The following is a 144179-nucleotide window of genomic DNA, read 5'->3' as shown; positions in this document are numbered from 1 at the left end:
CCTAAGGCATTAAAGAAGCTAATGCGTTTTAGAAAGATTTTTCTATGGAAAGATTTGAACAAAGGGTGTTGGGTTAATTTTTAGTTAACCAGAAAATTTAATTAACCGGAATGACTCGTCCCCTGAACATTCCCATTAAATGAGGTTTTATTGTACTTTGATTTCTGAAATCTTTGCCTAGCTTCTTCCTATTAATAGTGGCTGCTGGAAAAGATAGAATTCTTGAGTCAAACTGCTTAGGGAAGATTAGATTGTTCTCAGTATTAAAAACAAAAAGACAGCAGGTGGAAAAAAACCCCACATACTCTTCTTGAATGGCACTCTGACTATGCTGGACTTTGACCCTTAGAAAGGCTGTGTGAAGAAATCAGCCCAGTAAGAGAAAAAACAGGAGTTTGGGGTCTTATAGTTTCTATTTAAAGCTATATTAGTGTTATAAGTCTCATTTTGAAAAAATATACATTAGCCATTAAAAATTAATTTATTTTTATTTGTTTTCCGGATTAATGGTCCTTCTAAAATAGAAAATTGAATGAGGACTTAGTTATTTCATTTGCAAAAGCTAATTGAAGCACATATTTATGAAATTAGACGTGGAGAAGTGAGCCACTGCCACCCACTCAACCACAACGAGAATGATTTTTTTACTTATGAGACAGGATAAAAGAAGAGAAATTAATATGCATGCAGTAATTCCTTCACCCTCCTTCTCAATCCTGCCAGTGCCTCTTAAGGAGTCTCGGTCTTTTGTGATGATAATGGAGATAATGGGCAGCGCTGGAAATCTCTGATGAGAGAAGAGGCCCTACGCACTGGATTTTGTGCTTTTTCAAATATTAACTTTTAAATTTAGCAATGTTTGTAGGCATGCAAATAGATTAGGACAGTTATTTTAAAAGAGTTCATAAAATATATTCAACCTCCCAAGCTCCTTCCCCCCCCCCGAGCCCCCCCCCCCCCCCCCCCCCCCCCCCCCCCCCCCCGTCCCCAACAGCAGGCTTCCTTACAGGGTGTCGGTCAACAGTGTTCCAAAGAGGCAAACCCCAGAGCACATGAGCTTATCAAGTCTACAGTTATGTCATGTTTACTGGTGTATCACTGGCCAGATCAGGTCACATGGCCAAGCCCACAGCTAACATGAAAAGGGATACACAGGGCAGGAATAATGAGAAGGGTCCTTCAGTTATCACAATAATCTCCACCACATGTTGAAACAACGTGATTCTCTCTTTTCGGTAATAATTTCCACCCTCCTAATTCAGAGCTGAAATTCACAGAGCTCAGTATTTTTATGGCTCCATTTCATGTTGAGTGAAATCTTCTCAGGCATGCCTAAGGGCTTCTCCATTCACAATGCATAACACAAGTTCCTAGTGTCCCATGCCCCCATCCCCCATCTTTCCTTCTGCTTCTCTCTCTCACACACTGAAGAAGCCTCCCTGTATTTGTTTTCTATTGTGACCGTAACAAGTTACCACAAATAGCACGACTTTTTAAAGCCACCACTCATTATCCTGAGGTCAGAAATACAGCGGGGCTGGCTCGGTGCTCTGATGTGTGCCAAACTAAAACGGAAGTGTCAGCTGCCTGGCGCTTAGTGGGAAGCTCTGGGGAGAATCTGGTTCTGGCGCGATTGGTGGAGCATTTGGTGCCAGAGCTATAGGAGGGACCAGGGTTTGTTCCTGTCTTCCAGGGGCTGATCACATTCCATGCCTCGTGGTTCCCTATGTCTTCAAAGCCAACAAGTGCAGATCAAGCCCTTCTCAAGCTTCAGATCTCTCTGATTTCTCCTTCTACCTCAACTTTCCTGCTTCTCTTCTGCCTTCTTCCAAGTTTAATCACTTGGACCCATCTGGAAAATTCAAGATAATCTCCCTATTAGTAAAGTTCTTCAGAGCAATCCTCAAATCCGTGTTTGACTGAATAGACAAGACCAGAATTTGGGGAGTAAACCTTGAGGATTCTGCCTACCCTACCCACCAAATCTCTTTCCTATCTTATAACCCTCATAAAAATTTCTCTAAAATCTAGTCCAAATAAATAAATAAATAAATAAATAAATAAATAAATAAATAAAGTCCAGTCCTAGGTGATGACATAAAGATGTTATTCCCACCCACTCTCCTCCCTCAAAATATTCCAAAACCACAAAAAGAATAATAACTCTGTTTTTTTATTAAAAGAGAAAACACCTTTCCTAATACAATATATGGACATGGAAGCAGTTGGAAGAATCATAAATTACTTAACAGAGAAGAGGAAATCCAAACTTAGTGCTGATGAGAAACAGGCCTATTTGCCTCACACAAGTGTCAGAAAGACTCACGAATTCAAGGTAGCTGAGGGTGAAAAGAGTTAGCAGAGTTATTGATATTTGGGATTTCCCAGTGAAAGTTCCAGCGCATCTCCTGACCTGTCTATAGGTCACCAGTGGTCATACGTCACTCATGCACCTGGAAGTTCTAGCCCACTTTCTACTGTTTGACTTTTCAATATAAACAGAGAGCCAAGAATCACCAGACAGTTGTAAGGACAAAGACCAAATCAAACCAAACGAACAGGAAGGAAGGAAGGAAGGAAGGAAGGAAGGAAGGAAGGAAGGAAGGAAGGAAGGAAGGAAGGAAGGAAGGAAGGAAAAGAGAAAGAACGACACAGAGGAAACTCAAGGAAACAGAAGGAAACTCAAAAGTAAATATAATTAAAATTCTTAGAGAGATACAAGAAATAACTTCCATAAAATAAGAAGAGCAGACCATGAAAGGAAGAATCAGAAAATAAAAATCTCTGATAAATTAAAAATATATTTAATCAAAAAGAAAAGTTAATATATGACTTGAAAGATGAAGTCTAGGAAATCCCCCAGAAAATGGCCACATTGAGTAGAGCAACAGAAAAGAGATGATGAGGACATTCAAAGATCATCAGATAGCACCAAATATTTAACCAATAGGAATTCCAGAAAGGGAGAAAAGAAAAAAGGAATGGTGGGAGGGATGTTATCAAGAGAAGAGAACAAGTTTCCTAGATTTAAGGACTAGAAAAGACCCACCCATGTGTTCAGCACAATGAATGAGAAAAGACCTTTACTGATATGCATTACTGTGAAATTTCAGTAAATCAGAATAAAGAAAAGATTCTGAAAAAGAAAGATAGACTGCATTCAAAGATCAGGAATCAGGGTGTTGCTGGTCTTCTCAACAGCAAGAAGAGAAACTCACAGAGTAGAGTGATGCATTCAAATGACCAAGGAGAAAATAATTTTCTGCCTTCATTCTGCACCCAGACTATCCATCAAATACAAGGATAAAATAGAGGCATTTTTAGACTTACAGGGTTTTAAAAAACAAAAATCTCTTTGTTCACCCTTTCTCAGAGTATTATTGGAGTAATATGTCATCCCCTCCTCATAGACAGCCTCTCCCCCCGCCAGCCACCAGTGCAATAAGGAAATAAACTAAGGAGAGATCCAGGAGACAGGAAATGCAACAGAGAAGCAAAGGCAATTCCCAAGATGCTGGCATGGGAGGCCACAAGCCTGCAGCTTGGAAAAGACCTAAAGAGTGTGACTTAGAGCCCAGCAGAGGGCTTTTGGAAGAATTTCTTCAATGAAACCCCAAACCAAACAAACTAGAAGAGGAGGAATGACAGATTTTCTGACAGATTTGTGTAGAAAACAGTTACTGAGGGGTATTTTATAAAGCAGTTACAGTGTGTAGGAAGACATCAACTATTTTTTTTAAAAACTCAAGTAAGTGTAAAATAACTCATTTTTAAATTCCAGGAAAAAAAAAAAAAAAAAGAAAGTGCAATCTCAGTACAATACAAATGAAAACCCTGCATGTGGCTCCAATAATATAGAGATCCGATGATATTACGAGGCTGATGGGCAAGCAAGAGAAGGTGGAAGTGATAAAACTGATAAAAAGTAGAAGTGGTCAAAGCTGACAAGACAAGACTAACAAGGTGGGAAGTACTGTAGTTCTCTCCAGGGAACCGGAGGGAAAAGGGACACCTGAGGGGCCACAGGCTTATGGTAAACTTTTTAGAAATGATTACTTTTTTAATCTATTTGCATATAAAAACTAAAAATAGAACTACCCTACGACCCAGCAATTGCACTACTAGGCATTTATCCAAGGGATACAGGTGTGCTGTTTCGAAGGGGCACATGCACCCCCATGTTTATAGCAGCACTATCCACAATAGCCAAAGTATGGAAAGAGGCCAAATGTCCATCGACAGATGAAGGGATAAAGAAGATGTGGTGTGTATATACAAGGGAGTATTACTAGGCAATCAAAAAGAATAAAGTCTTGCCATTTGCAGCTACATGAATGGAGCTAGAGTGTATGATGCTAAATGAAAATAGCCAGTCAGAGAAAGACAAATATCGTATGACTTCACTCATATGAGGGATTTAAGGTACAAAGAAGATGAACATAAGGGAATGGAAGCAAAAATAATATTAAAACAAGGAAGGGGACAAAACATAAGACACTCTTATATACAGAGAATAAACTGAAGGTTGCTGGAGGGGTTGTGGGTGGGGGGATGGGATAAATGGGTAAGGGGCATTAGGGGGGACACTTGTTGGAATGAGCACTGGGTGTTATACTTAGGGGATGAATCACTGGAATCTATTCCTGAAATCATTATAGCACTATATGCTAACTAACTTGGATGTAAATTAAAAAATAAATAAGTAAATAAAAAAAGAACTGCTTTTGCCGTGTCCCCCCCCCAAAATAAAAATAAATAACTCTATTTGCATGTAAACATTGGTAAACTTAAAATTACTCTTTTTAAAAGCACAAAATCCAGTCCACAAGGTCTCTCTTCTTATCGATGTCCTAACTCCCTGGGATTTTCAATTTCTCTCATGAAGAACAGAACGAACTGACACCTCCCGCTGAACACAGTCTCATGAACAGCCATGAACAGGGTGGAACACAGAAATGCCCAGACAACCCACAGAACTGTGAGATATAAGAGTCAGTGCTCTAGGCCATGAGGCTTGGGGGGCGATTTGTTACACAGCAATAGGTGAGGAGTACAACATGTAACTAAACCCAGTAGATTTTCCCTCCACATATCCACATCACAGAGAACACTGCATGCTGGTCAAGTGTGTCGATTCTAGAACCAGACATTTACTAACCATTTTCTACCTGGAGGCCTTCAGTGAATTACTTGTGTCTCATTTTTCTCATGTGTGAAATGGGGATAATAATAAAAACCTACCTCATAGGGTTGTTGTGAGGATTAAGTGATACTTGCAAGACAGGACTTGCTGAAGACCGTATGCATTCTCGATGTTGGCTATTATTTCGTTGTTATTCTTTAAGCAGATAAAAATGCTTAAAATCCAACTAGTTTAGTTATAAATATGAATCTGTGGGGGTGGGGCGTGCCTAGGTGGCTTAGGTGGTTAAGTGTCCGACTCTTGATTTTGGCTCAGGACATGATCTCATAGTTTGTGGGTTCGAGCCCTGCATTGGTCTCTGCACTGACAGTGTGGAGCCTTTTGGGGTTCTCTCTCTCTCCCTCTCTTTCTGCCCCTCTGTCACTCTCATTCTTTCTCTCTCTCAAAATAAATAAATAGACTTTAAAAAATTTAAACTGGGTAATAGTAAGATCTAGAGGCAGGAGCCCTAGGAACAAGATGAGAATCCAGTCCAGACTTTCAGACCAACTGACTGGTCAGGCAGGCTGTTGTTTGCTTAACTTTTTATAATGGAAAAATTTAAACGAATACAAAAGTAGAGAAGATAGTTTGATAAAACTCCTATGTACTCAGCCTCAGCAGTTACAAACTCATGGCCAAACTTGTTTCATCTAAATTTCCCCTTCTTGTCCCACACTGGATTATTCAAAGCAAATATCAGATATCATATCATCTTTAAATATTTTAGTATGTGTCTTGAAGAGATGAGACTCTTTCTTGTAAACATAACCATATATCAGCATCACTGCAAAAATTGTTAATAATTCTTTAATACTAGCAAGTATTAGGGTCAGAGTCAAATTGCCCTGATTTTTTTTATATTTTGTTTGAATGAGCATCTAAATAAACAAGATCTAGATATTGCAATTGGTTGACAGATATGCCTGACGTATGGTTTGTATAGTAAAAGCAGGATAAAGGCTCGATTCTCTCCTCTTATTTACCATTTCTTAGCATCATTTGTGGAATCCCAGTTCCTCAAATTTGAGTAATCTTTTCATCCTTTCTAGTCCTCCTGTAAAATCAGAGGGGTGGGATTAGGTAATATCTAAACTCCTTTTCATCTCTATGATTGTGCTATTTTGTCTCCAACATCTGTCAGAATTGTGTAAACTTTTACATCAAGGTAGCTTTTACTTGAACCCTTCTTCCCCTCTGAGTGCTCTCTTTTCTGCCCAGCCAACTCTTATTCAACCTTTAAGTCCCAGCTAGGATGTTACCTCATGCGACATACATTACATGGGACAAATATTAATTGGACTCCTGCCTTTCTACTCACATTGCTTAATCCTCTGTCTACCCTCCTCCCATAGCACCTTGATCTCACCTCTCTTGGTGTCCTTATTATAATGTACCTTAATTATTTGTCCATATATCTGTTTCTGATGATCGATCACATGTTGGTTCCCTGGGTCAGTGAGACCACAAATAAAATGTGGGTCTTACTGGAGTGATTCAATACTGGCTTCAGGCCTTAGAGATAATGAGAAAATTTCAGAACTGTGTTGGTGAACTCCAAAAGGTCTCTTGACTTTTTGTTATTTCCATTCAACTTCCTATATATACGATACTAAGTATGCTCAGGCTCATTTTTAAATTGTCTGTAGGGATGGTCTTTATCTGACTCTATGCATTTTGGAGTAAATGGTAGCCATAATCTCCCAGCAATTTTCATCAGCCTCTGAAACAGGTTCCGCTTAAAATATGGCAATTTGAGATGACTGGTAACACAACATTTTGGGGGATTTAGCAACAGTGAACCCAAGGGAATGGGATTAGTTTTCCTCATGCATGTGTGTTTGTGTGTGTGCGTGCACGCTGCTGTCATTTGGTCTCAGCTCATTTGATTTCAGAGCACAGGCTGCCAGTTAAATAACAAAAATAAGAATGAATTGATGGCTTATTTTGCAAACACACTTTGCATAGAGTTGCAGGGTGGAAACTACCAAGGATGGGTTCCAATGCTGTCCTAATAGAATGAAGCTTGCCCTGTCTCACTTCTAGCTTGCTCTGTGAAAAACAACCAGAGGGGCTCAAAGGGACTTGGCCAGAATGTGTCTGATGTTTTAAGCAGATTTATGCTTCTATGTAAAAAAAAAAAAAAAAAAAAAAAAAGGCAGTGCAAGATGGGCCTGGCCTGCTGTTAAAGTGTTCCTTAAAATCTTGGAAAGTATCTTAGAAACTACTTGGGCAATAGTATGAAACAATAGCATTCCTATGATCCATGGAGAGCTAGATACTTTACCAGGCTATAAATATTGTAATGTCAGGATGCTCAGGAAAAAAAATTAGGTATTAACCATGCAAAGAGGTCTTGGTTTATGCACATGGAGCAATTCTTTGCTACCATCTTTTCGCATCTTCCAAAAGTTCCAAGAGTTGGGTGACACAGAAATGATGTCACTGGCGACGTGAGGTTGACATTTCTCGTTGTTAGGAGCCACATAAACATTATGATTCAAGGAGTATTTTTGCCCAGTATCCTTAAGTATGTTCTAGATCCTTTGGGAAATTATTTCCAACTATGAAGAGTGCTCCCCAGGACCCGTGGAAAGTAGGCAGAGGTGGCAGCCACTGCAGCCTCATGTTAGGAATCGGGATGCTGAAGTATTTCTCTGCTCTCTTCTCTGCTCTGTTCCCCCAACCCCATCTCTTTCCCAAAGGACATTTTCGCATAAGGTGGGGGCTCTGATGGCTCCACATCATACCCACCGAGGTTACTTCAGGCATAAAAGACACTTTGCAAGCATTACTTTGTTCAATCCTTCCAATAGCAGGCAGTATAGTTATTGCCATCCAGAGGTGGTGAAGCCTTCAGAGTTCCATTCAGATTGGCTAAATTTTCAAGGGAGTCACACACACACACACACACACACACACACACACACACACACACACGCAGGGTAGACTGCCAATTTGTTAATCTGACTCAAAACTGAAACTACCAGGAGGCTGAGCTGGTCAGCTCATCCTCTCCCTCTTGAGCAAAGCCCCTGGGGAAAGCCAAGTCACTCACAGCTGGCTACATGGTATGATCACAGCCAAGAGAACCAAAGGCTCTTCGGGGGGAGAGTCAGGAAACTAGTGAGCCAGGCATGTGTATACCACCAGGCCTGTGGGCCAGTATCCGGCTCAGATGTGCCCACCCTCCAACCTTCTCACAACTTTGGTTCTTTTTTTTTTTTTTTCCCCAAGTAGGTTCAAGCTGGAGCCCAGCTCGGAGCTTGAACTCAAGACCCTGAGATCAAGAGTTAGATGCTTAACCAATTGAGCCACCCAGGTGCCCCTGACAACTTTGGCTAGTCCTACCCTAGAATCACCTCATTCAGCTAAAACAACGACTGATGACACATACTGTTCTGGGTCTTGAGAATAGAAGATAACCCAAATTGTCTAGCAGCTTCCAGGTCAGCGATCAACCGTGAGAGCAAGTCATCACTGTCTGAGTTAGCAAGTGCCACTCAAAGTGCCACTCAAAGTGGAATCCATGGGTGCATCCTCTGTGAAAGGTATTCCTCCATGGAAACTTTTTCGTGTATTCTCATTTCTATGATAATGTAAAAGGGGACATGAACATATGCTGTTTCGTCTGGAGGCCACCTTATAAATGAGAATTGAATCATATACAAGATAGCAAAGGCAGGCCAAACACTGAGGCTGCCCTATAGTAGGCAGTAGAGGGTCACATGGGAAGAAGCAATTTAGTTTCACCCACCACTTCAAATTAATGCTGTTAACTGGAATTTTATTGGTTTTGCAGTTTTGTTTATTTGCCTTATAATAATACAAGACCTATAAATATAAGGCATTTATATGTAGTTTTACATACATTTAAGAAACATTATAATAAAAATAATGGAGATCAACCCCGGGGCCATCAAAGAGTTTTTATTTTTTAAAGGGCTCTACACATTACTCAAATGTGAGAGTAATAGCTGACTTCAATTAATTACCTTGATTAGATTCTCTACTAGCAACACATTTCAGTTACTTATGTGGATGGATAAATTATCTCTCTTGTATTGAATTTTACTAATTGAACTCCAAGAAGCTATACCACAAACTCAGTAAATTGACAACACTATGAAAGTCATGTTCATTTCATGCATCATTCCCTTTCTTCCTTCCTCTCTTCTTTCTGTCAGCACACACAGGCATTGTGCTAAGGCCTACATCTGGTGGATACAAATATGAAAGGGATAGGAATGATCCCTGCCTTCATGGAGCTTATGGGTCTGAGCAGTGTTTTCTAGAGGCTCTGGATGATAAGCAATACATAGAGGACTGTTAAAACACACATTTCCCGAAGGGACTTCTGGGAACATGGTAGAGTTGGGGGATCCCAACCTCACCTCATCCCATGGATACAACTAGATAGCACTCACATCAATATATATAACCCAGAAAACAACCAGAAGACTGGCAGAACAGATTCTCCATAGCTAAATTTAGAGAAGGGGGTAGGAAGGGTGGAGACACAATGGGGAATTAAACAGACCCACACAACTGTCCATGGGAGGGAGGAGATGCTGGGGGCATGGAGAGGGGAGAGAAACAGACTATCACACCAGGAAGCCCACACAGGGAAGACAAATCCCCAAAACATGTGGCTTTGAAAACCAAAAGGGCATAATTTTGTGAATTCTTATAACAGCAGTTCTTAACACTTGGAACTTTAAAAATCAGTAGACTCAGATATGGGAGAGCTGGGAGGCCAAAAGGAAACTGAGTCTCTGCCCTTAAAGAAACAGCACAATAAACAGCTATTTTATTGAAGCAGCAATTTGAAAATTGCCTGGGGTACATAAGAGAGAGATTTGTTTATTAATCTCAGAGTGTGTGCTGAAGGGGCAGGGATCATGGGAGTCTTCTTCAGGGGAAAAAAAAAATCTGGCAGGCACCATATGCCTCCCTCACCCCCCAGGATAACCACAAGGACACCTGTAGATTCCACTGTGGTGTCAGCACTTGCTGTTTAGCTTGCTAACAGTGCATCCTGCCCCTGGGTTCTCCTGAAGACCTGACCCCTCTAATAGGCCTTTAGTGGGAGCCCATACAAAGCAGTGTCACAAGACTGGCAGGGTACAAGCAGGGTCCTGACAGGAGCCAGCACCACTGCAAAGTGACTCCTGCCCCAGGGAGAGGGGAAGATAACCACACACACCAGTCTGACTGTGGTCCAGCAGTGGGTTGGAGGGAGACATCTGGTCTGACTGTAGGCCCCGCATACCAATGAAAGCTTCTCAGGGAACAGACAACACATGGAAAATGCCCTCTAGTTTGGTGCTACTGCATTTCTGGCAAACGCCTGGTCTGACTCAACTCAAGCCCAAGGTGGCCCCAGACTGGCCCATTAACAACAAAGGGACCAATCCTTGCCCACAACAGGCGAAGAGAGCCATTTCAGATGACAGGACTGAAGGTAGAAGTGGCACAGACACTACTACAATAGTAGGGCACATGCAACACACATAGGAGACATCCCTGAAGCACTAGGTTCTGGTGAACAGAGGACGCTGCACTGCAGGACACTATAGGACTTCTTAATAAGGCCACTACCTTCAAGAGCAGGAGACATAACTGACATTCCAACCTCAAAAAATAGACACAGAGAGTTAGACAAAATGAGGAGACAGAGGAATATGTCACAGGACAAAATCATAGCAAGAAACCTAAATGGAACTGAGATAAATAATATGCCTGATCAAGAATTTAAAGCAATGGTCATAAAGATATTCACTGGACTTGAGTGGAGGAACTCAGTGAGACCCTTAACAAAGGATAGAAAACATAAAAAAGAAACAGAGATGAAGAACACAATAAATGAAATTAAAAATACACTAGATGGAATAAATAGTAGACTAGAGGAAGCAGATGATTGGATCAGTGACCTGGAATTCAGAGTAATGGAAAGCAATCATGCTGAACAGGAACGAGAAAAACAAATTTTAAAAATGGAAACAGATGTAGGAAATTCAGTGACACTTTCAAGTGTAATAACATTTGGATTATAGGAATTCCAGAAGGAGAAGAGAAAGAAAAGGGGGAAGAATGTTTATTTGAAGAAATAATAGCTGAAAACTTCCCAAACCTGGGAAAGGAAACAGAAATCCAGATCCAGAAGGCACAGAGAACCCCCAGCCAAATCAACCCAAGGAGGTCCACACCAAGACACATAGTAGTTAAAATGGCAAAAAGTACTGATAAAGAGAGAATTTTAAAAGCAGCAAGAGAAAACAAAAGTTACATACAAGTGAAACCCCATAAGGCTATCAGCTGATTTCAGCAGAAATTTTGCAGGCCAGAAGGGAGTTCATGACTTATTCAAAGGGCTGAAAGAAAAAAAAAACCTGCAGCCAAAATACTACATGAAGCAAGACTATCATTCAGAATAGAAGGAGAGATAAAGAGTTTCCCAGACATACAAAAGTTAAAGGAATTCTTCAGCAATAAACCAGCTGAACAAGAAATGCTCAAGGGTACTCTTTGAGTGGGAAGGAAAGCCTGTAAGTAGGAGCAAGAAAAATAGGAAGCACAAAGGCAGCAAAGTTAAGTATATCTAGAAAAATCAATGAAGAGATTCACAGAATAAGAAGATGTGAAGTATGACATCTTATGCCTGAAACAGGGTAGGGATAAGAGTGAAGAATGGGTTAAATCTTAAGCAACCATCAACTTAATACAGACTGCTACATACAGAAGGTGTTATATACAACCAAATGGTCACCACAAATCTAAAACTAGTAATAGACATGCAAAAACTAAAAAGAAAAGGGGTGCCTGGGTAGCTCAGTTGGTTAAGCATTCAACTCTTGATTTAGGCTTAGGTCATAATCTCATGATTCATGAGTTTGAGCCCCTCATCGGGCTCTGTGCTGAGCATGGAGTCTGCTTGGGATTCTCTCTCTCCTTCTCTCTCTGCCCCTCCCCTACTCATGCTCACTCATGCTCTGTCTCTCTCTCTCTCTCTCTCAAAATAAATAAACATTTTTAAAAAATAAACAGAAAGGAATCTAAGCGTATCACTAAAGAAAGCCAACAAACCATGAAACAGAGCAAGAGAAGAAAGAGTCAGAGAAAACCTGTAGAAACAACCATGAAACAAGTAACAAAATGGCAAAAAATACATAATCTATGAATAATTGCTTTGCGTGTAAATGGACGAAATGCTCCAATAAAAGGACATATGGTAATGGAATGGTTAAAAAAGCAAGACTCACCTAGATGCTGTATATAAGAGACTAATTTCAGACTAAAAGACACATGCAGATTGAAAGTAAAGGGATGGAAAAGCATTTATCATGCAAATGGAAGTGAAAAGAAAGCCAGGACAGCAAAACTTATATTGGACATTAAAATAGACATTAGAGGTGCCTGGGTGGCTCAGCCAGTTGGGCGACTGACTTCAGCTCAGGTCATGATCTCTCAGTTCATGAGTTTGAGCTGTCAGCACAGAGCCTGGAGCCTGCTTCAGATCTGTGTCTTCCTCCCTCTCTGCCCCTTCCCCGCGTGTGTTCTGTCTCTCTCTCAAAAATAAATAAAATAGACATTAAAAAGAAAAACTGGGGTTGCAGGGGGCACCTGGCTGGCTCAGTTGGTTAAGCATCCAACTTTGGCTCAGGTCATGATCTCATGGCTGGTGAGTTTGAGCCCCATATTGGGCCCTGTGCTGAAAGCTCAGAGCCTGGAGCCTGCTTCAGATTCTGTGTCTCCTTCTCTCTCTTCCCCTCCCCTGCTCATGCTCTGCCTCTCTCTCTCTCTCAAAAATAAATAAATATTAAAAATTTTCAGAAAAAAAATTCTAAAAAAACAAGAGAAAAAAAGACAAAAAAGAACACTATATAATTATAAAGGGAACAACTCAACAAGAAGATATAACAATTGTAAATATTTATGCACCCAATGTGAAAGCATCAAACACATAAAGCAGGGGCGCCTGGGTGGCTCAGTCTGTTGAGAGTCCGACTTCAGCTCAGGTCATGATCTCACTGTCCGTGAGTTTGAGCCCCACACCTGGCTCTGTGCTGACAGCTCAGAGCTTGGAGCCTGTTTCAGATTCTGTCTCCCACTCTCTCTGCTCCTCCCCCACTCATGCTCTGTCTCTGTCTCTGTCTCTCTCTGTCTCTCTCAAAAATAAACATTTTTAAAAAAGAATTAAATACATAAAGCAGCTAACAACAAACATGAAGGAAGTAATCAATAGTAATATAATAATAGTAGGGGACTTTAACACCTCACTTACATCAATGGATAGGTTATCCAAATAGGAAATTAACAAGGAAACAATGGCTTTGAATGACACACTGGGCCAGATGGAGCTAACAGATATATGAAGAACAGCCCATCCTAAAACAGAATACATATTTTTTCCCTTAATATTTCTTCTTTTAGTAAATTCTACTCCCAGTGTGGGGCTCAAACTCAAACTCTTTATCGTAAGATAAAGAGTCACGTGCCCTACCAACCGAGCCAGTCAGGCACTCCACATTCTTTTTTAAGTGCACATGGAACATTCTCCAGAATAAGTCACATATCAGGCCACAAAAAAGTCTCAAAAAGACTGAAGTCATACCATGCATCTTTCCCAACTAGAATGCTATGAAACCGGAAATCAATCACAAGAAAAAATCTGGAAGGAACACAGATATATGAAGGTTAAGTAACTTGCTATCAAACAATGAGTGGGAGAACCAAGAAATCAAAGAAAAAATAAAAATATACATGGTGACAAATGAGAATGAAAACATAATGGTCCAAAATTTTGAGGATGCAGCAAAAGCTGTTCTAAGAGGAGAGTTTATAGCAAGAGAGGTTTACTTTAAGAAGCAAGAAAAATCTTGAATAAACAACCTAACCTTACACCCAAAAAATCTAGAAAAAGTAAAAAAAAAACCCTAAAATGAATAGAAGGAATGAAATAATAAAGATTAGAGCAGAAATAAAATAGAAACAAAAAAGTAATAAAACAGATCAATAAAGCCAGGTGCTGCTTCTTTGAAAGGATTAACAAATGGATAAACTTTCAGCCAGACTCATTAAAAAAGAAAAAAGAAATAAAAGAAAAGAAAAAAGAGAGAGAAGACTCAAAATCAGAAATGAAAGAGAAGAAATAACCCCTTGACACCATAGAAATGCAAACAATTATAAGACAACATTATGGAAAATTATATGACACCAAATTGAACAATCTAGTCAAGTGGATTAATTCCTAGAAACATATAACCTACCAAAACTGAATCAGGAAGAAATAGAAAATTTGAACAGACCAATTACCAGCAATTGAATTGAAATTGAATCAGTAATCAAAAATTTTCCAGCAAGCAAAAATCTAGGACCAGATGGCTTCACAGGTGAATACTACCAAACATTTAAAAAAGAGTTAATACCTGTTCTTCTTAAACTATTCCAAAAATTAGAAGATGAAGGAAAGCTTCCAAATTCATTCTACAAGGCCAATATTGCTCTGATACCAAAACCAGATAAAGATGCTACCAGAAAAAGAGAATGAGAGGCCAATATTTCTGATGACATAGGTGCAAAAATCCTTAACAAAATACTAGCAAACTGAATCCAACAATACATTAAAGAAAATCATTCACCACAATCAAAGTGGGATGCAAGAGTGGTTCAATATTTACAAACCGATCAACGTGATACATATGATCACTTCAATAGGTGCAGAAAAAGTATTTGACAAAAGTGTAGCATCCATTCATGATAAAACCCTCAACAAAGTAAGTTTGGAGGGAATATACTTCAACATAATAAAGACCATATACGAACAACCAACAGCAAACACCATACTCAATAGGGAAAAACTGACAGCTTTTCCCCTAAGAATAAGACAAGGATATCCCCTTACCACCTTATTCAACATAGTACTGAAAGTGCTAGCCACAGTAATCAGACAAGACAAAGAAATAAAAGGCATCCAAATTGCTAAAGAAGAAGTAAAACTATCACTATTTGCAGGTGATGTGACCCTATATATAGAAAATCCTAAAGACTCCACTGGAAAACTACTAGAACCGATAAACGAATGCGGTAAAGTCACAGGACACACAATCAATATACAGAAATTTGTTGCGTTTCTTGCGGCGCCTGGGTGGCTCCGTCGGTTAAGCATCTGACTTCGGCTCAGGTCATGATCTCATGATTCATAAGTTCAAGCCCGGCGTTGGGCTCTGTGCTGACAGCTCAGAGCCTGGAGCCTGCTTTGAATTCTGTGTCTCCCTCTCTCTCCTGCCCCTCCCCCACTTGTGCTCTGTCTCTGTCTCTCAAAAATAAATAAATAAATGTAAAAGAAAAAAAGAAATTTGTTGTATTTCTGTACATTAATAATAAAGTAGCACAAAGAGAAATTAAGAAAACAATCCCACTGACAATTGCACCAAAAATAATTATAAAACACCTAGGAATAAACCTAACAAAAGAGGTGAAAGATCTGTACTCTGAAAACTATAAAACACCAATGAAAGAAATTCAAGATGACAAACAAATGGAAAGGTATTCCATGCTCATGGATTGAAAGAACAAATATTGTTAAAATGTTCATACTACCCAAAGCAATTTACAGATTTAATGCAATGCCTATCAAAATGCCAACAGCATTTTTCACAGAACTAGAACAAATAGTCATAAAATTTGTATGGAACCACAAAAGACCCTAAACAGTGAAAGCAATCTTGAAAAAGAAAAACAAAGCTGGAGGTATCACACAATTCCAGATTTCATGTGATATTACAGAGCAGTTATAATTAAAACAGTACGGTACTGGCACAAAAATAGACACATAGAAAAATGAAACACAATAGAAAACCCAGAAATAAACCCACAATTATATGGTCAATTCATCTTCAAGAAAGGACGCAAGAATATGCAATGGGAAAAAGACGTCTCTTCAAAAAACAGTGTTGGGAAAACTGGACAGCTACTTGCAAAAGAATGAGATTGGGCCAATTTCTTACACCATACACAAAAATAAACTCAAAATGGATTAAAGACCTAAATGTCATACCTGAAACCATAAAAATCCTAGAAAAGAACACAGGCAGTACTTTCTCTGACATAGGCCATTGCAACATTTCTAGATATGTCTAGAGGTAAGGCAACAATAAACTATTGGGACTACATCAAAATAAAAAGCTTCTGCAATACTTACCTGGCAGGGGAGATACCATGATCACGAAGGTGGTTTTCCCAGGGCGAGGCTTATCCATTGCACTCCGGATGTGCTGACCCCTGCGATTTCCCCAAATGTGGGAAACTCGACTGCATAATTTGTGGTAGTGGGGGACTGCGTTCGCGCTTTCCCCTGGCAAAAAAAAAAAAGAAAAGAAAAAAAAAAGCTTCTGCACAGGGAAGGACACCATCAACAAACTATAAGGCAACTTACTGAATGGGAGAAGATATTTGCCAATGACAAATCCAATAAAGGGTTAGTAACCAAAATATTTGAAGAACTTACAAAACTCAATACCCCAAAACCAAATAATCCAATTTAAAAATGGGCAGAAGACATGAAAAGACATTTCTCTGAAGAAGACATCTATATGGCCAACAGACACATGAAAAGATGCTCAACATCACTCATTCTCAGTGATATCCAAATTAAAAATACAATGAGATATCACCTCACACCTGTCAGAATGGCTAAAATCAAAAACAGGAAACAACAAGTGTTTGTTGACAAGGATGTGGAGAAAAAGAAACCCTTTTGCACTGTTGGTGGGAATGCAAACTGGTGCAGCCACTCTGGGAAACAGTATGGAGTTTCCTCAGAAAGTTAAAAATAGAACTACCCTATGATCCAGGAATCACACTACTGGGTATTTACCCCCAAAATACAAAAACTCTAATTCAAAGGGATACATGCTCCCGTATGTTTATAGTGGCAGCATTATTTACAATAGTCAAGTGTCCATCAGTAGATGAATAAAGAAGAAGTGGCATATAGATACAATGGAATATCATTCAGCCATAAAAAAGAATGAAATCTTGCCATTTGCAACACAGATAAAGCTAGAAAGTATATTGCTAATCGAAGTAAGTCAGCCAAATACTATATAATCTCACTCATGTGTGGAATTTAAGAAACAAAACAAATGAGTAAAGAGAGAGAGAAACAAACCAAAAAACAGATTCTTAACTATAGAGAACAAACTAATAGCTCCCAGAGGGGAGGTGGGTAAGGGGGTGGGTGAAATAAATGATGGGGATTAAGACTACATTTACTGGGATGTGTGGGTGGCTCAGTCTATTAAGTGTCTGACTCTCAATCTTGGCCCAGATCATGATCTCACTGTTCGTGAATTTGAGCCCCACATCGGACTCTATGCTGACAGTGCAGAGCCTGCTTGGTTTCTCTCTCTCCTCCCCTCCCTCTGTCTCTGTCTCTGTCTCTGTCTCTCTCTCAAAATAAAGAAATAAACTTTAAAAAAAAAGAATATACTTATCATTATGAAATAAAACCGGAGCATCCCTCAGTGAGAAGGATAGTGGTAAGGTAGCTGGTGAAGCCAGTAAAGTGGGGCCAGAGGACAAATGGCAAGAGTCTCAAAGGGATAGGGTGGACCCATCTTCCCTGAGGGTGGAAGTGAATGGTGTAGAGACTCTGGGAGACTTGTAGGACAGGCAGCCTCCATTAGCCAGGCTGCAGCCTGAGGGACAAGTAACATCCTTTAAAATGAGGCTGGTCTCAAGGATATCGGATGGAGTCTTTAGGGAAGCAATGAGGATATGGGGGATTTTGTTCACCGGAACAAGGTTGTTGAGGGAGGTAGGAAAGAAGTGTGAAGGAGAAATCCAGAGCAGGATGGACAGAACAGACATGACCAGAAGAAATTACAGCTGCATACTGAGCAAGGATTACAGGGGGGTGCGGAATGGGGGGATTAGGGGGCCCCAAAATTTGTTGGAAGCTCTTGAGTGTCCTGGTTACAGCCTGGGTACGTTACTCTTCCCAAAGAATTTAAAGTCTCCGGTGGGTGAGAAGACACTAGTCCCTCTGGGAGGAGTCAGAGGAGATGTGACCTTGAGTGTAAAGACACAGAAGAGAGGCTTAGTCAGGGCTCAAGACTGAGGCAATAGGAATGGGGCTTTCAAAGAGGGATGGATGCCCAGGCTTGGGGTGGTAAAGTTCTTGCACTCTGCTCAGAGGGCTCCATGGGAACATCTGGCACAGAGCAAGTATGTCGGTCGACTTGAATTCCAATCTGATCATTTGAGTTGATTTTTTTTTTTAGTAATCTCTACACTCAACGTGGGGCTTGAACTCATGACCCCGAGATCAAGAGTCGCATGCTCTTCCAACTGAGCCAGCCAGACACCTCACAATATGTGATCATTTGAAAGAAATGGAAAGTCACTGAGCAACTGCTCTCTTGTTAATTGTTTCAGAGGTAGAAGGGCTCTGAGAGTGGAATTAAAATAATGCCCCCGCATGCTCACATCATAAAAGCATAGTAGCGAGCATATCACACTGGCTTGCTATGATGCACGAAAAGATGGTTCTGTATGAGAAAAAACATCTTGTTGGTTTTGGAGCCAAAAAATCAAAGCTGTAAAGACCATATGATCTGTGGCAGCAGTTGCTCCTCAAAGATAGGTTTATAAGTAATCAGAGTAGGAGGCCTTGCTGGGTACGGCATGAATCTTTCCAAATGCTGTTAACTGGCACAAAAGGATGCCAACTTTATTCTACTTCAACTCCTATTCTGTTACCCTAATATGAATGAAAGAATTACAATAACATTTAGGATTAGTGGAGTACTTCAAGATACCTACATCTCAATGAAGTATTTCCTTGTTCTGTATTTCATGGAGATATTTTCTTATCTACTCGATATTCAGTGGAATGCATGTGAGCCAGAAACTTCAATAATATGAAGAGAGTTCAAGATGCAAGACAAAAAAAAGAGATTGGGGCGCCTGGGTGGCTCAGTTGGTTGAGCATCCGACTTCGGCTCAGGTCATGATCTCACGGCCCGTGAGTTCGAGCCCCAGGTTGGGCTCTGTGCTGACAGCTCAGAGCCTGGCGCCTGCTTTGGATTCTGTGTCTCCCTCTCTCTCTCTGCCCCTAACCCACTCACATTCTGTCTCTGTCTCTCTCAAAAATAAATATTTTTGAAAAATTTAAGAAGAAAAAAGAGACAATAATATGAATGTCACATTTTTTCTCTTTTTTTTTAACAGTAGGAAGTACTAGAGTATTATAGTGCACTGAGATGAACAGAGTATGTTAAGAGATACTAGTATGTTAAGTAAGATGTAACTCATGCTTCCATTTCAATAGTGCTAGTATCTCTGACGGAGTTTGATCTGAAAGCAGTTTTATTATTTTGCATTTATACATAAGCCTCAAGAGCGATGGATTTCAGGGGTACCTGGATGGCTCAGTCGATGGAGCACGTGGCTCTTGATCTCAGGGTTGTCAGTTTGAGCCCCACATTGTGTGTACAGGTTACTTAAAAATAGAATTAAAAAAGAAAGAGGAACAGATTTCACATGTGGCTTTGTCATTATAAGTAAAGGGGGGAGGGAGGAGCTATGGCATACCTCACTACTTTTGAGCTACTCTATATAAATAACTCCCTGCACTTTATCATGAAAGTGGATTTGACCTTTAGGGAAAGACCTTTTTTATAAGGCAATCGATTTTTGCCATTCCCTGGAGCGTTTACTTAAGAAAGATTTTCCTGTGATCAACCTTCCCTGGAAAAGACATTATGTCTAACAAACACCATTTCCTATATCAAAATTGGATGGCCTAAAATCTAAGCTTAGAGTGTGCTGTGATATTCTCTTAAGGTAGAGAGGCATCATGACTTGAATGGATAATTTCAGATTAGGCTACAGAAATACTGTATGGAGACATTGTGCTCTAAAAAGGAGTTTTTTTCTACCATAAATTGTTTTGACAGTTTTACCATCCATCACCGATCTCTTGATATTGCAAAAGGGAATTTATGAGAAAGAACACGGCTTCTTCTTTCTGACTGAGTGCTAGACTGGAGATGTCCTGGGGAAGAGAGACCTTAACAAGGCTTGGAGGAAAGGCATCCATAGAGTATTTATGATTCTCTCCACTTCCTTTCTTTAAAGTATTGTAATTGAGGTCATTATAAATCTTTGAAAGCAGCGCTTCTGTCCTGTAGGCTATACCCACTACCAGCAGATATTTATAGAAATAAAATAGTAGCTCGCATCCCTTCAGTAAAGTTCCACAAAGTTGGTTCCAAATAAAAATGAATAAATAATGTTGACCTAAGCCTTGTAGATAATGTTAAAAAGCAAAAAAATTGATTAGGCCATCAGTTCTGTTATGTGCTGACACTAACACCCTCGCATTTGAGAAGTTGGCTTACTTTAAGAGAAAATGGTTTAGAAGATGCAAGGAAAAACAAACCAAAAAAACCCATTAATAGATATTGATTTTGTTACATCAATTTGATAACTTTGTGATTGCATTTTAACAGTGGTGAACTGAGTTAGTACGAGTTGGTAAAAAAAATTATTTATATATTTGTGTACATATGTTATAACCTATATTATACACAAATACATATACACACAGACACATGTACCTATAGATACATATACATATGTATGTGTGCATGTCAACTTTGTCATTTCTATTTCAGGGTCAGAGAAAAGATTTGAGATTTGAAAATTAACTGCAATGATGCAGACGTGCATTAGAAATCAATTCTCAACCATGGCAATTCAGACTGCTTATTCATGATAGCAAGAGAGTAAATATGAAGCTTGACCAACTTTTAAGAATCACCGTTCCCTCCTACATTTCAGAGGAGGAGAGTCCTCTATACTGAAGATACATGTTTGAAGTAATACAGTTTTCATTGTAGTACTTTCTTTAAGTACCTGCGCTAACACATCACATTTAAGCTTACATTACTCCTAGGATTTCTTTAAAACACATACATGTCAAAGAGCCAGAAAGCTGTCAACTTACATTTCTTTAATTTCTGAGTTTTGAGGCAGTGATCTTACTGTGTTCATCTCTACATCCTTAGTTCCATGGACAACGTCATACACACAGTGGGTCTTCTATAAATGCCTGTTGGATGAAAGAGTAGAGGAATGAATGAAGCTTTAGGGTAAGGGGAAACTCTGTAAAAAGTCACTTCCCTTCCATTACGATTCAACCTGAAGCATTCTACAGCCTCTTTCAATTGACTTTCACATTCATATTCTGGTACAGAAGCAGCCCTGGGCTCTTATATTTCCTCCACAGGAGGGATATTAGCACACATCACATCATATTATGGTTTGCTGAATGTGTTAATCTCTCTTAGAAGATTCTGAAGTCTATGCCTTTCCAAGTTTTATACTTCTGGTGCCTAGCATGGTATGTGCTACATGATAGATTTTCAGTAAATATTCCATGAATGAACGGGAAGACTTCTGGAATAGCATCCTAGTCTTTTGTGGCTTGACCTTGGTCAAGTCATCACACTGTGGGGATCAAAGTTTCCTCAGCCCTAAAGCAGATGTTTTTTGTCTTTCTGTGCCTCCTACTACAGACTAGAAATACTTGGCTGTAGGGTGGTACCAAAGGTTGAGTAACTTGCAAGAAATTTTCTCCCACATAGAATTTCTTAGAAAGGAGAAGGGGGAAGGAACTAGCATTTATTATGTGACTTAAATAATCAACTTTGTAGTCACATGTGAGATCGGATGCTATTATTCCAATTTTATAGATAAGAAAAATGAGCTTCAGAGAGGTACATAATTTGCCCAAGATCACACAGTCAGTCAACAGTTGGGTCAGGATTCAAATTTAGTTCTACTGACTTTAAATTTTTTTTTTTTTTTTTAACGTTTTTATTTATTTTTTTGGGACAGAGAGAGACAGAGCATGAACAGGGGAGGGGCAGAGAGAGAGGGAGACACAGAATCAGAAACAGGCTCCAGGTTCTGAGCCATCAGCCCAGAGCCCGACGCGGGGCTCGAACTCACGGACTGCGAGATCGTGACCTGGCTGAAGTCGGCCGCTTAACCGACTGCGCCACCCAGGCGCCCCTAGTTCTACTGACTTTAAAAGCCCATTTATTTGCCTTTACGCACATGATCCCACCTGTTTACATTCTGATAAGAAAGAAAACTAGTTTTCACTGAGGGTAGGATATATTCTTTCCATTTTGTGCTTCTTTTCTTTATAATTTGAATCAAGGAAAGATGTGGGAGATTCTTGCTGGGAATGTATTCCCTAATTGCATTTCATCTGCTTAAGCTCCATGAAGGAAGTTGAAATTGAGGGCATGCCAAAATAAGGAAAAGACACCGTGTGGCACATCATAAGCAAGATGACACTACCAGCTGGACAATACTGGTGGAAAAACAAGAAAGTGACAGGACAGCCCTGGTCAGCTGGAAAGAGAGCCAAGGCTGTTTGCCTGATAGGAGCAAAAGGAGGAGGTCAGGTCATGGTCACTGACATAAGAAATGACAAGTCTGGGATGGTTTCACAGGAAAAGTCCCATAAGGTTCTCCTCATTCTGTGGTATATTAGATGGTGAGACGCCATGGCATATGCTATGATGGGCACAGACCACTGCATTAGAACGTCTATCTATCTATCTATCTATCTATCTATCTATCTATCTATCTATCATTTATTTATTTTTGAGAGACAGAGTGCAAGCAGGGGAGGAGCAGAGAGAGGGAAACACAGAATCCGAAGCAGGCTCCAGGCTCCGAGCTGTCAGCACAGAGCCTGATGCGGGGCTCCAATCCAGGGACCGCAAGATCATGACCTGAGCTGAAGTCCGACACCCAACAGATTGAGCCACCCAAGGCGGCCCTCTTTGTATTTATTTAAAAAATTTTTTAAATGTGTATTCAGTTTTGAGACAGAGGGAGACAGAGTGTAAGTGGGGAGGTGCAGAGAGAGATTGGGAGACACAGAATCCAGAACAGGCTCTAGGCTCTGAGCTATCATCACAGAGCCCAATGTGGGGCTCGAACTGGGGAATGTTGAGGATCAGGACCTAAGCCAAAGATGGATGTCTAACCAACTGAGCCACCCAGCCACCCCTCTTTTTTTTTTTTTTTTTAAGTTTATTTAGTTATTTACAGAGAGACAAAGACAGCATGAATAGGGGATGGACAGAGAGAGAGGGAGAGAAAGGATCCCAAGCAGGCTCCATGTTGTCACCGCAGAGCGTTACTCGGGGCGTGAACCCATGAACCATGAGATCATGACCTGACCAGAAACCAAGAGTCAGAGGCTTGACCAACTGAGCCACCTAGGTGCTCCCTAGAACTTATATTTCTAATCTAATGTTAGATCCCTCATAGGGATCTATTTAAGAACTATTCTTTAGACTTTTTACTGCTTGATTTTATCAGGTTAACTTTCTATGTAACATTTTTTAATGTTATAAATGTAATAATTCTAGGGATCTGTGTGTTAATGAGGTCAAACTGCCCCACACAATCATAGGAGCAGTGTAGGATGGATTTGTATCTGCTCTCTACAGGAAACCTGAAGCAGGTTGATGATGTATTTGACAGAAAATGTAAATGGTTTCTGTAATGCCCAATTTTCTTCCTGCTACCTCACCTTAGGTCTCCTCAAAAGTTACATATTAATTCACTATACTCAGGTAACCTTCCAAGCTTTTAAAATAACATGTCTTCAAATAGAAGTTTTAAAAATATATATTGGACGGGAAGAAAGGGAGAGGAGAAGCTCCTATAAGTTTTATCTGTGTAAGAAACCAGGTGGCCAAGGGTCAGCCAACCAACACTGGTTAAGTGGCACTGGCTCGGCCTGGGATAAACCATATTAAGCTAGGGAATTTTTCTTTGCACTTTAGAAAAGAATATTCACCATCAGAATCTTTGTTTCTGACATAATTCTTCAATGAAAGGGACCAGGGCTCTTCAGAAAAATAGGGAATTCTAAGACTGGCACAGGAAATATACAAAATGAGCCCAGAGCGTCCTGAGGTGCCAGAACGCAAGGAAGCTCTCAAAGAAACAAAACACAACCATTGTTGGGGGCATGTTAAAGAAACACAGGAGCCAAGTACAGGGCTCCCACTGGGCAAAACCAGAACAATTTGAGCAAATAAATAAAGTAGTATTGGATTAGAGCCCAAAGTACAAAATAAATATCCATGAGTCCATACTGATATAGATAAATGATTTAATAAATAAATAAAGGGAAAGAAGAGACAAATCTCTTATGCAGACGAGTTCCAAATTATTTATGTAACACTTTTCTGTCTAGGAGGAGGAGCATAACTTCCCTCTCCTGAGTGCAGGCAATGCAGAGTAACTTCCTTACAAAGGGCACACTGTGGGGGCGCCTGGGTGGCTCAGTCGGTTAAGCAGCTGACTTCGGCTCAGGTCACGATCTTGCGGTCCGTGAGTTCGAGCCCCGCATCGGGCTCTGGGCTGATGGCTCAGAGCCTGGAGCCTGTTTCAGATTCTGTGTCTCCCTCTCTCTCTGACCCTCCCCCGTTCATGCTCTGTCTCTCTCTGTCTCAAAAATAAATAAACGTTAAAAAAAAAATTTTAAAAAAAGGGCACACTGTGGAAAGGGAGTCAGAAGAGAGGAGTAACTTTACAGTGGAGAAATCTGACAAGGACTACCTCAGCCAAGTGATGAAGGTCAGCACCAACACTGATAGGTCTTGTTTATAGGATGTACAATTTTGTGACTTAAGGAAAATGGAATTTCTTCTGTGGTTTTCCTCCTTAAATCCCATGCCCTGTATAATCATGAGAAAAATACCAGACAAATGTCAGTACATAGCATCGTACAAGGTACCTGACCAGTACTTCTCAAAGCTGTCAAGATCAGCAAAATCAAAGAAAGTCTGAGAAATTGTCATAGCCCAGAGGAGCCAAAAGACATGCCACTTAAATATAATGTAGTATCCTGGATGGGATCCTAGAACAGAAAAAACTGAGATAAAAAGTGAGGAAAGCAGGGAGCACCTGGGTGGCTCAGTTGGGTAAGCGTCCGACTCCAGCTCAGGTCATGATCTCAGGGTTCATGAATTCAAGCCCTGCATCAGGCTCTCTTGCTGTCAGAGTGGAGCCTGCTTAGGATCCTCTGCTCCTCATTCTCTGCCCCTCTCCTACTTGTGCGCACTCTCTCCCTCTCTCAAAAATAAATAAACATTAAAAAAAAAACTAAGGAAAGCAAAGTAAACTACAGACTTTAATTAATGGCCACACTAATATTGTTTCACTAATTATAACAAATGTACCATACTAATATAAGATGTTAACAATAGGGGAATCTGGGTATAATGTAAATGGGGAAAAAGAAACCCAGAATATTTGTGAAGTTTTTTTCTAAGAGGTAGTGGGCAGATTGTGGGATAAATAATGGGATAAGGAGCAAATGGACGCTAAAAGGATCTCTCACTTTTTATTCATTCGATTCAAAAGCTCTTACATTGCAAATGTATAATTAAGAAGGTAAATCAAAATTAATTTTTCGAGATTTGTTCAGAAGTATTTGCTAGCTGGTAATCTGACGGGGTGGGATGTTTCCTAGGACATAAGGAGGCAAGATGCTTTTATCATGAATTGGAACCAGAACTGTGACATCACCAATGTCAAGTATTTATAGAATGTCTACAGAGTCTCACTGCATTGTATGGGTGTGGTGGCTAGTCCACAAACATGGCCACCATTAACTCTTCCCCTCCTGTATGTACGTTGTTCCTCTCATCAAGGGGTGGAACTTACTTGCCTTCCACTTGAATCTGGGCTGTCTTTATCACTGACTTTACCCCATGAATACAGAAGTGACTTTCTGAAACTTTTAATTCTAGGCTTTAGAAAAAAACAGCAGAATCCATTTCCCATCTCTTGAAACCAGCCTTCAAACTATGAGAAACCTAAGCCAAGTGGAGAGCCTACCTGCCTGCTTGCCTTTCTTCATTTTTCCTTCCATTTTATGTAATAGTGTTCACTGTAAAATTCTAAGATTATTAAAGTATTTTAAGAACAAGAGAAAAAGTTTGCCATTCTCATCCCTTCCACATATCTATCCCAATCCTTTAGAAGTAACAGTATGATAGTTATTTAGATCTGTGTGTGCGTGTGTGTATGTGGGTGTGTGCCTGTGCAGCCGCATGTGCATGCATGTGTTTATAAAACATTTTGGAATCCTTGTGTGGTGATTGCTAGGCCTCTGGTAGCATTCTTCTCTTTGAGAATGACTCAAGATATGGAAAGGTGAGTCTGTGGAATATTCCACACATTTTCTGCCCTTCTTGGACATGGCTAATTGATCCCAGAATGGACATGCGATCTAAGCCAAGACGGTGACATTATCTCTGTCTCATGGAGTATCAGGGAGTCCGGGAGTTGGGAGCTGGGCCACTTCAGTGGTAGAAGAGATCTGTATACTGAGGAGAAGATATGGTTCTGGTTCATTTCTTTCCCATTCCTGAAGCTAAGCGGTCCAACATTAGCCACCAATCCATTAGCTATCTCAACACTCATCCAAAACACAATTTTATCTTATCTTTTGCTCAAGCTAGACAAAGCTAGCTTTTGTTACCTGCAATCAAAAAATCTTAGTGTATATATGTACACAGAGAGTATTTCTAAAATGGGATCATAGAATTCATTACGTTCTAAAGCTTCTGGTTCTCCCTTTGTACTATGCGTCATGAACGTTATTTTACATATTCCTTTTAGAGACGGCATTTTATGTATGGAGGTCCTGTAGTCTGTTTAGTCATTTTCCTTTTGGTTGGTTATTTCGAGTAGTTTTGCCATGAACAACATGGCAAAGATGAGCGCAGATGGGATTACGAGAAGCTGAAGGAAGAGGACGTGGCTCCTTTCTTCTCTACTCTTAACTGCAATCTGTCTGCCTCTCCTGAGACAAACAGCTTTAGGAGGCTCTAGGTTTTGTAAAAATTCCAGCAAAGAGAATTTTGTATTTTGGTGACAGGGGAGGCCAGCTGGAGAATCCTTTTTGCCCACAATCTCCATCCCTGGGAGCTTTGTGCAAAGCAAGGAAGCCTGTGAAGTCTTTGGCCTCAGAGGTCAGTGGCCCTATGGGGTCAATGATTTTGGTCCTACGTAAGTGGGTCACATTTCTTTGGTTCCCAAGAGACCTAAAGGAAACTGACCCAGTAGGCAAAGTCCTCCTTCCTCCAGAGGCTAGGAGAGTACAGGACTCTGGGGGAGCAAACATGCTTCCTCCAGGTGATCTACGAGGGGCCTTCTATACTGTAGCCTCATAGGAGAAAAGACTGCTCCATCTTGCAGAGATGCTTCCCCGAAGACCACCGCACAACCAGACAAGATCTTCAGGGAGTGAACAAAAGTGACAGACACACCTCCCAGGTGGCCTAGCAGTCGGAGAGAAGAAAGCTGCTCAGGTCAACCAGAACACATCCACTAAAGTCAAGCTTCTGGAAGAGACAGCTGGAAATTTGACCACTGAAAGAGCACTTCAGGAGGTGCAAGTAATTGTGTGTGTGTATGTGCACGCACGTGCACACACACACACACACACTTTCTGGGGCTAAAAACATGGTTTCCCATCTACACACTTTGCTAGACAAACTGAAGGAGAGTTACTGATGGTCTGGCAAAACAAACTGAAGAGTCATCTCAAAACACAGAGCAAAAATTACAGAGAGGAAAATCATTAGGGAAGAGTAAGAGACTTGAAGGGGGCATCAAGGGTACCTAACCAGCAAATAATAATAATAGGTGCTCCAGAGGAGCTAAAGGAACAGATGGAGGAGAGGCAGTAATTAAACACATTCGAAGAACATTTCCCTGCAATGAATGAAAATCTGAGTCTGCAAATTGAAAGGGCTCACCAAGTTCCAGCCATGATTAATGAGAAAACACACACATTTAGGCATATCCTGCTAAAATTCCTGAATTCTAAGGATTCAAAAAAATCTCACATGCTTCTAGAACAGCAAAAAAAGTTATCTACAAAAGAAAATGAGTAAGACTCCCATAGCACCTCTCATTGGCCATATAGACAACTAGGAGGCAAAACAGCAGCCCAAGAATCCTATCTCCCCAAGTTCTCATTCACTTAACTCGGTGGGCGAGGGTGTTTATGGACGTGCCAGAATTCAGAGCATAGAGATCCCATGTAATTCACTGACCCCCACTATGGCGAAGAACAGAATCTCTTAACTCTAATGTACATCACCTGAGGATCTTGTTAAAATGCAGATTCCAGTTCAGCAGGTCTGGGGTGGAGATCGGAGATTCTGCATTTCTAACAAATTCCCAGGTGGTGTCTATGCTGCTGGTTCCTATACCACAGGCATAAACTCTCAGGGTGACCCCTTGGGCCTGAATCTTTGGCTCTACCCCTTCCTGGTTGTGTGAAATTGTTCTTTAATTTTTCTATGCCTCAGTTTCTTCATCTGTAAAGCAGGGATAATGATAGTCCCTGCCTTATAAAGGTGTAAAAGTTAAGTGATCTAATACATGTAAACTTCTCAAACTGTGCCTGACATATAGTAAGCATTCAATAAATATTGGCTATTGACGTAATGAAACATTCTCTGGGAATATGTGAGTGTGAAACAAGACGTTTTACAACAGAAGCAGCAGGACACAAAGGCCATTTTATTACTGTAACCGAAAACACTGAATGAGCTCAGCCAAGACCCGGACACTGGGGTGGTGAGGGGAAGTGGTAACCCTGCCAAGGTCTCATCTGGGGAAGACAGAGGGGAGAGGAGGAAACATGTGCATTCAGAACTATTTTAGAGTTTATCCCGTGGGGATAATTGCTGGCTTGTTTTCAGATTAGCAGAGAAGATGTCTTATCATGAGCACAGGAGTAGAGAAGGTGCCTGTTAACAGGATATAAATGAATATTAGAATTTCCATATTAACACAGGAAAGTAAAATGGACTGGACAGAAAATTCATCAAACCAGCAAGAAAAAGAGAATAAAATCGAAGATTAATTTTAAGAATCTTGCAATAGGGGCGTCTGGGTGGCTGAGTCGGTTAAGTGTCCGACTTTTGGCTCAGGTCATGATCTTACGGTTCTTGAGTTCGAGCCCCTCGTCGGGCTCTGTGCAGACAGCTCAGAGCCTGGAGCCTGCTTTGGATTCTGTGTCTCCCTCTTTCTCTGCCCTCCCCTGCTTGCTCTCCCTCTACCTCAAAAATAAATAAACACTAAAAAAATAATCTTGCAAGAAAACCTAGGAAATTGAAAGCATAATCTAAGGGCGAGGGAGACCTTCTTGATCAAGTCATGTTCTTGACACTTCTTGACACTTGTCAAGACCTTCTTGACACTTGCCCCACCCCAAAAGATCTGTTTGGATAAAAATGGCAAATCTGGAAAATATTCATAAATACATGTAACTATAAGAGAGACTGGCGAGCTGTTCACAAAGCTGATTCCTTTTCTTCAAGGGACATACTTTTTTCCTCTATTATATTTTTACAGCTTTATTTATTGAGGTACAATTGAGGTATAATAAGCCACACTTGTTTAAAATGTAGTTTGATGAGCCTTGCCCTATGTATAATACCTGTGAGACCATCGCCACAATCAAGGTAAAGAAATATTCATCATCCCTGAAGGTTTCTTGGTGTCCCTTTGGAACCCACTCCTCACTCCCCACTCTGCCCCCACGGGCTTTCATGTACACTACATTTCTCAACCTTCCCGTAGGGTATGGCCGGGCCCCTAGGTACCAGCCAGAGAGACACGAGCAGAGGTGAGGACACTCCTTTGGGCCCAGCCTCCCATGTGTGAGCTGTTTTCTCCTCCCCTATATCCTGGCAGGACAGCCAAGGTGACCTGGGAAACCACTGCAGGAGATGGCAGGGCGCTTAACAGCCTGCATCTCTGAATGACTGCGGAGCGGAGTGCCCCATCCCATTGCCAACAAACCTCCCTTGTGTGAAACCACGATGTGAGTGTTCATTGCAACAACTGGTATTACCTTAGCCAATACTATAATATTCACAGAGTTCTTACAGATTGACAAGAAATCATCAAACAACTAGGTGGAAAAGTGTTAAGAAGAATCAATTCACAAAAGAGCAAATCCAAATTGTGAACATACAAAACAAATGGAAAGCTGTGTACATACCCTTAAGTACGGAAATCTAAAGTAACGTATCAGACGAGCAACCATTAAAGAGACTAATCATATATACTCTCAGGGATGAAGTGGACAGGATACTCAAACACTGGTGGTAAAAATGTGAGTGGTTACAGACTTTTCAGAAAATCAATCTGGCCGCATGTACTAAAATAATAAATATAAATAGTCTTTGCTTTATTTAGTAGTTCCACTCCTGGGCGCCTATCTTAGGCAGTAACAGAATGAAGATACGAGGATCTCTATGTACGAGGATGTTTATTGCAGATTGTGTATATGACAAAATCAAAAACAATGAAAACACAACTGGAAACAGAAGGAACAACTATCCATAAAAGAATGATTGAATCATGGACCCTGTGGGAAGGTATGCTGCAAATTTGAAAAAAAATAAATTAGAGCTAAATCAGATAACATGTAGGGATTTTCATGAGATTTGTAGAGAAAAGAAAAATGAAGAAAAGTATATATAACACAAACGATTTCCATTAAAAATCACCCAAACCTTCCAGTACATGTATGTGTGTATGAAAATATATGTTTGTGTGTATGCAAAATAAGCATGGAAAACTAAAGATAACATAAGGCATGAAAACATGGATTATAAGTATGGTTGGGAGGGGAGGTATGATAGGCTAATGGCCCCTCCAGATGTCCATGACCTAATCCTCAGAACCTGTGAGTATTACCTTACAAGGCAAATGGAACTTCACAGGAGTGATCAAATTATGGACCTCATGGTGGGAAAATTATCCTAGATTATCACCACAATGTCATCCAATGTCACCACAGGGGTCATTATAAGAGGGAGGCAGGAGATCAGAAGGATAGAAGAGGAAAAGACATTGGCATTGACAATGACATTGCTGTGATGCAGCCACAAGCCAAGGAAGGCTGGTAGCTACCCGAAGCTGCACAATGCAAGAAATAGATTCTCCTCTGGAACCTCCAAAAGGAACCAGCCCTGCTCACACCTTGATTTTAGCCACATAAGACTCATTTCAACTTCTGGCCTGTAGAACTGTAAGCGAAAAAACTTCTGTTTTAAACTACTGCATTTGTGGCAATGTGTCACAGCAGCAATAGGAAATGATGTTGGGGAAGGGTGTGTTAGGCAGTAATGACTGCCACCTAAATAATCCCCTCCCCTTGAGTGCAAGTGGAACCTGTGGATCTGGTAGGATAGCACTCCTGTGATTATGTTACGTGGCAAAAGTGAAGGGATTTTTCAAGGTGTGATTAGGTTTGGCTTTGAGTTCATCAAAAAGGATGCTATCCTGTAAGAGCATGATTTAATCAAGTCAACTTTTTTTTTAATGTTTATTTATTATTGAGAGACAGAGAGAGACAGAGCATGCACAGGGGAGGGGCAGAGAGAGAGAGGGAGACACAGAATCTGAAGTAGGCTCCAGGCTCTGAGCTGTCAACCCAGAGCCTGACATAGCTCAGAGCCTGACTCACGGCTCAAACCCATAAACCGTGAGATCATGACCTGAGCTGAAGTCAGATGCTTAACCGACTCAGCCACCCAGGCACCCCTAGAGTCAACTCTTTAAAAGGAGGGCTTAGGGCTTCCCTGAGATCAGAGATGTGGGAAGCAGCTGAGACTATTTCTCCTGCGAGCCTTGTAGAAGTGCTCCATGAGTTCTACAGCCATAGGAAAGGGGCTCTATCAACAATCACATGAAATTAAGAGGGGAACCTGAATCTTGAATGAGACCGTGACCCCCCAAAGACACCTTGACTGCAGCCCTGTGAGACCCTAAGTAGAGGATCCTGCTAAGCCATGCCCAGACTCCTGGCCAAGGAAACTTGAAGACAATAACTGTTATTTTAAGCCCCTGAGTTTGTGATCATTTCTTACACAATAGAAAACTAATACAGAGTGTGAAAAGAGACAACAAAGAAAAGACCAAGGGGAAGAAAGAAGTCACTGCACTAAAAAATAATATTGATTATATTTATAATCATGATAAACTGAATGGATGCATATAAAGTAAAAATGAATATTTTAAAAGTAAAAAAAAAATCCCTGATACACATTTGGAATTTTTAATTGTAGAATGAATTTAGAAGAATATGGGGGAGTTGCGTGAGAATGAGAGGAAAAGTGTGGAGGTATTGGTGCTGCTGTAAGTTGAGAGATGAGAAAGATATAGAGGGAAAGGATCTGAAGAAGTTTAGCTGTGTCTGACAAGTGGAATCCCTTGGATGCCTATTTGGGAGGTTCAATCGAGATTTTCAATGTAGTCAATAATTTGGCGACATCAATATTTCTTTTGGCTGTAAGATAGTGCTAAAGCTGTCCGGAAGGTGGTTCCTCTTTCTACAGATTATGCTCCGTAAAACTCTTTATGGCTCCCCATAGCCCTCTGGAAAAAGCCCACACTTCTTAGTAGGACTTCTCAGGCTCTTATCTTTGGTCCAACCTGTGTGTACAGAGCTCTTTACACATATTTCATTTATTTATTTTTAAAGATTTATTTATTTATTTATTTATTTATTTATTTATTTATTTATTTATTTATTTTTAACTTTATTTGAGAGAGAGAGAGAGCCTAAGTTGGGGAGAGGGGCAGAGGGAGGGAGAGGGAGAGAGAGAGAGAGACAGAGACAGAGACTCTCAAGCAGGCTCCATGCTCAGCGTGGAGCCCGATGGCGGGCTCGATCTCACAACCCTGGGATCATGACCTAAGCCTCAATCCAGAGTCAGAGGCACTCAACCCGCTGAGCCACTCAAGTGCCCCAGAGTTCTTTACATCGAAAGGTCACATGGTTACCCTTTAAAAAAGTTGCAACACTACTATCATACCTATACAAAGCCATCGTATAGGGGTATATCAGTAGGATGGATTCTTATAGTGGAATTGCTGGATGAAAGAAGAGGCACATTAAATTTTGATAAAATCTTTATATTTTCAAGCTTGGTCTCCAAAAAAAAAAAAAAAAAAAAAAGCCTGTACCAATCTATAGTCTGCTCTACATAGTGTATGAGAGAATCCATTTCCCCATATCTTGTTGTAACATCATGAATATTTATAACACCATTTATCAGAATTCCTTTTACTTTTTGCCCATCAGGCAACAAATGGTGGGAGCACACTTTTCTGATATGCATCACCCACTTGTATTATTTCTCTGAATTGTCTGTCCCTAACCTTCCAATCTGAAACGGTTGTTCCCAAATGAAAGGCAAACCATCTTCTATGGGACCTAATGGTAAAAAAACCTTTCCCCTTCCAGCAATATCATTATGGAGCAGTGAAGGACTGAGTATCGCACCATCAAAGCTATTCTGTTACTCTCAAAAAGCTGCCTTGGGAAAGCACTCTGATGAGTAAAACAGTAAAAATATTCCTGCCTACTAAGGTATGTGATGCAACACAAATGAATCATTAAAATCATTGTAAGAGGCTTTCATTTAAGTATATAAAAGTCAGGAGGGAAAATTTTTTCAGGGTTTGCTACAGTAATCTACACCAACTTAACGTCTTCTCTCTTACTTGGTTCTTAGGCATTGCCAAATTTATCTTGTTCTCCTGCGTCACTCTACTAACTTTCAAAGGAGCTGGATCTATATTATTGAAGCTCTATTGGGTAAATTTTAGTTACCCTTATCTTCAAGATCCCTAGCTAAGTCATCAAGGATAGCTCACTTCATTCATTCATTCCATCATTCATTCACTCATTCAAAATCTAGTTAGCATGGATTTTGCATTAGGCATCCTGTAAGACTGAGGACACAGTGATAAATATACTGACACATACTCTCTTTTCATGAATTTGCAGTTTAAAGGAGAAGTCAGTTCAATAAATAGACCATCATTATATAGTACCATATGAGAGGAAGTTCAGATATTTGGAAGTGACTGACTTGGGATGGGCATAAGAGAGTTGTTCCAAGCAGAGGAAAACAGTATCTATTGTCAAAGAACTATCATCATCATCACATGCCATTATCTATGTGTGCACATCCAGGCATGGAATAAGTCACAGATTCTTGTGCAAATTTTAAAAACCTTGACACAAAATTTCAGGAATGTATTCAAAGTTTCTATTTCACTAGAATCTCTGCCCCTGCCAGTCAGGGAAGAGTTTTACCAGGATTGCTGGAAGCAATTGCCCGTGCTACAATCATTCATTTGACGTTGGAGAGCATCTTCTCCATACCTGGTATGTGCCAGGCATTGCGAATACCTAGCTGCATAAGACACCATTGCAAGTCTCAAGGATCAACAGTCTCATGAGGGTGGGAGAGGAGATAGACAAATAACTATAATTGTAATTCATCATGATAAATACTATGGAAAAGGAAGTATGTGCATTATAAGGTGAGCATAAAAGGACAGAATGAATTTACTCCACCAGGGAGCTGGGGAAGGATTCATAGACCTTGATGACTAGATGTCTACCAGGAAGTCAAATTGGGGAAGGTTTTAGGCTTTTTTGTTTTTCACAGAAAGAATACAAAGGCTGAAAAGGAATAATATATGCAGGAAGAATTAAGAATGTAGTTGTGGTCAGAGAACAGGATACATGGTAGGCAGTAGAGAGAAAGGGAAAGATGAACAATATCCAGTTGATGAGGGCCTGGCCTGGGTGACTAAGTCTGGCAATAACGTCTGGACTATTATCACCAAGAGGGGTAATGGTGTTACACTGGGAATGTCATGGTAACCTAGCATTTATGCAATGGGGGACTTATTTTCAGAGCCTACTCCAAAGAAGAAGTAATCCTTCAAGACAAAAGAAGTTTAATCCACTCTTTCCTACCCCCTCCCCCATTATAATGCAATCCAAATAATGCAATCTCCCAGGGGTACTGCATATCCAAGAAAGTCCAGAGACAGATTTACCTAAGATCAACCATTCCTGAGGCTAATGTTCAGAAGCTAGGGATGATCCGCCAAAGTTATAACAACCTGAGGTAAAAGGTGAACATCCCAGCACAGACACTCTGGAATCAAACAGTGAAGCACACAGAGGAATACTGTTAAAGGTTATTACCAGTGTCTTAGTGAGGATTAACTAGAGATAAATAGAGCAACCCATTATAGATTCCTTTGCAGTTAGCTGAATGTGATAGAGTTCTCATTTCAGAGTATGGCTTTGGTCAACATCTTTTGTGACCTTCATACGTTCCAAAGTTAAGGAACCCCTCTGGGTATGGTTTTGTATGTAGGTATCTCTACTGGGCAGACAGAGAAGAGTTCAGTGTCCAGAGTGAACAAAACCAGACAACAACGCCACCATCCAGAGTGCTGTCTGGATGTGTTACCTGACACACCAGCCTTAGCAGTTTGGACTTCTTTCTTCAGACCAGAGATTCCAGTGACTAGCAGTGAATGGGCTACTCAAATCCCCTTGGACCTTAGGGTAACTAGGCAAGACCTGGAACAATCATAGTCCTGGGCTCTTTGCTTCAGACACAAGTAATCTCTTCCATTTAGATCGATGTGAGCCTAAAAATATTACCATTTCCTGGGTGTTGATAGGTGAAAGAGCATTCCTGCAATGGGCGCCAATAATGAACTCTGGTCATTATCCCTCTACACCCTGAAATGTGGTCACCTCCAACTTGAAGCTTTGGATGCTTCTCTGGCATCTTCTGGATGCCAAAAAAAATATGCTTGTAATATAGAAGACCTGGGACCTTCACACTGGAATAATGAAGATGGATTAGCAGGCAGGATTGAGAGCAAGGAGGTGAAGTCATCGTTAAATTACTCTTTGAGATGCAATTACGTGAAAGATAGTGAATAGCTGCTATCCATCTCTTCTTAGAAATGAAATGGACTTGGGCTTGAACTGCAGCCTGAGGAATTAATGTTAGATAAAAGGATGCAAGAGGACCACTTCATACTCCCTAGTCGCTCATGTTTACATGTTTGTGTAGTTGTCATACTCCGCTTTGATTTGGAGTCACCAGTGTCATCATATGCCATGCTCATTCATTTCTGTATCCACAATACCTAGTACAGTGCCTCATACAGAGTGGGCTCTCAGTAAATATTGCATTGCATTAACTTGTTAAGTGATGGTGCTCAGGGGAGACAGGCCAATGTTCTTAAAAGCTGTTTAATACAGAACAGGTGCTTTCACTTGGAGTATCTTAGGAATCAGGGACCATGGAGCCGTGACATATCCTCTGTTACTTCTTACTTCTCACATCCATGTCTTCCAAGTTCTCAACTGAGAAACTCATGCTCCTGTCCATGGAGGTAGTTGACTTACCAAATTTTCAAGAGTGAAATGTTATTGGTTAAGTTCCTTTGGAGCTTAAATCTATGAGATGTCCTTTAGTATAGATACTCTATAGTTGAAGATTTACTGCTCTGTTTGCTCCGTGTTATGAATTCTTCAGTTGCAAGTTTTTTACACCCCTGTGCTGTCATCTTGCTTCTATCCTGGCTATACACCCTGCCTGGGCTGGACAAAGAACCAATTAATAAAGTGTTTTTTTTTTTTTTCTGCTCTGTGAACTTTCCCATGTTGAGTGATAAAAGGGCAAAAAGGGAAAACACTGTCTTTGCTGCTTGTCTGAATTTAAATAATCTCGTAGCTTTACTAAGACTTCTTTAAAAATGAATCACTGGCAGCGAATAAAACTCTAATCTGCATATAATGCCACAAGTATTAAAATTCACTATCCAGTCAGTGGATTTTAAAATGCAGTCAGGGTCCTGGCAAGGAAGAGGTGACACACTCTAAGTATAACTGAGGAGAGTTTAATGAAAGGATTATTTCACAACAATAGGCTGGAGTTATGGGAAACAACAAGACATGGTGAAGCATTCAGGGACGAGTCACAATGGGGAGCTGCTACTACCCATAGAGTTGGAAGGGCAAAGTGACAGACCTGGTGAAAGCTGAGCCCTGGTACAGAGGCTGCCTGGCAGCAGCTGTGCTCTTAAGTAGAGGAACACAATTGCCAAACCGAAACCCGGCAGGGGATAAATCACCCACTCTCTTTCCTCCTGCTCTCCAATCTCCTGATGGTGGTTCCCATTGGCCAAATCCAACTGGAGGTTCCCAGGGATCTGTTTCCAGGGATGTAGGACGTGGCAGGGGGCTTGGGAGAGAAGGAAGAATAGTTTTGGAGGGTCAAACAAAGAATACACAGCCACTCACTGCATCAGTTGGGGTTCAACAGGAACAAATGGCAACCCTTAGTTAGAATAATTCATTAAGAGCTCATTTACAAGAGGTCTATTTACAAAAATGTGGGCAGGCCAAGGGAACCAAAAAAGATTATGCAGTAACCTGGAGTTACTTGCAGTGGGGCTGTTACCATCTAAGGATTTTGGTACTGATTCCAATGTGTGGGTGTTTTCCCCATGCCACCAAGCAATTCTTCACCACCAGCAGAGTGTCCTACAATTCAACTCAATTCTGACACCGTCTACCAAGGGATAACATCAGATTGCAGAGGTTAAAGCTCAGTCCTACAAAACTGCCCCACTTCAGATGCTAATCACAAGTCTAGTTTGTTATCTGTGCTTCTACTGATTGGCTATAAATCCGAGGTTCCCACAATCCCCTCCTTGGGTTTGATTAATTTGCTAGAGCAGCTCGCAGAACTCAGTCAACCAGTTTACTCACTAGATTACTGGGTTATTACAAAGCATATTAAAGGATGCAAATGAATAGCCAGGTAAAGAGATACATAGGGGGAAATATCAAACAAGGGAGCCTCTGTCCACATGGAGTTTGGGGCCCAGCTCAGCGGCACATGGAGGCGAAGTGCTGATTCACCAACCTGGAAATACTCCAAATCCTTTCATTTTGGGTTTTTATGAAGTCTCTGTTACACAGGCATGCTTGATTAAATCACTGGCTATTGGGGACTGAATTCAATCTCCAGCCCCTCTTCCCTCCCAGAGACCAAAAATGATGTATTATATACATAGGCATATGTATATACAAATACATATATGTTACATATGTACAAATCCATATACATGTACATATATATATATATATATATATAAAATAAATCACAATATCATACCACCCAGCCTCACAGAGACAAGGGGAGAACACTGATATCAGAACCCAAAGGAGAGTGTGTATAGAGGTTGCCTCAGAGGAGCAGTGAGGTTTGGTGAAGGAATACAACCAGCCTAATGGAGGGCCAGGGGAGTAAAACCCTGACCTCTCCCTACCCCAATTCTGCCTTCTGGGCTTACAGTAGGACTCCCTACTGGCCCAAACAAACTGGAGACCAAGGCAAGGGAGCTCTGGGGATATGTCCATATGGTCAACCTCTAGGCAGAAAGTAGGGTGGAGAAGGGTGAAAAGTGAATCTGGAGAGGTAAACCAAAGATATCTGGCATAGCAGTTTTTAACTAAGTCACTCATTAACTAACTTCCTTCTTTCCTCCCTCCCTCCCACTAGACTTTACTAATCTTTGTACCAAATACGGTGCTAAATGCTCTTATGTAAAATTAACACTTAAAATTTCTCAGGCAGGGAATATTGCCTTTCACTAAGCAAGCATCCTCTATCACATTGACCTCTCAGCATTTTCCAACTTTTTTAATACAAGGGTCTCCTTTTAAAAAATAAAACTTCACAGGAACTCTAAGCAGTATTTACTAGTGGAAATTAAAAAAATGTAAATTTACATTTCCTTACTTTTAGATTAACCAAAGAGAACAGTAACAAGATTTTTGATTAATGCAAAGATTTGAAATCAGTTTCTCTGGCCTACATTGGCATCAGCAACTGCCAATATTGATGTACTTACCTGAAACAGAGTTTGACAACCACTGCTATAAATGACTGGGAAAACAGGAAGCTTCCATTTTCCCATCCTACAACTCAGTGAGGCCTTCTTTTTGTAATCAAAATCTGACGACTAGAACACATGAGATAGGACTGACAGCTACACTTTTCCAGCCACCTGGTCAGGAAATATCTCATCTCTCTGAAAACTCATTCTTTACGCCTCAGTTATCAAACACTTTGGAGCAGCTTAGCCCAGGAAATGAAGGCTCTTGTTAAAAACATGGAGATTTAGGAAGCCAGGACTGTGATTAACCATGTTGGCATGTTGCCAAATGAGCAGTTAACCACCAGGGCTGGGAAAACAAGTGCCGATTAGTAATCCCTGGGTTTACAAAAGGGGTTTTAGACCCAATCCTAACAAACCACTGTGACCGACTAGAAAATCCCTAATCTATTGTAGCTGTGACTGTGCTGCCTTTAAAAAAAAAAAAAAAGTATTAGTCTAATCAAAATTTATTCATCACTACCTCTACTTGTAAAAAAAAAAAAAAAAAAAAACCCATACAATGATTTATATTTAAATTTAGCAGCCTGGAAATCTCCTAGATGCTCTCTATAAAATGAAATTAGACTTTGAACCTACTCATGAGGTTTATAATGATCAATGTTTATTTTAATCTCAGTGAGCTATCCCAGAAAGAATGCTGGTTCTGAAGTTGATCAGAATTGGTGTACCAGTTTTTGAATGCACTTGAGTTCAGGAAGCAGAGTACCAGACTCACACTGGCCCAAACTAGCCTTTTTTACTTTCATCCAATTAGTAGAAGTCTGAAGGGAAGCAGTTGCTGCCTGTGGTTGAGGGGCTTGACCATGAGGGGCCACATATCTGCAGTGTTCCTGGCCTTCCTCTCTTACTCATCACTTTGTGGTAACCCAATATCTGTGAAGGAAAAAGGGACATGAGGAAATGCGTTGGTGTTGGTGATGTTGGAGGAGGGTTGGGGGAATGACACCTTCTGTCTGGGGAATTGTTGAGTCTGGGGACTTGGTGATGTGATGACAGCACATGTGTCCCATAGGCAATTAGAGATACAGAAATGGATTTGAGGACAGAAATCAGAGTTAAGGAGGATGAATTAGGAGTGAGAAGGCAGGAGGAGTCTAAACTGAGAATTTAGGGGAAGACTTTCTTTTCAGAACTAAGAGAAATGCTCTCTCTGTAAACGGGTGGTCTGAAGGGGAGGTGGTGCAGGTGTAACAATTCAAGTATAGCAGCCTCATTAAAGGGGGAAGAGAGGTCCTCTGGAGGGAGGGGGTTGGGGACACACTGAGTGACTGGATTGGAAACAACTGTAGGGCCATACAAAGGCTTCAGAAATCTGGCTCTGCTGGTAGAATGATAGAACTTGCCATGATTAAGGTCTGCAGATTTCCAAAGTTTCTATAGCAGCAGTTCAAGGCCTAGGAGTGGAAACAGAGCTAGAGGACATGGATGACCCAAGGCTGGTAATGGCCATGGGGTGAGAATGTCATGAGTGTTCATGATGACCAGGTAGAGGAGGCTGACTAGAACCCAGACCAGGAAGAGAGAACATTCAGAGAGTCAACCCTCTATGATTAAGCCTTGGGCTCTTTTTTTTCCTGTACTCATTATCCCTCGAGGTTCCTCTTCCTATAAAACCAATGGCATGATCCCAGAGGTAGATTAGTTTCCAAGAGAAAACAGTCAGTCAATGGATAGTAGGAATCACAATTATAAAGAAGTTAGCCTGGGGGCACCTGGGTGGCTCAGTTGGTTAAGTGACTTCGGCTCAGGTCATGATCTTGCAGTTTGTGAGTTCGAGCTCCCCGCCAGGCTCTGTGCTGACAGCTCAGAGCCTGGAGCCTACTTCAGATTCTATGTCTCCCCCTCGCTCTACCCCTCCCCTGCTCGCACTCTGTGTCTCTCTCTCTCAATAATAAACGTTAAAAAAAAAAAAAAAAAAAAAAGAAGTTAGCCTGGCTCCAGTTTCTAGCAAAAGGCTTGTGTAATAGAACTTTAGGTCCAGATGCCATATCACTTTTGAGGGGTTAATTCTAAGTCTTGCTCGACTGAGATATTTCCTCTTATTTTGATACTTTGTCTCTTATTCTTGCATATTTAAGAATGGAGCTCTTCAAACCTCCCCTCTCCTATGAGAGGGTTTTGACTTAGAAGGAGGACATGTCGGTACCTCCTTTAAGAGGTCCCTTCCTACCTAATTTCAACCAACACAGGCACTGATGTAGAATTAGCCACTCTCTTGTCATAGGATGGTCATCTACATTTCCGTGGCCTTCCAGAGTCATCCTTGGTTCCTGGGGAAGTTCCTTTTATTCCTGTAGCACCACAGGAAGAAGTGGGGGACCAGTAAATCAAGAGTGATTGAAGGATCTATTGTGCGCAGACATTTAAGTCCAAGAAAAGTAGTGGGGCATGGTGGGAGAACACCAAGAATGCCAAGTGTGATTTCTAAACTGGTGAGATCAAATGATAAATTTTTTGTCTCCCCACATCTTCACTTGAAGAAAGAACTTCTCCTTTAACCTTCCCTGTAGGAAAGAAAGATGGTTTCTCTAGTCTCACAGAATTTTAGGCTCTTAGTATTGGAAAGTTGTCTACTGGTCTGGTCCAGGATGTCACCCAGTGCAGCAGGCACTGCTGAGACTGCCTTGGCAGCTGGCTGTTGGATGTTTCCTAAATACTCCCAGGAATAGGAACTGATTACTTGGTGAAATAGTTTGTTACTTTCTGGACACGCCTGATCCTTAGACAATCGTTTCTGACATGGGATTGTCATTTGCTTCCCTGTAGCTTCCATTTACTTGTCCCAGTTTTACTCTCTGGTATCTCATGAAGTAGATATTTTCCCTCTCTCAGATAAGGGTCTTTCCAATGTTTTAATGCTCCTCAGGTTCACACTAATACTTTCGTTTTTTTTTTTTCTTGAGAGAAAACATCTCACACCATCCGTATCTTAGCTTCCCCTTCAGTGGCATGGCTTTGGGACTCCTTACTATGCTGGTCCTCATCTCTTAGTTGGTCATGTAAGCAGAAGGCCCCAGACCTGCACACATCAGTAGGATGTATGCTGACCAGGATGGAGAACAGTGGGACAACTCCCTCCTCTAAACTGGATACCCATGATACACTACTATAGTCCAAGATTGTATTCTTCTCTTTGGTCCGATGAGGCTATAACCCCATCTTCTGGGATTTCAGTGTACTACCACTTAGCTCTGTTTTCTTCTTGTGGTTTTATAACTATAGGTATACATAAAACTTGTCATAAATTCTTTGTCTCTGTACTCTTGGGCTAAATTCTACATCTCTTTCTGATCCCTGGGAAATTTCTCATTACCAAGTGTCATGAGGTATCATCTCGGTTTAGTTTAGCAATATTTATTGAGTTATTATGAGGTACCAGGAATTATATTAGATGGTAAGGTTAGGAGAGAGGGTAAAAATGATTTAGGTTATGATTTATACCTTAGGGCAGCTTGCTGGCTAGAAGAAGACATCCACATAAACACACCATTACAATGTGATATAGGAAAAACTGAAACATAAACACAGTGGTTGTGAGGAACCAGATGAGGGACTCTTGGCCCAAATTGGAAATGCAGGGAAGGGTCCCAGAAAGAGAAACACCTTTAACATTAGAATTAGAAGATACTGGGAAGAACGTGGGAAGACAGAAAGGACGAAAAAGAGTAAATTCAATGAAGCAGGAAGCACGTTGGCATATGTGAGGAGCTACAGGCTATTTATTTGGCAGTACTAGAGCACCACATACCAGATAAGTAGGGCAAGGTCACTAAAAACCTTACTTTCCACCTTAGGCTTGATTCAGTAGGCAATGGGGAGATTTTGAAATGTTGCAAGAAGATAGGATAGTAATCAGATTTACCTTAATGGAAAGAATCGATTTTAAGATGGCTGATCTGAAGGCAGGCAAATGGGTTCAGAATACTTAGGTGTCTAAAGGGTTAGTTCAAGCAAGAGATGTTGAGAACATTAATGAAGATAGCAGAAGGATGGGACAGAACAAGCAATGTAATGGGTACCCAATGTAATAGGTACAATTGGCAGGCCTATGGAAAGCCATGAATAACAGAGAACAGAAATAACAGTAAAAATCCAGATTAACTCCCAGAAATCTGGATAGAATGCCCAGGAGGATGGTGATACAACCAGCTGAGAGGGTGGAGGAGATGTCTGGGGAACCATGGGTTCAAGTTTAAATGTGTAGAACTTGAATCGTTTATTGAACATGCAGTTATAATCTCCAGCAAATAACTGGATCTATGGATCTGAATGTCATGGAGATACCAGGCTGGGAGATGAGGATCTTCAGTTCATCAGATGGAGGTAAAATCATGAGAATAGATAAACCAGTATAAGGAGAGTATATAAAGAAATAGCCATGAGACCAGTATGTGACTGTGAAGTACATCAATATTTAAGGCAGATTTTACAAAAATATTCAGCATGTTTTCTTTGGTTGACACAGTCAAATTTGGCTTTGTTGCCAACATATAAAACTCAGAAAATTTTACCCAAAAATGAGGATATCCAGATTTTCTTAAAATCAGGAGCTCTGGACCCATTTCTGGGCTTGCATTTTCACATAACTTTCTACCAAAACTGAGTACTAGCTTCCCCTTTCAAACAGGATATATGTTCCCAGATCCTTTACAGTCTCCACTACTCCCCACTGTCTTTTTAAAACCAAGACTCCCATTAATCACCACCATGGTGCTTCTATTTCATATACTTGCTTCATTTATTTATATCACTTGCCTGGCCCTAGTAGGTACTTGAGTTTTTAATTTCTAGCTTAAAAGTTCAGTAAAGCAAAATGATCCTATTACAGACTAAGAAGCACAGTCATAGAAATGGAAAGAAACCAGGAAAGAAATACTCCAGTTGCCAAGAAATTTCAAGAATAGAAGTTCAATAGTATCAGGTACTATAAACAGTTCTAATAAAATAAGAAAAGTGCCTATTGGGTTTGTCAACGTGAAGAACATTAGAGATCTTTGACAGAATCATTTTCAACAGAGGGATGGATGATGGAAGTAAGATCTCACGGATGTGAGGAGTGAATGGGAAGTGAGCAAATGGAGAAACAAGTTAATTTTTCTTTCCAGAAACTTGACTGGAAAGGAAATCAGAGACCTATGCAGTATCCAGAGGTACTGAGAGGTATAAAGGGCCGAATAAGATTTTTCTTTTCCAGAAATGTCTTTGAACATATTTATGGATTATATGCAAAGAGCTACTAGAAAGAGGGGTGCCTGGCTATCTCAGTTGGTAGAATATACGACTCTTGATCTTGGGGTCATGAGTTCAAGCCCACACCGGGCATCAAGATTACTTAAAAAAAAAAAAAAAAAAGAGTCGGTAGAAAGAAAAACTGGTGATATATAAGAGAGATGATAATGCATAGAAAAGGTGCCAAAGATTGGAGGGAATGAGATCAAGAATATGGTCAAAGGGGTTGACTTTCAATTGAAAAAGGAACTCTTTATCCCTATGAGTGGTGAACAAGAAAATGATGGGAGAAGGCAGATCTGTAATGCCAAATCATTTATCCAATCACATTCTTAATAAATTAGTGGGAGGGTCATCTGCTAAATGTGAAAGCTGTGGATGACAGGTAAAGATCTTAAGGAGAATGGTGAAGTGTCATCAGGGTTCTTCTGTGGGAAAGGGAATAGGGGCTCACTGACGACCATGTAAAGGGCTGTTCAGTGGCCCTGAGGGCCCAGTCAAGGCTGGAGGTTGGGAATTCTGTGGCACTAGTCTGGATGGTTAAGTGATTTTCTTTAGCCCTTAAGGAACATGCTCAGGTATGCAATGTATTTACTATAGCACATGACAATACTATCTTTAGGAGTGGCAAATACTATAGCTAAAAATACAGACCTAATGAAAAAGCATGTATCGCTGTTGTTTCTAAGGAATTAGTGCTTTAAACACCTCAGATGAACTTTTGGTATCATTTTTCTTTAATACATTTCCTAAGTTTTAGCAACAAGAGGAAGATATTACTATGCTCAAGAAGGCTCTCAATATAATTGGTTTTTCCAGTTTTCAGCTAACTGAAAGTGTTCAATCTGATCCAGAGTAGTTGACTATCTTTCAGAGAGATGCAAAGCAAAAGGCAGAAATAGAGTCCAAAGCCTAGCCAAGGAGAGGGTTAAAACTTGAATCAAGAGTATGTTTATCAAGAAGGAGCTAGAGGCAAGGTGGTAAGAATTAAAGGTGGGTTAAGAGTCAGGGACGGAGGAAAAAAAGGTAGGAAAATAAGAGAGAAGAGAGGAAGAAGTCTGAAAGGAGAGCAAGTGAGAGAGAAACATTAAGAAAGAAAGAAATGTGAAGAATAAAGCAAAAAAGGAAGAGGCTAATTGCAACTATGGAACCAACAAGCCTGCTTGGAATTAGACCTTCCCTTCCATTTGCCTTGGGAGTTATGTCTTTGGCCCTACCTGTAAATCTTTCCTTGTTGGTACTATAAATGCTAGGGGACAGACCCATTCCCAACCATACTCTTTACCCTGCTACTGAAAGTCCATGCCTTAAAAAAAAAAAAATTAAATGGACAGTGAAGCTACAAGAAGATATCTCTGCCAAAGTTTTGTTGTTTAACTTTCATGTAAACATAATAAGGCACCACTAGCCTCAAAACCAGGTCTATTTTGCTGACAAATGTTAAAACAAATAGAGAGGTTTGAAACTTATTGACTGGTTATGTGATCACAGGTCCTCCACATAAGCTGAGTCCCTATAAATAACAAAAAAAAAAAGTCTGTAAATTGGGAAACCCCTTCAGGAACAAAGGAACTGGCAGGCACCATTTTCCTCCCCCATCATCCAGCATAAACAACAGCCACGTGTAGTCACAAGTGCCACACCAACACTCCTTACCCAACTTGCTTGCGCCAAGTACCCCCTCCCCCCAGGAGACCAGAGCAAACCCTGCTACACCACACATCCTGATCCATGTGTTTTTCAGGACCTCAGTTCAGACAGCAGTAGAGATAGGTTTCCTTCTGCACACCTTGCTACCCACAACAGGCAAAGGGAGCCGCTGCAGACAACTGGACTGAAGGAAAAAGAGGCTAAGACTCAACCACAGAGTGCACACAACACACATAGGAGACACTCCTTGAAGCATAAAGCCCTAGGGAATAAGGGACACTGCACTGCAAGGCACTATAGGACCTCTTCCTCACAAGGCTATTCCTCACAAGTGCCCTCCTCACTGCCCATCACCCACTTTCTCCTCCCCCACCCCCCATCAACCCTCAGTTTGTTCTCTGTATTTAAGTCTCTTATGTTTTGCCTTCCTCCTTCTCTGTTTGTAACTTTTTTTCCCCTTCCCCTCCCCCATGGTTTTCTGTTAAGTTTCTCAAGATCCACATATGAGGGAAAACATAAGGTATCTGTCCTTCTCTGACTGACTTATTTCACTTAGCATGATAACCTCCAGTTCCATCCATGTTGCTGCAAATGGCCAGATTTCAGTCTTTCTCATTGACAGGGCTATTATTGTTTTATTTTTTTTTTATTTTTTATTTTTTATTTTTTTTTTCAACATTTATTTATTTTTGGGACAGAGAGAGACAGAGCATGAACGGGGGAGGGGCAGAGAGAGAGGGAGACACAGAATCGGAAACAGGCTCCAGGCTCTGAGCCATCAGCCCAGAGCCCGACGCGGGGCTCGAACTCACGGATCGCGAGATCGTGACCTGGCTGAAGTCGGACGCTTAACCGACTGCGCCACCCAGGCGCCCCAGGGCTATTATTGTTAAGAGATGTAGCTGACTTTCCTAACACACAACAACAGATACAGAAAATCAGACAAAACGAGGAGACAAACATCTCCTGAATGAAAGAAAAGGACCAAACCACAGCAAGAGACCAAAGCAAAACAGATATAAGTAATATGCCTGATAGAGAATTTAAAGTAATGATCATAAAGATACTCAGTGGACTGGAGAAAAAAGTGGAGGATCTCAGTGAAACCTTTTTTTTTTTTTTTTTTTTTTAATTTTTTTTTTTTTTTTTCAACGTTTATTTATTTTTGGGACAGAGAGAGACAGAGCATGAACGGGCGAGGGGCAGAGAGAGAGGGAGACACAGAATCGGAAACAGGCTCCAGGCTCTGAGCCATCAGCCCAGAGCCCGACGCGGGGCTCGAACTCACGGACCGTGAGATCGTGACCTGGCTGAAGTCGGACGCTTAACCGACTGCGCCACCCAGGCGCCCCTCAGTGAAACCTTTAACACAGAGATAAAAAAGAATCAACCAGAACAAGAGCCAAATAAATGAAATTAAAAATACACTTGATGGAATAAATAGCAGACTAGATGAAACAGAGGAATGAATTAATAACTTGGAAGACAGAGTAATGGAAAGTAATCAAGGTGAGCAAAGGAGAGGAAATAAAATCAAACAAATTGAGAATAGTCTTAGGGAACTTGGTGACTCCATCAAATGTAAAACCATCCATGTTATAGGGATCTCAAAAGAAGAAGAGAGAGAAAAGGGGGCAGAAAATTTATTTTCAGAAAAATAGCTGAAAATCTCCCTAATCTGAGGTAGGAAACAGATATCCAGATCCAGGAGGCACAGAGATCCTCCCCAAATTCAACCCACACCAAGACACATGGTAAATAAAATGGCAAAAAGTACTGATAAAGAGAGAATTTTAAAAGCAGCAAGAGAAAAGAAGACAGTTACATACAAGGGACACTCCTTAAGGCTATCAGCAGATTTTTTAGCACAAACTCTGCAAGCCAGAAGGGAGTGTCATGATATATTTGAAGTGCTGAAAGGGAAAAATCTGCAGCTAAGAATACTCTATCCAGCAAGGCTGTCCTTCAGAATAGAAGTAGAGAGATAAAGAGGTAATGCATACAAACAAAAGCTAAAGGAGTTCATGGCCACTAAACCAGCCCTACAAGAAATATTAAAGGGACACTTTGAGTAGAAAAGCAAACCATAAGTGAGAGTATGAAAAGTAAAAAACACAAAAGCAGTAGAAATAAATATTTCTGTAAAAATAAGTCAAGGGATTCATAAAATAAAAAGATGTAAAATATGACACCGTAGACCTAAAGTGTGGGAGGGAGAGGAATAAAGAATGGGTTTAAATGTAAACAACCATCAACTTAATATGGACTGCTATGTGCAGAAGATGTATTATACAAACCTAATGGCAACCATAAATAAAAAACCAGTAATAGATATGTAAAAAGTAAAGAAAAATGATGCAAGTATATCTCCAAAGAAAGCCAGCAAACTGTGAGAAAAGAGAGCAAGAGAAGAAGGGAACAGAGAAGAACTACAAAAATAGGCACAAAACAAGAAACAGAATGGCAGCAAATACATATCTATGAATAATTACTTTGAATGGAAATGGACAAAACACTCCAATCAAAAGAGATAGGGTGACAGAATAGATTAAAAACAAAAATAAAAACAAAACAAGACCCATCTATATGCTGTCAACAAGAGACTCACTTCAGATCCAAAGACACCTGCAGATTGAAAGTGAGCGGATGGAGAAAAATTTATCATGATATGGATACCCAAACAAAGCTGGGGTACCAATAGTTCTATCAGACAAAATAGACTTTAAAACAAAGAGTGTAACTAGAGACATAGAAAGACACTCTATCATAACACAGGGAACAATCCAACAAGAGGATATAACAATTGTAATTATTTATGCATCCAACATGGCAGGACCCAAATACATAAAACAGTTAATAACAAAAAATAATTGATAGGGGTGCCTGGGTGGCTCAGTTGGTTAAGTCTCTGACTCTTGATCTCAGGGTCATGAGTTCAAGATCCACGCTGGGCATGGAGCCCACTTAAAAAATTTGAAAATAATATTATAACAGTAAGGGATGTCCACTTACATCAATGGAAAGGTCATCCAAACAGAACATTAACAAGAAAAAAGTGGCTTTGAATGACACACTGGATCAGATGGATTTAATAGACATATTCAGAACATTCATAAAACAGCAGAATATACATTCTTTTCAAGTGCACATGGAGTATTTTCCAGAATAAATCACATATTAGGCCACAAAACAAGTCTCAACAAATTAAAAAAAAATTGAAATCATACCCTGCATTTTTTCTGACCACCATGCTATGAAAGTAGGAACCAACCACGCACGCGCCTACACACACACACAATCTGGAAAAAGCATAAATACATGGAGGTTAAATAACATGCTTTTAAACAATGAATGGGTCAACCAAGAAATCAAAGAAGAAATAAAAAATTACATCAAAACAAATGAAAATGAAAACATAATGGTCCAAAATCTTTGTGATGCAGCAAAAGCAGTTCTAAGAGGGAAGTTTATAACAACACAGACTATATTGAGAAGTAAGAAAAATCTCAAATATCAACCTAATCTTATACCTAAAGAACTAGAAAAAGAAGAACAAAGCCCAAACCCAGCAAAAGGAAGGAAATAATAAAAATTAGAGCAAAAAATAAGTGATACAGAAACTAAACCCAACAGAACAGATCAATGAAACAGAGTCGGTTCTTTGAAAAGATAAATAAAATTGATAAGCCTCTAGCATGACTTATTAAAAAAAAAAGAGAGGACCCAGATAAACAAAATTACCAATGAAGGAGGGAAATAACAATCAAGACTACAGAAATACAAACAAGTATTGTAACAGAGTATTATGAAAACTTATATGCCAACAAATTGGACAACCTAAAAGAAATGGATAAATTCCTAGGAACATATAACCTACCAAAACTAAAGCAGGAAGAAATAGAAAATTTGAACAGAACAACCACCAGGAAGGAAATTGAATCAGTAATCAAAAAACTCCCAACAAACACAAGGGCAGGACCAGCCAGCTTCACAGGTGAATACTACCAAACATTTAAAGAAGAGTTAATACCCATTTTTCTCAAATTATTCCAAAAAATACAAGAGAAAGGAAAGCTTCCAAACTCATTCTATGAGGCCAGTATCACCCTGATACCCAAACTAGATAAAAAACACTACAGAAAAAGAGAACTACAGGCCAATATTTCTCATGAATATAGATGCAAAAAGCCTCAACAAAATATTAATGAACTGAATCCAACAACACATTAAAAAAAATCATTCAGCACAATCATGTGGGATTTATTCCTGGGATGTAAGTGTGGTTTAATATTCACAAAACCATCAACATGATACATCACATCAGTAAGAAAAGGATAAAAACCATATGATCATTTCAATAGATGCAGAATAAGCATTTTTTTTTAATTTTTTTTTTCAACGTTTATTTATTTTTGGGACAGAGAGAGACAGAGCATGAACGGGGGAGGGGCAGAGAGAGAGGGAGACACAGAATCGGAAACAGGCTCCAGGCTCTGAGCCATCAGCCCAGAGCCCGACTCGAACTCACGGACCGAGAGATCGTGACCTGGCTGAAGTCGGACGCTTAACCGACTGCGCCACCCAGGCGCCCTGATGCAGAATAAGCATTTGACAGAGTACAACATCCATTCGTGATAAAAACCCTCAGCAAAGTAGGTCTAGAGGGAACATATCTCAACATAATAAAGGCTCTATATGAAAAACCTACAGCAAAATTCATACTCAGTAGGAAAAACTGAGACCTTTTCCCCTACGGTCAGGAACAAGAGAAGAATGTCCACTCTCACCATCTTTATTCAATATAGTACTGGAAGTCCTGGCCACAGCAATGAGACAAACATAAAGAAATATAAGTCACCCAAATTGGTAAGGCAGAAGTAAAACTCACTCTTTGCAATATATATATATATATATATATATATATATATATATATAAAACAGTATATATAGAAAGCCCTAAAGACTCCACCAAAAGCTACTAGAACTGATAAATGCATTCAGTAAAGTCACAGAAACATAATTGTTGTATATATCTGTTGCATTTCTATACATTAATAACAAAGCAGCAGAAAGTGAAATTAAGAAAACTATTCCATTGACAATTGTACTAAAAACAATAAAATATGTAGGAATAAACTGAGCCAAAGAGGTGAAAGATCTGTACTCTGAAAACTATAAAACACCAATGAAACAAATTCAAGATGACAAACAAATGGAAAGCTATTCCATGCTTATGGATTGTGAAAACAAGTAGTGTTAAAATGTCCATACTACCCAAAGCAATCTACAGGTTTCGTGCAATCCCTGCCAAAATACCAACAGCATTTTTCACAGAGCTAGAACAAACAATTCTAAAATTTGCATGGAACCACAAAAGACCCTGAATAGCCAAAGAAATCTTGAAAAAGAAAAACAAAGCTGAAGTTATCACAATTCCAGATATCAAGTTATATTACAAAGCCACAGTAATTGAAACAGTTTGGTAATGGCATAGAATAGACACATCAATCAATGGAATAGAACAGAAAACCCAGAAATAACCCCACAATTATATGGTCTGTTCATCTTCAACAAAAGAGGGATGATTATCCAATGGGGGGGGGGGGGAAAGACAGTCTCTTCAACTGTGTTGGGAAAAATGCACAGCTATACGCAAAAGAACGAAATTGTACCATTTTCTTTCACCACACACAAAAATAAACTCAAAGTGGGTTAAAGACCTAAATGTCAGACCTGAAACCACCAAAATCCTAGAAGAGAGCACAGCCAGTAATCTGACATCAGCTGTTATAACATTCTTCTAGACATGTCTCCCGAGGCAAGGGAAATAAAAGCCAAAATAAACTATTGGGAATACATCAAAATAAAAAGCTTCTGCATAGCAAAGGAAACCATCAACAAAGCTACAAGGCAACCTACTGAATGGGAGAATACATCTGCAAATATAAAGGGTTAATATCCAAAAAATAAAAAGAACTAATAGAACTCAATACCCAAAAGTCAAATAATCCAATTTAAAAATGGGCAGAAGACATGAAAAGACATTTCTCCAAAGAAGACATCCAGATGGTCAACAGACACATGAAAAGATGCTCAATATCTCTCATTCTCAGGGATATGCAAATCAAAAGTACAATGAGATATTACCTCACACCTGTCAGAATGGCTAAAATAAAAAAACACAAGAAAAAACAGGCATTGTAAGGATTCAGAGAAAGGGAAACCCTCTTGAACTGTTTGTGGGACTGCAAACTGAGGCAACCATTTGAGGAATGGAGAGTCCTCAAAGAGTTAAAAATAGAACTACCCTATGATTCAGGAATCACACTACTGGGTGTTTACCCAAAAAATACAAAAACACTAATTCAAAGGGATACCTACTCCTGTATGTTTATGCCAGCATTATCTACAATAGCCAAAATATGGAAGCAGCCCAAGTTTTCATTGATTGATGAATGGATTATTCAGCCTTCAAAAACAATGAAATCTTGCCATTTGCAACAACATGGATGGAGCTAGAGAGTATAATAGCAAAGTGACTCAGAGAAAGACAAATACTATATGATCTCACTCATGTGGAATTTAAGAAACAAAACAAATGAGCAAAGGAAAAGAGAGAGAGACAAACCAAGAAACAACTCTGTTTCTATACAGAGAACTTACCGATGGTTATTAGAGGGGAGGTGGGTGGAGTCATGGGGGAAATAGAGGTGGAGATTAAAGAGTATACTTAGCATGATGAAAAAACCCAAAGTGAAATATGATTTTTAAAAGTCTGTAAATAAGAATCCATTCATCCCATCATTCTACATAATGACCCTCTCTGAGTATGAGGTACAGACTTTGCAACACCCTGTCTTCAAGAAGCTTACTGATTTGAGGGAGAACATGTGTAGCTACATTTTTTTAGGTTTTTCCAGTGCCAGGGTATCCATTGGCTGGAAGGATGATAGTTTCCCCTAAACATTCCTTATGCCTTACCCAGAGTTTTTTGTTGTAGTTATTTTTGTTTGCTTGTTTGCAGTAACAGCTTTATTAAAAGCCATCCTCGTTTTTTATGTGGTGCTCTAAGCTACCCTACCACCATCTTCCACCTGTATTATCTCCTTAATCCCCTTGTTTCGAAAAACTCTGCAGTTCCCCACTGTGTCATAGGTCCCCAAGACCATTCCTCCATTCAGTAATTCACTAGAAGGACTCACAGGTCTCACCAAATAATCATACTTTTGGCTATGATTCATTACAGTGAGAGGATACCAAGCAAAGTCAGCAAAGGGAAAAAGCACTTGAGGTGAAGTCCGGGGGAAACCAGGCACAATCTTCCAGGTACGAAAGAACTTCTCCCAATGGAGTCACACAGGATGCACTTAATTCCTCCCACAATCACTTGTGACATCAAGTGTGAAACGTCTTCCAAGGAAGCTCATTAGAGACTCAGTGCCCAGGGTTGTTTTTTTTTTTTTTTTTAAGTGTATGTATTTATTTTGAAAGAAAGAGAAAGAGTGGGGCAGGGTCAGAGAGAGAGGGAGGGAGGGAGGGAGGGAGAGAGAGAGAGAGAGAGAGAGAGAGAGAATCCCAAGCAGGCTCTGCACTGTCTTAGGGCTCAAACTCATGAACTGAAATCATGACCTGAGCCCAAATCAAGAATCAGAGGCTTAACCCACTGAGCCTCAGCCACCCAGATGCCCCATGAGTGCCTAGGGTTTTTATTAGTATTTTTATTTATAGACACCCATGTATAGCACATATCAAAATTCTAGACTACCAGAGGGAAAGCAGGTGTGCAGACACTTTAAGCACAGTGAGCAGCTCTTAGCATTTTCTTTTCTTTTTTTAAAATTTATTTATTTATTTTGAGAGAGCACACAAGTGGAGGAGGGGCAGGGAGAAAGGGAGAGAGAATGAATCCCAAGCATGCTCCACACTGCCAGCCTGGAGCCCAACACAGGGCTCAGACCCACAAACTGAGTCATCAGATCATGGCCTGAGCTGAAGTCGGGCACTCAACCTGCTGAGCCACCCAGGAGCACCACCACTTTTTCTATCAGCATAGAGAACAGTTTACCATTCAATTTCCAGACGCCAGCCTATGGCCAACCTTCCAAACAGCTTTTCTAAGCCTAGCAGCCTCAGACCCACTATGTTAATTCTTTTCTTTTCTCTTTTCTTTTTTCTTTTCTTTTCTCTTTTTTTTCTTTTCTTTCTTCCTTCCTTCATTCCTTCCCTTTCTTTCTTTATTTCTTTCTTTCCTTCCTTCTTCCTTTCCTTTCTTTCTTTCTTTCTTTCTTTTCTTCCTTTCCTTTTCTTTCCTTTTCTCTCTCTCTCTCTTTCTTTCTTTCTTTCAGGTAATCTCTATAGACACCCAATGTGAAGGTCAAACTCACAACCTCAAGATCAAGAGTGGGGCGCCTGGGTGGCTTAGTCAGTCGAGCGCCTGACTTCGGCTCAGGTCATGATCTCATGGCTTGTGAGTTTGAGCCCCACATCAGGCTCTGTGCTGACAGCTCAGAGCCTGGAGCCTGTTCAGATTCTGTGTCTCCCTCTCTCTCTGCCCCCCTGCTCACACTCTGTCTCTCTCTCAAAAATAAGTAAACATTAAAAAGATTTTTTTAATTAAAAAAAAAGGATCAAGAGTTGCATGCTCTTCAGACTGAGCCAGTCACCCCTATATTAATTATTTTTTGCATGGCAACATTATTAAAGTATTTGTTGGTTGTAATAAACTAACGTTGTAATACTGCCTCGGGGTACTTGTCACTAACTAAAATTGTAATATACTGTATATGTCTGTATGTTCTTAGCGGTCTAGTTGTTTATTTTTCTGCCTCTCCTGCTAGAATGTAAGTTCCTCTGCAAGAAGGGTAAAGACTTTGTCATATTCAGTATTTTTAGCGGCTTAAACAGGGCCTCCTCCATCACGGGCACCAACAAATACTGGTTGAGGAGACAAAAGATCAACACTTAGGCCTGGACAGACTCAGGTGCGAGCTTCCTTGGAACATTCATGGAGTGCATCCTCTCCATGGTGGCCATGACTGCGAGATGGGGCAAGAGCCTGAGGAATGCTTTTCATTTTTTTAAATGTTTTTTTTTTTAATTTATTTTTGACACACACACACACACACACACACACACACACACACACACACACACACCATGAGTGGGGGAGGGGCAGAGAGAGAGGGAGACACAGAATCCAAAGCAGGCTCCAGGCTCTGAGCTGTCAACACAGAGCCTGACCCGGGGCTTAAACCCATGAACCATGAGATCATGACCTGAGCTGAAGTCTGATGCTTAACCAACTGAGCCACCCAGGGACCCCCTGAGGAGTGCTTTTTAAAAGCAGTACTGTCACAGTGAATCCTGGTCTGGTGCACCTGTAAGGACAATCTCTGAAGATCTCACCTGTAGCTGTGTTGAAGAAGAAGACATAAGAATGTTCTAGATCTGCTCATTCTTTTCCCTTTCTCTTAATAAAGATAAACATGGTACTGTTGAGTTTTCCCTGTGTTCCTCCCCACTCTCAAAAACATTTCTGATGTCCAGATTAAGTATTTCCTAAGGGTAGAAAAAACTATATTCCTTTTGAAAAACAGTCATCTGTGCAGCCTTGGAGAAACCCTACAGGACTCATGAATGAAAAGGGATCCCCAGATTGAAAATCAGTTCTCACTTAATGTCTTCTCTGGCTATTGCTCTGGCTGTTGAATGGGGTCAGGTTTTCATCTTATGTAATATGATGGGACAATTCAACTTCCAATGAATGTAGCAAATTTCCCTAGAGCTACATAGGACAGAGCTAAGTGGTTACATAAACACATATGGAAACTTAGAAACTTTAAAGAGAGGCTAAATACTCTGAGGGACAGGCCACCCACAGGGGAAATTAACAGCTGGGTCAACAAGCAGAGCTCTTTTCCAAGTGACACGTGGATCGCATACAGCTTTATGACCGCACTACAGGAGGAGCAAATGACTTTAGGTACACCTTTTTCTGTGACTCACTCTGAGAAGAAAATAAGCAACACTTTTTATCTCAGGAAACCAGGAGAAAGAGAAAGCCCTACAGCCATAAACAACCACAGGCCGTAGTATTTAGGGTCAGAGCAAGGTGTCTGTTGGGAATCCAGCAGGAAGCAGACACTCGGGAGGACTGACTGACAGGATTCAAGGAAGGGACTAGTTATAGAGGTGTGAACGGGTTAAGGAAAGCAACAAGGGATAGTGAGGCACCCAGGGACTAACAGCAGCAGGAAGTTTATACTACTTTTAGGCCTGTGGAGAGCAAAGGGTAGATGTGGCGTGATTGGGCCCAGCAAACTCTACAGTCCCGGGAGAGGAGCCACCCAATAGGAGCTGTAGCTGTTCACAGACAGGGTCAGAACCGTAAGAAAACTGGGGGAAGGGAAGGTGATAAGTATCTTAGGCTGTCTTTCTTCCTACTCACCAATCCCTTGCTGATGGCTCCTGCTGGCCAAAGCCAACAGGAAGCCAGGGGCAAGGAAGTCTGTAAGGGCAAAACAGAGAGGTCATCGTCCTGGGTGTGGAGCAAGTCAGAGAAGGGCAGAGTAGGGGTGGGCGATCTGGCGAGGGCATGAGGATGAGAGTCGGCGCAAACGTCTCGACCACCCTCGCTACCGCTCAACTGCCAATGATGGTTCTCGTGTGCTGGATGTGTAGGCACAGGAACCTCACGTAATACTTGCTCTTTACCATGAAAATAACCAGGTTGAAGCTTCAGGGCCTCTTACCCGCCCAGACATCTTTCATGGTCCTTAGAGGGACGCTAAAACTGAGTTTCCCCAGTCGTACTTTTGGGACATGTGTAAACGTAAGATACATTTACCTCAATTAAGATCAGTATCTCTTTCCATTCAAATTTCCTTACCACCACGTTTCCCTTCTTGTCAGGTGGCACTGAGTACCTGTGGGACTTTTTGGATCTGGCTAACAAGAAGCTGAGTTGGGGTCATGCTTAATTTGGATTCAGTGGGATATTGCTGGGTGGCCTATCATCATCCCAGTGTAGGTAGGAATGGTTTCCAGGAATGTTCCTTCCATTCACTGTGCTGACCCATCATGAGACAAAGCGTCAGGACCGGGGGTCATATCATGGTATGACACTGAGCTACAGCAGATTGGAAAGAAACAGAGCCAGAGGCTAGTCTCTGGAAAATTCTTCCAATCATCAGCTGTGTAAAATGGTGAGGGTAGGTTTGAATTCTCAGTGATGCCTAGACACAATAGAAGTCCTCTCGTGGCAAGAATATACTGTGTAATTCATTGCCTTCAATTGTAACAGCATTATACTTTCCCCCTCTTTTTTGATGGGAATTGTGTGAAACCGAATAGTAAAATTTTGTGCCTGTGGGGCACAAAACAATATCAGCACTGCTTATACACAAGTTATTACAAATCCTACATATTTAAATGTACTTTGTGAGCCACATAGGTAAAACCTAGAGAAAAATATACATGTAAATATATTCGAAAATAATGTAATAATAGCTAATATTTATAGAGCAAGTAGTATGCGTCTGGCACTGTGCTAAGCATTTATAAATAATTCATTTAGTCTTCATAACAACTTTCTGAGGTAGGCATCACTGTCCTCTTTTCTGACTTGTATTTCCAAAAGGCTGAATCCATTGTTGAGACCAAAATTTGAGGCGAGAGATAAGTACTTTCCTGGGAAACATGATTAAAGAAGGACTTTTCTTAGAATAAAGCCTCAAGGACTGAAGCAGACCTCAGCGGCTGGGTCCCAGGCTGTAGCCATGACATGGCAAGGGTCAGCAAAGGCAAAGAAATAGCCGTTCGGGCTTGGCCTGGGATGTGCGCGTGTCAGCAGAGATTAGTGGAACACCTATCAGGATGGAGGCTTAACATATAAGTAAGCTGATGTAGAGAAATTAAAGAAAAAAATATCGTGGACCTCTGAGTTTGAGGACTAAGATTTGTATCTGCCATCTAAGTCTGACTCCGAAAATTCAATCAAAGGAATTAACACACCTTAGCTTCGCTGCCTTCAAAATCTGGGTTAACCAACAGAAGGGATATTGGCTTTGGAGCCAGAAATAACTGGCTTCAAATCCCAGTCCTGCTATTTATTCACTCAGTGCCCTTGAAAATTTTCTAAAAATCTTCCTGGGTCTTGGCTTCCTCGACTGTAAAATGGGTATCGTTGTGGGAATCAATGTAAGATGATGTATCTGAAACTCCTCGCCTGTTACCACCTAACAGGCACTTAAATATCAGTTCCCTTTTTATATATTTTTAAGGTTTTTTTTTTTTATTAAATTTTTTTTAACGTTTTATTTATTTTTGAGACAGGGAGAGACAAAGCATGAACGGGGGAGGGTCAGAGAGAGGGAGACACAGAATCTGAAACAGGCTCCAGGCTCTGAGCTGTCAGCATAGAGCCCGATGCGGGGCTCGAACTCACGGACCGCGAGATCGTGACCTGAGCCGAAGTCGGCCGCCCAACCGACTGAGCCACCCAGGCGCCCCTTTTAAGGTTTTTTTTTAATGCTTATTTATTTTGGGGGGGAGATGGGCAGAGAGAGAGAGAGAGAGGAAGACAGAATCTGAAGCAGGCTCCAGGCTCCAAGCTGTCAGCACTGAGCCTGATGCGGGGCTTGAATCCACGAACTGTGAAATCATGACCTGAGCTGAAGTCAGATGCTTAACCCACTGAGCCACCCAGGTGCCCTCAGTGCCTTTTTTAAATGAAAATCAAATCTGAACACATTTTCTGAAAGAAGGTGTTGCAGAAGCACAAATTACATAGTCCTGTTTCAACACCACCTAGCTAATATGTTCTATGAACAAACCCAGCCATAATTTAAAAAATTTTGAACTCACCCAACATTTTGCCCCCTGCTTTCTAAAACTGGAAGCCAAGCGGGTAACGTGCACCCATCTGTTCACCCACACCCTGCTGAATATGAAATTGATATAAAAGCTTTCTCAGGCTGTTTATACAGGCCTCGGTGGCTTTGAGGCAGATAGATCTGCTTCAATTAGAACCTAATCCTGCTCACCTCATACTTGTAATGCTCTCTCTAAAACCAGTGAGAAAGAAAAACAATAGTCCATTTAATTAAATTATGCTAAAGCCTGAATTCAATCCACCGGTGTAGCAAGAAGTAAGATTTTGAATACTGATTACTGTTCTCTGCACAAAAACTCCACTCCCTGCTTCCTACTCTCTTCCTGGTAAAGAATGATTCTTCTTCCCTACCCTCACCCCAGCAGTTTTTATTTTACTTAAGAACAAATTCAATAGGCCCAGTTCTAGACAGAAAGGAATTATATTGCTTCCCCTCTTCCTTTCCTTAAGCTTACTGTTCCTGGCTTCTGGGACTTTCTCTCTGTCCTACCCTAACCATCCCATTTTAGTTGTCTACTTGCCTCCCAGTGCCCACTGTGACTTCCACTCTGAGCAGCATTCTGGGCTCCTAGTGTCTCTTTCCTCTCTGCCTGCTCTCTCACTTCTGCTTCCTAACCTGCAGGGAAAGCCTGACTGCCTGGGTTGTCTGAGCGACACTAGGCATCTCCTCTTTTTGCCCACCCAGAAGTTACACAAAGGGTTGTATATAGAAACCTGAGTTAACTAATGCCCTGCTTCTAATCTATGGGGATGATTTGGTGGCCCCTATAGAACCTGCACCCCAGCCCAGCTCTGAATAAACGTGCCCAATAAACTCCTGACTCCATACTGCTCTGTGTGAAAGGGTAAGAAAGGCCTGCTCCTAGCAGTAATTGGCTAAGCACCAATTGGGCAGACAGATGAAAGATTAGAGATTAGGCAGCTACTTGCAAACCTGATTATACCATAAAATAATCCAGGGAGCCTTTAAATAATATTGAAGTCCTAGCCCCACTCTACCTGAACTAATTACTCTGACAGGGGACCTAGGATGTACATATATATACATATATGTGTGTGTGTGTGTGTGTGTGTGTGTATACATATATATCTATATATATGTATATATATATATATATATATATATATATATATATATATATATTTCATTGTGGTAAAAACACAAAACAAACTTTACCATAACCATTTTTAAATGTATAAGTTCAGTAGTGTTAAGTGTATTCACACTGCTATGAAACAGATCTCTAGAACTTTTTCATCCTCCAAAACTGAAACTCTATACCCATTAAACAACTCCCCTTTTCGCCCTCCTCCTAGACCCTGGTAACCACTATAGTACTTTGTCTCTATAAATTTGATTACTTTAGATATATCCTGCAAGTGGAATCATGCAGTATTTATTTTTTGTGATGGGCTTATTCACTCAGCATAATGTCCTCAAGGTTCATCCATATTGTAGCTTGTGACGGATTTCCCTCCTTTCTGACACGGAATAACATTCCATTGTATGTACGTATCACATGTTGCTCAGGCATTCATCTTTTAATGGACATGTGGTTTGCTTTCACCTCGTAGCTATCAGGAATAATGCTGCTATGAACTTGGATGTGCAAATACCTCTTCAGGACTCTGCTTTGGATTGTTTTGGATATATATCCAGAAGTGGGATTATTTGTAAGTTTTTTGAGAAAACTTCATACCATTTTCCATAGTGGCCATACCATTCCCATCAACAGTACACGAGATTTCCAATTTCTTCATATTCTTGCCAACACTTGCTATTTTCTAGATATTTTTGTTTTTTGTCCATTTGTTTGATAAGAGAAATTCTAATGGATGTAAGGAATTATGGTGGTATCTCATTGTGGTTTTGATTTGAATTTCTCTGATGACTAGTGATATTGAGCATCTTTTCATACGCCTGTTGGCCATTTGTATATCATCTTTGGAGAAATATCTATTTCAGTCCTTCAGCCATCTTAAAATCAGGTTACTTGATTTTGTTGTTAGGTTGTAGGACATCTTTATATATTCTGGATATTAAATTCTTATCAGATATACGATTTGCAAATATTTTCTCCCATTCCTAGGTTGCTGATTGTGTCCTTTGATGTACAAAGTTTTAAGTTTGATGTATTCCCATTTGTCTATTTTTGCTTTTGTTACCCTTTGCTTTTGATACATATCTAAGAAATCATTGCCAAGTCCAGTATCATGAAGGTCTTTCCTTATGTTTTCTTCTGGAGTTGTATAGTTCTGGTTTCTTACATTTAGGTCTTTAATCAATTTTGAGTTAATTTTATATATGGTATAAAATAAGGGTCCAACTTCATTTTTTTAAAACACAATACCCAACTTTCCTAACACCATTTGTTATGAGGAAAACACTTTCCTTTCTCCATTGTGTGGTCTTGGTACCTTTGTTGAAGATCAGTTGACCATGGAAGTAAGAGTTTATTTCTAGGCTCTCTGTTCTGTTCCACTGGTCTATGCGTCTTCCTTTATGCCAGTTTCACACTATTTGGATTATTATGGCTTTGTAATATGTTTTGAGATCAGGAAGTGTGAGTCCTCCAACTATGTTGTTCTTTTTCAAAATTGTTTTGGCTATTCAAGGTCCCTTTAGATTCCATAGACATTTTAGGATGGATTTTTCTATTTCTGAAAAAAATGCCTTTGGGATTTTCATAGGAGTTACACTAAACCTATAAATCACTTTGAACAGTATTGACATCTTAATAATATTAAGTCTTCCACTCCATGAACACAGAATATCTTTCCATTTATTTGTGGCCCTTCAGAGTTTGTATTTCCCCTGGCCAGAGCAATTTCTTCCAAGATAGGCACAATGCCCTTTTAGAGCCAAAAAGAAACAAGGAATATATATATATATATATATATATATATATATATATATATATATATATATATATATATATATCAAATATATATATATGTATCAAATATATATATATATATCAAATATATATATATTTGATGTATATATATTTGAAATTTCCATAGCAAAAGTGAGCTCTATTCCTATGCCCCTTGAACCTGAGGGGATGTAGAAACTAAAGCTATTGTCACCATCCATCTATGATGCCTGGGTTGGAGGTCAACCCAGTAAAAGGCTGAGACAAGGGATGGAGTGAAACTGAGCCTGGATGATCCCCTTTGAACCCTGAAGCCATGACTACTCCTGATCTTTCCAGTTATATGGGCCCAAACGATTCCCTTGATGCCTAAACTAGTGTTTGATTGTAATTTCTGTCACTGGCAGCTAAGACCCTCCCTTATCTGGAAAACAAAACAGTTTGTCAAAGAGTAGAGGTGGCTAGGCATCCAGAACCCAGGCCAGCAGTCCTGGGCATGAGCTCTCAGCAACCATAGCAATGCTGTCCCTGAACAGAACCCTACCTGAGACCAGTCTGCACTTTAAGAAGTTGGCCCACCTTGCCAGCCTTGCAAGAATGGCTGCAGACTCTGAGCCAGCCACATCTGACAACTCCTTGCGGGCTATTCTCCTCTTCATCCTCTATCCTGTAGGCCCCCGGCACCAATGTTCTGCCCGTCAACACTGCTCTCATTCACTCTAAGGTTTCCATGACTCATATGCTCCTACTTGTTAGAACATCTAACATTTCAAAGGGACAAAGTATTCCAATAATGATAACATTTCCAGTGATGGAATTTTTTAGACACATAAGAGTAGTTGCTTAGCATTTTAAATTGCCTTGGTTCACTGTACTGGTTTTGAAACCCAACTCATTGCAGACAACTGAATTTGCCTGTGCTCGTAAAGCTCTATATTGATCATGTAACACAATGATACAGTGCTTTATGAATCATTATAGAATGCAGCAATTCACAGCAGGCCTTATAGTTTACTTCTCCTCCATGGAAAAGTACAAGGTGCCCTCAATAATATCAAGGAAATGTCATCACCGTCATCAATGTTTATTGAACATTTATTACATGTTCCATACGCTAGGCATTGTTCTAAAAACTTTGCATACATTATCTGATCTCAGCCTCACCAATACTTGATGAGCTAACAGCATCATGAATCTCTTATTGCAGCCAAGGAAGTTAAGGTGCAGAGAAGTTAAGCAACTTTTTCAAAGCAGCAGTCACTAAGCTGAAGGCAACTATGGAGCGAAAAAACCATTACAGGTGGCACTGGCCTCCAGGGTTCCTCCTGGGCTCCTCATAACCACAACATGGTGTTTAATGAAATCAGGAGCTGAAACATTATTATTTTAGAATCACATTAGGGGTGCCCAATGTGCCATTAAAAAGAGGAATAAATAAGATCTAGCCAGAATATCAGAAATGAAATTTATCACATGTCAGGGACTTTCTAATTTCTGCTCTCTGCATTCATTCATTCACTCACTCATTTATTCAGCATACACATTCCATAGAAAGTACTCATCCCATAAAAAATGTTGGGGATGCCAAAATTAAAAATAGAAGCATATAAGCAAAATAAATAAGTTCTTTGCTCTCAAAGAAACAAGAGTGTTGGGAACAGGTGTTAAATTATTACCGTAAAGTGTGATAATGCACTGATCAGTCACTTAGAGAAGAAGGAGCCGAGTCCACCTGAGGGTGTCAAGAAAACTTCATGGGAAAAAGGAAAAGTAGCTTTCAAAGGAAGCCAGATCAGGGAGCAGTCATCAGGGAGACAAATGAGACAGCAGGTGGAGAGTCTGGGGAACTGCAGGAATCTGGTTGTAGGAGGTGAGGCTAGGAAGGTGAGCAGACAGGATCTCAGGTTTCTCCTGCCAGGCTGAGGAATAATTTTTTGGGGGGGTCACAGGTGTTCTTGGTCAGATTTGTAATTAGAAGCAAATCACAATTTTAAAGGCGGAGAAGGGGTTAGGGCAGGGTAGGCTTGCTGGGCAGGGGATTTTAAGCATTTAAGTGACCTGGTCAGATGTGCTCTTGGGTTAGGATGTGGTAAGGGTGCCTCTGAGGAGCTGAGAGGACAATGGATGGGGTTGCAGGGAGTCGAGCTCAGGACCTGTTGCATCAGAGGAGAGCTCATGAGCACCTACCTTAGGGAGGCCTGCGGAGATGGGGAGCAGGGGTGTATTTGAGAGAGATTTAGGAAGTAAACCTACAAAGCTTGATCACACTGGTCAGGTATGGGGAGTGAAAGAGAAAGAAAGGGCAAGTCTGCCTCCCTGGTTTCTGAGCTGGCAGACAGAGTGGATGGTAAAGCCTCCCACTTCTCTTCTGCAATAGATGCAGGTTGTAAACAATTCAATAATGCAGAAGTGGAAGAAGTAACAAGTGAAAGTCCTCAGGATGCCTGGGTGGCTCAGGAGGTTGAGGGTTGACTTCAGCTCAGGCCATGATCTCGTAGTTCATGAGTTCAACCCCCCCATTGGGCTCTGTGCTGGTGGTGTAGAGCCTGCTTGGGATTCTCTCTCTCCCTGTCTCTCTCTGTCCCTCTCCCACTTGTGCTCTCTTTCTCAAAAAAAAGTCCTTTATCCTCTTCCTCCTTCGCCCCAGTGCCATTCCCTGAGGCAAAGCCACTGTTAATATTTTGGTGTGTTCATTTAGATGGTCTTCTGTGCCCATGCCCAACTCAGTTGATTTTTTAAACACAAAGAGCACTTCTGCTACAAAGACATCTTGCCAAATCATTGAAGTTTCTAGACAGAATGTTTGCAATCAACCGTGCATATCGCAGCACTGGGCAAAGTTCCAGGAAAGGTTTCAGGACAGTTTCAGTACAGTTTCAGCGATGACAGGTCTTCCAAAAACCACATCTCTGGGAGTTCGTTCTGGGCTCTGTCACAGACTCATCCAGCACAATCACTCACAGAACCCCAAAACTACTGCACAGCATCCAAGTGTTAACATACCAGCAATGAAACTGATAAAACTTTATTAAATAAAACGTTCTTATTAATGATGTATGATAATGATATGATACGATAATGATATAATGATTCCCCTATAATACAGGTATGTCCATCTCTAAAGTTAAATATAAAATATATTCTCTTATGTATTCAATGCTCTGGAAATGCCAATAGCACTGTTTGTATGGACATCAGCTTGCAGTTGGAGAATTAGCTATGGAGATTTTTCTTTCTCCTGTCACCTGGATAAAATTACTGATACAAATTAAAAATAAGGCAAATGTCGCAGGATATGAAGAGATGATTTCAATGGCATATGCAACTGCAGTTGAACTCGATCACTCATACACACACACACACTATATATATATACATATATATGTATGTATATATGTATATATATACATATATATGTATGTATATATGTATATATATACATATATATGTATGTATATATGTATATATATACATATATATGTATGTATATATGTATATATATACATATATATGTATGTATATATGTATATATACATATATATGTATGTATATATGTATATATATACATATATACATGTGTATATATATCAATATTTATATATAAATATATTAATTCCTATCAATATATATATTCAAATTTTCAGATGGAAAACAAAGTCTACCTTTTTATGAAGGCAAAATAAATCCTATTGCACACAGTAAGGTGTATTGGGTAGTAGAGATTCAAGCACTGCTTAACCGGGGTGTTGCTTTAGAGTGACAGAATGAAGGATTTCAAAAATATTTGAGCAAGGAAGCCCTAAGTCATGTATGTAGAGCTACTCCATGGCTGAGAGTAAACTGTCCAGGTTGGTTACAGAATAAAGTGGAACTTCATTAAGCTCTTGGTTCTACCCCTGGCATACAGGGAGTCCAGACTTAGAAACATAGCCTTTTTGCATCTTGGACTCGTGGTTGCCAGGATAGGGTGTCCGATGTGGAGGCAGGGGAGAACTGCTTCTAGAACTGGGATTATGGAGAGAATCTGTACACACTGGGAAGGTGCAGTAGTGACTGTGACTGCGTGCATGGACAGGCACATGCATCGTCAATGAGATCCCATCCCAGAGTCATTAAAAGTTGAATTTGTTGCTGCCAAACAATCAGACAGATTAAATCATACATATGGTCCCATTAGAATGCTCACAGAGACGTTTTATTAAGTGAAAAAAGCCAGATGTAGAAGACTTTTCATGGTATATATCATTTGTTTATAAGGCAGGTAGTGGAAGGAAGATGTATTTACACCTATGCTAAGATGATCTGAGGATGTAACAGCAAAGTTTTACAAGAAATTCCCTTGTAGAAGAGAGCCTGGGAGACTAAAGGTCAGGGATAGAAAAACACTGGTTTTCACTCTTTATGGTTTTATCACTTAATTTTATAAACCATGTTTATGCTTTACTATTTCAGATAGGATAGATGGTAGGTGGATGGATAGATAATTGATAATCAGTAGAATTTCTTACATTTGCCCCTTACATCCATTTTACACTCTTCTCCGCCCTGCCCTATGGCCTGAGAGGCTAACCTTTGGTTTCCAGTTGGATTTGGCCAATGGGAGCACCAGGAGCTGATGAGAGGAGAGGAAAGGAGGAAAGTCAGGTCAAGGTAGTTATTGTCCCATCTTTTTTCCTGTGGGCCCACGGCAGATTCCAGAAGTCAGCAGAAGGACACTGTTGCTGTCAGGTGGCCCCCTCCACATGGACTTCTCTACCTGTAGATTCCAAAAACTATGCCCTTCCCATCTCTTTCAGTTCTCATAGAGGACTGCAGCATCCCTTGTAATTGCCCTAAACCCTGCCCATAGTTTTGTAAACCGTCCCTTTATTAAACTCTCCTGCTCAGATTGCTACATCTGAGTGAGCCAAAGATTCATTCTGGGATTCTAAGAAACAGAGATGATGATGATGATGATGATGATGATGATGATGATGATGATGATGATATAGATAGATAGATAGATAGATAGATAGATAGATAGATAGATAGAAGATAGGAAGGAAGTTGGAGGGTGGAGAGAGGGAGAGAAGGAGAAAGAGTTATAACTAGAAGAAAATAAATGTGAAGGGGCTGGTCCAGAGCTGGGCCTGACATTCCAGAGTTGGACCCCAGTATTGCTTGATTTTGCTAGGACTCTGAGAATGGAAGTAGACTCCCAAAAAGGTCACAAAAGACTAAAGAATAAAATCAGCACACCAGTTTCCTTATTTAAAGCAAAAAGACTAGAACTTCCAAAGGAACCAGTCAATCACCTGTGCTGGACAGCACCTTCCACTCAACAGAAGAATCCACACATAAACTAGATTACAAATGGGAGCAGACAATGTGGTCAGAGCAATGGGGTTGAGTGAGTCTCTCACCTTTAAAGGATCTAGCTGCCCATCAAGTCAGGTGTACCTGTGTCAGGGACCCAATACATCAGATTTAAAGACCAAAATCTCCCAGGAGCTGAAGGTACACTGCTACCTTTTTTCTCTGACAGTTTCTTAAAATTTCTTTGCTGATTCGTCTGACTGACACATATTCTCTTTAGACATCTTAATGCCATTTATTCTGCAAAGGCTTTAGACAGACTATTAGAGCCAGACTTTGCTTGTTCTTCCCACTTTTGATCTGAAAAACATTTTGCCTTTAGGACTTAATTTGCATACATACATTCACTAATTCTGACAGCTAATGGTATTGATTGATATTGAGGGTCCACCCTGTGTCAGGAGATATGTGTTTCCTGCCCGGCAGCTACAATGGGGAACAAGAAAAGTTCCCTGTAGCCACAGAACTCATATTTTAGTGGAAACAACAGACAATAGTCAATTTGACCAATAAGTAAATAATATAACACAATTTTAAGTGGCAATATGAAGAAAATGAAACGGAGCAATGACTTAGACAGTAGCTGGTCAAGGTGTGCTGTTTAGGTAGGCTGGCCCAGGAAGTACCCTCTGAGAAAGTCATATTTGAGTTGAATTCTGCATGGAGAGAAGGGACCAATGATTGCAAGGTCTGGCAGATAATCATTTCCAGCAAAAGGAAGGGCAAGGGCAAAGTTCCTGAGGCTGACCCAAGCATCGAGCGTCTGAGAAACAGAAGCTGACTTGTGTACTGAGCCTAGGGAGTGATAAGAGGAGATGTCTTAAGTAGATGGGCTGGACCACAGAGGGATTTGTAGGCCACAGTAGAGTCCAAATTGTATCACCAGTGCATTGGGAAGTCACCAGCATCCATCCACTAGCAGTTCAATGGGATCTGATTTACATTTACATTAAAAAAACTTTTTTTACATTTATTTGTTCTTGAGAGACAAAGTGAGACAGAGCACAAGCAGAGGAGGGCAGAGAGAGAAGGAGACACAGAATGGGAAGCAGGCTCCAGGCTCCGAGCTGTCAGCACAGAGCCCGATGCAGGGCTCGAACACACGGAACCATGAGATCATGACCTGAGCCGAAGTCACACACTTAACCGACTGAGCCACCCAGGCGTCCCTACATTGACATTTATAAAGGATCATTGTGTCTCCTGCGTTGAGAATGAATTGCACAAGGGGGAGAAGTTAAGAGGCAATTGCAGGAGTCCAGGCCAGAGACAATAGTGATCAACAGGACGGTAATGATAAGGGAGACAGTAAAACACGGTCAGGATCAGATACATTTTGGAGGCAGCAGTGAAAGAAGGTGTTAATGGATTGAATATGGCAGGGTAGGAGGGGGTGGCAAAAATCAAGAACAACTCTGAGTTTTGGCCTGAGCTGAGAGGTGACGAGGGTGATTAACGAGATGGGAAAGGCTCAGATTGGGCAGACGAAAGCTCTTGCTGCAGTGTTCCTTATTTGCACCCATACAGGAAAAGAAAAGGTTAAGAAGTAGGAATCATGTCAAACCTACTGTGGGAAGCAGGAAAAAATAAACACCAAAGAGGAAAATTACTTGCCATGGTCATTGGGTAAGTTGGTCACAGGACCTACAGAGTCCAATCCAGGTCTCCTGACTATGCCACGTCTGCCAAAACACATCAAATACTTATAGCAGAACAAATTTTGAAAGAAATATATCTGGAATTAGAATCCTTTTGGAAGCAGTGATCCCTGTGTGTAGTGGTATATGTGATAACTCTGTTAAGCAAAATATTAAGTTGACTAGAATATCCTGTTTTTCTATTCTAAGAAAGAGGTTAATTCATGTTTAACTTCTTGCATAAGAAAATATCTGGAGAGCTACATGCTGAGTGTTGGCATTCCAAGATATTTTAATTGTGTTCCCTTTTTTAGGGTTTAATTTACATGTAGCAGAATTCTCCCTTTTTAGGTATGCAGTTCCAGAAATTGTAACAAAAGTTTGCAGGCATGTAACTCCACCACAATTTCACCCCACAGAGTTCCCTCTGCCCCCTTAAGAGTCAATATTTACCCACCTTGGCCAGCCCCTGATAATTATTGATATAACTTATGTCCCAATAGTTTTGCCCTTTCCAGAGGTCATATAAATGAAGTCATACGCTTGAGTCTCTCTTCTTTCAGTTAGCAAACAACATTTGAGATTTGTCCATTTTGGTGCGTGTGTCAGTGGTTTGTTCCTTTTTATTCCTGACTAGTATTCTGTTGTACAGATGTACCACAGTTTGTTTATCCGTTCACAGTTGGTGGACATTTGGGTTATTTCCATTTGGGGGCGATTATGAATAAAGCCACTATAAACATTTGTGTATAAGTGTTTATGTAGCCATATGCTTTCAGTTCTCTTGGGCAAATATCTGGAGTAAGATTACTGGGTCATGTTACGAGTGTATGTTTACATTTTTAAGAAACTTCTAAAACTCTTTCCTTGGCTGTGCCATTTTGCAATCCCATCAACATACATAAGAGTTCCAGTTGCATTCTTGCCAGGACTTGATATTGTCAGGTGATTTTGTTTTGTTTCGTTTTAATTTTAAACATTTTAATAAGTAGGTTGTGATAGTCTATTGTGGTTTTATTTTGACTGATATTGACCATCTCTTCTTCTTTCGTTTCTTTTTTTTTTCTTTTTTTTTTTTCAACGTTTATTTATTTTTGGGACAGAGAGAGACAGAGCATGAACGGGGGAGGGGCAGAGAGAGAGAGGGAGACACAGAATCAGAAACAGGCTCCAGGCTCTGAGCTATCAGCCCAGAGCCTGACGCGGGGCTCGAACTGACGGACCGCGAGATCGTGACCTGGCTGAAGTCCGACGCTTAACCGACTGCGCCACCCAGGCGCCCCTCGTTTCTTTTTTTAAGTTTGTTTATTTTGAGAGAGAGCAAGAGAGAGCACGAGTAGGGGAGGGGCAGAAAGAGAGGGAGAGAGAATCCCAAGCAGGCTCCACGCTGTCAGCACAGAACCCAACGCGGGGCTCAATCTCACAAACTATAAGATCATGAAGGAGCCAAAACCAAGCGTTAGACACTTAACCAACTGAGCCACGCAGGCGCCCCTTTGAGCATCTTTTCTTGGGATTGTTACCCATATGTCTTCTTTGATGAAGTGTCTATTGAAATATCTTGTCTGCTTTTTAAAGTTGGGGTGTTTGTTTTCTGAGTTTTTAGGTTTCTTGTATATATTCTGTACACAAGTCGTTTATCAGATATGTATTGTTTATGTATTTTATCCTAGTCTATGGCTTACTTTTCATTTTTTATGATGCTTTTCAAAGAGGAGAAAATTTTATCAATTTGTTCTTAATTTTATCATTCATACTCTTTTTGTCCAAGAACTCTTTACCTAACCCAAGGTCACAAAGATTTTCTCCTGTTTTCATCTAGAAGTTTTATCATTAGGCTTTACATTTAGATCTATAATAAATTTCTAATTAATTTTTGAATATGGTTTGGTTTTTCTAAATGTCTTTGTTAAAATCATCTTTTTCATAATGATAAAACATTTCTGTGTCATTAACATCAAAAAGTCATTGGCTAGTCTAGATTTTGTTTCAATAGAAGTGCAGGCATGGGGTGCAGCTTGGTTTTTCTTCATAAAAATCCCAGATCCACTCAATGTTCATGCGTCCTCAGTAGTGCCCATGGCTCAGTGCCTGGGCATTTTACATCATTTAAAGACACAGTGTCATGTCTGATCTGGCTTACTGGTGATTTTCAGCACATGACAAGTCAAAGAGTTTTGGCTCCCAAGTATGGTGATTTCTCAGGCTACTCCCAATCCAGCTTGGGTTTCCCAGCGCTTACCACCCCCTTCCCCATCTGTGGCTGCTCATCTTGGAAAGAGACTTTACAGATAAGGCATTCATAACCCTCTACATTGCCTTGTCTATAATATGCCTTTATTATTTTTCAAATAAGGACCATGCACAGAGAATATATGCACAGGCGCTGGAAAATTAATAGAGATCTTATATTCATTTCAATCTGAATTTCCTGGAAAGGGATTTTTAACCTTGAAATTTTGCCTTGCTTTGTAAGTACTTAGTGAAGTGTCTTGGCCACTGGGCTTAAAACGTTTCAACACTTCATGCCCTAGTGACTAGCCTATGTTTTGCCATCCAAGGAGATAGTGCTGGTTTTCTGAGGTTCATAAATACGCACTTCATTCAGGATCTTCTCATGGATGGACAAAATATTTATTTTTGCTAATTAGACTGAGGAAGAAAGAGAGACAGAGAGAGAGAATATGAGTAGCTATGGTAGAATGAAAGACATTTGAAGGATTAATTCATGTGTGATCTACCCTGAGTGGGGGAAGAAAAAGATCTGAGTAGGGCATGTATACATATCACTTGCAGATTTGCTAAGAGACACTGCTGTCTGGGAAAGTGAAGAGGGAGGGACACAATACTCAGGAAAGGGTGTACTGGGAACATGGGCTGCAGCTAGGGCCCAGAATGGAAATCAAGTCCCATTATCCCACTGTTACGCCATCCTTCTCATGGCGACTAATGAAGCTCCCACGGGACAGCAATCAGCACGCTGCCAGCATGCATGCATGCACAGGAGTCTCGCCTGTCTTTGCTCCAGGACTCTGTTCAGGCCTCCCCACCCACTTCTGTTGAAGTCAATCCTAGGAAGTTCAGCAGTCTAGATTCTTGGGGGTCCTCCCTTGGAGGGTGAGACCTTGGGCACCTGTGACGTAGTGGGCACATGTAAGGGGAGTGTCCATCCCTGATGAAAGAGGGATCAGACAAGACCAGCCTGAGGGGAAGCTCCCATAGAGCTAGGGCACTGGTGGACACAGAGGCTCTGGGACAGGGGACGGGTGGCACTAATATGCATGTGCTCACAGACCACACGTGGGATCTGCGGCAGCCACTGCTCGTCCTTCACTCACGTGACTGTCCAGCCAGTCTCACCTGGGGCGCTGCACCCACAACCAGATGGTGGGAAGAACTGAAATTGGCGCTTCCTGGGAAAGTTCTCAGCAAACAAACAGGTAAAAGAGTAAGAATGCTTTGAAAGCAAAGCCCGCCTTTTGACTTCTAGGAAGGAGAAGGGTGACAGGTGGTAGAAACACTGAGCAGTCAGACTGGGGAGAGAGGGCAATTCAAGGCCTTCTTTATGGGAAGAGACTCTCCCTCCTTCTCTCTGTGGACTGGCCTCCAATACTTTGACCTTGTGTCTTTGGGTACCACTTCTCAACCCTCAGCAGATGGATTCTGATTAGTCCGGACATCTATTCCTAATCACAGTAGACTGGAAAGCATGAGTCATAGTGCAAAGGTGGCTGCCATAGAGTTTTCTATCAGGGTATTAAAAGGAATTTCTCAAAGAAAGGACCCAGAGCTGGGCAATCAACCCAAAGGCTGATGATGCCTCAGTGCAGTAACACTTGGAATTGTCATTTCACACCGTTGGCTCCTGTGGAGCTCATTGTCTAGCTAATTGTCTTCTCACATGAAGGCCTGCCAACCCAGATTTCCCCAGGCAATTATATATTTTTTTTTTTTTGTAAATTTTTTTTTTTTCAACGTTTATTTTGGGGAGAGAGACAGAGCATGAACGGGGGAGGGGCAGAGAGAGAGGGAGACACAGAATCGGAAACAGGCTCCAGGCTCTGAGCCATCAGCCCAGAGCCCGACGCGGGGCTCGAACTCACGGACCGCGAGATCGTGACCTGGCTGAAGTCGGACGCTTAACCGACTGTGCCACCCAGGCGCCCCAATTATATTTTTAATCCTGAGGATATCTTGTTGCTTTGATCCCATCCTTGGAACATGCAGATAATCTTGAATCTCTTTTTGGTCATCTCTTATTTTTAACTGTCTCTGTCCATAGTCAGTGCTCAAATAAAGGTTTGATAGGAAGCTAAGTGTTTGGATGAGATACAACCTCTGTTTTTATGTGAGTCTCTGATAGTAATGTCTGGGTGAATCAGTCTAAAGGTCTCTCTTGCTAGCATAGCTCCGTAAGTCAATACTCATTATTTCTGGAGACTTGATAAGATATAAATCCACCCAATTGTACTATTATTCAGCTCTTCATTATGAGAATATTTCAGGAGACTTTTTATCTGTCTGACTAAAAATTGAACTATTGTATTACTTGGAATATCTTAACAAAGGAGGGGCAGGAAATCTAATAATTGCCCCAGTGTGTCTGAAAAGAAAGGAGTTGACACATGGAAAGCACATAGGATAAACCCCAGTAGGAATTATATTTTTGTTAACATTGCTACTATTATTTTGATGTAAATCATCAAAGAAATTGTCAGTATTTTAAGTGTCACACACCCACATAAAAGAAAACATTTATACAATAATAGTAATGGCAGAATCAAACTGCTCAAAGTTTACCATTGCAACACATCTACCCCAGGTTATATCAGTGAGAATTATTGTTGATTTCTCTGTACTAGGAATTCAGTCCATCTATGATTATTTTTTTAAAGTTTTTTTTTTAATGTTTATTTTTGAGAGAGAGAGAGAGAGAGAGCAAGCAGGGGAGGGGCAGAGAGAGAGGGAGACACAGAATCCGAAGTAGGCTCCAGGCTCTGAGCTGTGAGCACAGAGCCCGATGCAGGGCTCGAACTCATGAACTGTGAGATCATGCCCTGAGCTGAAGTCGGATGCCTAACCGACTGAGCCATCCGGGTGCCCCTCCATCTATGATTATTAAAGGAGGGGGTCTCAACTGGTGCCTTCCTTCTTCACTTATTTAGGTCACTTTTCCCTCCTTCCCAGAATAGGTCAGGATTCTGCTAAATTGAGGCTTAAGTATCACCATAGTCTCTGTACGAGATACCAACAAGAAACAGAAAAATCAGAGGGTGTGGTCACACGTCTTCTTTGACAGGATCACAACCTTCCTCTACTTAGGCTTTCTCTGTGGCTGCTCTCTGTCACAGAAGCCCAGCTCTTGCACTTACTTTAAATGTCCTCATAACCATCATCAACCCTGAAAATCCCTGCACTGAATTCACCCTCTCAGTCCAAATCCACTGTGACTTCATCTGTATTCTGAAAGAACTTTGTTTTCTTTTTCTTCCCTTTCCTCAACCCTTTTAATCCTCTAGTTGAAGCAATTAGCTCTACAAATATTAGCTGCAATCAAGGTCTAGCACATGTGGTAATTTCTCCCCTAATAAATCAATCAGTTCTTTCTGTGGAGTGTGTTTTTTTTTTTTTTTTTACCCCTTTCAGTCATTAGAGAATTACAATGCTACTTGAGGATCACCAGCAACTTGAATCAGTCAAGAAACGTCAATCAAATTTGCCAGATTTTGCTTTAAAGACGAGAAAAATGGGATAGATTCACAAAGGCCTCTTGTCTTAGAATAGGAAGCTTGATAAACCCTTGTTGAATCCCTCTCAGAGAAGCCTTGGAGTATAATGATCCATTTGGAAGAAAATCAAAATCAGCTTTACCAGCGACAAATTGGACAAAACCCAGAAACTCTCATTAAAAAAAAAAAAAAATCTAAAAATTAATAATTGGAATAATCAACCACCTAGTGTCTCTAGGCAATACAATATTCTATAATAGCTGACAGGTGAGTACAGCAAAGAAAAAAATAATCTAGCAAATAGACATATTCGAATTCTATAACTGGCAAAAAAATTTTAGTTAGAAGGCAACTCAAGGATCGCCTGGCCCATGCCCATCATTGTCTCTGAGCTGACTCTAGGGTTGCAAGTGGAGGCTCTTAGGGAAAAAGGAGTGAGGAGAGTCCGCAGCAGACCTCCTCCATCCCCACCCCTTCCAGTATAGAAGCCCAATTTTTAAAAAACATTTTTAATGTTTCTTTATTTTTGAGAAAGAGACAGAGTAGGAGCAGGGGAAGGGCAGAGAGAGAAGCAGACACAGAATCTGAGGCAGGCTCCAGGCTCCAAGCTGTCAACCCTGAGCCCGACACGGGGCTCGAACTCACAAACCTTGAGATCGTGACCTGAGCCGAAGTCGGGTGCTCAACCGACTGAGCCACCCAGGCACCCCTAGAAGCTCAATTTTTATCTCTTACTCCACTCAAAAGTTCAGTTGAGGAAATGGTTTCTCTGGCTAAAAATAATTTAAGAATTGCCTATGTAGCCAAGACCATTCTTTTCATAAAGGAGTAAAATGAATGCCAGAGTAATTAGGGAATTCTTAATTTTAGTGTTGGACCCTGGGTCATATCTTCCTCTCCACCCAGTGCTCTTTCGTCATGGTGCCATGCTGTCTCTTACTCTTAGGGAGCAAATCAATGAGAATTCCCATGTCTTTGGAATTGGGCCTTTTTTTGTTTGTTTGTTTGTTTGTTTTTTTGTTTTTGAATAACCATAAGGGAAACCCAATGAAGCCAAATTAGTATGAGAAGACTCATAAACGATATACTGAAAGCAAAAGCATAGTCTGCAATTGTACTCTTTTGTCTATATCGTTTCCGGTCTCACTGGAGAATTCTATCATCGACCAGCACCTGGAAGGGGTCAGGAGGGAGGGTAGAAAAGGCCTAGTTCCATTTTCATATGTTACCAAATGTACTGCTGTTAAGATTGAGAGAAGTAAAGATTTCAGTAGGATACTTGGTGAAAACTTGCTGACATTAATGACTCAAATTCTCAGAGAGACTGCAAGGAAAATGGTGTCATCACTGTCATTCAAGACATTGAAGATGAAATTTCAAAAGGAGGCTGTCAGGCATAATGACTGCCAGGTTCTATTCTATCATTCTCAGAGGGTGGATCACATACACTACTATGCAGCCGGTGGGTGGTTGATATTGAAGTTTGAAAGGAAGCTGCAGAGAGGAGGTGGGGTGGGCGTAAGACCCGAGAGGGACTGCTTCACAACCAGAAGATATCACCGTTGACATTCTCATGGTGATTTGGGGTAAATCTGTGATCTGGGGCCGAGGCTTTAGTCTGAGATAGGCTGAAACCTGACCCATCGGGACATTTTGACAAGATCATGATCTTAGTGCGGAACAAAATTCAGGAAATTTGAGCTGTAAATGGTTGTACCAATTTATTAATTTACAGTAAGGAAATTTCTCTCTGGTGTCTGAATGTTCACGTGTGCATGCACTCCAGCACTGAGATACCTGCGAACCCTAGTCAGCAATCAGAAGGCAGCTGTGTGAGGAGAGCCCTCGTTCTCAACCTTGGCTGCCCCCTGCAACTCCCCAAGGTGCTTCAACACTGAGGCCATCCCCTAAAATAAATAAATCTGAATCTCAAGGATTAGGGCCCAGACATTAGTATTTTAAAAGTCTCCTCCAATGATTCCAAAGGACAGTCAAGGCAGAGAATCACTGGGTCAGAGCAGAAGATGTTGTCTATGCAGGTTGCCATGAGCCTGAGGCCTCATCCTTTCCACACAGGGGTCCATGCTTTTGCATACTATAGAACGTGGGTTGGTTGGTTGTTTAAACTCGGAACAGATAGAAGTTTGCCATTAAAAAAAATTGTTTTAATGTTTATTTTTGAGAGAGAGAGAGAGCAAGCAGGGGAGGGGCAGAGAGAGCAGGAGAAAGAGGATCTGAAGCAGGCTCTGCACTGATAGCAGAGAGCCCAACGCAGGGCTGGAACTCACCAGCCGTGAGGTCATGACCTGAGCCAAAGTCAGGTGCTTCCCCGACTGAGCCACCTGGGCAACCTGCCAATTTTTTTTAATTTGCCAAGTGAGGATGTATTTAATGATCACTATTCATTAAAGAAAGGAAATTTTAACAAAGATTAAGAAGGACATAATTTTACAATAAAAGAACTATGTTGTATTTCTTTTTCTTCTGTTTCTACGGATCAGGGAAAACCCCACTGTAGGCTGAGGCACACTTAAGAACTGGTGTGATCTAACTGCTCTCTATATCCAGTCAAGGCTTATCTTCCTGGATCGCTTACCATACCATGGGTTGGGGTTTGGTTCACATTAAACCACTGTCCCATGCTAACGACTCCTCTCTTACCACAGCCTTTCCATAGATGTACTCATAGTATTGATTACGTTGTAAATAATTTCTGCCCCCAGGCTTGGAAATATTCTGCCTCTTCCAATTACAGAATATGCTGATTTAATTAGCATAGCTCTTCTTCGACATCTCAAACTAAGGTTTCTAGAATGGGTGTAGCACATGTAACCCCAGATAACCACTTCTTGGGGGCACTGCTGCTCCCTTGTTTCATTACTGGACAATGATGACAATTATTCTAAATCCAGGGAAGAATTCATTGGGAGGGCAAATAACCTGTGGTGAGTTGTTTATTGTGGGTGTCAAGTTACATGAAATGAAAAAGCTTACTTAGATTGGAAACTTAATTTTGAGTGCCTCTTTGGAAACTAGTGTGTGCTCTGTTTTTCTGTGGTCGTGGTTTATGTTGCCCCCTTCCTCCTCTGAAGGGCCACGGGCATTTTGGGATCAGTTCTATACTTACTTGTCTATCTTTCACAAGACAGCCTCTGGGGGCGCCTGGGTGGCTCAGTCGCTGAAGCATCTGACTTCGGCTCAGGTCATGATCTCATAGCTCATGAGTTTGAACCCTGAGTTAGGCTCTGTGTTGACAGCTCAGAGCCTGGAGCCTGCTTCAGATTCTGTCTCCATCTTTCCATCTTTCTCTGCCCTCCCCTGCTCTTTCTCTAATATAAACAAACATTAAAAAAAATCAAAACAACAACAAGATAGCCTCTGGAAGCTACTAAGAGAGGGTAGCTGTGCCAGGAAGTCCAAGACTGTACGTAAAGTCCCCCTCAAAGTGCACATAACCTTGAGATTCACTTATGCTGACAGTGGCATAAAATACATCTTCTGTTATTAACTTCTCTTAAGCTGACATGCTTAAAAGTGGATCAAGAGAATAGAAACCAGCATCAATATGTGCTTTTGACCAAGTGGGAAAATTCTGTTCGAAGATACCTGTGTTCTCCAAGCATCCAAGATGTACAATTAGTGAGGATTGCTCTGCCCTTATTACTCCCAGCCCAATACAACCCAAGATGAAGAGCTTATCTTCTCTTCAAGGCCAAGGGCTTTGCTCAGGATAGCAGATAAACCTCAAAATGAGAACACCTGGATTTGAATCCCAGCTCCATTACTCTCTTGGGCAAGTTGCTGGGTCTCTCTGAGCCTCAGTTTCCTTATCTATAAAATGGAGATATCATTTTCATCATCACTTCATACAGTGATTGTGAGGACTAAATAATATAATTTAGGTAAAATACTGAGCAATATACCATGCATACTAAGTTCTCACTAGAAGTTAGGCTCTGGGCCAGAGCCTAGCACAATAATGTGCCATACAATAGATACTCAGTAAACACACACACACACACACACACACACACACACGTTCCGTGTCTGAAGGGAAAATCTCAGTAGAAATGCTGAGGTAAAAATTTGTTACTAAGTTCTCAACGTTAGTTTTCAGACATTAACGATGTAACCTGACTTACTTGCTATTTAATCTTGCTCATGAATTTGTCTCTTGTCTCTCTGATGACTTCTCCTAGGACCCTTGCTTTTCTGTGGTAAATTCCTTTTTTTTTTTTTTTTTTTTTTTTGAGTTTACTTGAGAGAGAGAGAGAGAGACAAGCAGAGAGAGAGAGAATCCCAAGCAGGCTTCATGCTGTCAGTACAGAACCCAGTGCAGGGCTCAAACTCACAAACCATGAGATCATGACCTGAGCCAAAATCAAGAGTTGGACACTTAATCAACTGAGCCACCCAGGTACCCTGTGGTGAATTCTTAGAGCAGACTATATGAACACAATCTCTTCTTTCCATGACAGTGCCCTTCTCTTCTTTACAGATTCAGATATTTCTCAGACCCAGAACCTCATTTCCTTGCTAGAGTCCTGAAGCAGCAAAGCATTTTGAAGGAAAGCTTTTAGAAAACTAGATATTTGCACCTGTGCCCCAGGAAAAATTGGAATGAACTTTTCTATGATTCCAAATCATGGATTGGGAAGAAAAGGAGTTAGGGGGACAGGCCCTGATGGTTGGTCTAGGGCACTTCATATTGACACAGAACCCAACTCAGTTCAATATTTTATCCTGTTACATTAACATTTTCCAAAATCAATTAATTACCAAGAAATACATATATGTTCTTCTTCTGTCCACACACCTCTTCAGCCCCCATCAAAAACAAAAACAGAAACACATCAAAAAATGCACTTCTCAGGTTGCTGAAAATCTGCCATAGGAGCCAAGCCTGTTTCTGAAAGTTTCAACTCATCCAATCAGACAAAAGGCTGAGGAAAGCGGAGGCATTTATCAAGTTACAGGGAGGACTCCATCTGTTATCTTAGACCTTTGTTACCAAGTGACACAAGAGGAGATTGTCGAAGGCAGCATGAAAGAGTTTTATTTTACAGACTCTTAGTCCAAAGCTTCCAAATTAGAGAGAAGCAGCAGCAGGAAAGAAGTCAAGTAAGTATGATGAAGAAGTCTCCATATCCTGCCATTCTACTGACGAGAACCACCGTTGAGGGTGAAGGTGCCTCTGTGGCCGGGATCTGTCCATTCAGCTTCTACAATAAATGCAGCCAAAGGGGCAGTCACTTCTCATCAGTCACAAAAGTCTCCTCTTTAGACCTCACTCTCACAAAAGCCATTTCTCATCATGCCAAACCAACAAAAGAAAGTCATTTTTTGTATGGCTGGGGTGTTAAGCTTCGTGTGCGCCCTTGGAGTTGTGACAGCCCTGGGGACACCGTTGTGGATCAAAGCCACCTTCCTCTGCAAAACAGGGGCTCTGCTCGTCAATGCCTCTGGTCAGGAGCTGGACAAGTTCATGGGAGAAATGCAGTACGGGCTTTTCCACGGAGAGGGTGTGAGGCAGTGCGGGCTGGGAGCGAGGCCCTTTCGGTTCTCACGTAAGTAACAATTGCATTTGAATTATTTAATACTTTAGGCGCGCTCTCCCAATTGTTACAAGGAATTACTTTTAAGAAGGAATTATTTTTAAGAGCCTTGCCCTGTCTATTACAAGCCTCTTAAAACAGACGTGAACCATTTGAAATACCTAGGACTCTTGTGAGCAATTTCTTCTTCCTACTTTTTACTATTTTGTTCTTATTATTTCATTCTGTTTTTATTATGACAATATATAGTTAATGAGTTGGTATGGAATTAAGCTTTTTGAGAAGGTAAGCAATTAAATTCTCTTAAACATTAATATTTATGCTAGAAATTTTGGTATCTTTTTAAAGGGGGGGCAACTTGGACAAATAGAAAGCTGTAAGAGACGATCTTCTTTTTGTTCTTAAAACAAAACAAAAAGGTCAGTGTCATGGGCTCCTTAAGCAACTCTAACTTCTTTTCCACCTTGCTCATGACTTTGTACCCCATCTATCCCTCTTTTATCCCTGCTAGCACCTTTCCTGCTGCTAATATTTTTTTTTTCTTTTTTCACCAATGTGAATCACTTGGCTTTTGGAATTTAAAGCGGATCTGCTATGCTAACTGGGAAAGAAACAGATGCCTATTTAGGATAGAAAATTTGCAACTGATTGACCTTCAAATCATGTAGAGAATATGAGATGGGTTTTCTGTTCGATTTTTGTGAGATGGAAGTGTTACCCACAGTATTTATAACCTGTTTATCTTAAGAAGAGAATTTTTAAAAAATTACCATGTGAATAGGCAACTCATTAAATGAAAATTAATAAGAAGGCATTTGTTATATCTCTCACAACACACATTCAGAAATTATTATTATTTCAAAAGGGCTGGTTTGGAACAATCTTATGAAGAAACAGCCAGTAAATTACTGCATAAATCACTCTTCAGGAAAGGAGGTTACCAAGTGAGGCATTTAAAATGAATTATTATTTTGCCTGGGTATTTTTTTTTTCTCTAGCATAGGTAGAAAGCTAAATTAATTGAATTTATTATTAACATATGCAGTGTCTAATTAAATTTCAGTGCTGGCCTATTTATATTTCTGCAACATTCCTTCTATCTTCTTCGCAGTCACTGGACACCAACTTTCACTCACATAGGTTATTAGGTGATACAAATTGTCACAGGGCTCCAAAAAATCCTCAAGAATTAGTCTTTAGCTTTTCGGAAAATTATCATCCACTAGATTTGATGAAGTGAATACCAACTCTTTTCGCTGAATGGCTTCAGTTCATTAAGGTAATAGGGCTGTTAAAGTTGCTTAGCTGTCCTTGGGGGGAAAAAAGAACAAAGTAGATCACATGATTTGCAACTGTATTAAAAAATAAAAGAGGAAAAAAGATGAGTGGAATTAGGTAACTCTCATTCATTGACAGCTAAAAAAGCGAGAGGAAAGCTTCTCACACATGAATTTAGACAAAAGCAGGGACCATACAGTGAGTTTTCTGGAGCCTTTGCATTTTGTACAGTGAAACAGAGATCAGCTTTACTCATACCATAGGACAGGTTTCAAACGGTAGGTTTTGTGAACACTTACAAGACATGAAGCACGAAGCGTGTTTTGTCTTATTTAATCCTCACAAAGCCACATGCCTTAGCGGTTTGATGAATAGTTTTCATGGCCGTGTCCTCTGCTAGCTCTGTCTGTGACGCCGTTGTGTTAGTCAGGTGGCCTACCCTTTGCTTTTGTGCGGACTCAGAGTCGTGTGGTTTAGACAATACCTTCACCTATGACAGAATTTCATTTGTCCTTGTGATACTTTGAACATTTCCCCCCACCCTCGTTAAGAAGATCTTACATTTGTTAGTCTGTTCTGTGGTGACAGCCTCTCTGTGTAACCTGTCTCTACCCCAGACGTGTTAAAACCTCATTAATTTCTTTTTTTTTAATGTATTTACTTTGAGAGAGAGAAAGAGAGAGAGAGAGAGAGAGAGAGAGAGAGAGAGAGTGAGTGAGCTGGGGAAGAAGGGAGGGAGGGAGGGAGGGAGAGAGAGAGAGAGAGAATGAATCCCAAGCAGGCTCCACACTGCCAGCATGGAGCCCGAGGTGGGGCTTGAACTCACAAACCATGAGACCATGACCTGAGCCAAAATCTAGAGTTGGATGCTTAACTGACTGAGCACCCAGGCACCCCAAAACCTCATTAACTTCAATGAGACCCTGCAAAGTATACCTACAGTATCACTTTTGCTGCCTAAGCTTAGAAGTATCTCTTTCAACGGAACACAAGAGAAAGTTAGGAAAAGTGAATACTGGATTCCCTAAAAAGCATAATGCTCATTAATTTTCTTAAATGTTTGTTTATTTTGAGAGAGAGAGAGAGGGCAACAGCAGGGGTGGGCAGAGAGAGGGAGAGGGAGAGGGAGAGGGAGAGGGAGAGGGAGAGAGAGAGAGAGAGAGAGAGAGAGAGAGAGAGAGAGAGAGAGAGAGAGAGAATCCCAAGCAGGCTCTGCACTGTCAGCACTGAGCTCGATAGTGCTCCATCTCATGAACCAGGAGATTATGACCTGAGCCTAAATCAAGAGTCCGTCGCTTAACCAACTGAGCCACCCAGGTGCCCTGCATAGTGCTTATTGAAACAAGCAGCCCTCTCAGTGATAAAAACTTCCTCACCAATATGCCTTTCGAACATCCTGCACTGAATTGACACTCCTGCTACAGGAAGGCTTCATGGTCCAGATCTTCACATTCAAAATGCCATCACCCTGTCAGTGACGTTCTAACAACGCATTCTTGAAGGAAGAGAGCCCTCAGATCATTCGCCTGAGAGAAAAATGTAGTCCTGTTACTGTAAGAGAATGGGAGGCCTAACCCTGTTTTCTCAATAATGGCGTCCTTCGAGCAAAATGTAGAGCCCCCAGAGAGCTCAGGGTAGATGATTCTTTCCTGTTTCTTCCAGAGCCCAAGTTATGATTAGGGCACAACTCACTTCCCATAACTTTTCCCTTTCTCATATTCCCCTTAGAAAAGTTATTAAGCAAACATTTGGATTGAAGGAACTTTCCAACGTAGGAGGAATGGAAAAGGCAGCTCGTCCAACTATCAATCGCTTCGTGACCCGGTTCTTCGTGCTGTGGAGGCAGCATCAGTTAATACAGATTTACATTTCGGTTCTGTGGGATTGCTAAATGCTACCTCGCTGACCAAACTTTTCATTTAGATCAGCACTGGTCAACAGAAATACAATGTAAGCCATAAACGCAGGCCACATATGTAATTTTCAATGTTCTAGTCATACTAGAAAAAAGGAGTAAAGGAAACAAGTGAAATGAATAGTGATGACATTTTTCTTTAACCCAAGAAACCCAGAATACTGTCATTTTAACATGTAGTCAACGTAAGAGATATTTTACTTTTTTTGTGCTAAGTCCTTAAAATCTAGTGTATATTTTAACTTACAGCACGCCTCCATCCAAACTAGCCACATTTCAAGTGCTCACCAGCCATTTCAATGTGGCTAATAGCTATCACAACTGGACAGTGCAAACTCAGCTAGAGATTTACTCTGAGTAAATTGGGCGTTGACAGTGTCCATATTCTAAATGAATTTTTGCTTGGTTCTGCTGCACAAGTGTACGTGTTATTTTTACGGGCAGTGCCATGTGTCACTTTTAAAACCCAGATATATAGTGCAACATGAGGATAAGGAATGGAGCAGAAAAACCGTCAGGCAATGTTGTCATGTTTGTTCCTATTAAACATTCCCTACTGACCACTCTATCTCTTTTAATTATAACAAGAATCTTCCCTGCCAGCATGCACAGTTATGCCGGGAAAACTTCTGCCTCGTTTACTCTGGCTGATTCTCATCCACTTATGGGTCAGCGCTTCATTTTCTAGAGGTCACTAGCATTCATACCTAGCACACAATTTCATTCATTGTGATGAAGGGCTGTTTTCCTTTCAAGGAAACACAACTGGTGGGCTTAATTTTTCCTGATATGTCACCTGTAAAATTTTAATGATGATGTTTCAACTCGTACTGTAGCCATCAAGACAAAAACTGCCAGTTTTGAGCTTAGTATGTGCGGGTGGGTTTCTGTTTTGGTGCTTGGAAACAGTGTAGAGCATCATCAAAATAGGATACCCAAGAATCATATGGTATCAATCATTCCTAGATATGCTGGTCTATTTATTGCCAAGATAGTTCAATGAGCTGGTAAAAACATATGGAATTTTTTTTTTTTTTTTTTTTTTTTGGAATGTGAAAAATAAGATCTCACCAATCATGGATCACAGATTGCAACTTTAGTCATACTTTTAAAAGCATTTTAATTGAGACCTTATGATTGAAAATGTGTTAAAAAGCTTAACAGAGATTTAACTTACTTCATATTTTTTTAAGTTTATTTATTTTGAGAGAGAGAGAGAGAGAAAGGCCACACAAGTGGGGGAGGGGCAGAGAGAAGGAGAGACAGAATCCCAAGCAGGCTCTGCACCATCAGCCCAGAGTTCGATGTGGGGCTTGACCTCACGAACAGTGAGATCATGACCTGAGCCGAGATCAAGAGTCAGATGCTTAACCAACTGTGCCACTCAGGCGCCCCAAAAATCTCATGTTTTTTTTAAGTGGGCTTCATGCCCAGTACGGAGACCAATGCAGGGCTTGAACTCAGGACCCTGAGACCATAACCTGAGCTGAGATCAAGAGCCAGACGCTTAACTGAGCCACCCAGGCACCATCCCCCCCCCCCTTCATATTTTTAGAAAGCAGAGTTTCTTTACCAAATGAGGCACATCACCCAGGTTACAGAGGGGATGTTGAAACTACTTGCGTCGGCAAGCAGGTGGCTTCTCAAACCTACTATCTTGGGGTAGAATAGTCGGGACTCAGTTTCTGCCACTGTTACTGAGAGTTGGCACTGTACCTTCATGGTTTACTACAAGTGTGGCTCCCCCACCTGGAAGGACCCAGGGGCTCCCCTCGTCACCATCCTGCACATCCCACATCTCTCCTATCACCCTGCCTGCCCACGGCAGAGCCGCAAAGGTCTTTGATGGTACCTCCTTCTAGTAACAGTGCCTACCCCCCCCTTCCTTAACGGATGGTCTGGTGGGAGGGAAAGCTATGGAGTTCAGCGGGGAAGCCTACCTGGTAGGAGGGCAGAGGGAAGACAGCCATTTGTACCATTTCGCCTAGCTTGCATGGGCCCTCCCGCCTTTTAGCTCAGGACCCTGTTGTCTAGTCTCATTCACTCATTAAAACAGTCCAGCAAATAGACTTTTTGTTTTCCTCCCATTCAACAAAAGTGATTGTTAAGCAGCACTGGTATAAAGGGGAAAATCTTCAACTTCTCTCAGCTTAATAATGGTTTCCCGATTTGTCCTTCCCAGACCTTGATAGTCGCTCTATTCAAATCACCTTGGATTATAAGTATTTGAGAAAGTGTATTTCTCTGCAAGGAGACCCTCAGCCCCCAGAAGGCAGGAGTTCGGTATCATTCATCCCGGAACTCCCTCAAGCAGGACCCACACGGTGCACGTCACAGAGAGGTGCTTAATAAATGCGCGGTAAACAGACACTATCGGGATTAACCTGGGTTTGTGGCAGGTCTGTGTCACTCACCGAGGATTAGATTTGGAGCACATCACATTTCATTGGTTTTCAGTTCTTGCATCTGTAAAATGGGAGGTGAAACCAGGTGATTTCTAACATCTCTTCTAGTTCAAATGCTTTATGATCTATATAATGAGGGGCTGGCTGTTCTCGGCAAGGTCCTTCCGGCTTTAAAATTGCTTGACCCTTCTATTCTGTCGCTTGAAGCCTCCACTGACACATTGCAGCCACCATTGTCGGAAGCTGTGAGTTTTGTGTGCCTTTACTCTTTGGTCCTCAAATCTCATGATTTTTAAAGTATTCTGAAATACCTACCATGTATCAGGACCCAAATGAATTTTATTATCAAAGTGAATGCCCCTCTTCTTCCCGGTCAAAAGCTTTTACTTTTTGTGTAGAAAACTACGGGTTAATGAAGGAGAAAAAAAAAAATGGAATGTTTTGGAATTCTAAAGAGGTGCGTTGCTGGGGTTGCAGCGAGCAGGGGCAGCCACAAACACCCAAACAGACTAGATGGGGTTATTGAGAAAGCAAAAGGGAAGTCAAAATACAGTGAGAGGCTGAACTCCTATTTCCCCCACTTTTCCCTTTCTCTATGTTTCCTAGAAACTTCTCTGCCATCCTCCCTGAAAAACTCCTCTTTCTTGCATTTGGTTTCATCAACTGATAATGGCAAGAAATTAGGAACGACCAGCGTGTTTCGTACTCTCGGGGGATTCTTTACCCAAAGGAGGAACTGAAGCAGAAATCATCCTCCAATTGGTGAGAAATATGGGAAGATGCTGTTGAGGAAAGGAACTTCTCTCCTTGCCTAGGCCAGGAAATGACCTTTTTTCCAGGCAAAGACATAGAAAAGACTATTTACCAGGAAAAATCCCTCACAGAATTAGCCTCGTTTGAGGACTATAGTTTTGCACACATGCATGCATACAAGCGCATACACACACACACACCCCTTCCTTTACTTTAAATTACTCTCTACTCTAATAGCCAGTAAAGTCATCACCTGGGCTCTCCTGAGCCATGAAGCAAGGGCTGACGGGGCTGCATCTGAAGCGCCGTGCAATAGGTCCCAGGTGGGGCTTCTGGAACTTAACCCTGGTGTGTGTGAACTTCACCTGTCGGAGCAGGACTCCAAATCATTTTTACAATTTGCTCTTGTGCTTTCTCTTTGACTAGCTGTGGGTATCTTCCCCAAGGATGTTTGGACAACACAGAATTAAAAACACTTATTTCCGCTGCCCATTTACTGGGTGCCTGATAGGTGCCAGGCATTTTGCATATATCACCTCCACCCCTTTGGGACGTGTTCTGATGCCATTCCCCCTTGAACAAAAATGGAAACTGTAAACTCAGGTCACAGGACTTCTCAAAGTCACAGATCTAGTAGGTAGCCAGCCTGAGACTGAAATTCAGATGCATGATAGATCGCGATCATTCTTCTGCCATGTCTGTCTCCTTACAACGTGCAAAAAGAACACAAAGCAAGGAAGAAAATCTAAGAGCAAACTTCAGTTTCACCATCCATTTCAACAATGATGTCGGGACATCACAAGAGCTAAATCTTGTATATCAATATGATGATGGTCCTTGGCCTAGCGACTTGGGCTCATTCACTGCCTCTTTATTTCACATTCCAGTGGCCCTAATGTCTCAGCCTCGATCTCTGACCTTTGGAAGGTAAAACAGTCAAGCCAAGTCTGTTTAATAATCTAGGTTGAGCGGGTCACATGCTTATGGCTAATCTTTGGGTTATGAAATTATATTACATTAATGTTGATAATTTATGTTGAAAGCAGAGTGAGCTGGCTGCTCCTGTGGCTGTCTGACTTAAGATCACCGCCAACGAAACCCTTCATGGTATGATCTTCAGAATTACTTACTTGACCACAACAATTATTTCACCAAAATGGCAGGCTCTTTTCTGAGGTGTCTTGAGTGTTGAAAACAGAGGCAGAGATAAAAACAAAAGCAGGTACATAGCATTTGGTTAACTTCAAAAACTGGTATTTTATTAGGAGCCAGTGGATTAGAATTAGAGCATAAATTAAAATCTCATTTTTAAAAAGTGAAAAATAAAAGCTCGTTTTTATCTCTGAAGTAGATCAGGGATTTCATAAAATTAAAGACTTTCTTTTTTTTTTTTTTTAACAAAACTTATTTAAATTAAACAATGACAAATAAGTCTTTCACCCGGTCACGCCTGTAAACACCCAGACTGGTTGGGAGATGATACACTTTTATTACAGGTAGGATAGAGCTGACTAATAGCAAACTGTACCTGGCAGACTAATTTATGCAGGATTCGTATTTCGCTCCCTCTCAGCGTGTTATAATTGTAGCAAAGCCATTCTCAGGAGTTATTACCCCAACATAATCATACCCTGTGGATTAGGAGCAGTCAAATGGGTTCTGTTATCAGAGACACATATGCGCCAAAGCAGCTGTCGTCCCTCAGCCACCGTGGGTGATTAAGACTCACTGACGGGGCTGCCTCTGAATTGGGTTGAGTCAGGTAGATACACTTCAGCTGAGAGGAATTCAGGCGCGGTACTGAAAAGATGGCATATTAGACGGTTCTATCTTACCGTGAGGTCTCCTCCTCTTAAGTGCTGGGGTCACGGATCTCATTCTCCCTGACCACGGCAGCTGTCAGAAAGCAGCCTGGCTCAATACCTAGGCGTGAGCTTATGGGGGATATTAAAGGAGGCGAATGCACTGAGCGTATGTCAAGGAATGCCTTTTACTGGATTTTCATAATGACCGGCCGCAGATGGGCTGAGGCGAAAGTCAGATCAAGAGCATTTCCGGAAGAAGAAAGAAACCTTCTCTCTTACTCCCTTTCAAGAAAATGAATAGCTGAGCACCAAGGGGCCAAATACAACGGTTTTTACGCACCTTTTATGTGGAGGAGGACAAGTTGAGAAGGAAGACAGGACCTCTGAAGCTACCACATGGCTTTAATCTAGGAAGAGGTTGCTGCACCATGGCTGACATCATTATCAGAGCCTGCCTTCGTTCCCAGAGCTCCACAGATGGTGTTACCTTCATTCTGCACCCAGCCAGATAAAGGCGAAAAGGGTTGATGAAACCTAAGCCATCGGGTCAGTGATCCATAACCCTGGTTGCACCTTAGAATCACCTGCACCATAGAATCACCTAGGCTCCATCCTAGGCCAGTCGAACCAGGATCTCGGGAGGGGGCGCCTGAGAAGTGGGATGGCTGAGAAGCTCCCTGGGAGATTCTGATGTGTAGCCAAGGCTGAGAACTACAGAGGTGGCCAGTGGCCAAGACAGGTGGAAGCAGGTGAGGCATCAGAAGTCCCCCAAATAAGGGAAGGACAAGACCTCCAGAAGGAGGGCAGGGAAGAGGAACAGCAGTGTTTAGCATTGCTTCCACACAGGTGGGAGGCTTTAGGATCCTTAGTTTCCACTCCTTCAGCTGTTTATTTCCATGAAGGGTCTCACAGTTGCCCTACACCTGCCTGGCCTCAGCGAGAACGTGAGATCTGATTGATGAGTTTGAGTAAGGAACAGCATACTTGGCTCTCAGCCCCAGAGGCTTCTCGTCTTTCTGAGTCTGCCCACCACTTACAGGAGCCTGTTTTCCACCTGATCAGGATAAGGGAACCTGCTCTGCCCTGGACTGGGAGACTCTCAGGTGTCCAGCCCCACCTGTGACGAGGTGGGTGAGGCCGCCGAATTCAGCAGAACTTGGTGGAAGATCTAAGCCACATTCTCCAGCACTGTATCCAGAAAGAACGCTAACATTCTGACCTTCACCTGCCTGTCTCTTGTGGAAGGGTTCTGCTCCTTCCAAAGAGACTATCAGGAGACTATCACCTCCTTAGAGATGTGCCATCGGCCCAAAAATCATTTTAGAGAAGTCATTACAGAGAATGTGCAAGAAATTGCACAAGGGAAATAGAAATGAGAATGAGAACAATATATCAGATGCTGAGGAAAGTGTGTGACAGGTACCAAATAAGTAATTAGCTATAAATCTAAAGTTTCTGGATCATTTACAGGAATAGTCACCCACCTGGTCAGGGAGGGGGAGAAAAGTAAAAGTGTGGGCTACAAGATAGAAACTTTGCCTGAATTCCATGTGTTCAGGGGTTCCATGTCCATAGGGACCCCTATGGGGGAGGGGAATCGTCCGTCTCAATGTACAGTTAAGTGCTCTGACCACCTGTGAGCCCAAAATTCCCACCCACCCACAATGCCTGATCATGAGACTTGAAAATGCAGACGCTCTCTAGACATTGGGTTCTTATATCCTCCACTCCTCTTCGTGGAAATATGACTGCCCTACCGTTCTCATCGTGTTAAAAAAATATTTAAGTGATTACTTAAAATCGACATAGAGCATCCACGTAAGTGATCTCACTTGTGTGTCTCAAAAGTTCTTTGACTTATTTCTGTCACTACTCACATTTACACAGAAGGGAGCCAAGGTATCCAGACGCCCACATGAGCAGTGAATGGCCAAATGAGACTAATCCTAAACTTTCCTAACTACAAAAGCTATGCTTTTTTCAACCTGCTATGTTACCTTTCAGTTAAGGCCTGGCTATTTGTCACTCTTCCGAGCAGCATCTCTGTCCTTCTTGCTTTGGTGTTGGATGATATTCTAACTAATCTTCTTGGTAATGCCTAAATATAGGTTTAGATTGGACTTACTAAATTCCTGTTCAAGACCTGTAGGATAAAAGATAGGACTGTCAGACTGGAATCAGTAATAGATATAAAGGAGAACAAAGTTTCAAGATAAAATATAACGGAGGAAACCAGCAGATAGAAATAAATTTTAAGGCAACTGAAATGAAAGCCATGCATTTAGAGACAGCAAATAAAACACGAATTAATGGCAAGTAATAAAGGAACATACTTAGCAGTTGGTAAAAACAAATAGTTTTTTTATCTTATTCTTATTACTCTCCAATGATCTGTTGAAAACAGCATGACTTTACATGTAAGACACAAATTCTCTGTAAGTTAGAGTCTATGCGCCCTCACCCCCACGCCGAGGAAAAAAAAAATCACTGGGGCCTATAATGTGCCTAAGCGTTCTTCTAGACTCTGCAGATATGAAGGAATGAGAGAGGGTACTTGTTCACAAACAATGAAGAATCTAGCAAGAGTGTTTTAAATAACTGGCAACGTATAAAAGTTGCACCAGTACGTCAGTCAAGATGGACTGTTACGTTTCAACAACAAGTAAGTTCAAACATCCCAGGTAAATCAGCAAAGATTGATCTCTTGCTCAGAGAACATATTTGTCAGAGATCAGCTGTAGGTCCAGTCCAGGGTGCAGCCACCATCTGGAATGCCACCAGTTGTTAGAAAGAATTGTGGAGACTCTCACACTGGCAAGTAAACCCTCTGACCCGTAACTGACACATGCCACTTCCACTTAGACTTTGTTGACAAAGGTTGTTACACAGCCACATCTAACTTCAAAGGGGCCGGGACGTGCAATCCTATCACGAGCCCAGAATCAGGAAGAACCAGAATTGTAGATAGTTGAATAGCACTAATTACTATCACAATTATTGTTTTTATTCACACAGCCCCAAGAAGTAGAATTATTCTTTGTCAGGGCAAGGCACAAGGAAACTGGAAGAAAGTTCTTAAGAGTTAGATTTAGATTTCACTAAATGGCATGGAGGAAGCCATTCTGAGCAAAGGAATAGCGCGAGCCAAGGTATGAAGAGCCTATTGTGGTCAGAGTACAAAGGACGGGAGAGAAAGGAGAAGGAGGATAAGGCTGGAGAGGAAGGCAGTGACCAGAATATGGAAGACTTTGCTGTACCAACGCAGTTCATTTGATCTCGAAGGCAGTGGGAAGCCACTTAACGGTGTTAAGCAGGTATGTGACAAGGTAGAAGATGGACTGGAAAAAAACCAAAAGAGAGGTGAAGAGGCCAGTCCACAGGCTCCTTCATCCAATATTTGGTGGCCCAAACCAACATTATCAGAGGGCTGCAAGCGAGGGGAAATATTTCCAAAATAATCCGAAGCAAAAATCAACAGACCTTAGCGACATGAAACGAACCCCAGACTTCTGCAGGACAGAGAGCTGTAGCAAGTCAATGAGAAAAGAAACACAGAGGAGAAGATTTAGAGGGAATAGGGCACTATTTTTGGTCATGTTTAATGAGGTTCACTTACAGGCCAGCAACAAGTGATGTCCATCAGTTGCACAGATGTGGAGGTCATGGGAGCAGGTCTGGAATAGGGGCAGAGAAAAAGGAATCAGCAGATTAGAGGTGGCAGTGGGATCTACAATGGAAGGAAAGATTTCCAGGGAGGGGAATCAAATGAGAAGGTGAATAAGAGTGGGTTTTAGAAAATACCAATACTTATGGGTAGAGAGGAGGGATTGGCAAGGCAGGCTGAGGAGGAGGGGCAGTGAACTGGAAAGGAAATGAGCAGAGGGGAAACCGAGAGAGGGGAAACTTTCAAAAGGAAGTAATGGTTAACAGTCCCAAACACCACACAGGTGCCAAACAGAGGCAATTAAAATAGTCCTTTGAAATTTAATCTTTTTCTTTCTTTCCTTTCTTTCTTTCTTTCTCTTTCAGAGAGAATGAGCGGGGGAGGGGCAGAGAGAGAGGGGGAGGGGCAGAGAGAGAGGGGGACGGGAGATCTGAAGCGGGCTCCATGCTGACAGCACAGAGCCCGATGAAAGGCTGGAACTCATGAACCATGAGTCATGACCTGAGCCAAAGTTGGAAACTTAGCCACCCCGGGTGCCTCAGTCCTTTGAATTTTAACACCACAAGGTCATGGGAGACCTTTCTAAAGCATTCCTGATAGAGTGGTGGAGAAGAGAGGTCCTTGTGAGAGCTGAGGAGGGAATGGGAGGCAAGGACTCAGAGAAGGGCTTCAGGCATACCTGCATGCATGCCTGTGTGTGCACGAGCGTGTATGGGTGAGTCCACGAGTATGTTCACAACGGGAGATGCTTGAAGAAAGCGCTGAAGACAGACGGGAGAGGTAGGTAATGGATTGAGAAAGGACTCTGTGAGGTAGAAAAGGATGAGTCTGACAGCACAGGGAGAAGGCCAGGCCTTGGACAAGAGGAAGAAAATGTCACTCAGAATGGAGGGAAGGTTGGGCCCAAACCAAAGAAAACATGGCAATGGGGAACTGACAGGTGAGAGAATTGCCCTGATAGCCCCTGTTTTCTCTTTGGAATGGAAGAGTTCAATTCACTGGATGTTTTCAAGCCTTCTGTAAGCCAGGCACACAAACTGACAGAAATGGAGGCAGGGGGTGGGGGTGATAGGTGCTTAAGAGTCGGGGAAGGGATGGAATATCTGACAAGGGCCAGAAGGGGAAAAGACTGGAAAAGACTCTGCAGGATGGCCGGGGGAGGGGGGGAGCCCACAGATCAGAGGCCCAAGTTGCAATGGGGGTACAGAGTCAAGGGACATGGCTCAAAGAATAGACCCCCCCCCACCAAATCATTGAGGGAGGGACAATTCCCCACAGAAAGCTCCCCTATGACTGTATTTTCACTGCAGATCCTCTGCTTAGGACTCGCTCAGCTCCGTTTTGTGATAGCAGACTGCACTAATGAGGGTATGACAGCCTTTCTCTGTTCGCTGAGCTAGTTATGCGGTGCGGATTTCCTTCCCGTCCCCCCACCCCATGACAGGTGCTTTCTATTCTGCTATTTGGACAGTGGCCTCAATGGCTAGTATCTTCTAGCTCTCGGTTTCTGACTAGATAATCTTGTCAGAAATCTCTGCTTACAGACTGCAGGGAAGAGAAACTGAGCTCTGAACCAGTAGTTTGACATGTATGTTACAAAACATAACTCACCTTCCTTAGGTTACCTTGGATCTATACATATACAGCATTCTTTCATTTTTTTTATTATTTTTTTAAATATGAAATTTATTGTCAAATTGGTTTCCACACAACACCCGGTGCTCATCCCAACGGGTGCCCTCCTCAATGCCCATCACTCACCTTCCCCTCCCTCCCACCCCCCGTCAACCCTCAGTTTGTTCTCAGTTTTTAAGAGTCTCTCATGGTTTGCCTCCTTCCCTCTCTGTAACTTTTCTTCCCCCCTCCCCTCCCCCATGGTCTTCTGTGAAGTTTGGGATACAGCGTTCTTTTAGAAAGCACTCTGATCCAAGTCACTCCTTTCCTGGAAGTTCATCCAAAAAAGCTAGTGTTGCTCATCTTCCACGCCCATAAAAGAAAGAAGAAGGAATGTGCTTGAAGGGGGCCATTACAGCCTCAGCTGGAATGCCGAAACCATGGGCGATAACCTAACAGATAGAAGTGCATCAGCTTGATGGAAAATCCAAGTTGTTATCTGTATGATACTTGTGAAGACAACACGTATGACATGGAAAACGCTTCTATTCTGAATAAGACGTACAGAATAGAACCTCAAAACTCCATTACGAGTATAACAACATAGGAAATAAGTATTAAGATGGACAAAGATTTGAAACGACTAAAAGGGAAAACCTTGCTTTTGTATTGGTAGGACTGTGGGTGAGATTTTTATCTTAATCTCCACTTCATTGTTATAATGTTGTTCATTTATTTTCAAAAATTCCTCTATAAACAGTTGGACATTTGAATAGAAACACAGTGAGGAGCAAGTCCATCTTTTCCTAATCTCCCTGCCCTGCTAATGAAAAAGAGCTTTGTCATGTTTAGGATTGAGATAAATTCTTTTTTTTTTTTTTTTTTTTAACATCTATTTATTTTTGAAACAGAGAGAGACAGAGCGTGAGTGGGGGAGGGGCAGAGAGGGAGGCACAGAATCTGAGGCAGGCTCCAGGTTCCGAGCTATCAGCACAGAGCCCGATGCGGGGCTTGAACTCACAGACTGTGAGATCATGACCTGAGCTGAAGTCAGACGCCCAGCCAAGTGAGCCACCCAGGAGCCCCTTGGATTGAGATGAATTCTTTTACAAATCTCAGACCTTAAACCTTGCTATTAAGCAGCCATCAGTTTCCATGTAACAGGTCAACAACCCCCAAATATGTTGGATTAAAATTTTTCTTTTAATAAAGAGATTTGAGATTCCATTCCAGTTACCAACCAGGTCTTTCAACTTCTTTAAAAAAAAAAAAAAAAAAAAAAAAAGAAGGTTCCTATCATCCCTCTGGTGATTATTCTATTTTATCTCCATTGCCCCAGATTCTCTCCCAAAACTCTCTCAATCCAGCTTCTATTACCACCAGTAGGTTACATCAAGGTCAACAGCGACTGCTAAACTCCACAGACAAATTCAAGTTCTTCTTTTTAAAAATATTTTTAACTTTTATTATTGAGAGACAGAGCATGAGTGGGGGAGGGGCAGAGAGAGAGGGAGACACAAGATCCGAAGCAGGCTCCAGGCTTTGAGCTGTCAGCACAGAGCCTGATGCAGGGCTCGAACTCACAAACCACAAGATCATGACCCGAGCTGAAGCTTTACCAACTGAACCATCCAGGCGCCCCGACAAATTCAAGTTCTTAACCAGAAACTCCCATCACACTAGAAGCTGCTAACCCCCCTCTTCTTCTCCTCTAGCCCTGGGGTCACCAAATGGACTGTCTACTCCTCTTTTTTCCTTCCCTTTTTTTGCCTTTGTGGAAGTAACTCCCTTCAGTATAAACCACTGACTTCTGCCAAGAAACCCCAGACCCGCTAACCACATCAGACTCCATCCCTGCATCCTACTCCAAGCAAAAGGTATCCATCCAACATAAACATGTCTAACAGCTACATCATGCATTCTTAATGGCTGCTATATTCCCTGTAAGGGGATGAAAATTGGTTCTTGGGAGCAGGAAAAAAACTCTTACTCTTTAAGAAGTGTCTATGAAAATAATAAATATAAATAAAAAGTGTGTATGTGTATAAAGCAAATATATAAATATAATACTGAAATCAATACACAATATATCTGTGGTATTAAGATGTCTTTGGGAAAGGGTGATTAGGAGAAATGTCTGAAAAGACTCCTGGGGTGAGGAGCAGTAATGAAAAAAAAAAAAAAAGTTGAGAAATACTAATCTACACTGTGCCAGGCATTCTTAGGTGCTAGGGATATAGCAGTGAATAAAATAGACCAATGCACCTGCCCTTGTGTCAGGAGAGAAACAAACAAGTAAAAGTATAGACTTGGTCAGGTGGTGATAATTGCTAAGGAGAAAAGTAAAAGTAAGGAAAGGAGGAGAGTTGGAAGGGGAGGTGACTGGGCAGGAGATGACAACTTTAAATATGGTGGTCAAAGAAGGCCCTCTGACAGAGCATCTAAGTAAAGACATGGAGGTGAGGGTGCAAGCCATGGGAATATCTAGGGGACTGTCCAGGCAGAGGGAGCAGTATGTGCAAAGGCCCTGCGGTAGAAGTGCTCTTGGCATGTTTGAAGTACAGTAATGAGTCCAGTGGCTAGGGCACACTCCTCAAGGGAATGGGTAGCAGATGAAGTCAGAGGTCTGGCAATGAGTCCAGCCACATAGTTCTAGTAGGCTATTATAATGACTTGGCTTATCCTCTGAGAGCCGAATCCACTAGAAGTGTTTAAGCAGGGGATTGATATGAACCAATTCATTAAAAAAAATTTTCTTTTAATGTCTATTTATTTTTGAGAGAGAGAGAGAGAGACAGCATGAGCAAGGGAGGGGCAGAGAGAGAGGGAGACACAGAGTCTAAAGCATGCTCCAGGCTCTAAGCTGTCAGCACAGCTCAAACCCTCAGACCACAAGATCATAACCTGAGTGGAAGTCAGGTGCTTAACTGACTGAGCCACCAGGTGTCCCAGAACCAATTCACTTTTTTAAAGTAGGTTCCACGCCCAGCATGGAGTTCAACGCAGGGCTTGAACTCATGGCCCTGAGATCAAGACGTGAGCTGAGATCAAGAGTCAGACACTTAACCTACTGAACCACCCAGGTACTCCTGAACCAATTCATTTTTTTAAAGATCCCTCTGGCTCCTGGGTTGAGAGTGGATTGTAAGAAGGAGGGATGGAACCAGAGAGACCGGGTAGGAAGCCCTTGCAGCCATCCAAGTGAGAGATGACGCTGGCTTAGACCCGGTGGGGCAGTGGGAATAGAGAGAAGTGGTCAGATTCTAAAGGTAGTGCCCACAGGTTTTCCTGGTGGATGAAACAGGAGAGTCAGAGAAGAATCAAGGATGATGCCAAGGAAGAGTGGAGCTTCCAGCCACTGAGATGAAGAAGGCTGAAGGAAGCACGTGTGAGGACAGGAAAAGCACAGGTGTGGTTTGGGACGCAATGAGACTCCTATTTAAGATCCCAGTCAAGATAGTCAGTAGGAAGTTGGCTGGAAACTTCCAGGTGTGGGATTCAGGGGGAAAGTCTGGGCTGGAAATATCTGTTTGAGAGTGTTTCTAGTAAAAGCCATGCCACCGGATGGAGCACCAAGGAAGTGAGGGAAGAGGGAGAAGAGAAGAGGTACAAGAATGGGGTCATCCCCTGGACGACCCCAGGGATAAGGATGAACCAACATCGCAGATCCAGATAGCAGCCTGTGAGGTGGCAAAACCAGGAGAGTGTAGTGTCTGGGAGCCAGGGGAAGACAGCACTTCGAGGAGGAGGGAGGGGGCCACTGTGCCAAATGTAGACCAAGGAAGATGGGGACAAAGATTGACTATTGGGTTTGGCAGCTCGAAGCTCTCTTGGGAAATGCTGTATCAATGCAGTGGGTTCAAGAGAAAAAGTGGAGAGAGGGAGTTGCTGCTGAGAATATAGCCAACTCCTGGAGAGGTTTTGCTTAAGGGAAATTGAAAAAAAAAAAGGGGGGGGGAGTAATAGCTGGAGGGCTTAAGTGATTTTTTTTTTTTTTTGAGAAAGGGAGCATGCGCGTGGGAGGGGCAGAGAGAGAGGGGGACAGAGGATCCAAAGCAGCTCCACACCGACAGCAGCCAGCCCGATGTGAGGCTCAAACCACAAACCGGGATATCAAGACCTGAGCTGAAGTCGGACACTCAACCGAATGAGCCACCCAGGTGCCCCACGTGAGAGTTTTTTACGATGAGAAAATGACAGCATGTTTTTTGTGTGCCCAAGGGGCTGATCCAAAGAGAGGAGGAAATTGCGTGGCAGAGAGAGAAGAGAAATCCTCAGTAGTGTGCTTGAGGAGGTGAGAAGGGATGGCTATGAACAGTGGTCGAGCTGGCCTAGGGGCACAGCACGGAGAGCTTCTCCTGACCACCTACCTTGTGCTAGCTACTCCATACCCTGAGGTCATGGAGTCCTCACAGTTTTGAGAGAAAGGCAGAATGAGCCTTATTTTTCAGATAAGGAGATCAAGATTTAGAGACTTCACAGACTTAGAAAAGAAGCTGACATGTGGACCTCCTCTAATTTCCAATGCCTGGTCCCTTCCCAGGCTGCCCCACGGAACACCTTCATTTTGCAGAGAGAAACAGGGACTCTTTGACCTGCTCAAGGTCACATGGTGGACTAGAACCTGGCGCTTGGCTCTTGGCCTGGGCTCCTTTTCTTCCCTTCTACTGAGCTCGTCCTCCTCCGTGCCAAACTGTCACCTTTGCTGAGGCCCTTGCTCACGTCTGGAAGAGCCTACTCGTTCCGGACCTTGCCCTCATGCTCTTTTTTTAGTTTTAGGCAGGTTTATTGAGGTATAATTACATACAGTAAAATTCATGCTTTTTAGGAGTACCGGCCTATGAATTTTGACTAATGCATAAAGGCGCGTAAATACCACCACATTCAGGATATACAGCCTTCCATTACCCTCCAAATTACCCTTGTGCCCCCCTTTGTGGTCAGTCTCCTCTCTCACTGCCAACCTTGGGCAAAACCTGATCTGTGTGCTGTCCTCATCATCTTGCTGTTTCCAGAACGTCACGTGTATGGAATCATACAACATGCAGCCTTTTGAGTGTAGTTAATTTCAGTTAGCATAATGCATTTCAGATCCATCCGTGTTATTGTATGTAGCAATAGTCCATTCCTTTGTATTACTAAGAGGTATGCCATTCTGTGGACAGGCCAAAGCTTGTTTATCCATTCACCAGTTGATCGATATTTAAGATGTTTCCAATTTTTGGCAAATATGAATGACGCCACTATAAACATCTCCATACAGATTTTTGTGTAGACATATGCTTTTAATTCTCTTAGACAAATATCTAGAAATAGGATTTCTGGGTCATATGTTAAGTCTATGTTCAGCCTTTTAAGGACTGAAACTATTGGATATCCATATGCCAAAACAAACAAACAAACAAACAAACAAACAAATTTAACGATGACCATATACAAAAAATAACTCAAAATGGATCACAGACTTAAATGTGAACCTAAAAGTAAAAAATGTCTAGAAGAAAAACATAGGAGAAAATACTTGTGACCTTGCATGAGGCAAAGACTTCTTAGATTTGACATCCAAAACATGATACATAAAAGAAAAACAATTGATAAACTAGAACTCATAAAAATCAGAACTGCTTTTCAAAAGGCACTGATAAGAGAATGAACAGACAAGCCACGTACTTAGAGAAAATATTTGTGAATTACTTATCTGATAAGGGGCTCGTATCCAGCATGCATAAAGAATTCTCAGAACTCAGTAATAAGAAACAATCCAATAAAAAATGCACAAAAGATATAAAGAGACACTTCACCAAAAAGAGATATACAGAAGGCAAATAAACTCACAGAATGATGCTCAATATCATTAGTCATTTGGAAAATGCTAAGTAAAACTACAATGAGGTAAACGACACACCTATTTAATGGCTACAGTTTTAAAAAGCTGCCAAGTGCCAGCAAGAATGCAGAAGGCTGACACTCATACTTTGCTGGTGGGAAGGTTGTGAAATGACACAGCCAGTCTGGACAACAATTGGCAGCTTTTACAAAGTTACACATACAGCACGAGGGGGTGGGGGGTGGGGGCAGGTGGACTATAAAGGAGAAATGGGAAAGTTCTTAGAATGGTGACATTGTTCTATATATTGATTGTGGTGGTGGTTACATGACAGAATGAGTTTATCAAAACTCACAGAAGTATACAGTGAAAGGGGAGAATTCTTTACTGTGTTAATTTTACTTTAATCTAAAAAATAGCAGGGGAGGGTTAAAAGCACAGGCACAGATGCCCCTGACTGGGCTAGTTTACTTCTTTGTGCCTCAGGGTTTTTTGTTTTTTAAGTCTATACATTGAGAATAAAATGGCACCTTCCTTATGCTGTTGTAAGACTTAAATCTCCCTCATTTATGTTTTATGTTGTGACAATTAAAAGATTTAGATCTCTCATCTATGCTTCAATTTATTAATTTTTTTTCTTTTCAAATTAGTGGTTTTGCTTTTTTTCCCCATTAGCTCATTATTTACTTATTATTATTTTTAATTTATATCCAAGTTAGTTAGCATATAGTGCAACAATGATTTCGGGAGTAGATTCCTTAATGCCCCTTACCCATTTAGCCCATCCCTCCTCCCACAACCCCTCCAGTAACCCTCAGTTTGTTCTCCATATTTATGAGTCTCTTCTGTTTTGTCCCCCTCCCTGTTTTTATATTATTTTTGCTTCCCTTCCCTTGTGTTCATCTGTTCTGTGTCTTAAAGTCCTCATATGAGTGAAGTCATATGATATTTGTCTTTCTCTAATTTCGCTTAGCATAATGCCCTCTAGTTCCATCCACATAGTTGCAAATGGCAAGATTTCATTCTTTTTGACAGCTGAGTAATACTCCATTATACATATATATATATGTATATATATATATAATATATATAGTATAAATATAATATATACATGCATATATATATACCACATTTTCTTTATCCATTCATCCATCTGTGGACATTTGGGCTCTTTCCTTACTTCAGCTATTGTCGATAGTGCTGCTATAAACACTGGGGTGCGCGTGTCCCTTTGAAACAGCACACCTGTATCCCTTGGATAAACGCCTAGTAGTGCAATTGCTGGGTCATAGGGTAGTTCTATTTTTAGTTTTTTGAGGCACCCCATACTGTTTTCCAGAGTGGCTGCCCCAGTTTGCATGCCCACCAGCAGGGCAAAAGAGATCCTCTTTCTCCGCATCCTCGCCAACGTCTGTTGGCAACATCTGTTACCTGAGTTATGCTTCAATTTATGTTGTAAGAATTAAAACACTTAAGTTTCTAATTTATGCAATATAGGTAAAGTACCTGGAACATAGCAAATGCTATGTAACTTTTGGTTGTTGATTTTAGTCCTGTTGGTACTACTCATGTATTGCTCTTTGAGGAAGTTCGGTGATGAAATAACGGCGAAGAAGGGCACTTGGGGGCTGGGGTGGTCTGATGATGGGGAGAGGCAGGCACATGGACTCGCGCACAGAGTGGAGGAAGTCCGTGAGAAGAGAACGAAGGACAAGGAGAGTGATTCTGAGTACAAGCCTGCAGTACTAATGTGGCATCAGCTGCGGGCTTTAATAAGTAACTCCCTTTCACTTGCAAAAGCTAATTAAGTAATTTCTGGAGGCCAGAAGTGACTTGGGCTGGATTTAATGACAGCCCCTCCACAGTACAAAACGTTCAAATCCTTTGTCTGTGTTACAATCCCAAACCTAAAAGGAAGGAAAGACCAAACATACCTACCTCCTAGATACACAGTATCCAATCTCGCTGAAGTGACACCTCCCGGTATTTATTTGAACGGTCCGCTCTCAGCTTCAGCCACGCAAAAGTCCTGTGAACGTTAGTGTGAAATGGAACGATGTTACCAGAGTTCTGGCCGATTGTTACAGACTCAGGGAATTTTCATCAAAAACAGAAACCTGAGAAAATGTAAATAAACTGTGTAACTTGCAGGGATTAGTGCCCTGCTGGGTGACTTTTCTCACAAGGGTGGAAATTGTAAAAGACTTCATAAGAATTAGAATGCTCCATGTGACAATTTATTTTAGCTCCTAGCTTTTCTTTCCAGGGGGCAAATCAGCGCAACTTCTTTCAGCCTTTGTTTCATTTGGGTCACAAGCCGCAATTTTCAGACAGGCTTCACCTAGCTACCCTATCTGAGACAAGGAGGTTGCCACCTCATTGAAAGGGTAGGTAGATGGAGGCAGATTTTTTGATAACTTCTAGTAAAAACCAAATCAACAGCTGATCGAGCTAAGCACAGCAGGTTGGATTGATTGTGCGGTCTCAGCAGTTGGAGGCTCAGGAGGGCAGGGCATCTGCAGAATAAGGCTAGCTGGTTCACTGTGTGCCCCTAGAACACAGGGCAGGGTGGACCAGCAGAACACCCGTGAACTTTAACATCCATATTGCCGCTACGCCACGCACATGAGGAATTGTTGTACTCTATCAACCTACTCACCCATATCGTTTCTAAATGATGATGACTTTCAAAGGTACAACCGCAACACCATTAACACAAACAACAAAATCAATGATAGTTACGTAATATTATCTAATACCCAGTCCGTGTTCGATTTTCTCCGGTTATCTCAAAAGTGACTTTTATAAAGTGTTTGTTCAAATCACAAACAATATCCATACATTGTATTTAGCAACAAGTCTCTGAAGTCTCCCTTAATCTAGAACAGTCCCAGGAGTTTTCTGTCTTTATCTATCTACTATTTAGTTTTTCACTGAATAGAAAAGGCTTCCAAAGAAGTAAAAAAGCAACAAATCCAAGAGTTTCATAATGAAATATCCCTCAGTCTCTTTCTCCAGAAGCAATGTTACCAGTTTCATGTGTAGCCTTCTAGAAATAGTGTGGATAAGCATGCCTGGCCCTGAAGCTACTGTAGCATGGTGACTTACAGTGACGACAAGAGTTTGAATCTCCACCACTTACTAAGTATAAATCTTGGGTATGTTACCACACCCCTGAGCTCTAGTTTTCTCCTGTGGCAGGTGGGATGTTAAAAGAACTAAATCAGATAAGCACTTAAATTATTTGTTTTTATATATACATTCCCCTTTGGCTTTTTCCCAAATGATAGAATGGTGCACACTTCTATTTGTTTGTTTTTTCCATCTAACATACTTTGATAATAACTCCATATCTGTCCTTTTTTAAATTGAGAGAGAGAGAGAGAGAGAGAGAGAGAGAGAGAGAGAGAGAGAGAGAGCATGTGCAAGCAGGGCAAGGGAAGAGGGAGAGAATCTCAAGCAGGTTCCACATTCAGCACAGAGCCCAATGCAGGGCTTGATCCCACGACCCTGGTATCATGCCCTGAGCCAAAATCAAGAGTCGGACCCTCAACCAGCTGAGCCACCCAGGCACCCCCATACCTGTCCTTATAGATTCACATCATGGTTTGGACCATTTTCTTCCCTTGGCTTCTCTGCCATCCCATCCATGGATTTGTTCCTAAGTCACAAGCTCTCTTTCTCAGTCTCCTTGGCTGGTTTCTCCTCTCTCCTGTGCAGGGAAATGTAGGGGAGTCCCAGGGCCCTCCCCTTCTCTAACTACAGTTTGTCTGCAGGTGATAGCCATTCCGCTGGTTTTAAATACCAGGGCGAGGCTGTGGAGGCCCTTAGTCATAAAATTTAAGGAGACATTCACTCTCAGGCTCATGAAAGTGCAGGGTTAGCCCCGGAGACTGATTATCCCCTTAAATTGCATGCCCTAAGCACTTTGCTTCCTCCCCCTTGGTTCCACCTCCCTAAATACCTCCACCTTCTCCCCAGACCTCCAGACACATGAATCCTATTTGGCACCTCTAATTGCATATTTTAAACAGGACTTCTGCCTTATTTCCCACTCCCATGCCCAAACCCACACCTTCTCCTTGTCTATGTCAGTTAATAGCATCACCATTTATTCCGCTGCTTATCCTTGAGTCCTTTCTTTCGACAAGTCCTATCTTCTATCTCCAAGATATACTCCAAATCTGATAACCTGTCACCTCCCCCAGCTGCTATACCTTAGGCCAGCCTCCTGACTCTTGCTACTGCGAACACTCCCTGCCCTGGAGTCTCCCTGCCTCCACATTTGCCTTCTTTCCTCCCCCTACCCCCTTATACACACTAATCAGCAGCCAGAGTGACGTGAAGGAGATTGTGCCACTCTCCCATTTAACCCCTCTCCCCTCCCAGTGGCTTCCTAATGAATTTAGAATTAAAAGCCCACGCCTTACCATGGTCACATGGTCAGGAGACCAAGACCCAGGAGGTGCAACAATCTGATCCCAGCCTAGCAATCTCACTTCTGCCCCCTCTTGCTTGCCAGGTTCATTGCTGCCCCAGTGGTGTTCCTTCTCCCTGGAATGTTCTTCCCCAGGTCTTATTATAGCCACTTCCTTCTCAGCATTCAGATGCCAGCTCAGGTATAACTCTGCTGACCACCCACACCCTTTCACTCAACCACTCAAAATTCCATTACCTTGTTTCATTTCTTTATAGCATTAGCACTACTATCTGAAAGTGTCTTATTGTTACCATTGCATAATAGCCTCCCAAAGCTCAGGGGCTTAAAACAAAAATTTATTAGTTCAGTTTGGCAGTGCTTGATTGGGTTGCAATTAAATAGCACCTGGGGCTGGAGTCATCTAGAGGTTTTTCTGGGTTGGATGTCCAAGACTCTTCCCTCCCATGTCTGGTGCCCCTCTGGGTGGCCTTTTTCTCTAGCAGAGTAACTTGGACTTCCTGCATAACAGCTCAAGCCTCCAAGAGAAAAAAAAAAAAAAGGAACGGCTGGTCTTCTTATATAGGCTAGGCCTGGAATTGGCACGCTGTAGTTCTGCCATATTCAGGTGGTCAAAGCAGTCATAGGCCAGCCCAGGTTCAAGGGAATTGAGGAATGAATTCTACCTCTTAAAGGAGAAGTGACATGTGCGTAGGAGAGAAGGAATTGATGGCGGCCATCTTTAGAGATAAGCTATCACATTTGTTTGTTCACTTGTTAATTATCTGTTTACTCCCATTAGGTTATAATCTCCATAAGACAATGGGGACCCTGCCTATCTTATTTTATGGCTCTCTTTCCAGCAGCCAGAACAATGCCTCGCACATACTAGGTGCCCAGTAAATAAATTAAGAAAGCACTTGATAAATGTTGGGGAAACTTAAATGGGCTGCACTAAACTTCCCCAGATTGGTCTCGCCAGGTTTGCTGATGCTGAGCATACTGATGCCACATCAGATAAGAGAAACCCTACATTTATAAAGTATTTCATTTCCTCTGCAAACAAGAAAAACTTGCCCTGAACACAAAATCTAGAAATAGATTTGGCATGTTTTCTAAATGGAAAATATTTCTCGTATCACCAGAAATTATTTTCCCACAGCTTGTACTACATGAAAATATTGAAGTTGACTGAAAATACCCCATTTTTTAATCTTGGTGTGGACTAGAAACAATTTTTTCTTTTTTGGTAGTAAAAGAAATAGAAATACTTCCTGATGTTTGAACTCCCCCAGATATTCCCAAACCAAAAATGTCATTTCAAGATAGATTAAAAAAAAAAAAAAATGTCTACTGAGAAATGTCATTAAAAGTTTGGTCATCAACATGCACAGTTTTGGGTTGTAAAGCCAGCACTTGTTTATTCAAATAATTACATATGACCAAGGGTAGAAAAAATTCCTTCAACTCTCCTCTTTGTTGGTCTCTACTGGTGAGTTCTAGAAAATAATCCTGTGTTTAAACCTTTTTCTAAATCCCTTGTAAATTAGTAAGTGAGAATGTATTCATCGGAAGGATTTTAGTGATTTTTGAGGTTAAAAAGAAGAAGGATTTAATTTTTGAAATTACATTTGCAGACTATCACTAATGAAAGTTCTTCTAATCTTTGTTTTATCTTTAGTTTTCCCAGATTTGCTCAAAGTGATCCCCTTGAGCATCCACGTCAACGTCATTCTCTTCTCCACGATCCTGGTTGTTTTAACCATGGTGGGAACGGCCTTCTTCATGTATAATGCTTTTGGCAAGCCCTTTGAAACCCTTCATGGCCCACTAGGGTTGTATCTTTTGAGCTTCATGTCAGGTGGGTACAAAATTCTCCTTCTGAAGACAAATGTGCCTTCCAGTGTGTCAAAAGACAGGTCTACCTAAATGTAGAGTTATAGTACATATAGATGGATGTCCACTGTAGTGTTATGTATGATTATGAAAGTAGAGAAAAATATAATTATCCAACAATGGGAAATTTGAGATACACATTATGATACTCTGTATGAATAAATGATAGTGACATTAAATCACATTTTGAAGATGTAATCAAAAGGATGCATGCTTGTATCAAAAGTGAATAAAACAGTGTATAAGATTTTATAACTATATATAAATATGGACAATATATAGGAGTATATGTATATTGTACATATACTCTCTCTAGCCTCCATACAGATACACAGAAAGAGAGAGAGAGAGAGACCATTATATTTGCGGTAGTTACCTCTGAGCAGGGAAATTATGTGTGATTTTCACTTTCTCTCATGCCTTTTAATGTTTCCAAATGTTCAATAATGTGCATTTATTTATTCACAATCAGAAAAACAGGAGCACCTGTGTGGCTCAGTTGGTTGAGTGTCTGACTCTTGATCTCAGCTCAGGTCTTGATCTCAGGTCATAATCAGAAAAATAAATACAAATCATGCAACAGAAGTGAAGGGCCAGTGTTCTGCCCACATGAGTTGTAATATTCAAGCCTTTAGGTACTTTGTGTAGCCTAACGATGTATGTATCTGGGAAAAAAATAAACTCTAAACTCAGCAATCAGTTCATCAATAAACATGTCCTACTCAATAACCAAGGCAGATGGAAAAGAATACAAACTCAAGGTAGTGCCTCAGGGTGTTTAGGATATAGTTACAAGGAGAAGAGAAAGATGAGAAAATAAAAAATGTATACATAACTCGTATGTAGCGTTTCTATGGAAGGCCTCTCATTTCACATTTCAGACTTGCAAGAAGACATAGTACTTTGTCATAGTCCCAGGAAGCATCCATAGTTCTGTTAATGATTCCATGTAGAGATGTGAGGTTACAACTCACACCGGCCAACAGTGGATTGAAAATCCCTGTTAGAGGGGTCCCTGGGTGGCTCAGTTGGTTAGGCATCTGACTTGATTTTGACTCAGGTCATGATCTCACGGTTTGGGAGTTCGAGCCCCACGTTGGGCTCTATGCTGACAGGGCAGAGCCTGCTTGGGATTCTCTGTCTCCCTCTGTCTTCTGTTCATGCTCACTCTCTCCCTCTCTCAAAAATAAATAAATAGGGGTGCCTGGGTGGCTCAGTCGGTTGAGCGTTTGACTTCGGCTCAGGTCATGATCTCCCATTTTGCGGGTTCGAGTGCCTCATCGGGCTCTGTGCTGACAGCTCAGAGCCTGGAGCTTGCTTCAGATTCTGTCTCCCTTGCTCTCTGCCCCTCCCCCACTTGTGCTCTGTCTCTCTCTCTCTCTCTCTCTCGCTCGCGCGCGCTCTCTCTCTCAAAAATAAATAAACATTTAAAAAAATAATAAGTAAATAAACATAAAAAAAATCCCCATTAGACTGTTTCCTTCCCTGACGTTGCCCTTTAACTGTCGGCAGGCCCCAGGCCCTTCTTTGTCTGGACACGGCTCCCTTCTCCTAGCACAAATCAACTCTGGCCACAAACCTGCAAAGCTCCTTCTCTATGAAGCAGAGCCTTGTGGTTAACAGGGGCTCAGTCACCTTGCAACAACACCCCAGCCTCTCTCCATCGGTACTTGAGCGCCCATCTCAGAGTCTTGCCTCATCCACATCTTGCTAATCAAATAATTCACTTAACCAGAGCAGTTCTCTCTCTTGTGGGGGTTCTGCTAATATTTTCCCCACGTCTTTCACCAGCAGATAGCACAGTTCTAAACTGTGCAGCAACAGTGACCCTAAGACGGCAGAGACCAGTCTTTCTCATCCTGGCATCTGCAGCCAGGGCATCCAGCGTGAGGCTGTGCGCACAGTAAACACTTCAGTACGTGTTTGTGGACTTGAAACATCAAACCCAGAAGGAGGTGTTAGCTGGGGCACTTAGTACCCGTTAGAGAAATCGGAATTCAAATGGATGGGATTAGCAGAGCAGGCCCACAGAGGCAGAGGAAAAGGGCGGGGGAGAGATGGGGTGAGATATGTAAAGGAAGGCTGAGGGGCAGGGTGGGGACAGAAAGACCCACAGAGTGATGTAATCTCACAGGTAGGGCCAGGTGAGAAGTGGATGTTGGCTTTACCTCCGTGCTCCCCCAGCATAACAAACCAAACTGGTAGAGCTGGGTGGTGTGCTATTTTAGTGAAGGCCATTAACTCAATCAGAGGCTAGCCAGAAAACAGAACACGCGCTATTTTCCCGGAGGGAACATAATGTTCAGCAGTGGTTCTTAGAGTGGGGTCCCCAGACCAGGAGCCTTGTCTTACCTGGGAACTTGATAGAAAAGCAAATCCACACCCCAGACCTGCTCCTGCACCGGAAACTCTGGAGGGGGAGGGATGTGCCCAGCAATGTGTTCAACAAGCCTCTCAGGTGATTCTGCTGCAAGCTCTTGGGGACCAGGGCCGTCAGGGACTGATTGCACAGGTGTCAGAGGACCAGCAGCACAGAAAGGAGCCCCTGAGGTAACTCCGAGACGGCGCTCTCAGAAAGCAGCCGCCATTCCCAGGGCTTAAAGATCTGAAGAACAGTCTGGAGTTACCAGAACCTGGCGGCTTGAGAGAGGCCGGGGCGCTCTCTCCCAGAGGTCTCAGCCCTCTGAGGAGACGAGAGTGTCGCGGGACACCCGCAGCCGCTCTGGGAGGGTCGAGGGGCCTGGGAAGTCCCCCAGTGCTCCGTCCAGCTCGTGTCCCCTCCCCACAGCTGTCTGTTGACAGAGCATAACGGGAAGCAGCTGACAAGGCAGACTAGAGACAGGGGAGTCTTGACCCAGCATCACAAAGCAGAGAAAAGGCTCGTATGAAGCCCAGACACGGCAGCTTATTAACTGGCACAGCCATCTCGCACTCCAGCCTCTGAACGGAATTCAGAAGAGCAGCCCATTTGGAAGACAAATTATTTGACAGTTCTAACGGACGACCAAACTAACGGTATTTGAAAAGCGAGATGACTCCGAGAATGCAGCATTTAATCCAAGTCCCAGATCTTATCTCGGCCCTTGGCCAAGTCTGATGCGAAGAAAACCTGAGCACAGAAATATATGCGGGAACACACAGACCCTGCGCTTACATTATATCTTATTTATCTTTGAACTTGTTGCAAAAGCAGGCCCTCAATAAAGGTTTGTGGATGAGGGAAGGAAGAGACGGGGAGGAAGGGAAAGAAGGAGCTGGCTCCAGATCTGTCTCGCAGAAGGTAAAGGACAGGTGTTTTGCACATCGTCTGCTTTTTAAAGCCCCCAATCCGTATTTTTAAATAGCAAAACTTTCCATCACTTTTTAAAACAAAACACGTGTCAGGGTCAAATGGACTGATGGTTTGTGACCTTTGGGGGTAAACAGATCACTCTTGAATCGCAGACTACCTCATTCGGCTTCAATATACATACAGTAAGCAGAAGCCCCTGGAGTTTTGGAAATGCTTATCCGAAGTTATAATATTCATGGAGATCCCAGCTCTAAACCCTCATCGTGGAAGGATGGGGATTACGGTCTTATCACAAACACTCTAACTATGAGCCAACAGATAAACACACAAAGAGGGGACAGCCTGTGTTAGGAAGTCATTTTGTTCCCGTGTGAGTCACACTCCATTAAAAACCCCTCTGCTGGCCAGCAGTGGGGGGTGTGGGGAAGAGCAGCTCTTTTCCACTGAGTCTCCTCCCCTGTTTCTCTGCCCAGGCAGCCCTCCTCATAGTCAGCAGAGAAAATTTCTTCCTCCTCAGACCTCCTTTCTCTTCTTCTCCCACTCAGCCCTGGGTTCCCCAAGATGCCCCCTTTCCTCATACCGATATCATTTGGATCTGTCTACTCCCTTGCTGGATGGGGACCCAAGGCTTGGCATCCTGAGGCATGAAGACACAGGAGAAGGAAGGAGAAGAGGTCTTCCTTCCACACTGCTGGGGTAACGGAGCTATGAGCCTTTCCTCCTATGTCCCAGTGCACATGCCAGACCCTGGAGACAGAGAAGGAAAGAGAACAAACCTTTGGATTAGGCCACCAAAGGTTTCAGGCACCAGCGCTTGCTCATGCTATGGCCTGATAGCCTGTCGCCCTCTCTGACCAGATGTTCCTTCTACTACTTATGGCTTCCAGTTTGGTTCATCTTATTCCTCAGCCCTCTTCATGTAGCATCTCTGTCCACCATCACTGTTCATGAAACACAGGCAATGCAGCCCACGTGCTCTTTCTCATCTTGTCAGTTATAAACTAGATTTGAGAAACCATTCCCCAAGTTAGGATTTCAGTAATACCTCAATGGGTTCCCTTAGTTCATTTTGGGCAGTGATTCTCTTTCTGGACTCTACATTAAAATCACTCGGGAAACTCCCTAAAAGTGCTGATGCCAGGCCCCGTGCTACACTAATTAAATTGGGGTCTCTGGGGGTGGGGCTTGGGTACAGGTGTTTTTATAAATCTCTCTCGGGTAATTCTAATGCGTGACCAGTATTGAGAACCACTGACTTAGGTGCATACGTGTCCCTTATTTAACAAACCCTGACTGAATGCCCACTATGTGCCGGCCATCATAATAGGAACTGGTGATGCCACAACCAATCAGGTACACACAGTCCTACTTTCATGGAACCTACAGTCTAGCAGGAGAATCAAACAAAAGCGTACATAAGCAATTAGAGATGACACTCAATCCCATAAGGTTGATCAACATGCTGCTCTAATAGAGAATGGAAAGAAAGAAGGGATGGGGCTTTGATGCACTGGGCAGCAAGTAGTTCTAAGGATTCAAAGGAGCTGAGGACCCCTAGAGACTGTCCCAAGGAGAGGAGAAAGCACGTGTGAAGACTCTAAGGAAAGAGGTCGGCTTGCTGTGGGAACTGAAAGAAGGCCCAGGTGGCTAGGGGTAAGTAATGAGGGGGAAATGAGAGAAAAAAAAACAAAAAACACCAACATTATTATCAAGACCTGTTGATGGCAGTTAATGTCAGACCTCAAAAGTCAGCCAGGGTAAATCTTTCAGAATTGATTCTAATTACATTGAGAAACTTGTGAAAGAGTTTAAGGAGACATGAGGTTGCTGATTTACCTTTTAAGAAATGTCTGGTGAAAGACTAGGCTATATTGCCTTGGACATGGAGAGAGATGAATGGATTCTAAAAACATTTTGAAAGTAGATCCAAAAGTAAAGCCTTTTGCCGGTGGCTGAAGCAAGTCGACAGTGGTGGCATTTACCAAGACGAATAAGACAAGGGGAGGAATAGACTTAGAGTTCAGGGCAAGAAAGATGTGGAAGGAGGAGCTTAGCACTAGAAATCAATGTTCTATTTGGGGCATGTCAAGTTTGAGACCCTAGGAGGTATGTGAGTAGAGATGGCAAGTAGCCAGTGGGATATATGAGTCTGGAGCTCAGAGAAGAGGTCTAGACAAAAGACATAAATTTAGGAGTTGTCAGGATATAGATATTATTTAAAGCAATGGAAATGGATGAGATCATCTGGGGAGAGAATGTAGATAGAGAAAAATTGGCCTAGGACCAATCCCCGAAGAACACCAGCAGTTCACTTTTGGGTTGAGGAGGAACGGCCGGCAAAGGACACTGACTAGGTGTGTCTAGAGGGGAGGAAGGAAAACCAGGAGGTCATGATGTCCGTGAAGCTATAAGATGGGCGTTTTTCAAGAGTACTGCTGAACAGTGAGCTTTGTGGAAGCATAAATGGGAGAGTAAATGGGAGGGGAAGGCAGAATGGGGAAAACAGGGTCGAAAACACTTCCCTCCAGGTTTCTAATACAGTGGGAGACAGAGAGAGAGAAATGTACACAAATTAGGGAGGTAGAGAAAGAGAGGGAGCCAAAGAAGAAGCGTCTGGGCATGGAAGCGACTGGATCCACAGTTTCACACTGGGGCACTGATACATGAGTGTCTGCCTTTCTATACTGCATTCTAGAAGTTTCCCAGTTGATGGCATAGTCCCAGATCTGCAAGGAGAAGAGAAGAGGCCAGGTGGAAGACTTTCCATGGATCATGCATAGAACATTCTAGATAGTTCAGTGAATACTCTCTGAAGGTGATATGAGAGGCATTGGCTCAGGCCTTCTGGAGGTGGTGAAAACTTCCAAAATGTGGGCTTATTGCAAATTGTATTTATTACGTCTTCTCTTACACATAGTATCATGTTAGGAGTTATACCAAGCAAGGCAAACAAATACAATGGCTGCCTTCATTTAAAAGGGAGATGTTCCTGATACGGGCCTAATTAATTATGATAATTACAACTATGGCATGGAACATAAACAAGCACAGTCACACATGAAACACACAGACAGGAAAATAAAGAGCAGTACAAAAATAGATGAAGGCTTACATTACATATCAATTTCAGTACTCCAAATATCCTGGCCTCTGTAATATGTCTAGGACATATTATTCTGTAACTGTGGTCAGAAACTCTCCGGGTCTTGTTTCCACTTCAGTCCTTATGGAGGAGCTGTTATCTAAAGTCTGAGAAGGGAGATACAGGGATATCCAGGCATCAAAGCCACCGAGCCTGAGCAAAGCTGAAGGACGGGATCGTGGTAGGAAAAGTCGGCAACGACAGTATTCTACTGGCTTCTCAGCATAGACTTTAGGAAGGAGGCCACAGAAGGAAAGAAGTAGTATTAGCCAGCCCGTGATGGCAAAGGACCAGAGATTCTGACTTGAGGTGCCGGTGGCAGCAGGGCAGTGACAGGATTGCACTCCAGGTTACTCATGTCGAGGGTGCTGGAAAAGGTTAACGCACTTTGCCCTGTACCCGGCCATGACCTCGTGCAAGGAGATGTTCAATCTTGTTCTATCACAAGCGCAAACAGACTCCCTTCCTTTTTTTTTTTTTTTTTTTTAAATTTTTAACGTTTTATTCATTTTTGAGACAGAGAGAGACAGAGCATGAACGGGGGAGGGGCAGAGAGAGAGGGAGACACAGAATTGGAAGCAGGCTCCAGGCTCTGAGCCATCAGCCCAGAGCCCGACGCGGGGCTCGAACTCGTGGACCACGAGATCGTGACCTGAGCCGAAGTCGGCCGCCCAACCGACTGAGCTACCCAGGCGCCCCTCCCTTCCTATTCAGAACATGCAAGTGTGTCTTCCTTTCTGTTTGTTTTAGAGTCTCAGCGCAAGTCCTTGCTATGACCTCTAAAGCACCACTTGATGCGCCTACCCCAGGACCCCGCCAGCCCCTGCCCCCACACACGGCTCACCTCTTACTCCTCTCTGCATGGCTCTCTGCCTCTCTCTGCCCAAACCGCCCGGGTCCTCTGCGCACACTGTTTCCTTACCCCAAAATGCTCTTCCCTTCACTTACCTTTCTCATTCCTTGACTTTCTTCAAGAGGCACTAAAACATCATCTTCTCCCTGAGGCCTCCCTGGACACCCCCTTCCCTGCTTTATTTTGTTCCCCTTAGTGCAAATCACACTCTGATAAGTGACAGAATGTCCTCGCTTATCTAGTTATTGCCTCTTCTCCACTGTCTCCACCACTGACAGCTCCATGAAGACAGGGATTTCTGTCGGCTCATCCAGGGCTGTATCCCGAGGGCCCAGAATGCTGCAGTAGGCACCCAACAAACATTTGTTGAATAAACGAATAGAGCAGAAGTAGCTCTGTGTATTTTCTGAAACAAAGGATATTCTCCTTTTCTGAGAGTCAGTTCAAATTAGAAAAAAGATCGCGTTTTTAGATCATTTCTTCTTTGCACAAATCACTGCTCTACTGACATGACATTTGTAAAACTTAAGTTAGATGTGGGTTCTTCAACTCTCCAGTACAGGAGATGAGGAGAAAAAGCTGAACCTAACTGGTGGTGTTCTTTCATCCACACCTTCTCTTTGGAAACACATGACCAAATTTCTCCCCATCAAGACCTCAAAATCTACTCTTAGGTATTAACTTGTTTTACTTGTCCTGCTGTCCCTTTTCTAGATAGCAGCCACTGGTCTCTACAGCAGGGTGAAGACAGAACCGCTTTCATTTGCGGAAGAAATTATTGCTGGAGACCTCACCTTTGATAACTGGCTTTCTACTGAGATTGCATAATTTCACAGAAAATTAGTACCTACACCTGCAAAGCTGCGGCTTTTCCACCTCCATTTATCATCTTTCAAGACTCCTTAAAGAAGGAAATTATCAATTTATCATTCTGCAGAGGCAATGGAATGCCTCTAGTATTTGTCATCTGTAAGAGAGCTTAAAGATGACGTGCTAGCTTTCTGGAAATGTTGGCCATTACTTTAAATGGAATTGAAATTCTAATTTATTATTTCCCACAATACAATCTTAGTGATAATAGGAGAATGTATCAGAGCTTTTTTTTTTTTTTTTTTTTTTCACCTTTGAGGACACATTTCCCCTGAAGCCCACAGTACCCTGGACTCACAGAGATCCTGGCAGGCTGTTCTCACCCATCACGGCATAGTCACCCTCACGATCAGCCAGGGACGAAGAGGCAGCTCTCTTGTTGGCCGTGACCTTTGCTCCCTGTATTGTAAGGACTGGAGGAGAGAGGCGTCCAGCTCTGCAGTCCCAGAGAGCTGCCAGAGGACAGTCATGAGTGTGCAATGTCTAGCACATTACAAATGTTTGTTAATTGACTGGTAATTCATTGTGTGACAGCTCTATAACTCAGCTATCCTTTTCAGTCAGGGATTAACTCAGTAATCAGTCATTAAAGGGGGAAATAAATATTACAGTACCAGCCAGATGGCAGGGCAATCAAACACATAAAGGAAAATGGCTGGTCTCTGGGTAAGACGCATGACAGCAAAACGTGGGTCCTGTGCCTGGTTACGTCCCAAATTCTAGCTGGAGCACGTCTTGGCAGGCTTTCCTACATCTAATGTACTCGAACCTTCCTCATGAGCAGGAGCAGTGTTGGTCAGACAAACACGTGAGGCATCTGTCCAAAGGGCCCCGGCTGAGTTGGGACTCCTGGGGAACATGGATAGCTGGGAAAAGGAAGAAGGAAGCACGCAGGCCTGATCCTAACATTTGTGAGGCCTTGAGCAAGACTATTAATGACAGTCCACATACCACATGTCTGAACATTTGAAAGTCATAAGCTAATAAACTATTCAATGAGACATGCTCTATCCTTCTGCCTTGACAACATCTCTCCATAAGGACCTGGAAGGCCACATTCACATTTAAAATTCTGGACCTGAATGCGGTGACAGAGAAGAGCTGGCCCCTGTCTGTCCACTTCCCTCCTCTTGCTTGGTTCTATCCACACTGCAAAGGGCCCCACGTGTACACTCTACTGTGTATCTGAGCTCTGACTGCACCCTCACAGTAGCTGTTCCTTGGCCATCTTCAGGCCTCAGGGCTGTGCAACACCAGCCACAAAGTCTGCCCTTAGAGCGACTGCTCCAAAGAAGACAGATACCCATGCAGCCCTGGAAATGCACTCAGGGCCGTTTGGGGAGGGAAGTCCCAGGTCCCAGGAGCACGAGCTAGAATGTGGGTGAGGGACTCAAGATGGGCTCATCCCATTGACCCTCACCGGAGGGTGAGGAAGGGTCTTTCTAGAAGAGAGAGAGCAGCACCCTCTAAATGTGGGACCCAGAGCAAGGAGCCCCCTTGCTGGGGACTAAGGGCCATATTGGAAAAGTGCTAAGCCCTATTCCCACCATCACCCCCATCCCTTACACACCTCTCCCCGTGTGCCTGGCATCCAGGCCACAAAGAGAAGATATGTTTCATGTGTATCTTTTGGTCCATAGGTTGTAGTTATCCTTGGTCCCACATCTCTTTTAGAGCCATGGACAGAGAGAAGCAAAGATACCCTAACATCACAGTAAGTTGTTTCCCTTCACATCTCTTCACAGTCACAGGGTTGGCAAAAATTCAAGCGAGGTTATTGTGCTCCGACTCTGAAATGACAAAGTTGACCCCATGGTTAACTCCAGAATCCAGAACAGAATCTCAGACCATCCTCTCAACTACTGGACCATGCGCTCTGTTTTGGGAGCTTGCATGCTTGGATGACTAGCTATGGTGAAAGGCTGCGAGTCTTAAGATACCCCAAGCAACCTTTACTTCAGGAATTTGAAATGCAGTCTCACTATGATGCTGTCGCCCTAACAAAGTAATACCTCTAAAATATTTAACAACTCGAAAAGGAAACCTAGCTTGAATTTTCCTTTCAAGCAGGAAGGAAATAACAGTGTTTCGCTTCTGTCTGAAATTCACCATCTCCTCAGACAAAGAAAGTTCTTCTGGTAAAAGCAATGGCATTTTCTCCACAATTTTCAAATGAAAGATAAAGAGAAAACAGCATTGCAGCCTTTTTGTTGGATCTAACAAGAAAGGAATAATACGATTTTGCCAGGGGAGAGCTCTGGTTTTAAGCTCCGAATACAAAAATAGGCTGACGAATTTTACAAGGGAATACTCTCAACTACTGCGCTGAGGCTGGCGAGAAGTGAAGTTTCAAGAGAACTGCATCATTTGATTATTTGGGGGTATATTACGATGATGATCAAGTGGATGGGCCAGCCCTATGCAAAATTCTAAAATGAAAGAAATGGGATAGCTCCTTCCCTGCTCACCCCACCCTTCACCTCTTACTCCCACAAGATCCTGTCTCTACGTCGATCCCAATGCAAACCCGACCTTTGGAAAAGGAATGGGGGCCATCATTTGCATTATAGCTCCTCATGTCCAGACCACTCCCCACACCGGTCCAGCCTCCCTTTGCTCAGCCAACTTTTCCTACAGCTACTTCCAAGGAACCTTCCATGATGCTGCCCACCCTCTCAGTAATAGCCACCTGTACCTCCCTTGCTATTACACTCACTGAAATCGGTTTACAATTGTCTTATGTGTGTTCCCTACCCTATTCTATTCTCTGTTAGAGCAGAAACCATATGTATTTTCTTTAACGTTTACATATCCACCATTATCCCTGAGCTTGGCACATAGCACGCCGAGTGGAATCAATGAATGAGTGAATTAATGAATGGGTACTGAAGCCAGTATATTGCTGCTCCCAGGGTATCTGAATAAACTTTAACTGAAGGGCAAAAAGCACTTACCCATTCTAAAGGAGTCAAAAACCTAATGGGAGAGTAATTGGAGGAACAAGAGCCTGTACTATATTCTTTTGGGGGGCTTATCCGAAACAGTCAGGGGTTTTTGGTGTGTGGTGGGGTGGGGGTGGGGGGTAAGGGATTGTGGCAAGGACTTGCGAGATGAAAAGAGTACATAAAAAGCGTAGGAATAGCTACCGATTAGTAAGCATTTATGTGTGTCAATTCTAATGACAAGTGCGAATCGTGCATCATCTCCATTATTCACATTTTAGAGATGAGAAAATTGAGACTTGGAGATTAAAATTGCCTAATTTCACAGAGTAAGTGGAGGAATCAGGGTCCGAATCCAAACTGGTTTGACCCAAGTTAGAAGACCATCTCAGCAAGTCTCCTATTAACTCGACCCCCACCGAGGTGGCCTGGGATGCAACACTAGCTGTGGAAGGCCTGGGCACCTTGTTATCCACTTGCCACCTGCTTCTGTCCTCTGTGCCACCCACCCATCTGGGGGTCTCCCATTCTCCATCTTCAGGGAGAGGGCCTCTCAGAACTTCCAGGCACCACTTAGTATGGAGTGCCCCTGTCCTGCAGGGAGATCACCCACACCACAGCTGCACCTTTAAGATTAGATTAGGCTACCAATGAGTAGTACATGAGGGAAAAATAATAATAGTGGATTAAACAAAATAGATATTTATTTTTCTTCCACATAAAAACCTAGAGTTTGAAGTCTAGGGTTGGCCTGGTAGCTCCAGGTGTCTGAAATCCATTCTCCTCCATTCTTGTTTTTCTATAGTACATGGCTTCCATTTCTGAGGCCACCTGGTCCAAAATGTCTGCTGGAGCTCCAGCCATTGCATCCATATTTCAGCTACAGGAAGGAGGAAGGGGGAGAAGACAGGGCAGCCATCTGATACATGCATACTTCAAGGAAACTCTCCTGCCCTCACCCCGCCCCTCTCAACCAAACAGTGAGGCCTTTATTCAAGGCAGCCACACACACCCAGGTAAAAATCCCGAGTTTTGTTAGACACAAGGAGAACAGATACTGTCGCTTCAATGCTTTATGTATGGCTCCCTTTGCTCAGGGACTCCTCTGGGCAGCCGTGGCCAGGTGGGAGCTGGAGGAGAGAGGAGCCCTTCTGAGGGAGAGGTCATGGAACTCTTCTGAAGGAAGCCCTAGGCCCTTTCATAAGGGGGCTGCATGGCTGGAATTTTTTCTGCATGGTCTGTGAAGTACAGAGAAATTTGTTCTCTTAAAGCCACATCACAGCAGTGGCTGCTTTGTAGCTGGATCCCACCATTGTGCTTTGAAGGTGCCCAGCCAGCCATTCAGCCCACTCATCACACAGAGAGGAACATCTCTCAGTCTTGGTGACATCAGCTAGATTCTACCCTCCCCACCTCCACCATATCTTCTTTGCTCACGGACATAACTCAGGCCCCCCGCCCATCACTTGGAGAATCAGGCTCATGATTACAAATGTGAAATGCTATATTTTTGGAGAAGGATGCCAACGAGGGTGATGGTAAAGGCTTTCTTTAGTTTCCACACTGACCCTCTTCCCTGCCCCTTACAATCGGGAAATATTTGTGACAACACATTGTTTGCTCCTTCTGTTGCAGGCTCCTGTGGCTGTCTTGTCATGATACTGTTTGCCTCTGAAGTGAAAATCCACCACCTCTCAGAAAAAATTGCAAATGATAAAGAAGGGACTTACGCCTACAAAACGCAAAGTGAAAAATACACCGCTTCGTTCTGGGTTGTTTTCATTTGCTTTTTTGTTCATTTTTTGAATGGGCTCTTAATACGACTTGCTGGATTTCAGTTTCCTTTTGCAAAATCTAAAGACACGGAGACAACCAATGTAGCTGCAGATCTAATGTACTGAAAGGCAACTATTCCTGTGATCTGCCAAGTAAGGGAGTCGACTTGCTCTGGTCACTTGGAAATGGTTAATTTTGTCCGTCCTTTCAGATGCACAAATGAAAGCATCCAAGCCCTCCGTGGCAATGTTTACAGATGAGGTACTAAGGATACAGGCTCAGTAAGGGGAGCAGAAGGAAGGTTTGAGAAGGTTGTTTTACTTCATGGGAACTGCGTGCTTAAAGCTCTTGACTAGAAGGGACAAATTGTTACCCTATGTACGCATCAAAGTGTAAAATGCCTGCTCCATCAGGAAGGAATGAAAAGGCACAGGGACTATGTTTTAATACAAACAAATACGATTTCTGATACATCCACACATTTGTTGCCAGAGATACCAGGAAATAAAGCTGGAATCGCTTTCCTAAAATGATAGTGCACTAAGTGAGCATTGATGAAAAGTATCCACATGCTTTTTTTTTTTTTTTTTAAGTTCGTTTAAAGCACAGTCTTATTATCCATGCCTGTTGGTCAAAATTTGCAAACCTCTAAATGGAAAAAAAAAAAAAAAAAAGGCGGGTGGGGAAACACAGTACTTTAAACAGACATACTTGCTGGGACCACTGACGAATCATGCAAAATGACTCTTCTTAGTAAACTTAATGCAAATGACTCACTGGGGCTGTTGTTTCTAACTTTAGTGTCTTTAAGCACTAATTCCCACTTATGAAAATTACATTACATTCTGGGATTGTGATGGTATCACTACATCTCGGTTTTGGGCCTGGCTGTCACAAAGCATGACCCAAGCCCATTTTCTTTTTCCTGAATTACCCATGAAATTGACCTGCAGCTGACCAAAGACCACAAGTGAGTCCAAACAGACACTTCCTCTGTCCCTGACCTGCTGCCCTCAAGAAAGCACTCAGGAAGAAGCAGAGAATGACAGAGAATACACCACCAGGCCCCTCGCCACTGGGTACTTAGCCGCCATACAAGAGGTTCTGAAAGTGCTCACCTAAAAAAAAAATACTTTTTCCCTTTTGGAACAATTTACAAGAAACAAATGACTGCTTATATCCCTGATAAGCAACTTGCTCTGTTGGTGATCCGTGGCCCATAGGCTGACATCAGAATACACCTTTACTTTCCAGATGCCTGTCCCCACACCTTCATTCAGGAAATACACCCGGAGAATTTCTAGAAGACCACAAGTCAGTCTGGCAATGAAAGGATGTTAATTCTAGCTCAGGCTAGTGGAGTCCAGTGCTGGAAGTCTTCACGCAACAGTTAAACACAGAAGCCTCCGTAGCTGGGAGGGGGCAGGAAGGCCCAAGGACCTTCCCCACGCGGTAATTGGCCTGAGATCTTGGAAAGCCAGGCCCCCACATTCTCATTTGACCTCTCTCTCTTCTCAGAGGTTTGAAAAACTTCTAACACCACGCTTTCTTCAGGAAACAAGTCCCCAGTTGTTCTCTCTTCTGTAAAAAGAGAAAAGTCGGAGCAGCGGCTGAAAATCTAATGAGAACCTAATAGGCGAACTAACAATGGTCCCTGGATGGGAAGTCGAGGCAGGGCTGCTGGTCCCTGCAAATCATGCCACACACAAAAATAAAACAAGATACAATCTGGGCCCTCAGAAGAGTGCGCTTACATTGTGTCCCTTTCCTCTCTCCGATGAAATGTGTGGTTCCAGTGGCCTGTGACCCTTAGAAGAGGGATCTGGCCAGGACTCCTTTTGTGGCTCCCTCTATGGGGATCAAAGGCGCCGAAGAGTGACACTCATTATGCTGTGTCCGACCTCCCTCCCCAGGTGGCAGCCAGCATCCTCACATTCTCTCAGGGATGCGGGGCCCCCTGCTGGCTCTGGGGCTGCAAACACAGTTCCACGGTCTGTTGGTCGGTTTCCTTTCCACTTGTCTGCAGCCGCCCTCATCAGCTCGGAGAATACCCATGCTCATCACGCCGGGGTGGGGGTGGGGGTGGGGGTGGGGGGAGGAATGGGGAGGAGCTATGAAACCCGTCCCAAGTAGTTCGGGTACCCCCTGCAGTGAACGTGCAAGACACGTTCACGGCCATAGGAGGAAGCTTCGGGACTAAACAAGTGCAGACAGGGCGGGCTACAGGAGGAGGAGGGCACCTCACCTCTGTGCGCTTTCCACAAAGGTCTTTTGCTCTCATGGCCCCATCTGCTCCCTTAGAACAGCTGCTCTCTAGTCACTTCACAAGCATTCAGGGCGGATCAATCTGGCTGGTGGCTCACACATTACACAATCTTAGGGCGATTCCTCTCTTCTCCCTCTGCCCGTGTTTTTAGGGAGAGCCTGGTGGGGGGCTGCCCCCTCCCAACTCTGGTGGAGGGAGGATGGGTTCACCGGGGCAGTATCAGGGTGCACCAGCTTCGAGGGAAGCACGACTCGCCATTAGAACGGATATGGTCCGGACCATTTACTGATGGAAACCTGAGCAAGAGGCAAGGGAGAGACTCTGGGGGCCGGAAATCAGGGCGCTTTAACCTCTCTCTCAGTTGTCCCCAACTTCTCCCCTTCCAGCAAGATCCAGTACAGGTAAAAGTGTGGTTGTTACAGAAATGCTTCGTCAAGGCCAGTCCCAAGCCATCGGCCTGGTTTTTCTAATTCCCTTGCTGTCCCCCATCCTTCTATTTAGATGTTTGGATCCTGCACTGTGTGGGTGCTCAGTGTTTGATCTGGTGGCATACCAGTTCTCAACCCCTTTCAACATGGCAGTCGTTTCTGGATCAGGGGTGATGGCTGGTTCAACAGATAAGCCGCCTCCTCCAAGTGGCAAGGGACAAAGCAATGCTGGTCAGTTTAGAGAAACAGGTACCTGCTCCTTGAAACTAGAGAGAGAAAGACTGGGCAGGCGTGGGGCCCTGGCTTCTGGGATGAAGTTCCCCCTCAGGAAACACTTTCTTGCTCCTAAAAGTGCTACTGTAAATTTAATAAATGTATGCTCTGATTTACAGACTTCGTGACCATCCCTCCCCACCCCCCACCCCCACCCCCACCCCCACTCTCCCTTAGATAACATCTAAGTGTACATCTACAGATACATCTATAGTGTCCCTCCCAGAGCTGGGACTCACCAGCCTATTCGGAAAGGCTGAATGAGTCCGAGGCTGAGCAGACGACCTAAGTTAGAAATCGCCAGAGAGCGTTGCCTACAGAGCTTATCCGACAGTATTCGGCAGTGGTTGTAGAGACCCCGTGGGAATAGCCGTGCTGTGGTGAAAACCACCCAACAATGAAAAGGCAAGTGTCTCAAAGGATTATGTCTCTTTGCTAGAATCTTGGTGTAAGGGGCCTCGATGTGCTCTGAAACTGACCAGAACGGTAGATGTGTCCTTCCGCTGCGGGCCATGAGTCTAATTCTGGAGGAGAGTGAGACCCGGGGGGCTCCCACTAGCCTCTGTCCCCTCTGTCCTCCAGTTGGCGCAGTAAGCAGGTACACCAAGCGGTGGCCTGGGCGTCTCAAGTAATTCGGGCACCGGCCCTATGGGAACATGCGGTCTCGGTGCCCACAGGCGGCTCACCCCACACTTGCCACATCCCGGGTTCCGATTTGTCACTAACTGTACCTATGCAAAAAAGGGTCTCCTATCTAATTCGCAGGTATGGATTCCAGGATGCCACAGCTCACTAATTTGCACTTCAGTCGCTATCCTTCCATTTAGCCGAGTAGAATGAAGGATTGTGTCGGTTGCACATCCCAGGCCAGAAGCCCCTAGAGAAGCGGGCATGTACACTTAGTTCCCATCCCACAGGTGCTCTTTTCGTCCCACTCCTTTGCTGTCACTCTTTCCCCCTGATTCTCTGTGGCAGACAAATGCTACGTGTCCTCCCCCACATTCTTCGTAGGCACACAGCCGAACCACATTTCCCAGCCCACTTTGCGTTGCGGTCAAGTAAGTGAGTCTGGACGGATAGGGTATAGGCTGAAGTGACTCATGCCACTTTCAATCCTGGCACTGAAGAACATCCTACACCATCCTCCAGCTGTGTCCTTGCCCGGTGCTGTAGTCTCGGGGGTCATGGGATCCAGGCGGCGAGCCTACGAAACAGAGGCAGGCTTCAGGACCTGTACCGGAGTGTGACAAGACTGGTAAAGAAACTTCCTATAAAGCCACTGAGTTTGGATGGTTATTCGTTGCTGCAGCCTAGCTCACCTTGGCCAGGCCACCAAAGCTCTCTTTTCTAGCAAAGCTCTCCTGCTTCAAGCCAATGAAAGATTCTCCAGGCCTCTTCATTGGTAGCCTGGGGTCAGGAGCACCCTCCACCACCACCACTAGGTCCTGTCTGGCCACTGTCCCTTGTGAAGCTGTGACCCTGTGGCCATATTACCCACCACCAGCTGAAATGAAGACTTGAGAGTGAATTTTCTGCATAAATATCTAAAGAGGAAATGAACACTTTGCTTATGCCGATATCCTTCAGGATTCTTTCCAAACAATGATTAATAAACCCTTTTTCAATCATTCAAAACCATTTTTATCTCACATCTACAATGGATCTAGCTGTCTATGAGGCACTGAGGATTGTGGGGAGGAAATGTAAAAAGAATGAGAAAAAAACATTGAAAAAAATCCGTTGTTGAGAGAAGAATATCCATGAACACTCTCTATCCTTATTTTCTTTTCAAAGCTTCAATTTATTATTAAAGACAGAGTTTTAAGTTTGCCAGTAAAAAAAAACCCCAAGTAGTCCAATGATATCCCTTAACTACATTAATTACCAAAATTCAACAATTATCCTAGAGTTTCAATCTTCAGGGGCGCCTGGGTGGCGCAGTCGGTTAAGCGTCCGACTTCAGCCAGGTCACGATCTCGCGGTCCGTGAGTTCGAGCCCCGCGTCGGGCTCTGGGCTGATGGCTCAGAGCCTGGAGCCTGTTTCCCATTCTGTGTCTCCCTCTCTCTCTGCCCCTCCCCCGTTCATGTTCTGTCTCTCTCTGTCCCAAAAATAAATAAAAAAAGTTGAAAAAAAATTAAAAAAAAAAAATCTTCACAAAATGGTAAACAACTGCATACCTAATCAAAGAATGCCAGGGACCCTTGGGTGGCTCGGTCGGTTAAGTGTCCAACTTCAGCTCGGGTCATGATCTCACAGTTTGTGAGTTCGAGCCGCACATCGGGCTCTCCTCTGTCAGTGCAGAGCCTGCTTCAGATCCAATGTCTCCCTCTCTCTCTCTGCCTCCCCCCGTCCCCCACTAGTGCTCTCTTTCTCGTTCTCTCTTTCTCTCTCTCTCAAAAATAAACATTAAAAAAAACGAATGCCAAGTGAAGTTCTTTAATGTATCTGAAGGAGCTGAGAGGGCAGTTCTGTCACTGTGCACATTTGGAGCTGTTATGTGGGTGATGGTTAGTCCGGCAGCCATTTTCCCTTCCACACCACTACTTCCCCTTGCTCTCCCCCTCCTGAGGGGTCAGGGTATTTGGAGGAAGGATAGTTCACAGTTCTGGGTCAGGCAAAGCCTTAGTGAAGTCTTGGAGCCCAGAAGAGTGTCCGTCCTGCAGGTCGGTTGGCAGGAGACCTCCTCCTGGCTGTCATCTTGGGCTTCACCTGAGCAGCAACGAGGATGACAAGTAGGAACCAACTCAGTTTCCCCAATGTTCTCTGGTGCTGGAAGAAGACGGTATGTGCTCCAGCACAGATTCTAGATTTAATCTAGGAGGATCTCCTCTCTCCCTCCCACCCATTCCCAACCCTGGGAACTTTCTAGCTAGTTTGGAGACAAAAGCAGACATATTCCACAAGAATGTCTCAGACTCTATTTCCCATCTGAACTAGTGACTCTTGAACTTAGCATCACCTTTGTAGTTCACCATAGTCACCCCCTTTCCCCAAAGCTTATGTGCTTAGATTGGGCAGAGGTCTCTGGAGTACAGATGAAGAAATGAAGTGAGCACAGGGGAGCAGAAAAACACACCAGACAGAAACAATGAAATATCCCTCCACACATATCAGCACTAAACCGGAAGCTCTTTGCTTCAGATTTTTTTTTTTTTTTACTTTGTATCAAACTTCATGGCTGCCCCCCCAATATTTCCTTGGGGCATGGCTGCCCCTCCAATATTGCTATTTCCTTTTTCAAATACATAAATATATAAAATATAAAATATATTTATGCTATATCCCCTAATCCTCTATCCTGTACATCAAAGGAAAGAAAATCTTCCTAGTTTACTTAGTATCTTGATCAGGGAGCATTTAATATGAGAAACAAAAATCACCTAAAACATCTTTTTTTTCCTAATGTTTTATTTATTTTTGAAAGAGAGAGAAAGAGAGAGAGAGACAGAGTGTGAATGGGGGAGGAGCAGAGAGAGAGGAAGACACAGAATCTGAAGCAGCCAAGCAGCTCCAGGCTCTGAGCTGTCAACAGAGCCCGATGCAGGGCTCGAACTCATGAACTGTGAGATCATGACCTGAGCTGAAGTTGGATGCTTAACTGTCTGAGTACCCCCCCCCCCCACCCAGGTGCCCTGCCACTTAAAACATCTTAAGCAAAAAGCAAGAGAGTGAGAGCAAGAGTGCATGGGGGGGGGGGGGGCGGGGAGAGAGAGAGAGACAGAGTCAGAATGGTGCAGTCCAGCCTCTCGATCCCCTCTCTCGGTCAGATGCCCACCCATGCTCTGCACAGCTGAAATGAGGGAGGGATGAGTCACAGCCGCCATGGACACGTATGTGTGCACATGTGCGTGTATCACGGGAGTTCTAACAGAAGAACGTGTGAGTTTGGCTGGTACCTGAAAACTACTCGCCATGATTGGTTATGTGATTCTGTATCCTATATATTAATCTTTACTCCTATGAGTCCTTTACTCTAGTTTCTTGCTTTATGAGTGACCATCATTTCTAACCCATTTTACTGTTTTCTAAAATCAGAGACAGACACTGAGATACACTGAAAGAGACACACGGAGGCCCAGCTTAACTTTTTCTGTGTATCTCATGCACAGACATCCAGTTGACTGAACAATACTTCCTTAAAAACAAACAAAAAAAACACTTGATGATTTTTACTGACGAGGTAAAGTAGTTTCATTTCTAGATTTAGTCATCCTATCAAACACAACAGAATGTTTCCATCCTTCCTCCCTTCACGGATGCCTAAGGCCAAGCCCATACACGTATAAGGAGCCGTATAAGCAAAATGGCTTGAGCTGAGATATTCTGATTATGTTTACAAACACACATTTCTCTGCAAGGAGCTAAAGTCAAACCTTCTTATCTCCATCCCACCTTGCTTCCAGCTATTCTGGGAATCACATTAAAGTTCTTTATCTCATGAAACACGTGCAAGATCGATAGCCACACCTTTCCCGCGTGTCTAATATCTGCTGAACAAAACTGCGGGGACTGACTTACCGCGGGCATCCTTGCCCCTAGCTATTGCCTGGAGATGGAATATGAACTCACAAAGACTCAGCCATTCAATCCAAGGTGGCAGCTCTCCCAGTCTCCTCTGAGTCGTGTTTTGCTTGTTACCTTAGTCCCATAGCTCAGCCACAGAGTACCCTGTTTGGGAAAGATTCTTAGAGAGAAGTTTCTTTCTGGTCTTTATTAGGATTCATGATGCTTCCTCCAAAGAACTGAGGATGTTTACTTGTTTCAATGGTATCATCACCCACTGCAGGTTAGTCACTGGAAAGCCTAAAGCTACATCTGTGGCTCATTTGGTGCTGTTTCTGGGATTTCAAGGGTGCATGCCTCATAACTAGCCTTGTTCCTACTGGGTTTGGGGTTCCAATGCTTTTTAAATTTTCCAAAGTTATTTACCGATCTCTTCCACTTCCATTTGAATCTTGATGAGTTTTATACTACTTTATAAGTTGCTTTAAGTTTTTAGAACAAGGCACATACATTTTACAAATTCAAGACTTTTTATCATCCTAGGACTACAAGGCTATGAAGGAGAGATGTAAATAAATATAATCCCATCCTCAACATGCTTTCACCTTAAATCAATTCTGTGTTGTCCACTGCTAAATCCTCGGTCCCTAGAATAACCACCGTTGATGTGCACTAAGCAATTGATAAATATTTGTTGAATGACTGTGGCCAATTTTCAATCCTTCTTTCTGCTCCAGAAAGCTGACTGCTTCTAATCTTTGCTGATGTCCCTAAACTGAGTCCCCCTTCCTACCATCATGCATATACGCTTCTTGGTTTCGGTCTAATCATAAATCTAACAGGGTCTTCACTCCTTCATGTTGAAGGGGGTGATGCTTTTGGGACATAAGGTCTATTGTACTGCCATACCTTCCCCATCTCTTGCCAGCAACTGCCCACAACACGCAAGAGAAGAAGCTGATGTCCGTTCTAACGAGTGAATCAAATGATTCATAAGCTAATGATTACGTTTTGGCCCTGTGCCCCATAGGAAAGAGAAGCACAGGGCATGGTCCCTGTGCTTAGAACTTAAACCCGTTTTCAATAATCGCAGAAGGTATGCTGCTGCTAAAATACAGATCATTTTCTGAGTAAGTGAATGCAAGTTGAACCAGTTACTGAAGGTGAAGAGAGACTTGGTTCAAGCCCAAACTTCTGTTCTCACCAGTTCTGCCACAGCAGAGCATGCCTAATTTTCCTGACCTTTGTGGGCTTATCTGAAACTAATCTAAATGTCCTTGGACTTCCCCCAGTAGATTAACATAAATATAATCATACTAGATTTAATTTCCAAATCTTGATGGCTTTTTTTAAAAGTTTGTTTATTTTCGAGAGAGTGCAAGTGGGGGAGGGGCAGAGAGCAGGGGACAGAAGAGCTGAAGTGGGCTCTGTGCTGACAGCAGTGAGCCCGATAAGGGGCTCGAACTCACGAACCACCCCCCCCCCTCCCGAGCCGAAGTTGAACGCTCAACTAACTGAGCCACGCAGGTGCTCCTTTGATGGCTGTTAATAGTCAGCCCCCTGCCAAATAAAGAACCAAGGCCCTCTCTCTCACATCCCTCCCGTTTCATTCTGGGGGCGTCTAAGTCCTGTTTCCTCAGAAACAAGTCTGTCTATACCAAGACAGCTCACAGCCTAGCTGCCTCCAAGGCCTCCAAGCAAAGGGATTGTTCCATGAAGGGTACTCCGCAACCCCAAGGATCCAGAGTGCACTCAGGTCTGTAACAGACTGGGGGTGGGGGTGGAGAAGAGCCCCTCGTCAACCCTGTGACACACTTCATCATCTGTTCCCCCGACCAGCCTTTTTTGTGTCTGGGAGCTCACGTATCTTCCAAAAAATCTTAAAGCCAGACCCACAGGCTGAGTATGACACAAAAATGCCACACACATGGCTGCATTCTTTCCTGTCACAACCCCCTTTTCTCTCCTCTCCAGACACCTCGCTGTAAAGTTTTCTTCTCCAACCCAAAAGGAGAAGCCTCGTGCGCATCAGCTCTCGTCAAAGTCGTACCCATGCGTCCAGAACACGCCTGCACCCCACCCCCCCCCATGTGCTATAGAGTCAGGATTCAATCCACAGCTGGAATATTCGCTACATGAAAGATGATCCCCCTGAAAGATCTCTAGGATCCCTCACAACTAAATCAGCTGAAGACTCAAGGGAATCTGGCTCTTCTTGAGGGCACAGTACTGCCAGGCCGGGCAGCGCACATCATTGCAAGCACCACTTGGCGGGCACAAGGGTGAGCGGAGGGTACCAGGGCCTGCCATAACCCGGTGGCCCCACCTCGTGGTCATTTGGGAGTCTGTTCTGTGCAGGGTTCCTCCACACAGACCACAGAGACAAGCAGGTGGACAGTCAGTGATTTAAGCCGTTGGTATTCCTTGCTCATCCAGTCTTCGAGGTTTCTTCTTCCCTTGTGTTCCTTCTTCCTTTCTGTTAGTACTACTTGCCATTTTTCTTTAAAAGGCTCACTTTGGAAACCGGAAGTTTCTGTGTAGGGCACCTTGGGGGCTTTCCAAATCTGTTCCCTGCTCAGAAAGTTTAAAGCTGTCTCTTCAGCACCTGTGAACTGTAAACACCCCAGATTCCCAGTCAAATTAATCACTGCCTTGAGCCGAGCTTTCATTCACCTGCTGAAGGGAGGGAGGATCGTGTCGGTTTAGCAAGCTGAGGTAAGAGCGCGAGAAGGCAACCACAATACTGATTAGATGCACCCTGTGGCTGTGGTTTGGGGGTGCGCGGTGTCCCTCGGAGGCCAGCTGCACAGGGGCGGCATGGAGGAAGCAAGCCCTGATCCTGGTGAAGGGCCACACGTGCTGGCAGTTTCACCGGCCGGTCACTGAAGGGAAAGGACAAAGTTGGATTTCTACGACAGAAGAACCACCTTCAGGGGCCGTTGAGGAGGGATAGACACAGAGATCGGTCAACTTGCAACAAGACCATTTTGCAGAAACTCACCCAGGAGGAGAGAGGCTGACACAGATAGTGGAGGATGCAGAACTGTTTATGAGGCAAAGTAGTTGGGATTCAGCATTTGGCCAAATGTGAGGAGTGGGGAACTGGCTGTCACTGCCGTGTTCAGACTTGAGCTCAGTCTCTTTCCCTTTCTGCAATAGCTTGAAGAAACTCTCCTGTCATTGGGTGAAAGTCTGTTCTATTGTACCTCAGACAAGCCACCTGAATGTCAGGAGGTGGGTGAGGGGTGAGAGGCCAGAATGCAGGACTAGAGCCTCAGAGGTGGGGCCCACAGGTCAGTGGGGGCAGTGGGAGAAGCCACAAGGAGGTCTAGATGCCTGAGGGATGCCTCAAAGGGAAGCCGAAATCACCCACTAAATACATGAGGAGTCAGGTCACCTGTCTTCAAACGCAGGATAGCTGATCTTGCTTGTGGTCACACAGTGTGGCACGGATGTGTGCAAGTGTGGGGGTGCACACATGTGCACATGCACACACAGTCTGATCTTAAGGAGAAGTGGAGAGGGTTCAAAGATCTTCCCTTTCTCCAGAAAGTTCCACCCTCTTCTCTTTTCTGATACATAAAATCCCTTTATTGGGGTGTGTGTATGTGTGTGTGTGTGTGTGTGTGTGTGTGTGTGTGTGCATGTATATGTGTGTGTGTGTGTATAATATACTTAATAAATAAACTTAAATATATATATATATATATATGTTTATCTATTATTTGGAGAGAGAGAAAGAGTATGCACAGCAAGGGAGGGACAGAGATAAGGAGACAGAGAATCCCAAGCAGGGTCCTGACCATCAGCATAGAGCCAGATGTGGGGCTCGAACTCATGAATGGTGAGGTCCTGACCTGAGCTGAAATCAAGAGTCGGACGCTTCACCTACTGAGCCACCTGGGAGCCTCAGGGAAAAATATATTTTACTATGTAATTAGAATTAAGGATGACATGGTCCCTCTAGGGGAGGTGTATATCCAAAACCTCTTCATGTTTTTTACAGCGTCAGTGATAGCTGTTGGAGCCTTTTCTAAATGGCTGATTTTGACTGGGGGAAAAGCATGACCCAGGAAGAACCACAACTGACCTTTGACTTTGTGAGAGGGTGAAAGGGCACAGATTTTTAAGATGAGGGTGCCAAATGTTAAATTTTGCCAGATTTCCCAATAATCAAAATGCTTAGCTAAGAAGAGAAACCACTGTAACAAATTTAAGCAAAGAAGTGAAATGTATTGAAGAAATAAGGTATCTCCCAGAGTACAAAGGCTTGCTGACTTCCAGGGCTCAGAGAAGACTCCGGGACCTGAGGGACTGTGGAAAGTCCCTACACACCTCGACCACTAACTATCACTATCACCTGACCCTTGAGTCCAAATGCATGTTTCCAAAGGAAACAATCAAGCCTATTCAGGACAAGATTCTGCATCAGGATCACCCAGCTGTGACTGGGATGTGTCATGTATGACATATGGCCCCTAGAGGCTCCCTCTGTGAGAAGGTCGGTGAGATCAGATTCAGGGAAAGTACAGTGCACAAGGGTTCCCTCCATCCATTACTTTCCAGTAATGTGGCTTTTTCTTTATTAAAGCCCAGGCACTTCTTGGGGCGCCTGGGTGGCTCAGTCGGTTGAGCATCCGACTTCAGCTCAGGTCACGATCTCACGGTTTGTGAGTTCGAGCCCCGCGTCAGGCTCTGGGCTGATGGCTCAGAGCCTGGAGCCTGCTTCCGATTCTGTGTCTCCCTCTCTCTCTGCCCCTCCCCCATTCATGCTCTGTCTCTGTCTGTCTCAAAAATAAATAAACATTAAAAAAAAAAAATTTAAAGCCCAGGCACTTCCTCATGACACTTCACATCCTCAGTCATCACAGAAGGGAGGCTAGGCAAGGGTTCTTTCTTGTGACGCGATGATGCTTTCTTCCATGTGAGGAAGATGAGGCTCACAAAGCTGAGGAGACCTACCCAAGGTTACATACGGACTAAATAACGGAGGCAGGACTAAAAACCCATGCCTCCTGAACTACAACACCAAATATGTGCCTGTGGGCGTGGGTGTGGGTGTTGGGGGGTGGCAGCAGGGGAGATGAGTGACTGCACGGATAGGAATGCATGAACAACGGGAGGGTGGGTGTCTGGATCAGAACCACCAGACCTGAAGGAATGTGGTCACATGGATTCCCACACCAAGCTGTTTCCAAGAAGATAGGGAGGAAAAGGGAAGAGAAGCCAGAATGCAGATGGAGGTGAGGGAAAGGCAAAACATTAAACTCAGATCCGGAGGGAGACTCCTGGAGTCCGCATACAAACATAAATGTAAACATAAACAGCCATGGCAGAAGTTAGTCACTGTGCCCCAACAGCTATTCTGCCCTAACCGTGTAGTAAAAACATTCCTAGGAGAATGAATGGTTGCCCAGCTAAGGACTGTATTTCCAAACTCTCTTCCAATTAATGGCCACATGATTCTGGCCTGTGGAAGAGAAGCAGAAGTGACACAGGGCAAAATCTGTGTCATCCCCTTAAAGGGCATGTCCTTTACCTTTCTCCCTCTCCTACACCCTGGAATGCAGAGTCGACGGCAGGAGGCAAAGCAGCCATCTTGAACTATGAGGTACAAGCCAAGCATGAGAATGGCAGAGCCACACAACAGAAGTAACTGTGGCCTGAGGCCCAGGTGCCTGATGATTGAGAAGCCACTAGACTAATCACGGAGAATCCAGATTTATTTTCAGGTCCAAGAAATAATTTTACAACAATTATATTGAAGAAATAATAAAATGCCATGTATCATGCATAGTATCATAGTAGGCACCTGGTACATGGTAAATGTTTCCATGATGGATGCGTAGGCTTAAAAAAAAAAAAAGTTGGGGGCGCCTGGGTGGCTCGGTCGGTTAAGCGTCTGACTTCGGCTCAGGTCATGATCTTGCAGTCCGTGAGTTCGAGCCCCGCGTCGGGCTCTGTGCTGACCGCTCAGAGCCTGGAGCCTGCTTTGGATTCTGTGTCCCCCTCTCTCTCTGCCCCTCCCTTGTTCATGCTCTGTCTCTCTCTGTCTCAAAAATAAATAAATGTTAAAAAAAAATTTTTTTAATAAAAAAAATTTAATTAAAAAAAAGTTGATTTGACTAGGGAATTAGTGGTAATTTCTATGTCTTCTTTATTTATCTAGTTTAAACTTTCAAATGATCATATATCAATAAAACGTTTATTAATAAAATGTATTCCATTAATTGAAATTTTTAAATGCTTGGAACTTTTAACACAACCATTTCTCCCCAAGGAGTTTTTTTCTCATAGGAAAGTTTGCTTCGAAGTATTTCTATTACAAATTACAGCTACAATGGCTGTAATTATATACTTTTGGCACTTGTATGAGATTTTTCATAAACGAAATTCCTTTTAGGTACAAATTTTTGATCACTGGTTATAAACATTAAATATTTTAAACTTTTATTATAGAAAATTTCAAATAGATCCATGATTAGAGAATGTAATATAATGAATCCCTATGAACCTATTATACATTTTCAGCTACTGACTCCTGACCATTTTTTTTTTTTTTTAATCTATACGCCCTCACCCACTTTCAACCCTCCCCAACTGGATTGAGGCAAATTTCAGACATCACATCATTTTATTCATAAACATTTTGGTACAGATCTCAGGATAAGGACTCTTAAAAAGAAATGATATTATGATCATTTTTTGTGATCATAATAATGATATTATTGTGATCATAATAATAATATCATAATAATGATATTATGATCATTAATTGTGACCATTATCACACCTAAAAAAAATCAACAATTCTTTATTATTTTTAAACATGCAGTGTTTAATTTTCCCAATATCTCATAAGTGTTTTTTGCAGGATCCAGATAAAATCCATAGACTGCAATCAGTTGACGTCTTTAACGTATCAGTTACCTGGAGTTTTATGAAAAGACCCTTGAGCTTCTGGTTCATTTAAGCCACAATTATTTGGGTTCTCTGTCATATCAGGGACATCCTAGAAGCCCATCTCTTCACTAGGCCTGTAGGAGTCTTTGAATCCAGAACCACTATAGGTCTCAACTCCCAGGACAAACCTGTGACTCCTTGCCCTGGTCCCCAGACCTGGACCAATGCCAAGTGAGGGCAGGGCCAGAGGCCAGCGCCCCATCCTGTCTTGGGCCAAGACGTTTCTAGTTTTTTCAGGGCACCCATTATCTAGGGCAGTAATCAGGATTCATTGAAAGTGCCAGATTTCCTGTAAGAACAGCCCAAGCGTGGTTCACCTGAAGCCTGGAGTTGCCTTCCCAGGATAAGAGGGAGCTGTGCTAAGAATTAGTCAATTTGTAAAATGGAGCTACAGGGACCTAGGAGATAACCTAGCTCAGGGGTCAGCAAACTTCTTCTGTAAAAAAACAGATAGTAATTACTTTAGGCTTTGCAGTCTTCATGGCCTCTGCCGAAACCATTCAATTCTGCTACTGAGTGTGAAAGCAATCACAGAGGACAGGTAAACAAGTAAGTGTGTTTGTGTTCTGATAAAACTTTATTTGTGGCTACAAATTTGAAAATCATTATTTTCATGAAATAGTTTTGTATATCATTACATATTACGTCTCACAACTATATATTGTTATATTATACTATGACACCATATGTTTTGTGTCATGAAATATTATTCTGTTCATTTGTTTTCACCCATTTAAAAATGTAAAACCACACTCTTAGCTTACAAGCCACACATAAACAGACAGCAGACCAGATTTGTTGGCCAGTGGGCCATAATTTGCCAATCCCTGACCCAGCCGACCTTCCCATCTCTTTTACTGGGACTTCAACTGAAGACCAGAGAGATGAATGGATTCACCCAAGTCACACAGCATGCTGTTGACAGAGGCCAAATTAGAACCCGAGCTTTGGTCTCTTAAAAGGCACAAAAGAGTTGAATAATATGCACGAATGGTATCCTCAAGAACCATTTGAAAGGCCAAAGACAGGGAACCAGAGCTTACATTCAATGCCATATGGATACGTAATGACAACAGCTAGCCTGACAGCAGTGCCCGTCTCCTAGTAACCACAGCCTCTCTGATGAAAGATTGCTCTGACTTGTTATTTATAACTTATTTCCCAATAGGGAGGGTGAGTGATTTGTTTATATTTAGTTACAAGAGCCAAGGAAATCCTGATCTGCCATCTTCGGATAGACACAAACCTTATAGCCACAGCTGCCAGGAGATGGGTGAAAGCAAAGAAAACTGCAAAGCACAGTGTTGTCCCTGTTACCAACAACAAGGGTCACATATAGCAATTACTGACTGCCTGACACAAATAACAGATGGTGTGAGGGGAGACGGGGAGGGAAGGGATGCGTTCCTATTTATACTCTACGGAGGCAGTCATTATGAAAAACCTTTCTGCACCTTGCTCATTACTCGGAGCATCTGTTAATTTTGCCTGGCTCTTGATTTCGTTAGCATTGCTTTGCTTCTGGTTCCTGGAATCACATTCCTGAGAATCAATTCTGCTGTCTCTGACGGGGTTTTCTTGGTTCCATAGAAAACTTAATCATCCCAAGTCCAGGGAAAGAGTACAAAGTATCACCAAACCCCAAATAGCCTATAAATAAAGAGGGTGCATGGACCTGAGTCAAGAGATTCTGGGTGGCATTGTGTGGAATTGACAAATCAGAGAAGGTAAGCACTGAAGGGGTTATCAGGCGATTATCTAGTGTTGTCCATCATCTTATTTTGCCTCCTCAGGCCCAGGGAGGGGTAGTGACTTCCATAAGATCACACAGCAGATTCAGCAAAGCCATATATCATTATTCGCTGTTCCATGACCTTTCTGACCCTGAGCAGCCTCTAAAACAAGACAGAAAATATCTCAAAGCAGGCAAGTGTGAAACACCAACAAGATCAATTGATGTGGAACCTCTACTTCCACAAATATAAACAGACAGTTATGTGTCACTGCACAATCGTAGGGAAGTAGGTGAAAAGTTATGTTTGTTAAAGAATGAGGAAAACAAGGGGCACCCGAGTGGCTTAGTCGATTAGTCATTCAACTTGGGCTCAGGTCATGATACCATGGTTCATGAGTTTGAGCCCTGCATTGGGCTCTGTGCTGATAACTTGGAGCCTGCTTCAGATTCTGTGTCTCCTCTCTCTGCCATTCCCCTGCTCGCACTCTGTTCTCTCTTTCTCTCAAAACTAAATAAACATTAAAAAATAAATTAAAAAAAAGAATGATGAAAACAATAATCCATCTCATTTGTATGGTGTTTTTCAGTTTACAGAGATCTCTCCTCCCCCTGAGTTTTGTAACAACCCTAGCCAGGTGGCCAGAGGTACTAGAAATTGGCAGCAATCGTCCCCATGGGAAGAGAAATGGCCCAAAGTATTAAATACTTGCTATGTGGTGCTATTCTAATTTTTTTTTTCAACGTTTATTTATTTTGGGGACAGAGAGAGACAGAGCATGAACGGGGGAGGGGCAGAGAGAGAGGGAGACACAGAATCGGAAACAGGCTCCAGGCTCTGAGCCATCAGCCCAGAGCCCGACGCGGGGCTCGAACTCACGGAGCGCGAGATCGTGACCTGGCTGAAGTCGGACGCTTAACCGACTGCGCCACCCAGGCGCCCCTGTGGTGCTATTCTAAATGCTTCTTAGGTATTAATTAATGAATCCTCATCATGAATCAGTGAGATAGTTAATATTGTACCTATTTTACAAGAGTAGAAACTGAGCACATAGGTGAAATGATTGACCCAAGATCACTGCCAGCATGTACATGTAGTGGACACACCCTAGCATGACCCTCTCCCCCCTTACAGGTGTATTGTCCCTCCCTTGAGTGTTGGTGGGAACTATGACTTATTTATCAATGGGACATGGGATAAAAAAGGCCATAACATAATGATATAGGGATCAGTTCTCCAAGAAAACAAAAATAGTTCTTATGCACCTAACAACAGAACATCAAACTATGCAAAGCAAACACTAATAGAACTGTAAGGAGAAATAGATGAATCCACTATCATAGTTGGGAATTTCAATACCTCTTTCTCAGAAATGAAAAGATCTAGTAAGCATAAAATCAGTGAGGACATAGTTGAACTCAACAGCACCATCAATGAACTGGATATAATTAATATCTATAGACTGCTTCATACAACAATAGCAGAACACATATTCTTCTCAAGTTCATATGGAACATTCACCAAGATAGGCCACATTCTGGGCAATAAAATACTCCTGCCCAGTTAACTGGCTGACCTCTCAGAGTTGTTACAAAACTTAACAAATTTAAAAGAATAAAAATCAGGGGCACCTGGTTAGTTCAGTCAGTTAAGCATCCGATTTTCTCTCAGGTCATGATCTCATGGCTCATGAGCTCGAGCCCCACATCGGGCTCTCAGCTCTCAGCACAGAGCCTGCTTTGGGTCCTCTGTCTCCCTTTCTCTCTGCCCCTCCCCGCGCCCCCCAAATACATAAACATTTGAAAAAGAAAAATTATACAATGTCTGCTCACAGACCACAATGAAATTAAACTAGAAATCAGTAACAGAAAGATAGCTGGAAAATCCCCAAATATGTGGAGATTAAACAATGCACTTCTAAATAACACATGAATCAAAGAAGAGTTTTCAGGGATGCCAGTTGGTTGAGCGTCCAACTTCAGCTCAGGTCCTGATCTCACATTCATGGGTTTGAGCCCCCATCAGGCTCTCTGCTGACAGCTCAGAGCCTTGAGCCTCTTCATATTCTGTGTTTCCCTCTCTCCCTGCCCCTCCCCTGATCACACTCTGTCTCTCTCTGTCTCTCAAAAAATAAAATAAAATGTTTTAAATTTTTTTAAAAAAAGAAGAAATCTCAAGAGAAAGAAAAATATTTTGAGCTAAATGAAAATGAAATGTAACTTACATGTGGGATGCGGCAAAAGCAATGCTTAGAGGGAAATTTATAGCACTAAATATACATATATCAGAAAACAAGGAAGATCTAAAATCAATAATCCAAGTTTCACCTTAGGGAATTAGAAGAAGAAGAGCAAGTTAAATTTAAAGTAAGGAGAAAAAACTAAATAATAAGAATTAGAGCAGTTGAAAACAGGAAATCAATAAGGGAAAAAAAATCAATGAAACCAAAAACTGGTTCTTTGAAAAGATCAATAAAAGCAATAAATCTCTAGCCAGGCTAACTAAGAAAAAGGGAGGACACAATGGCTGATATTAGAAATAAAAGAGGCGACATTACTACAGATCTCATGGACATTAAGAGGATAATAAAGGAAGACTATGAACAACTCTATGCTCACAAATTTGATAATCTAGATGAAATGGACCAATTCCTTGGGAGATACAACCTGCCAAAACTCAAAAGAAGAAAGACAATCTGAATAAACCAACAGAATATGTATGGCAAAGGTGATGGGCTATCATCTCCATGATTATGTTACCTTATACAGCAAAGGTGAAAGGATTTTGCAGACATAATTAATGTCCCTAATCAGTTTGACTTTGAGTTAACCAAAAGGGAGATTATCCTGAGTGGGCTGAACCTAGTCAAGTGAGTTCTTTTTTTTTTTTTTTTTTTTTTTTAATTTTTTTTTTCAACGTTTATTTGTTTTTGAGCAAGAGAGAGACTGAGCATGAACAGGGGAGGGGCAGAGAGAGAGGGGGACACAGAATCTTAAACAGGCTGCAGGCTCTGAGCGGTCAGCACAGAGCCTGATGCGGGGCTCGAACTCACGGGCCGTGAGATCATGACCCGAGCCGAAGTCGGACGCTTAACTGACCAAGCCACCCAGGCGCCCTTCAAGTGAGTTCTTTTTAAGGAAGCTGGAGCTTTCCCCAGAATCAGAGACTTGAAGCAGCAGAGACTCCCTTTTTCTGCTTGTCTGGAAGAAACTAGTTCTATAATCACAAGGAAATGGGTTCTGCCACAACTATATGAACTTAGAAGAGGATCCTGAACCTCATGGGAACTGGAGGTCACCTTGATTGCACCTTTGTGAGACCCTGAGTAGAGCACCCGTTTATGCTATGATGGGGCTCCTGATGCATAGAAACTATGAAATAAAAAATGAGTGTTGTTTTAAGCTGCTAAATCTATGCTCATCTGTTAGTCAGTAATAGAAAACTAATATAGTAAAGAAGCAAAAATTCCTACCCAAGCAGCCTGACTCCAGGATATGTACTTTAAATGCTGGTTGCCAAGTTGTTTTTGACACCATGTGAAAGTTTTTTTCCCCCGACACCAACCAGTTCTCCAATTCTCCAACTAGGTGAACTAGGTGTCCAATTATAATTAACTCAATTCTGATATTAACTAACTAGAGTTCAAACCTGTGGGTTGAAGGGCTCAGTTCCACAAAAATGTTTTCACTTCAGGCTCCAGTCACAAGTGTCAGATCATTCTCATTAACTGGCTATAACCAGGGCTTCTCATGACTCCCTCAACAGAATCAGTAATTTGCTAGAACATCTCAAAGGACTCAGAAAGCATTTTACTTACATTACTAGTTTATTATAAAGAATATAAATTAACATGTAGGTGAAGAGGTACATAAGGTGGGGTTCAGAAGGGTCTCAAGTACAGGAATCTCTGTCCCTAGTGGAATTGGGTTATGCCACCTTCATGGCAAATGGATGCTTAGGAGTTTTACAGAAGTTTCATTACACAGGCATGATTGATCATGTCCTTGGCCATTGGTGATCAACTTGATCTCTGGCCCATATCCCCTCCATGGAGGTTGGAGGCTAAGGTTGAAAGTCCTAGACTTCTCATTAAGGCTCGGTCTTTCTGGTGACAAGTCTCCATCCCAGAGCCATGTAGAAGCCCAGCCAAGCCTCATTAGAACAAAAGATGGTCCTATCACTCTTGTTACTCAGGAAATTCCAAGGACTTTAAAGAGCTCTGTGCCAGTAACTGGGGACAATGACCAAATATGTATTTCCCATTACACTACACTGGTCTTTAAGGTCTTTCAGATGAGGAATGGGGCTCACACCAGTGACTAAATGACCAATCAAAGGCCACACGGACTGAGGGACTGTTTGGGACCAATATCTATATTTCTCACTTTAGGACTTTGACTTCTGGCTCTATGATGCCCATGATGCCACTGTCAAAATATATAAAGCCATGAAAAAAGAAAATGTTTAAAGGAGAATTAGTTTTCAATTTTTTATTTAAATTCTAGTTAGTTAATATATAGTATAATATTGGTTTCAGGAGTAGAATTTAGTGATTCATCACTTGCATATAATACCCAGTGCTCATCCCAACAAGTGCCTTCCTTAATACCCATCATGCATCTAGTTCATCCCCCTACCCACCTCCCTTGATCAACCCTCAGTTTGTTCTCTTATTGTTAAGAGTTTCTTATGGTTTGTTTTCCTCTCTCTCTCTTTTCCCTTCCCATGTGTTCATCTGTTTTGTTTCTTAAACTACACATATGAGTGAAGTCATACAGTATTTGTCTTTCTCTGACTTGTTTCACTTAGCATAATCAATGCTGTTAGCTTCATCCATGTTGTTGCAAATGGTGAGATTTCATTCTTTTTGATGGCTGAGTAATATTACCTTGTGTGTGTGTGTGTGTGTGTGTGTGTGTGTGTGTGTGTGTGTATCACACCACATCTTCTTTATCCATTCATCAGTTGATGGACATTTGGGCTCTTAGTTTGACTATTGTTGATAGTGCTGCTGTAAACATCCGAGCTGTATGTACCCCTTCGGGTCTGTATTTTTATATCCTTTGGGTAAATACCTAGTAGTGCAATTGCTGAGTCATAGGGTAGTTCTATTTTTAATTTTTTTTTTTAAAGAACGTAATTTTATTTATAACATATGATGGTTGTGGTGGTGGTTTTTTTGTTTTGTTTTGTTTTGTCTCCCTTTCTCTATTTTTAACTTTTTGAGGAACCTCCATACTGTTTCCCAGAGTGGCTGCACCAGTTTGCATTCCCACCAACAGTATAAGAGGGTTTCCCCCTTTCTTTGCATCCTTGCCAACATCTGTTGTTTCCTGTGTTGTTAATTTTAGCCATTCTGACAGGTGTGAGGTGGTACCTCAATGTGGTTTTGATTTGTATTTCCCTGATGATGAGTGATGTTGAGCATCTTTTCATGTGTCTATTAGCCATCTGGATGTTTTCTTTGGAAAAAATGTCTATTCATGTCTTCTGCCCATTTCTTAACTGGACTATTTGTTTTGGGGGTGTTGAGTTTGATAAGTTTTTTATAGATTTTGGAGACTAATTCTTTTTTTTTTTTTTTTTAATTTTTTTTTTCAACGTTTATTTATTTTTGGAACAGAGAGAGACAGAGCATGAACAGGGGAGGGGCAGAGAGAGAGGGGGAGACACAGAATCGGAAGCAGGCTCCAGGCTCCGAGCCATCAGCCCAGAGCCTGACGCGGGGCTCGAACTCACGGACCGCGAGATCGTGACCTGGCTGAAGTCGGACGCTTAACCGACTGCGCCACCCAGGCGCCCCTGGAGACTAATTCTTTATCAGATATGTCATTTGCAAATATCTTCTCCCATTCTGTAGGCTGTAAAGGAGAATTTTTAACATATAGGAAGTAAGAAAACATTGGTTAAAGATTAGGAGTTTTCACATAAGTCATATTCATTATGATTCCATGAAGTAAGTCAAAGAAGCCACAGCACATGAAGCTCAGAGAGACTGACTAACTTTTCCAAAGTTATGAAGTCATGGGGGAGGCCTTGGAACTTGACCCTGAGCCTGACACCCTCTTCTCCTCACTACACCACCAAAGAACAAAAAGAGAATGTATCAGCCATCTTCTAGTTTCTATGGATTGGCAGAGTTCTTTTAGGAAGGAATGTAATCAGGAAATTTCCATCTTCACAGAAAGTAGAACTAAAGAGAATGAATGATAATTAAAGCATAAAGGATTTAACTTAATCCTAAGGAAGAGCTTTTCAGGGGTAAGGTTAATTAAACACTAAAGAGATTTTGCTTTAAAAAAAAAATCAAAAGGTTCTAAAAGTTTATTTCCAGATTTCTGTCTATGAATCATCATAAGAAAACAGCAAGAAGAAAGTCTGGGAATAATTTTGCCAGCTAGTCAAAACCTTTGCAAGCCCAGCATTTTCAAATTTGACTATAAGGCTGATTGATCAGTCATAGCTTTCTGGGAAACTACAGCAAATGTTAATAACACTAAATTTTTACATACTGATGTCTATGTTTGGAAGAGATACTAGCCTCTCTCATGAAATCATTGGTATTATTTTTTTTAATTATCCACAAAGAATACAAATGGATTCAGACCACAGGTTTCTGCATTTATGTAGTATACTTCCTTCACAGATGAGTGAGTTTGGACCCTCCACCATCACCCACTGCCCCCACCACATGGCTGCAAAACCCTCCTTCTGCCCAACTATCCTTGCTTTGCTCTTACACCTTCCTTTTGCTGCTGCAGACCTCTTGCTGCCTGAGACTCCGTATTCAGCCCCAATCCTTTGCTGCAGTGGGGAAAGTCTTGGAACAGGAGTTTTGGGTGATTTCACATGCCATGAGGTAGGGACAAAGGCATAAGACTGTAGAAAAGGACAATCCCAGATTCCACATATTTCTGTACCCCTCCCCTGCCCTGTCCCTCCAGCCTGGCCCAGGATCCCCCAGTCCCATTTTTTCTTTGTACTTCATTTCTTACACCCAGGCCTCCTGCTCTAAGTCTTGATACAATGCCCAAGAGAGTGGTGGCTTCCTCTGGATGTGGTTGAATCACATTCTTGACTCTTGGTATATTCCAGAGGCCAGCCCTTTCTAGCCATAGAGCCCTAATCAGTATCCAACTGAAAATGAAGAGAATGGTAAGGAAGTAAAGGCAGCACTTTCTTTATTAAAAAGAGTAGAACCATGAATTCCAACTTGAGAATTAAAGGAATAAGACAGGTTGAGCAAGGGACGCTTACAAACAACAATGAAAGTTGGAATATGTAGCTAAAGTCTTTAAAATGACCATGCCATTTGGGGTGCCCAAGTGGCTCAGTGGGTTAAGTGTCTGACTCTTGATTTCAGCTCTTGTCATGACCTCATGTTTCATGGGATCAAGCCTCATGTCAAGCCTCTGGAGCACAGAGCCTGCTTGGGATTCTCTCTCTCTCTCTCTCTCTCTCTCTCTCTCTCTCTCTGCCACTCCCCTGTTCATGCACGCATGCTTTTTCTCTCTCTCAAAAAAAATAAATAAACTTATAAATCAATCAATCAATCAATCAATCAAATGATCATAGCATTGGATTCAGGCATTCCACTTTTGGGAATTAAACAATGGGAAGAGAAATAAGGTCTAAATAAGTGGACTAGTATACTATTTTCATAGATTAGAAGTCTTAATATGGTAAAGATATGAAAGTATCCTGACTTCACAGATGAATAAACTGAGGTACAGCAAAGTTAAATAACTTGTCTAAAGCCATACAGATAGCAAGAGGTGAAACCATGACTCAAAACTAAGCAGTTGGGGCCCAGAGGCCATGCTCGTAACCACTCCACTGTCTTGTCCATCTCCTGTGAACGTACTGCCCGCTGAGCCTCTGTTCTCACAGCATTTTCCTCTCTCAATGTGTCTGTTTCCACCACTGGAGAGAGCAGGAACCTCATGTTATTTACCTTGGCCTTTCCAAGTGCCTGGCACATAGGAAATACCCAATATATGTTTATGAAACCCAACAGAACAGTTTATTGGTAAGCTGTCTATTCACCAACATAATTTTCTGTAAAGTAGGACATAGCCACAGACAAAAATACACAGATTTAATAATGATCCTTAAGAAAAAGGTAGCTACTCTCCTTTCTTGGTTTGGGGTTATTAAACAATTTAAATGGCAGATCCAGAATTTACTTTTTAATGTGACTTTCTAAATAAAAAATTCCAAGACACTTCTCATCGTTATTTGAGAGCAAGGATCACATAATTTCTTTTTTTTTTTCTATACTGGGAGTGCCTAATAAATATTAAATACTGATGCTACCACTAAAACTATAAAATTATAAAGAAGGGAACAGTAAGGCTTTAAAAAAAGCATTTATGGCTAGAGAAGGGAAATAAGAAAGGAATTATTTATGCCTCTTACGTTTACAATAAAAATACAAAATCCGATGGAAGCTTATGGGACTTGGGAATATGAAATGGTTAAACAACCACCAAAAGTTAAAGAAACCAGAGGCAGAGACTTCCAAAGCGAAGCAAAACAGTGGACACCTAAGACACCTAAATCCACCTCTGGTTTCATTAGTGACTTGCTATGTTTCAAGGTCTTTGCAATATTATATATATATATATATATATATATATATATATATATATATAGCAATATTTTATATATATATACATATATATGTATATAAATATATATACATATATATGTATATATATATAAAATATTGCAAAATATATATATATAATATATATCCCCTCAGCCCTGACTACTCAAATCATAATAAATCCAAATAGCCTCTTTGCCTTGACCTCTTCACATTCTCGGGATTTTACAAAACTCATGGTCAGAAATGTTCAGAGAGAAAAATGACCTCCTGAGATTCAATTTTGATATTCAACCAAATCAGAGGAGCCAAAAACACTTTTACTGGTAACCAGTGTTTGTTTTTCATAAACACTATTACTCAGGGTTCGAGAGAGAGAGAGAGAGAGAGAGAGAGAGAGAGGAGAGACCTTCCTTTTAGGGAATTGGCTCACAAAAGACTGGGAAGTCTAAAATGTGCAAGGCAGGCCAGCGGAATGGAGACCCAGAGAAGAGCTGATGCCTCAGTCTTGAGTCTGAAGGCTTTTTAGAGGCAGAATTCCTTCTTCCTCCGGAGACCTCACAGTCTTTTCTCTTCAGGCCTCCCAGCTGATTGGTTGAGGTTCAACCACATTTTGAAGGATAATCCACTTGACTCAAAATCTACCATGTAAATGTTAATCACATCGGAAAAAAAAAAAAATAACTTCACAGCAACATCTAGATTGGTGTTGGACCAGATTGGTGTTAGGCTGGCTTCCGTAGCCCAACAAGATGACACATAAGATTCACCATCACAACAATGGACATTCTCTATTATGCCGGTTTATTGCAGCTACATTTCATACAGCCAATAGCACGTGACATAATTTTAGACTTGTCCCTGCAACGAAGCAAACCGGCCCTTTTTCAAACTGTGTGCAA

General features: G+C 42.2%; 1 protein-coding gene and 1 non-coding gene across 2 annotated transcripts; both read left to right on the top strand.

Moving 5' to 3' along the window:
- The first annotated feature begins 16377 nt into the window (after positions 1 to 16377).
- LOC112850603 (U1 spliceosomal RNA) lies at positions 16378 to 16541 on the top strand. Its single transcript, XR_003222706.1, has one exon. It is a non-coding gene; the product is annotated as a U1 spliceosomal RNA (small nuclear RNA).
- Positions 16542 to 79518: 62977 nt separating this feature from the next.
- On the top strand, positions 79519 to 119197 carry CLRN1 (clarin 1). Its single transcript, XM_025913915.2, has 3 exons — positions 79519 to 80065; positions 105413 to 105592; positions 118362 to 119197. The coding sequence occupies exons 1-3, from the start codon at positions 79813 to 79815 to the stop codon at positions 118625 to 118627; spliced, it is 699 nt and encodes a 232-aa protein (XP_025769700.1). The 5' UTR covers positions 79519 to 79812; the 3' UTR covers positions 118628 to 119197.
- The last annotated feature ends 24982 nt before the right edge of the window (positions 119198 to 144179 follow it).

The sequence above is a fragment of the Puma concolor genome, chromosome C2 (assembly GCF_028749965.1).
Source record: "Puma concolor isolate L17-30 chromosome C2, mPumCon1.1.hap2, whole genome shotgun sequence".
Classification (NCBI taxonomy): domain Eukaryota; kingdom Metazoa; phylum Chordata; class Mammalia; order Carnivora; family Felidae; genus Puma; species Puma concolor.
This window is presented reverse-complemented; position numbering and strand designations above follow the sequence as displayed.

Bases quoted from the DNA above. Each gene is read 5' to 3' on its own strand.
- CLRN1 (XM_025913915.2), top strand. From the start codon at position 79,813: ATGCCAAACCAACAAAAGAAAGTCATTTTTTGTATGGCTGGGGTGTTA. The intron at 80,066-105,412 runs GTAAGTAACAAT...TTTTATCTTTAG, and splicing joins GAGGCCCTTTCGGTTCTCAC to TTTTCCCAGATTTGCTCAAA. The intron at 105,593-118,361 runs GTGGGTACAAAA...CTTCTGTTGCAG, and splicing joins TCTTTTGAGCTTCATGTCAG to GCTCCTGTGGCTGTCTTGTC.